Here is a 140,724-nt window from a genome sequence, read left to right on the forward strand (position 1 = left end):
GAATAAAAGACACCAGTGATGCTCACACACTGGGGAAAGACCATGAGAAGACACAGTGAGAAGGTGGTCAAACAAGACAAGGAGAGAGACCTCAGAAGAAGCCAAACCTGCTGGACCTTGATACTGAACGTCCGGCCTCCAGGACTGTGGGAAAATAAATCTCTGCTGTTTAAGACTCCCAGTCTGGGGCATTTTGTTATGACAGCCCTAGCAAACGAATGCAAGGAGACACTAATAACTGACAACAAAATTTTAAAGGAAATTTTAATCATGAAGATAGAATGATTGCTGTTTGCTTACACGAGATTACGATCAGCCGGGCGCGGTGGCTCATGCTTGTAATCCCAGCACTTTGGGAGGCAGAGACAGGCAGATCATGAGGTCAGGAGTTCAAGACCAGCCTGGCCAGCACAGTGAAACCCAGTCTCCACTAAAAATACAAAAATCAGCTGGCCGCGGTGGCAGGCGCCTGTAATCCCAACTACTCTCAACTAATGGGGAGGCTGAGGCAGCAGAATCTCTTGAACCCAGGAGGCAGAGGTTGCAGTGAGCTAAGATGATGCCACTGCACTCCAGCCTGCGTGACAGAGCTAGACCCTGCCTCAAAAAAAAAAAGAAAAAAAGAAAAAAGAGCGAGAGAGATTATGATCACATTGAGAGGAGAAAAATCACATTCAAAAATGCATTCTGGCACAGTCTAGGGTTATCAGAAGTTGCATGACACAAGCAAAAGGAATGGGACACTTGTCCATTTTGAGTTTCTTGTGATGCTTTGTCAATACTTTCAGAAGATGATTAACAATCGTCCACTTCTGAAGACTCCATTGCCAAGAAAGAAAAGTAGACTGTCCATCAGCTTCTTGGATCCAAATATGGGCGAACCCCAGGCATTCACGGTTTCACTCAGTCCTTCCACAGCTCATTTTGTTCACTTTTATCTTCCACCAACAGCAACCGGGACCACAGCCTCCATATCCACATATCCCTTCTCATCTCCAAACCTCACTCACTTCACTCTTCACTAACCAACTTGCTTTTAAAAGCAAGTCTAAAAACTTGCTTCATTTTATTATTGCTAAGTGTTATTTAACTTCATTGTATGTCTTTCACACATTATTTCACTGTTCACATTTGTTGCAGTTAAAGGAAAACATAATTTGTATTCTGTAATGTTACTACACAAATAAGCTAATGAGTTAATTTAGTGTTAAACAATTAGGCCATTGGTGTTTTAAAGGCTTTATACTAAGCAGAAAAATCTTTTATATATACATATATAGAGAAAATGGTTGGGGTTTTTAGATGTGCTGGGAATACATTATCATTTTTTTCCCATTTAATGTAATGACATACAGACTCCCACGATCTAAAATCCACTATGCAGCGTGTTTTTAGGAATGGATTAGACTCTCTGATGGATGTCTGAACTAGGATACGAGATACTAGAAAGGATGAAGTCATACAGTCACCATATTGACGTGTATTTTAGGTTGTATTCCATTAGAAGGCAAATATGATTGACCATTAGTTATGCTAAGGTTGACCCCTACCTAGATTAGGGTGGTGACATTCTGATCACTCCATTTATAGTTAATGTTTTCCTCTGGGGACTAGAAGTAATCTGTGTGGTGTTACTTTGGTCCTATATGAATGTCTACAACAACCAGTCATCTATTGTTTTCAATGCCAAATGATAATCCTTACCTGAATCACTAATTTATTGGAGTTTGTGAAATTATATTTCTTTTATTTCATTCACATGTATGGACTAGATGTGTACACATCCACTTAAGTTTAAAAAAAAATAAAAAAGGCCGGGCTTGGTGGCTCATGCCTGTAATCCCAGCAGTTTAGGAGGCCAAGGCAGGCAGATGACTTGAGGCCAGGAGTTCAAGACCAGCCTGGCCAATGTGGCGAAACCCTGTCTCTACGAAAAAAACAAAACAGATTAGCCAGGTGTGGTGGCGCATGTCTGTAATCCCAGCTACTCGGGAGGCTGAGGCACAAGAATCACTTGAGCCTGGGAGGCAGAAGTTACAGTGAGTTGAGACCACACCACTGCACTCCAATCTGGGTGACAGAGCTCTGTCTCAAAAAAAAAAAAAGTTAATAACATTTAAACAAAATATATTAACTAGAATTCTGTGAAGGCTTTGCTCATCAACTAGGGCTATTTGGTTATCCTAAAATAAATTTTTACTGAAAGAGCAAAATAAATGCTTTTTTCTTTTTTCTTTTTGAGACAGGGTCTGGTTCCGTCACCCAGGCTGGAATGCAATGGGGCAATCTCGGCTCACTGCAGCCTCAGCCTCCTGGGCTCAAGCAATCCTCCTACCTCAGCCTCCTGAGTAACTGGGACCACATGTATGCACCAACATTCCTGGTTAATTCTTGTATTGTTGTGTGTGTGTGTAGACATGGGGTTTAGCCACGTTTCCCAGTCTGGTCTCGAACTCCTGAGCTCAAGCAATCTGCCTGTCTCGGGCTCCCAAAGTGCTGTGATTACAGGCATGAGTCACTGCACCCGGCTTAAAATTTTAATTTTTTTTAATTACCAATTTTCAAAGCAAGGAGTTGTTTTAATAGTTGTCTCAAATGGTAATAAATGCGACTTCTTGACTTCTTCTTATTGTATATTTATGAACTAATGAATTTTCATTGATTCAGTATATTCAATCCAAAATTATCATTATACTTTTAGTTGTCCAATTGTCACAACATTGTTCAGTGGGGACACCTTCACATGTGCTCCTGAGTCCTTTTGACGTGACATTATCTTCTAAAGTTTTCTTTTTTTTTTTTTTTTAAGACAGAGTCTCTCTCTGTCGCCCAGGCTGGAGTGAAGCATGCAATCTCAACTAACCTCTGCCTCCCAGGTTCAAGCGATTCTCCTACCTCAGCCTTCCGAGTAGCTGGGGACTACAGGCGTGCACCACCACACCTGGCTAGTTGTTTTGAAATTTTAGTAGAGACGGGGTTTCACCGTGTTGGCCAGGCTGGTCTCAAACTCCTGACCTCATGTGACCTGCCCACCTCGGCCTCCCAAAGTGCTAGGATTACAGGCGTGAGCCACTGTGCCCAGCCCTGCTTTCATGCTTCTTAACATGAAAAGGAGTCCCAGACTCACCTTGAAAAGTGCCTGCACTAGACCTGAAATCAGCAGTTTCCCAATGAGCCATATCTTGTTTTAATGTGGAGTGGTATTAGAGAGCACAGCATGGACATTACAAATGCTCATTTCTTCTGGTCCATTTCAGTGGACAGGACCAGAAAAAAAATTATACATATATATATATATATGTGCATGTATATATATTATATATATTTAAAAATATAGAGAGAGCTATATAATTTTTATATATTTTTTGAGACAAGGTCTCACTCTGTCTCCTAGGCTGGAGTGTGGTAGTGTGATCTTGGTTCACTGCAGCCTCAACTTCCTGGGTTCATGCCTCCTACCTCAGCCTCCCAGGTAGCTAGGACTACAGGCATGGACCACCATGCCTGGCTAATTTAATTTTGTATTTTTTTTGTAAAGGCAGGGTTTTGCCATGTTGTCCAGGCTGGTCTCAAACTCCCGGGGTCAAGCGATCTGCCTTGCTTGGCCTCCCAAAGTGCTGGAATTATAGGCATGAGCCACAGCACCTGGCCAGAATATATAAAAAAAATATATATATGTATGTGTGTATATATATATATATATATATATATTTTTTTTTTTTTTTTAAGACAGAGTCTCGCTCTGTCGCCCAGGCTGGAGTGTAGTGGAGTCATCTCGGCTCACTGCAAGCTCCTCCTCCTGAGTTCATGCCATTCTCCCACCTCAGCCTCACGAGTAAACTAGAACTACAGGCACCTGCCACCACACCCGGTTAATTTTGTTTTTGTATTTTTAGTAGAGACGGGGTTTCACCATGTTGTCCAGGATGGTCTCAATCTCCTGACCTCATGATCTGCCCAGCTCGGCCTCCCAAAGTGCTGGGATTACAGGCGTAAGCCACTGCGCCTGGCCCAGAAAATATATATTTAAAAACAATGAGTTAACATTGATTTTTCAATTCAATTTTAACATTATCGTGTTTTCACTTAGCTTCTTTGATTACATAATTGTATCTTTTCGCTTGTACTAAAAATACTGGTTCCTGGCTGGCTGCGGTGGCTCATGCCTATAATCCCAGCACTTTGGGAGGTCGAAGCACGTGGATCACCTGAGGTCAGGAGTTCAAGACCAGCCTGGCCAACGTGGCAAAACCCTGTCTCTACTAAAAATATAAAAATTAGACATGGTGGCGGGTGCCTGTAATTCCAGTTGCTTGGGAAGCTGAGGCAGGAGAATTGCTTGAACCCAGAAGGCAGAGGTTGCAGTGAGCCAAGATCGCACCACTGCACTTCAGCCTGGGTGACAAGGAGACTCCGTATCAAAAAACAAACAAAACAAAAACCAAACAAAAAATCTAGTTTGTTACATTATTAATTTATGCCTATTTATGTCTCTTATGAGAAAATTGTATATTTTCAAAATTCCAGTACTGATAATACTACAAACAATATTACTTCTGAGAGTTTAAAATTTAGGAGAGTTTAATGTGTAAGGGTCTAAAGTTTAAAATTTTAGTTTCAGCTTTTTTATCCTTAAAATGCATCCTATTGTCTGGGAGCAGTGGCTCATGCCTGTAATCCTAGGACTTTGAGAGGCTGAGGCTGGTGGATCATGAGGTCAAGAGATTGAGACCATCCAGGCCAACATGGTGAAATGTTGTCTCCACTAAAAATACAAATATTAGCTGGGTGTGGTGGCACATGCCTGTAGTCCCAGCTACTCAGGAGGCTGAGGCAGGAGAATTGTTTGAACCTGGTAGGCAGAGGTTGTAGTGAGCTGAGATTGCGCCACTGCACTCCAGCCTGGCGACAGAGTAAGACTCCGTTTCAAAAAAAAAAAAAAAAAAAAAAAGCATCCTATTAATGATGTAAAGTCTCTCTCTTTCTCTCTCTTTTTTTTTTGAGACAGAGTCTTGCTCTGTTGCCCAGGCTGGAGTGCAATGGCACAATCATGGCTCACTGCAGCTTTGACTTCCTGGACTCAAGTGATCTTCTCACCTCCTGAGTAGCTGGGGCCACAGGGGTGCACCACCAGGACTAGCTAGTTGTGTGTGTGTGTGTGCTGGCGGCGGGGGGCTTTTTGTTTGTTTGTTTGTTTTTGGTAGAGACTGCAGTCTCACTATGTTGTCCGGGCTGGTCTCGAACTCCTGTCCTCTTTTATTTTGGGGTTAGGTAATGGCATTACATGACTCAAAGTATACAAGGAGGAGTCTCAAAGCACATGGAGTCTTGTTTCCGTCTTTACCTCCTCAACTCCTCTCCCGTTTTTATTGTTTCTTGTTTATTCTAGCAGTGCTTGCTTTTACAAATACAATATTAGACCTTTCTTATTTCTTCGCCACCTCCACCCTTTCTCATAAAACATAGCATGCTGTATATCCTGTTCTGCACTTTACTTTACTTGTTTCACTCAATAATATATACTGGAGATCCTTCTACATCAATATGTGGAGCCTCTGATTATTTTAAGACTTAAGCAAATAAGAATAGTTTTATTTATTAACTTGGACCAGAACTATGTGCTTATAATATAATATTTTTGATCAGACATTCTTAAAGTGTATAAATAGCTATTTCAAAATTTATTTCTCAATCTTTCTTTACATTGACTATATACACAAATTTTAATTTACACACTTATCTAGAGCATGTATATGTATGCATTTAACATTTTATTCAACCCATAACCATGGATTTTTTATTATCTATAAATAGCCAATGCCATCAAAAGACAAGCCCACTCCCCGTCTTCTTTTCAGTGATGGAGTCTCACTATGTTGTCCAGTCTGGCTTTGGGCTGCAGGGATCATCCCACTTCAGCCTCCCAAATAGCTGGGATTTACAGATATGCCTCACCATGCACAGGTATAGGCCTCTTTGTTTTTTTTTTTTTTTGTTTTTTTTTTTGAGATGGAGTTTCACTCTTGTTGCCCAGGCTGGAGTGCAATGGCACGATCTCAGCTCACTGCAACCTCTGCCTCCTGGGTTCAAGTGATTCTCCTGCCTCAGCTTCCCGAGTAGCTGGGATTATAGGCATGTACCACCATGCCCGGCTAATTTTTATATTTTTAGTAGAGATGGGGTTTCTCCATGTTGGTCAGGCTGGTTTCGAACTCCCGACCTCAGGTGATCTGCACACCTCGCCTCAGCCTCCCAAAGTTCTGGGGTTACAGGCGTGAGCCACCGCACCCAGCCCACAACTGAAATTTTTAAGAATAACTCCCTGGCTGGGCGTGGTGGCTCACCCCATAATCCCAACACTTTGGGAGGCTGAGGCGAGGTGTGCGGATCACCTGAGGTCAGGAGTTTGAAACCAGCCTGACCAACATGGAGAAACCCCATCTCTACTAAAAATATAAAAATTAGCCGGGCATGGTGGTACATGCCTATAATCCCAGCTACTCGGGAAGCTGAGGCAGGAGAATCACTTGAACCCAGGAGGCAGAGGTTGCAGTGAGCCGAGATCGTGCCATTGCACTCCAGCCTGGGCAACAAGAGTGAAACTCCATCTCAAAAAAAAAATAAATAAATAAATAAAAATAAGAACTGCCTAATATCACAAATATTCAGTGAGTGGTTGAGTCTACAGTTGTCTCACAAATGTCATGTGAAAAAGAGATCGAGACCATTTTTTTTAACACTATGATCCAAGCAAGGTCCACACATTATGATTGGTTAACGTGTCTTTTATTTTTCTTAGAGACAGGGTCTTGCTCTGTCACCCAGGCAGAGTGCAGTGGTGCTATCATAACTCACTGTAGCCTCAAACTCCTGGGCTCAAGCCATCCTCTTGCTTATCCTCCTAAAGTGCTGGGATTACAGGAAGCAGCCACTGCGCCAGCCCTCTTTTAAACTGTAGGTTCCAATCCATCTCTTTTTTCCCTTGCAATTTTGTGTGTGTGTGTGTGTGTGTGTGTGTGTGTGTGTGTGTGTGTGTGTGTAGAAATGGGTTGTTTGTCCTTTAGAGTTTCTTATAGTTTTGATTTTGTTGATTGTACCACTTTGGTGTGATTTAATGTGTTTCCCTGCCCTCTGCATCATTTTCTGTAAATTGATAATTAGATCTTTTCTTTTATTTTTTTAGGTTCTACAGAAATTTATTTATTTATTTATTTATTTATTTCCATAGGTTTTTGGGGAACAGGTGGTATTTGATTACATTAGTAAGTTCTTTAGTGATTTTTTTGGTTTGTTTTTGTTTTTTGAGACAGGTTCTCTCTCTGCCCAGGCTGAAGTGCAGTGGCCTGATCACAACTCACTGCAGCCTTCACTTCCTGGGCTCAGGTGATCCTTTCACCTCAGCCTCCCGAGTAACTGGGACTACAGTTGTGCACCACCATGCATGGCTAATTTTTGTATTTTTTATAGAGGTGGGATTCTGCCATGCTGCCCAGCCTGGTCTCGAACTACTGGGCTTAAGCTATCCTCCTACCTTGGTCTCCCAAAGTGCTGGGATTACAGGCATGAGCCACTGCACCCAACCTATATTTTGTTTATTAAGAAATGATACTTGGACGGGCTTGGTGGCTCACACCTGTAATCCCAGCACTTTGGGAGGCCGAGGTGGGCGAATCCCCTGAGGTCAGGAGTTTGAGACCAGTCTGGCCAACGTGGTGAAACCTTGTCTCTACTAAAAATACAAAAATTAGCCAGATGCAGTGGCATGTGCCTGTAATCCCAGCTACTCGGGAGGCTGAGGCAGGAGAATCACTTGAACCTGGGAGGCGGATTTTGCAGTGAAGCAAGATTGCACCACTGCACTCCAGCATGGAGGCCTGGAGGATAGAGCGAGACTCTGTCACAAAAAAAGAAAAGAAAAGAAAAGAAAAGAATAAAAAGAAGTGATACTACAGTTGTGCTAAAAGAATAAGAATATATACATTGACATGGCCGGCTGGGCGTGGTGGCTCATGCCTGTAATCCCAGCACTTTGGGAGACCAAGGCAGGCAGATCAAGAAGTCAGGAAATCAAGACCATCCTGGCTAACATGGTGAAACCCCGTCTCTACTAAAAATACAAAAAATTAGCCAGGCGTGGTGGCAGGTGCCTGTAGTCCCAGCTACTTGGGAGGCTGAGGCAGAAGAATGATGTGAACCCGGGAGGTGGAGCTTGCAGTGAGCTGAGATGGCGCCACTGCATTCCAGCCTGGGTGACAGAGTGAGACTCCATCTCACACACAAGAAAAGAATATATACATTGACATTACAGACTGAGTAGTCATCACAATGTTCCCAATTCACAAGAAAGCAACAGTCAGAAAAATTAGAAAGCTTTTTTGAAAAAAATTTAATCACAGCAGAATTTATTCACACACACAAAATTAAAATAAAGCTACAATCACAGTAAGTTTCCACATAGCTCATTTGTAGCCAAGCAAGGAAAGCCATTTATCAATAATGAGTTAATTAAATCATGTGATGCAGAAGCCAAAGAAGTGTGTCCAGAGAAAATAAATTTGTTTAAGACTCTTATTCATCAAGAACAGCTGCTTGAAGAGTTGAGGACACTGGGATAAAAATCAATAATCAACTAAAAACAAGTCCAATGATTAAATGTGATTTTCCCTTGGCTCTTGATGAGTGGACAGATGCTACTGACACTGCTTAGCTGTTATTTATTCAAGGAGTCATTGTGAAGTTTGGAGTGAATGAAGAATCAGCTGCTATCAACAGTATGTTTGGAACAATTACATAAGATAATACTTTCAAAAAAGTTGAGAAAACACTACTTCCATACAGCCTGAAGTGGAACCTACTAAGATGTGCTACAAGTGATGGTGGTAAAGGAAACGTTGTAGTGAGGCATATTTGCAAAGCATATGAAAATGTAAGGTGTTTAAAGCCTGTGGTTATTCATTGTAATAACCATCAGTAGGTACACTGTGAAGAATATTTTAATTTATCATGTGTTATTGAACCAGTGTGTCAACAGTAAACTTCATTTGCATCTCATGGTCTTAACATTGTCAATGCTTTGAACTGAATGTTTATGTACCCCCAAAATTCATATGCTAACCCCTAATTCCAATATAGTATTTGGTGGTGTGGCCTTTGGGAAGTAATTAGGTCATGAGGGTGGATCTTTGTGAATGAGATTAGTATCATTATAAGAAGAGACACAGGCCAGGCGCAGTGGCTCAAGCCTGTAATCCCAGCACTTTGGGAGGCCGAGACAGGCGGATCACGAGGTCAGGAGTTCGAGACCATCCTGGCTAACACGGTGAAACCCCGTCTCTACTAAAAAAAAATACAAAAAACTAGCCGGGCGAGGTGGTGGGCGCCTGTAGTCCCGGCTACTCGGGAGGCTGAGGCAGGAGAATGGCGTAAAAACCCGGGAGGCGGAGCTTGCAGTGAGCTGAGATCCGGCCACTGCACTCCACCCTGGGCGACATAGCGAGACTCCGTCTCAAAAAAAAAAAAAAAAAAAAGAAGAGACACAAGAGAGCTTGCTTCTCTCTGCTCTCTGTCTTGTGAAAATATGAGAAGATAGCCATCTACATCTTGGGCTTTCCAATCTCCAGAACTGTGAAAAATACGTGTTTGTTGTTTAAGCTACCAGTCTGTGTTAATTTGTTGTAGCAGACTGAACTAAAACAGTTTTTGTTAGAAATAGAAGTTGAATATCCTGACTTGTCCTACCATACAGCAGTTCATTGACATAGTGGTGGCAAAGAGATGTTAAGATTTTCTTGAGCTCAGGGCTGAGATAGAAAATTTTCTGAACATGCCTTCAAACACATGTAATAGTTAAACTTTCTGTGTCAACTTGGATAGGCTATGGTGTCCAGTTCTTTGTTCAAACACTAGTCTACATATTGCTCTAAGGGTATCTTGTAGATATAATTAACACTTATAATCAACTGACTTTAAGTAAAGTAGATTACCCTTGATGATATGGGTAGGACTCATCCAATTAGTCAAAAGCCTTAAGAGCAAAGACTGAGGTTTCCTGGAAAAGAAAGTATTCTGCCTCAAGACTGTAACATTGAAATTCTGCCTGAGTTTCCATCCTGCTGACCTGCCCTACAAATTTCAGACTTGTCAGCCCCCACAATTGTGTGAGCTAATTCCTTAAAATAAATCTTTTTTAAAAACTTTTATTTTAAGTTTAGGGGTACATGGGCAGGTTTGTTATATAGGTAAACTGTGTGTCACCAGGGGTTTGGTATACAGATGATTTACTCACCCAGGTAATAAACATAGTACCTGATAGGTATTTTTTCTGATCTCCTTCCTCCCACCCTCCACATTCAAGTAGGCCTCATTGTCTATTGCTCCCCTCTTGGTGTATGTGTTCTCATTGTTTAGCTACCACTTACAAGTGAGAACATGGCCTTGATGAATTTAATCTAAAATTACAAGGTAAAAAGGTGCTTATTGTGAAACTTATACTACAGTAAATTTATTAAAGTTGTTTGAATCAGGTTAAGCTACTTTATATATTTCCTATCATCAAAAGCTAAAACAAGAACCAAAATCTCCATTCCCATACAAAATTTGCAGCAGATATATTTTCTGAGCTCAAACCACAGTTCTAGCAGGTTTTTTGGTCCTCAGTGCAAGTGCAAAGGAAATTTCTATATTTCAGGCCGGGCTTGGGGGCTCACGCCTATAATCCTAGCACTTTGGGAGGCCCAGGCAGGCAGATCACTTGATCCCAGGAGTTTGAGACAAGCCTGGCCAGGGTTTCTGTAGAAACCCTGTCTCTACAAAAAATACAAAACTTAGCTGTGGGTGGTGGCACATACCTACAGTCCTAGCTACTTGGGAGGCTGAGACAAGAGGATCGCTTGAACCCAGGTGGTCGAGCTGCAGTGAGCCGAGATCACACCACTGCACTCCAGCCTGGATGACAAAGTGAGACCCTGTTTCCAAAAAAAAAAAAAATTCTATATTTCATTTAACTGTGCAATTGAGGAGCTTCTACCTAACCCTCATTTGGAGGTGATTAACCTACAATGTAATGATATGCTAAAAGGCAAGGATCAAGAAAAGTATATGTATTAGCCTGTTTTCTTTTTCTTTTTTTTTTTTTTTTTTTGAGACGGAGTCTCGCTCTGTCGCCCAGGCTGGAGTGCAGTGGCGTGATCTAGGCTCACTGCAAGCTCCGCCTCCCGGGTTCACGCCATTCTCCTGCCTCAGCCTCCTAAGTAGCTGGGACTACAGGCACCCGCCACCTCGCCCGGCTAGTTTTTTGTATTTTTTAGTAGAGACGGGGTTTCAGTGTGTTAGCCAGGATGGGCTCGATCTCCTGACCTCGTGATCCACCCGTCTCGGCCTCCCAAAGTGCTGGGATTACAGGCTTGAGCCACCACGCCCGGCCCTAGCCTGTTTTCATGATGCTGATAAAGACATACCTGAGACTGAGAAGAAAAAAATGTTTAATTGGACTTACAGTTCCACATGGCTGAGGCCTCAGAATCATGGTGGGAGGTGAAAGGCATTTCTTACATGGCGGAGGCAAGAGAAAACGAGGAAGACACAAAAGCGGAAACCCCTGATAAACCCATCAGATCTTGTGAAACTGATTCACTATCACAAGAATAGGACAGGAAAGACCAGCCCCCATGATTCAATTACCTCTCCCTAGGTCCCTCCCACAACATGTGGGAATTCTGGGAAATACAATTCGAGTTGAGATTTGAATGGGGACACAGCCAAACCATACCATTCCACCCTTGGCCCCCACTTGGTTCATGTCTTTGTATTTCAAAACCAATTATGCCTTTCCAACAGTCTCCCAAAGTCTTAACTCATTTCAGCATTAACCCATAAGTCCACAGTCCAAAGTCTCATCTGAGACAAGGCAAGTTCCTTCCACCTATGAGCCTGTAAAATCAAAAGTAAGCTAGTTACTTCCTAGATACAGTTGGGGTACAGATACTAGGTAAATACAGTCATTCCAAATGGAAGAAATTGGCCAAAATAAAGGGGTTACGGGGCCCATGCAAGTCCAAAATCCAGCAGGACAGTCAAATTTTAAAGCTCCAAAATGATCTCCTTTGACTCCAGGTCTCACATCCAAGTCATGCTGATGCATAAAGTGGGTTCCCATGGTCTTGGGCAGCTCTGCCCCTGTGGGTTTTCATGGTACAGCCTCCCTCCCGCTGCTTTCATAGGCTAGAGTTGAGTGTCTGTGGCTTCTCCAGGCAAACGGTGCACGCTGTCAGTGAATCTACCATTCTAGGGTCTGGAGGACAGTGCCCTCTTCTCACAACTCCACTAGGCAGTGCCCCAGTAGGAACTTCGTGGCGGTCTCTGACCCCACATTTCCTTTCTGCACTACCCTAGCAGAGGTTCTCCATGAGGGCCCTGACCCTGCGGAAAACTTCTGCCTGATCATCCAGGCCTTTCCACACATCTTCTGAAATTTAGGTCAAGGTTCCCAAACCTCAATTCTTGACTTCTGTGTACCTGTAGGCTCAACACCACATGGAAGCTGCCAAGGCTTGGGGCTTCACAGCCCAAGCGTACATTGGCCCCTTTCAGCCATGGCTGGAGTTGCTGGGACACAGGACACCCAGTCCCTAGGCTGCACACAGCATGGGGATCTTGAGCCCAGCCTACGAACCACTTTTTCCTTCTGGGCCTCCAGGACTGTGATGGGAGGGGCTGCTGTGAAGGTGTCTGACATGGCCTGGAGATAGTTTCCCCACAGTCTTGGGGATTAACATTAGGCTCCTTGCTACTTATGCAAATTTCTGCAGCAGGCTTGAATTTCTCCTGAGAAAATGGGTTTTTCTTTTCTATCACATTGTCAGGCTGCAAATTTTCCAAACTTTTATGCTCTGCTTCCCTTATAGAACTGAATGCCTTTATCAGTATCCAAGTCACCTCTTGAATGTTTTGCTCCTTTGAAATTTCTTGTGCCAGACACCCTAAATCATCTCTCTCAAGTTCCAAGTTCCACAAATCTCTGGGGCAGGGGCAAAATGCCACCAGTGTCTTTGCTAAAACATAGCAAGAATAACTTTTGCTCCAGTTCCCAACAAGTTCCTCATCTCCATCTGAGACCACCTCAGCCTGGATCTTATTGTCCATATTGCTATCAGCATTTTGGGCAAAGCCATTCAACAAGTCTCTAGGAAGTTTCAAACTTTCCCACATTTTCCTGTCTTCATCTGAGCCCTCCAAACTGTTCCAACCTCTGCCTGTTATCCAGTTCCAAAGTCACTTCCACATTTTCGGGTATCTTTTCAGCAGCGTCTCACTCTACTGTTACCAATTTACTGTATTAGTCCGTTTTCATGCTGCTGATAAAAACATATCCCAGACTGAGAAGAAAAAAAGGTTTAATTGGACTTACAGTTCCACATGGCTGGGGAGGTCTCAGAATCACAGCAGGTGAAAGGCACTTCTTACATGGCAGTGGCAAGAGAAAATGAGGAAGAAGCAAAAGCAGAAACCCCTGATAAACCCATCAGATCTCGTGAGACTTATTCACTATCATGAGAATAGCACAGGAAAGACTGGCCCCCATGATTCAATTACTTCCCCCTAGATCCCTACCACAACACAGGGGAATTCTGGGAGATACAATTCAAGTTGAGATTTGAATGGGGACACAGCCAAACCATATAAGAATATAATAGAATTATAAAAAGCCTTCCAAGTAATGAATATACCCAATCAAAACCAGATGGTCTTGGATTGATATCAGTATTTGGCAATACCTACCTTTGTAAAGACATTTTCAAAGATGAAATATGTAAAATCTCATTGTAGATCAGCATTAACAGATGAATATTTAGGGCCAGACACAGTCTCTCATGCCTGAAATCCCACCACTTTGGGAGGCCCAGGTGGGTCAGGAGTTCAAGACCAGCCTGGTCAACATGGCGAAACCCCATCTCTACTATAAATACAAAACTTAGCCAGGCATGGTGGCATGCACCGATAGTCTCAGCTACTCAGGAGGTTGAGGCGGGAGAATCGCTTGAACCTGGGAGGCAGAGGTTGCCGTGAGCTGAGATCATGCCACTGCACTCCAGCCTGGATGACAGAGTAAAACTGTGTCTCAAAAAAAAAAAAAAAAAAAAAAGATAAACATTTGCAGTTGACTTTGATGAGGAGGAACACTAAATTTGAACCCCAATTAATCAGCAAATCTATATTACAAAAAAATTGCATTCAATTATTACTTTTTTTATGTTGTCAAAGCATACTCACCCTTCTCACCATGTGATGTCCTGCATCCCCTTGGGACTCTGCAGAGTCCCCATCAGCAAGAAGGCTCTCACCAGATGCACCCTCTTGACCCTGGACTTCCAGCCTCCAAAAATGTAAGAAATAAATATTGTTTCTTTATAAAACAAATTTGTCAATGACAATTCATGGAAATTTGTTTTATTTTTAAAGTACTTATATAATATCCTTGATTTTGTTTCTTGGCATGCAAAGCCTAAAATGTTTACTATTTGATCCTTCATAGAGTAAGTTTGCCAACCCCCGATCTAGAAGAACACCTGATAAATACATCTTGGATAGCTTATAGTGATTTCTACAAAACTCTTTTTTTTTTTTTTTTTTTTTGAGATGGAGTCTCACTCTGTCACCCAGGCTGGAGCACAGTAGTGCATGGCTCACTGCAACCCACGCCTCCCCAGTTCAAGTGATTCTCCTGCCTCAGCCTCCCGAGTAGCTGGGATTACAGGCACCCACCACCATGCCCAGCTAATTTTTGTATTTTTAGTAGAGACGGGGTTTCACCATGTTGGACAGGCTGGTCTTGAACTCCTGACCTCAAGTTGTCTACCCATTTTGACCTCCCAAAGTGCTAGGATTACAGTCATAAGCCACTATGCCTGGCCTATACAAAACTCTTGATCCACTCTGAAGTTCTTTTATTCCTGTCTTCCACTCATTAAATTACCTCTAATTCAATTCCTCAAGCCAAAACTTTACAGATCTTTTTTTTTTTTTTTTAACTTTCCCACAATCTCTATATTAATTCATCGGAATATCCTGTCAGCTCTGCCTCCAAATACAGTAGCTTTAATTCATCTACTTCTCTGCCTATCTGCTGCCTTGACCCATCTCTTGTTTGCACTACTAAAATGGTCTGATTGGTCTCCCCACTTTCACCCTTGCCCCCTAATGAGCCAATATTCACTCTAGCTAGAAGGAGTCTCTCTAAAATGTTAAAAGATTATTACTCCCCTACTTAAAACTTTTTATTGCCTTCCCATTGCACTTCCAAAGCCAAATTCTTTATCATGATGTCAAAGGCTCTATATGACCCAGCAGCATCCTACCTCTTCAACCACATCTTTTCCCTCTTTCCCTGTAGCTCTAGGTCCACTGGTCTCCGTGTTAAGCAAACCATTCTTTTTCTCTTTCTTGGCTTGTGCATCTGTTAAACACTTTAGTAAACCAGCTTCTCCCTTTTCTTTGCATGTCTGGGCCTTTATTTCCCCTTTGAATATTAGATTAATGTATATAGTATGCCCTCCTTTTCTGTTACTCTCCTCCTTATCTAGTTTATTTCATTTACAGCACTGCAGTGTAAGCTTATGAGAACAGGCACTGCCCGGGCATAGTGGCTTACATTTATAATCCCAGCACTTTGGGAGGCCAAGGCAGGCAGATCGCCTGAGTAGCCCAGGAGTTTGAGACCAGCCTGGGGAGCATGGCTGGACCCCACCTCAATTAAAAAATAATAAATATGGCCGAGTGTGGTGGCTCATGCCTGTAATCCCAGCACTTTGGAAGGCTGAGGCAGGTGGATCACTTGAGGTCAGGAGTTTGAGTCCAGCCTGGCCAAAATGGTGAATCCCTGTCCTACTAAAAATACAAAAATTAGCCGGGCGCGGTGGCTCAAGCCTGTAATCCCAGCACTTTGGGAGGCCGAGACGGGCGGATCACGAGGTCAGGAGATCGAGACCATCCTGGCTAACACGGTGAAACCCCGTCTCTACTAAAAAAATACAAAAAACTAGCCGGGCGAGGTGGCGGGCGCCTGTAGTCCCAGCTACTCGGGAGGCTGAGGCAGGAGAATGGCGTAAACCCGGGAGGCAGAGCTTGCAGTGAGCCGAGATCCGGCCACTGCACTCCAGCCTGGGCGACAGAGCGAGACTCCGTCTCAAAAAAAAAAAAAAAAAAAGAAAATACAAAAATTAGCTGGGCATGGTGGCACATGCCTGTAATCCCAGCTACTCAGGAGGCTGAGGCAGGAGAATTGCTTGAACCTGGGAGGCGGAGGTTGCAGTGAGCCTCGATGGCGCCATTGCACTCCAGCCTGGGCAACAAAGCGAGACTCTATCTCAAATAATAATAATAATAAATTAATAAATAAAAAGAACAGGGACTGATCATTGTGCCTAGAGCAGTGCCCACACATGAGTAACACTAGATAGTTGGCATGTATGTTTTTTCTCAACTTTTATTTTTTATTTTAATGGCTGCTCCATAGACAGAGCAGGGCTATTCCATAGGCAGAACAGCCTAAACTTTCATTTTAGATAGAGGGGGTACATATGCAGGTTTGTTACATGGGTATATGGCACTCAGATACTGAGTGGAGTACCCAATAGATAGGCTTTCGACTCACACCCCCTTCCAAATGCAATTACTTATTGAATAAAGGAAATTGAAAAATATGGGGAATCAAGAGCTATCAGAGCACATAGCAGAGGTCCTACCCTGGTCCCATGGTCAAGATTTCTAGATGAAGTGAGGTTTAAACCAGTATCTGAAGAGCAGGAATTATTCCACTGACGGGAAACTATACTAGGTAGAGAGATGAGCATGAGAAGCAGGAAAAGCCAAAGCCTGGGACCAGTAACTGGGACCAGATCACTCGGACCTCATGAAAGAGCAAGAGGAAGCCAATGAAAGGTTTAAGCTGGAGAGTGGTGAAACATTAATTTTTGCTTTAGAAAGATTACTCTGGTCCTAGTGCATAGGGTGAAATACAGAGGGAAGCAAGACAGGAGACAAAGAACCAGTTAGGAGGTTGTAGTGGCAGAAGTGGGTAAGGAGTGCATCAATGTGAAATATTTAGGAGATAGCTTTGGTAGGACAGGTATGGGAGGTGAGAGAGCTGCTGGCAAGGAACCCTCCCAGGTTTAAACCTTGGGCATTTGGGTTGATGATGGAACCATTACCAAATCTGGAAACAACAGAGGAGAGCTGGCTAGAGGTGGGGTGGAGTACTTTAGACATGTTGAGCTTGAGATGTCTATGGCATACGGCTGGTTTAAACGTCTTGTCTCTTAAAGACATCATCCAGAGTTCAAGCCCCTATGATGCCTTCTGCTCTTTTCTTCAGTGTCTGGTATACAGCAGGCATTCATTGTTGAAAAAAGAAAGGAAAGAAGGAAGAAATCCAAGTGGGTTTGGGGCCCAGTAAAACTAGAGGTATAAAATTAAAGGTTGGCTGAGTGTAGTGGCTCATGCCTGTAATCCCAGCACTTTGGAAGGACGAGGCAGACAGATCACCTGAGGGCAGGAGTTCGAGACCGGCCTGGCCAACATGGTGAAACTCCGTCTTTACTAAAAATACAAAAATTAGCCAGGCGTGGTGGCAGGCACCTATAATCCCAGCTATTCGGGAGGCTGAGGCAGGAGAATCGCTTGAATCTAGGAGGTGGAAGTTACAGTGAGGTGAGATGGCACCATTGCACACCAGCATGGGCAACAGGGCAAGACTCTGTCTCAAATAATAATAATGATAATAATAAAATTTAAAGAAATACATTAAATTAAAGGTCATCACTATTTAAATGGTTCAACTCGGAAGAGTGGATAAAGTCACCCAGGAATTTCAACATGAGTTCTGCATAGGGGAAAAAAAAAATCACCCCAAGAGTGTGTAAATTTAGAAGAGGGCATAAAGGACCCTGAAGAACTGTAGCATTTATGAGATAGGTAATGATAATGATAATATGTAATCCTTACTAAATACTATGTGCCTCATTTCTAATTTTGTTGAAAATATTTTACCCCTTCACTAGAAATGTTTCCATTTCATCTAGAAATCTCCCAATTATTAGGTCAGGCTAGGACCTCTGCTATGTGCTCTGATAGCTCTTATTTCCCCCATCTTGCAATTTTCTTTATTATGAACGTGATCCCTCCCTGGGAGAACTGATCGCAGTAAAGGTGTGGGGAACTGATGACTACTGGTCTCACTCATAATAACAGCTAACACTTACTGAGTGATTACTGTGTGCAAGGCACTGTTCTAAGTATTTTACATGTATTAATTCTCACTACCCTATGAGCACGGTTAAACGTAATGAGGAACTACAGAGACAGAGAGGGTAAAGATAAAGGAGAGAGGTGATAATTAAAAGAGCAAAGGCTCTGGGAATGGGGCTATCCTTTGACAACAGATTGGACATCTCCTCCACTGCATCTTCTGAAGAACAGAGGCAGAGAGGTAACAAGTTTATTTGTGTAAACCAAAATCTTTAATTTCTGCACTTGTTTTCTGTATAATACCTACAAACAAAAACAAAACTCTAACAAGCTATTGTAATTGGTTTGATACCAGTAAGGACAAAGTGTCATGGGTATTAAGGAGAGTCAGGAAACAATTCTGCCTTACATCCAGCAGGCAGAGGTGGAAGTTGGGCAACTTCAGCACCCATTAAGTAGCAAGTATACCTGAGGCTTTGGGATCCCAAAATGTGTAACATATGGAGATTGTCCAGTGTGTCTCTGTTGCTGTGGCCTGGCCAGAACCCATTCTCCACTTTTCTGTCCTAGGACTTCAATTGCCTTTGAGGATTTCATGCCCACTTTGTTGCCATCTTGATGGACTATATCATCAAGGTGCTCTGGCTAGAGGGTGGTCATGAGGCTTAAGTTCTTTCCCTGGGAAATTTTATCTTGAGATGAGTGACACAAGAAACAAGAATGGGTCATCATCCCAAACCGTATGCCTTGGAGTTCCTGCTCCATGGATCCCCGACGCTGACCCAGGTCTTATCCTTCTGATGGCTGGTCCTTTGGCCCTTCTTTCAATTCCAGGAGCCACCCCACATCCTGCCATAAATTCCTCTTCTGATGAGGTTAGCCAGAACCAGCTTCCAGTGCTTGCAACCAAAGGATCCTGGCCAATGGATATAGCCACCCATAGAATATGTGTCAAGAATAGCTGATGGATGGGACTGTAGCAGATCCAAGATAGGTTGACCCCTCCTCATCCCCTTTCCCAATATGTTCACAGTCCTTATCATGGGGATGGGATTATGGCGTGGCTCTTTTGAGACGCTGACAAATCCCAGCTAGAATTTACCTTCTTAGCCACAGTCACATTTTTCAGACCCTTCTGAGCGCCATACCTCGTAACTTTCAGAAACAAACTTTGGGGAAGGCTATCACCCCTGGCCCTATACTTCTCACTTCAACTCCTCTGTTTACCATCTCCATGTCAGTTCAGCCACCCACACCCATGACCATACTGTGGCACATGGAAGTTGTGTTTGTGAAACCTCTGCTGACCGAGAAAAGGTCTTTACTTAGCTTTCTTTGTGGCATTCAAGCGGTTTGTACTGCCCACTATCATCAACTTATCCTATCACATTGTAATAGCTTGTCTATCTTTGGTAATACCTGTGAACCCTTTGAGGGCAGTGTATTAATCAGGGTCTAGCATAGTGCTTTGTACTGAATGTTTGTAGAACCACCATCCAAACATACAGAATACAGGAAGTTGGGGAATATTATAAAGATCATGTGAACCAGCCAGGTGCAGTGGCTCAGGCCTGTAATCCCAGCACTTTGGGCAGCTAAGGCAGAAGTATCACTTGAGCTCAGGAGTTCAAGACCAGCCTGGGCAACATGGTGAGACTTTGTCTCTAAAATAATAATAGACTGGGTGCAGTGGCTCAGGCCTGTAATCGCAGCACTTTGGGAGGCCCAGGTGGGCAGATCACCTGAGGTCTGGAGTTCAAGACCAGCCTGGCTAACATGGTGAAACCCTGTCTCTCCTAAAAATACAAAATTAGCCAGGTGTGGTGGCACACACCTGTAGTCCCAGCTACTTGGGAGGCTTAGGCAGGAGAATCGCTTGAACCCAGGAGGCAGAGGTTGCAGTGAGCCAAGATCATATCACTGTACTCCAGCCTAGGCGACAGAGCAAAACTCCATCTCAAAAAGTAAATAAACAAATAATAATAAAAAGATAATATGTGCCAACCTCTTCTAAAAAGGAAAACAAAACCAGTTAGGTGGTCCACACCACCCTACCAAAAAAAGTGCTAGTTTAGATTTTAAAAGGTAAGGCAGAACAGGCGCAATAGCTCACGCCTGTAATCCCAGCACTTTGGGAGGCTGAGGCGGGCGGATCATGAGGTCAGGAGATCGAGACCATCCTGGCTAACCCGGTGAAACCCCATCTCTACTAAAAATACAAAAAAATTAGCCAGGCGTGGTGGCGGGTGCCTGTAACCCCAGCTACTCAGGAGGCTGAGGCAGGACAATCGCTTGGACACGGGAGGCAGAGGTTGCAGTGAGCCCGCGATTGTGCCACTGCACTCCAGCCTGGGGGACAGAGTGAGACTCTGCCTCAAAAAAAAAAAAAAAAAAAAAAAAGTAAGGCAACCTACTCAAGGTTATCAGGTAACAGGTTAGGGCCTAAGTCCAGAAGAGTGTTCTTGGCACCAGTGTGAAACCATCCCATTCCTTCCCCATCAACATAACCTAGCCACCTAAGGAACACATCCAAGGCTCTGCAGCTCCGTTCTCACTCTCTCCCCCACACAAATTACTCAATCCAGTCCACTATCAGTTTAGGTTTCAGGGCACAGTTTATTCAAAAATTTTAAGTAACTGCAAGTCCCACACCCAATTCCAATATCTATCCCCTCCGTATCTCCACAGAGGGGCTGTCTATCATATGTGGGTGGGATGGGAAAGGAAGAGGTATGGTCCTATTATGCAAGTTACTCGCCAGCCTTCAGCTTGTGCTGTCCCAAACCTGAGTCCCTCTGACCAAGGCAACTTGTTCAGAGAGCAGTGGTGCCACCCTGAGAGCACTTTAGGACAGTGCCATCTCCTGAGATCACTAGTCACATTCCAGTCATTGTGACCAATATATGAGTTACCAGTGGTGGTCAAAGGTAGACCAGAGGCACAGGCTGTTGAGGGAATACCCTCTATTAAAGAAGGTTCTAAGAATGAAACATGGAATGCTCAACTTGTTAAAGTGCTCAACTACAACATTAAAAAAGTGTTGGAAAGGTGTCTACTGGTGAGAAAGCAAGGTACAATCTGAGGGGCTCCTGGAAAGATACAATTTTAAAAGTACACAAAAGGAATTCTGCTTAAATCATTCCAGCAATGAGAGAGAAAAAAGTTTAGAGCTTAGCCTCTGAATTACTCAAGCTCTAAATCAAATGTATCCGTAGGTGGAGACCAACTCCTTTAATTCCTCATGGAGACGGAATAAAACATTTACCACTGTCTTTTGCTCTAATTCTTCTCTCACTAAATAATTGAAAATCTGGTTTCCTTAATGGACATCACCACTACAAAAATGTCCACCATGGGCAAGTGATCAACTTAAGTATGAATGGCCTATAAACTGCTTTCCTGCAGGGTTGGCTAGCCAAAACCTGGAGTGGGATGAGAAATTTGAGTTTCCACATCTGCCAGGCTGAGAGGCCCATATCTTAAAACAAGAGGTCCATAATGTATCAATGTATCTATTCTCTTGGCATGATTACAAGATCCATGACTGGTGTGCCATGGTAGTGAGGGAAAAGTACCCATCAGCAGCAGTGGTTATTTCATTCTAGAAGCTAGTATATAGCCTCAGCAGTCACTTGTAAGTCCAGTGGGCAGTGGCCCAGCCCTGGCCCTTGCACAGGTCCCGGTGGCGGAGAAAACAGGCATGGACTCGGAAACGACGGCCACAGTGGGGACAGGCATGCAGGGCTCCAGCATGGGTCTTCATGTGCTCTGTCAGATGGTGCTTCAGCTTGAAGCGCTTGTTGCAGACGCCACAGCCAAAAGGCCGAAGGCTGAAGGTCAGCATGATGTGCCGGTCACGCTTTGGCTTCACTGCAAACCGCTTCCCACACAGGCAACCAAAGCGTTTTCCATCTGCAGGGGGTGTTCCCCCTAGCTTCACAGGCCCATGAACAGCCTGGCCTGCTCCCCCAGGTCCTCCTCCCCCTGACAGGATTTCATTCCCATGAAGATCCACTGGTTTCCAGGATGGACCCCCTCCCCCAGATGTTGGCCCTGCCCCTGAAGGCAACAAGAACCCTAGCTCCCCATTCCCTTCAGTGTCCCCTCCAGAAAACACTTTGGTTTCCTCCTTTGCTCCTCCAGGCTGAGTTCCACTTCCTGATATCTCCTCCTTAGGCTCGAAGGGTTCCTGCTTAATGTAGAAGATTTTAGGGGGCAGCGCAGTAGGAGGGGCAGGAAGCTCAACTGGTGCACTCTCACCCTCTGGAAGCTTTCGGGGAGTAGCAGTCACGGGCAGTGGGTGGGGTCCATGAGGACGGGGAAAAACCCCTGATACTCTCTGGGGCTGAGGAGTCTGAGAGAGTGTGGCTGACCCCTGGTCCTCATCATCATCTTCTTCCTCCTCCTCCTCTTCTTCTTCTACCTGAATTTGCAGCACTTCTCCCAGTTCACTTCCCTCCCCTCCCACAGGGCTCTCAGTGGAAGCAGGGCTTTCAGTGGAAGCAGAGGACTGTACTGGAGTCTGGAAAGGCGAAGAGCGAATGCACCAGCCTCCTGTAGAGGATGTAGTGGAAAGAAGGGCATGGTAGGAGTTTGCTCCACGGGCTGAAATTCCACCACCTGAAGTTTCTAATTCTCTAAGAATCTCTGAGCACTGATCTACTACTTGCCACATTTGAAGGCCACTGGCCACAAGGAGATGAGCAGGAAGAGCATCCAGTGGTAGGCGGAGACGCCCTGAATAAATGAGCTGGAGCAGCCCTTCGAAGGCATCGGCTTCAATGACACTCGGCAGAGTGAGACGAGGTGCATCCCCCAGAAGCAGCTTGTCATGGAAGTAAGGAGAGGCAGCAGCCAACACTGCTTTATGAGCCCTAAGTTCCCGGCCCTGCACCAGGAGGGACACATCACAGAACTTTCCCTCTAGCCTGTGGCGGTTCAGAGATTCCAGTAGCGATGAGCTATGCTGCGGAAACTCGATCTGGATTGTCCGTGGGGCTGGGTTGCAGGTCGGGGAGGCGGGTACGGGCGGCAAAGGCGTTGGGGTTTCCATGGCCTCCTCGAAGGTGAGAAGAATTGGGAAGACGAGAGGGGCCTGGGGGTAGACTCTACGCGGGATGAAGGCTGCAAAGGAAAAAGATGGAGGTCACAGAAGCCCTGGATAAAGGGAGCCACATCTCTTCAAACAACTCCCTCCCCCCACGAGCAATAACTGGAAACTTTTAAGTCAGTGGCGGTTTCTGCAAATCAGTCCAGCACACCAAGAAAGAAAAACAAACAAACCACCACCACCACCAAACACCAACCGGGGTTGTAACTTCCAGCCCCCGTGGAAGATGCGAAGGAGGTCCTTCAGCCACGAGCCTGTCTTCACCTGCCCAGAACAGCTCCTGCCCCGCCGCTCCGTTCCGCCTCACAGTGCCCACAGAGGTCTGCTCCCGGGAAACCGCGGTCACCCGGACACCGGGAGTCCCGGCCCGGCTGTCCTTCCCGCCGACACGCCCCCGCCGTTACACACGCGGCGCTGCCCTCGCAGCTACAGTGCCGCTACAGCTCCGTCCCAGGCCGGAAGCCGCCGCCTCCCCGCCGGACGCCGTCGCAAAGTGCGGCGGGCGGAGCTAGAGGCGTAGCCAATCGAGGAAGGGCAGCCTACAAGCCTCGTGTTGACTGGCTACCGCAGACGAGGAGGGCGGTGCTAGTAGGAGGGCGCTGGCTCAGGGTGCCAGCGTATCGGGCGTCTGGGGTAGCTGCCGAAGTCCTCGCCGCTACAGAGGACCGAGAGCCAGGTCCCAGGAGAGAACAGACCGGTCGGAGGGGGCGGGCCGTCAGCCGCCCCGGAAAGCTGCGTTTCCCGGTGATTAAGTGTAGCACCCGCCCCCGGTAGGTCCTGAGAGGGGCAAGATTAGTTGGGCACTTACCATGTGGGCCTGGCACTTGCCCACATCACCTTGTGTCCTCCCACCGGCCCTGCGAGGATGGGGGTTGCCGTCCTCAGTTTCCAGGCGGGGGAAACGGGCTGGAAGCGTCACTCAGTTAATAGTAGTGGACCTGGGACTGGATCTCAGATTTGCTAAGGAACTAGGCAGGTTCTTTCCTCTGTTCTGCACAGGAGCATTTTAACCAGCAATTAAAGAAACCTTACTTCTAGGTGATTTTTAAAAGAGATAAATGTGGATATATACATGAATTCTTTTATCAGATAACGCCGCTGTTCCTGGCCTCAGACTAAGTGACACAGTGGTGAGGGGAGGGAGAGACTGGAGAAGTTTGGCCAGTGCAAAACTCCTGCTCTAAAATATAAAAACTCTCATTGGGAGGGGAGAGTGACATTTTATGAGGAGAGTGTGGCATCAGGTGGGGATGTACGGTTTTCCTCTCAGGCTGTCAGCTTCCTTTCAGAAAGCAGATCTTACCACCGTACAGGTCTGTCTGGAGAGCCCTGCCTAAGAAAGTCGGCACAGCGATAAAAGAACAATCTCCGTTTATTAAACATGTTTTTTTCTGTTTCACCACACACTCCAGAAAAAAAGGAAATGGGGCTGGGAGTGGAGAAAAGGGGACAGCGAGGGGGGGATAGATAAGGCTGGGAGTGGGGTGGGGAGGGAGAACGAGAAAACAAAATAAAACAGGTAGGAAGAGCATCTCCCTACCCTTAAGGTAGTGGGTGGGGAGGGAAGCAGAGGGGCGGGGGGGGAGGGGGCCAGGAAGCTCTGTACAGAAGGGTTGCCCCCAGCCCACACACACACACCCCGGATATGTACAGTACAAACCCCAGATAATTACAACAGCCAAAGAAGAGAGAAGGAAGGTTGGGGAGGGTCCAGGGCTAGGGCCTGAGGTGGGGAAAGGGCACAGGGATAAAATTTCACATATTTACAACTTTTATATAAGTATAAATTTGGCCCCGGCTGGGTGTATGTGTGGGGGGATGGGACTGAAGGGAAACTGTCCATACAAAAGAAAGAGTAGAGTCTAGGAGAGTCTCAATACCAAACGCAAAAGGATGAAGGGAGCAAGGCTGGGTAGGGGACAGCAGTCAGGGAAGAGGGGGTGCCAAGGAGGGGCTTCTCCCCTCCCATGGCCTACCCACCCCAAACCCCATCCATCCTACCTCCCCTATCCCGCCAGAGAACTATGTACAGAGAAACACCGAAAAATTGTGGAGCTGGCGGGAGGGAGGGAGGTGGAAGGAGATTGGGAGGGGGAGGATGAGAGGGAAGCCCAGCCCCGTCCCACCTCCCCCAGGGGACAGAGTCATGGAAGGGGGTCCCCCAACACCCCTCCTCCAACACAGGTCCCCCCACCCCGGGGGAGAGAGACATGGCTTTTCCTAGAGTAAGTTCCCCCCTCCCCCTGGGAGTAGAGACCAAGAAGAGAGAAGGGAGCGGCAGGGGGGGGCTGTGTGTCAGAGTAGGACAGATCAACTAGCCTGTCCTCCCAACATACACACCCTCCTAAACCCTGACCCCTCACCCTAACCTCAATTCCACCCCACCCAACACACTGGGGGAGGGGGGGGCATAAGCCCCCTCACCCCGCTCTGGGACCAGCCGAGAGCAGATCAGGTGTGGGGAGAAGGGGAGACAACTCCCATTCCCCCCTTGCCGCCCCCTCCCTGCCCCGGTGGCCCCCTCCACCCCATCTGGGTTCTGGGTGGGGAGGGAGTAAATTTAAGAGGGGTAGGAGGAGAAGGAGTTTGTGCGTGCTGAGCCCCCCCAGACGCTCCTGAGAAATCAAGGGGTAATAGGGCCCCCTCACCTGGGGTCCCCTCCCCATAACAAGGGGGGCAGGGGAGGCCAAAATGGGGCGGTGGAGGGAGTTAGATTGTCAGCTCTGGTTACTGCTAAAAAAATCACCCTGAAGTTGAAAGTTTGGAGGTGCCACACCCCCAGGGTGGGGGTGAGGGTCTGTCCCCCAGTGCTCAGGGGAACGATGAGGCAGAGGATGGGGATAGCACCCCGGAGTGAAGGGGTCTGTGTGGGGTAGGCGGTGTCCTGGGGCAAGGGTCCCTGGGGGTCAAAGAGAGGGCAGCACCCCAATGGGAAGGAAAAGGGGGCGGCTGAGGGTCCCCGCTCTCCCTCCTGGAAATGGTGCAGTGGGGGGGGTGGGCAATCAGTGTGCCTCCCAGGGAGGCATTCGGGGAGGCAATCCCGCTGTTCCTCGGTGATGTCCAGTCCTGGTGGTTGGTGCTGTTACAGGGTGGGGTGCACAGGAAAGGAAGAGAAGGTCTGTGATGCTGGGTGGGCTAGTGGTCTGCGGTGTTTCGGAACTCGCCGTTCTCCGTAATCTGCAGCCGGGGTGGGGGTGGTGGGGCTGGGGGGGCCAGGCCGTTCCACGGTGGGGCCAGCGTCACACGCGGGTTTGTTGGACCCAAGGGGGGAAGCTGCCTCTCCTGCAAGACACCAAAAAGGAGAGCGCGGACTTATTGAGACGCTTCAAGGGGGCCTGGATGCCAGTCCCCTAGCAGTGGCCTCCCCTATAGCCAGCCCACGCCACAAGCCATGGACCACCTCCTCCTCCCAGGACAGTCCCCACCATCCTCCTATTTTGTTTCTCACCTGCAGTAGAAGTTAACGTCCTCTGGGATCAGAGAGAAGAGAATCTCACCCCTAGACTCCTAACAGGGGCCTTCAAGCCTTTAACCCAGAGTGTCACACCAGGAAACCAGATCAAAGCAGGAAGTTCCCACCGCACCCCCAACCTAACCCTTCTCTGGCTTCACCTATGTATATTCCTGCCCATTCCACCCTCCTCCTCTTGAAACCCCCTCCCACCCATCCCCAATCCTAGGTGGGGAACTTCATGTTGAGGAATAAGGGGAGGCAGTACAGCAAAACCTCATTAATCCAAACCCCTGTGGATTTGGAATTTCTTCGTAATTTGAACAAAACCTGAGCTTGAGTTTTCCTTTATCTGTGAAGAAAAGGGGTACTAAGCAAATTAGTGGTGGAAATATGTCTGTAGGAGGGGATATTTAACCCATACCAGAAAACAGACTTTTGAATCATATCTATTCATTAATGCATGCTCCCTGAGGAGTGGAAAAAGCCTTGTTCATCGAGTTCTACTTACTGTATATATTTTGAAGACATGCATTTCATTAAATAGACACTGTCATTCAGTTTTGTCACTTATTCACAGTGGCCATCTTCTCAAATATAACATTCCAAATTAGAGAGAGGTTTAACTGTACTGGGGGGAGAGGAAGGGGATTCAGGGAAGTGATACGGGAAGGGAAAAATCTTATGGGAGGGCTGCCCCTCTCTCTCACAATTATGGCAGAAATGACTAGGAGCTTCTGCAGACACAGCATGCCCCAATCTCTGCATCCCTGGGAAGCAGAAGCCGGCTTTATTCTTTTCCACCCCCATCTTCTTTTCAGTCCTTCTCCCTGGGCTCCCAATTAGAGGGTGAGGGGTACCAGACCCAACTCCTACCCCTGGTCCTACTCTCATCACCTCCTATAGCTGCTGGACCAACTCCTGGTTCCTGCCCTTAGTTCTGTTCCTCTGCTGGGAGAAAAGAAAGCCATCTGAATTTCCCTACACTTCTGGTTGGGAAATTCACTTCCTTCTCTCTTCTTTGGCTGTTGTAATTATCTGGGGTTTGTACTGTACATATCCGGGTGTGTGTGTGGCGGGGGGGGGCTGGGGGCAACACTTGGCTTTTTAAAATTCAGGCTCAGAACTAATTTTTAATTAATGGCTGAGTTGCAGAGGGACCAATACCTACCACAAGTGGTTTAGAACAAATATCCAAATTATTACTTGGGCTACATGGCATTTAGGCTTGGCAATATAGCTATGTCTGACCTTAAGATACAAAACCTTCCAAGTAAAAGCTTCTATGTAAGCTCTCCCTTCCATCCTAGGATTAAGGAGCTAACCTCTCAGGTCGCCCAAACCCCAGCCTTGGGTATGAGATACCCAGCAAAACTGCCTTCTTAGCTTGCTGGGTATCTCACACATTTTCTGCAAGTCAGTGAGAGGAAATCACTTATGGTAGGGTATCCTGAGTATGGCGGGAGAGCAGGAAAGGAACCCCCATATTCTATTCCCTGTTTGTCTGCTGGTGACAGCACATAAGCATGCCCCGGACACCCCCATAGACCCAAATTTAGAAAGTGGATAAATTACGGTGCCATTATCCATTTTACAAAAGAATTCACTGCAGGAGTCCTTTAAATGGCAAAGTCCCCTGGTGCCTTTTAGCATCTGTTTATAGATCACCAGCTACTTTGACAGAGAGGCTGGGCAGACAGAGTTAAAATTACAGTGTAAGGAGCCACTGCCCACTACAGCTCAATCCCAAAGAAAATCGCATCTCAGAAATAATGTCTGTAGCTGACAGGTTCTCATTTACTGGCTTTTTAGGTAGGGTTATGTGTCCGGCAAGGCCACTCAATGGCAGGAGAGGGGGAGTGAGTGGCATCAGCAACCTGGGGATGTGAGCTCTGAGAGTACGTTCTTTACCATGCTGTTCCTGGCACCTCTGCCTGGGAATCAACATGCCTACTGAGCCCACGATCTGATCTAGGAGGATGTCTCTCCCCATTTCTAAACTCCCAGGCCACATGGTCAAGTCCATGTCCTAACATCTGCCTGAGGTTCCTTTCTTGCTCCTTCTTGTTCCACCCACCGTGCCTAGTGTCAGGACATCTCAATAGCATTTTTTCCAGGGTAGCCCAAGTCTCCCTGAGTTAATTACCCACTCCTAATTCCCACCCAACGGGGGCCAATATGAGCTCCAGATGCGTTCTGCCTCACAGATGTGAGGAGGAGGAAGAGAGAGAATCAGGTGAGGAGTGGAAAGGAGGGTAGAGAACCAATGTTAGGGAAGGAAGAGGAAAACCCAACCTACCTGCTGCAGTCAGCACAGCCCCTATAGCCAAGGTCCTCCAACCCATCATCGCCTCCACCCCATTAACAAACCCCCCCCAGCCCCTAAGGACACTCTGGTGAAATGGGGGGTGACAGACATACACTGGAGAGGTAGAGGAAGAGGAGGGCTTAGAGTCAGGAGGAGGCTGGGAGGGGGTGGGTTTTGCAGGGAAGTGGATGTGACCTGTGAATGTGCTGGGCCCATCTAGGGCCCAACTCTTGGTGTTGCTAAGGTATTGTTGGACAGTTCTGGGAAGCAGCAGCAAATGCTGTCTTTGGGTGGTGTCTTGGGAGATGGGTCTGTACAGGAGGTGTCAGAGGGCTGGAGTCTGTGGAGGTTCTCTGGGTGTGGAGGGCAGCAGTGAGAGGGGAGAGGCTCCGGAGGTGTTGGAGGGAGTGGGCTTCATGACCAACCTGCAGTGGTCCGGAGTCACCTCCCCCTGTGTCCTCCGCCCGTGGCCAAAGCGGAACCAGGAGAATTACCTGATGAGGAGCTGCAGTGGGAGAGAGTGGGGTCATGGGGTCAGGAGCCTTGGTGGGGGCATGGCAGGCAGGGGGAGCCTAGCAGTCAGAGCAGAGGAAAGAGGAGTATGGGTAGGAAAATGAGCAGAGTTTTGGGAAAGCAAGGGGTAAGGGTGCAGAAGGGAGGTCCTAGAAGCTGGCTTTTGAGAAGAGAGGCTGGGCAGCAGGCAGCTGGGAAGGTATGAGGGCCAGAGTGGGAGGGAGGCCAGAGGGAGGCCAAAGGGAGCCTGGACTTAAATTCTGAGGGAAAAGGGAGGTTACAGGATGGAAGGCCTTCAAGATCTGAAGAGTCAGGAAGAGGAAGCTATGCAGGAGCTGCCAAGGAGACAGGAAAATTGGGGAGCCAAGAGAACAGAGGTGATGGGGTCCCCAAGTTTTCAGGGTACCGGCCAGGGCCTAGGGAAACTACAGATCATACTGCCCTGTGCTCTATTCCAGAAAATAGCAGCTTCTAGCCCTCTGGCCCAAGAGCCCAGAGGAAGCTGAACAACATGCGTTGAACAGGAGTGGGCAAAGAAGGGGCAGGGGTTCACGGAACTAGGTGGGGTCTAGGGGCAGAAAGACCAAGGTTCTGGTAGAGAAGGTCCCGAGATGCAGACAGGAGTGGGAAGACTGGATGGGAAGGCACAGGAGTTGGGCTGACGCTGCTAGGAGTGACAAAGGCACAGACGATGGGATGAAGATGGGGTCACTAGGGGGCTGCCAGGAGCAGCCAGTGGACAAACTGCAGACTATGAGAGACAGATGGTGATGGGGCTGGGTGGCTGGTGTAGTGAGTGCACGAAAGACAGTGGGATGGATGGGGATGGGACACGGAGAAGATAAATGACATTGTAATTTCCACCTGAGCGTCGAGCAGCCTCTTCTTGGGTTCTGGCAGCGGCTCAGCCATGGCGGGGTGGTCCCGGCGCAGCTCCTCCTCCACCAGCATCAGCCTGAAGGGACGGGCTTCAGTGGGGTTAGTGGCGGGCACAGGCTCAGAGCCTGCCCATGGAACCCCACAGCTCTCTGGAAAAGCCTCAGGCATCCTTATCCCTTAGAATCAGAGTCCCTCCATTGCCATGACACAAGACTCCCTGTTACTCAGGATCATGCTCTCCACCTTCCTCCCAGGAACCCTTACACCTCCCTGCTAAGGCAGCTTTCTGTGCCTCAAAGACTTCTACCATCCAGACACCTCCAGGCCTCCATCTTCCCAATCAGGACAGTAGTGCCCCTTCCCCAGACCTTCCATGGCTGAGGACCTGGCTTCTGCATCCCCCATGTCACCTCACTGTGAAGATCCTCAAAGTGATTTCTCATAAAGGATATCAATTAGAGCAGTGGTTTTAAAAAAATATTTCAAGAAGTCCTTTTCTTCTAATTAAATCTTACATAAAATACATTTAGAATGGATCAAAATAGAGGTGGCTCTGGTTGGAGTGGGGCCCAGGGGCACCCCCCTCCCCGCAACCCCACCACTCTGAAGGTAATTGACCTCTTTGCTGAGGATACCCTCTTTGGAGCCCAGGGCTTGCTGGAGCAGCTGAAAACATACACAGGCTAAAAGACCCTTTCTACAGAACACCTTTCCAAGGCTAGAGAGGGAGGGTCTGCCCAGGAAAGGCAGTGGCTACTCTGGCTAGGGAGCCCTGCTTAGGTTTGGGGTGAACATCACAGGTTAAGTTGAGAATAACCAGTGGGGAGTCCTGGCCTAGGGTGAATGCAAATGCAGTGATGGTTGGACAGGAACAGGTACATTTTCCAAGGGCTTCTGAAGCTACTCTATCAGAAGAGAGGTCAGGGTTTAGTAAAGGGATATTTAATGCACTAAGCAGGTTGCGGTTTCTCTCCATCTGGTGATAGTGGGTGGGTGGCTTCCCGGGGAGGAGAGTGGTGGGCTCTCCTGGTGGGCTCCTGAGTTTGGGATGGGAGTCAGTAGTCGCTCGCCCACTTGGTTTCTTCAGCCTCAAGCTCTCCCTCACAACCCCCTCCCCAGGCCGCCCCTCACCTGCCAATGATGCTCTTGATCTGCGAATCTTTCTCTGCCTGCTGCTGCCTTAGCCTCTTCTCACTCTGCTCCAGTCGGGCCTGATACTGCATCAGGATTTTGCTGGTCTGTTCTTCCTGGGACAGCAGCCTCCGCTCATACTCTTCTAGCTTCCGGTTGGACATGTGCAGCCGCTCTTTCAGTGAGTGAATCTCCTCCTCGTACTCCTTCACCTGCCCGCCGGGCACACGACCCCGCACTGTGAGGGGCGCCCCACCCCAAGCCCACCACCCAGCCTCCATCCCTGTCTGCCGAGCACAGCCACTGCATGGTAAGGGACATCCAGCTGCCTTCCCCAACCCCTTCCCTGCCTGTGGATCATATCCACACACCTGCTTTTGAGAAGAACCTGCCATGGTGCTGAGGCTCCCTCAAAATAGAGCAAGGTCACAGACTCCCACACCCTGAGGTCTATGTATGGCACTTCATGAAGACCCACACAGAAACCTAGACTCACAAGCACACCTTGAGTAACTGTGCTCAGAAATTAAAAATAGGGTGACTCTTCAGCCCTAAGCCAGGCCCCAGAACACATGCTGGAGACACAGGAAGAAAAGGCAATTGATGGGGGAAAGGCAGGTGTTGTCCTCCATGTGACCCTCTCCTTGGCTCTGTCAAGGAGCCAAGGATAGGGGGTCTACAAGTGAATTCTAGACTGAGAATCTAGGAATTCCAGAGCTGGAAGAGTTCAGAAGAGTCATTTTATCTGCCCTATTGGCTCTAGAGTTTACAGCTGTGCTGTCTAATGTAAGAGCCACCAGCCCACATGTAGTTATTTAAAATTTAGGCCAGGCACGGTGGCTCAACACTTGGAATCCCAGCACTTTGGGAGACTGAAGCATGTAGATTACTTGAGCTCACAAGTTCTAGACCAGCCTGGGCAACATGGCAAAACCCCGTCTCTACAAAAAAAAGAAAAAAAAAGAAAGAAAAGAAAAAAAAGAAAAACCAGCCGGGCATGGTAGCACGACCCTGTAGTCCTAGCTACTCAGGGGGCTGAGGTGGGAGGATGCCTTGAGCCCAGGAGGCAGAGGTTGCAGCAAGCCACATCTGCACCACTGCACTCCAGCCTGGGTGACAGAGCAAAACCCTGTCTAAGAAAAATTACAAAATTAAAATTAAATAGAGCTAAAAATTCAGTTCCTGAATCACAACTAGCCACATGTGAACAGTACAGATTACAGAACATTTCATCACTGCAGAAAGTTGTATTGGATAGTGCTAGTCTACAGCCTTTCTCAACAAGGTTTCCTCATCTGAAGCACAGAACAGAAAAAAAATGATTCAAAAGACTATTCCTCATTCTCTGAAGAGGATACAGACATGTATCACCAACCCTTCTACATGCAGAGGAGAGATGTGAATTAACTTCCTACGGTGGCTGCGTTTGGGCTAATATTAGGGCTTAATTCTCATTAAATTTGCTGGTCAAGCCCATTTGAGTCAGTCCCCACATTTCCTATGCTCAAAAACCACTTCCCCATGTTAGGGTCATATGTTGTTTATATATGACCTAATCCTGCAGCCACCCTCTTCCTCAGGCCCTAGGAGCAACAGCTTCCTCAAGTAACTTTCTGCTAAGTTATCTGTGTGTGCCCCAGAGCTCTTGATGCCCCTTGCCCTCAGCCTCCACCAAGTGAGGGTCCGGATGGCCTTTTCACACATGACCAATACATACTACTTTACCACATGCATCCTCTGCCCACTGAGTAACTTATGCCCATGGGACAGTGACTGGGTAGGCCAGACATCACTTGTAATATAACTGCATCCCCCTCCATCCCCACCCAATTTATTAGCTCCTACTGCCAGTAAAGTAACATTTCCTTTCCTAAGCAGTCACAGGAGCCAGGGCTTATGTTCCTCCTGGGGAAGAATATGGAGGTAAGCCTAAAATAGATGATCCCCAGATAGTCTACGATATATATAACCTACAAAATAGAGTTGAAAGTGACTTTTTAACAACTGTGTGTATCTGGTCTCCCCAGATGGACTGAAGGCTTCTCAAGAGGTAATCACGTCTTTGCCTTTTCTTTCTACCATAACTACCTGACCCTGGAGGTTTCCCTTGGAAGTGACTAGAGATCTCCCCTGTGGGTAAAAGGAAACATTGGGGCTTGGAGCTGGTAGAGCCCACCGTACCCTATCCAGCCGGCTCTCATCCATCGATTTTGAGTACTCCTTGAGCTTGTACTCTTCCCGCTCGATGTGGGCACTCTCGATGTCAGCCGACAGGTGAGGCATATTGGAGACCCAGGCCACTGTCCGCTCAGAGGCTGGCATTGTGGGGTTCAATGTGGACGGTGTCTGAGAATGCTGGGACAAGGCACAGTGAGGGCGAACAGAGAAAGGAAAGGTAGGAAAAAGCAGGGTACATTTAGAGGGCAACAGCACAGCCAAAGGAGATGACAGTCCCAGTCCTATTGCCCTGCTGTAGCCTTTATCACCTCTGAATGCCAGAGATGTGAGTTGAATGCCAGAGAATTTCTCCTGTTACTGTTCTGATTCAGGATCTGATTTTTATGCCTCCAAGCCCCCAACTGGCCCTATTCCAGTCACCCCCACGCTACTTATGGATTAATCCCCTCTGGAATGAGAGTGCTAAGAGGGTTCAGTGCCATATCCTTAGTGCCTGGCATAGCACATGGCACATAGCAGGCCCTCTATACACATTTAATGGCCAAAAGGAGGCAAGAAGATTGTAACTTCAGGCCACAGACTCTGTTCCAACCCCACCCCTCCAATCTCCTTCTTCCCTCCCTGTCGTGACCCAGCCCGCCTTCCTCCTGCCTTCACCTACCTGCTTGGTGATGGAGGGCTTCAGCCCCCCACCCCCTCCGCCACCGCTGCCCCCGCTGCCCCCAATGCTGCCCTCCTTGCTGAGGCTCTGTTGCCGTGGACGGGCGGGGCCATAACTTGGCTCTGGGGACTGCAATAGATTCCCGCTGGATGGCCGGGGTTTCTGGGCTGCGCTGACTGTCAACTGCTGAGACTTGCCCCTCTGCAATGGAGGTGGCTGGCCCCCGCCACCCCCACCGCTGCCCCCACCGCTCCCACCTCCAGGCCCTGAGGGGGCTGGCCTCTGGGGACCAATGGTGATCTGGGGAGGGGACAGCATGTGCTGCAGGTTGTCCTGGAGTGAAAGCTGCCGACGGGTGAAGTCAGTGCCAGAGGGTCCAAACTCATCACTGTAGCTGTGGCTATGAAGGATGGAGGCAGCAGGGGGCTTGGGGACCCCGGAAGAGAGGTCCTCACTCTTGCTATAGCCATGGAATGGGGCAAAGGTGTCCCCAGGGGGCTCTCCACCTCGGTGGTGGTGATGGTGGTGGTGGTGGTGATGGGAGGAAGGTGGGCCATGGCCACCGCCCCCGCCATGGCCGCCTGGGGGACCTGGCCCATCAGCAGCCATGTGGAAGAGAGGGTTCTGGAAGGAGAGGGGTATTCGCAGTTGCTGGGCAGGGACACCGTCTGTGGTGACACCCATCTGGCTGAGGCGCATGCCAGCTGCCGTGATGGATGAGCCACTCCCCTGGGAGAGGCGTCCAGCAGGCGCAGGCCGTAGCCCCAAGGCTGCTGTCAGCGAGGCCTGGCTTGAGTGCAGCAGGTCCCCTACGGCTGCCAGGTTCGAAACACTGCTGCTGTTGAGGCGGCCACCAGGCCCATCGCCCTGTAAGTCCAGCATGGACACACTCTTGTTGACACTCAGCATCTTCTGCTCTGGCTCTGTGATGTCCGAGCTGCTCGTGCAGTATGCTGGTGAGGAACGGGCCAGGGGTGGACGGCTTACATAGAACAGGTCTTTACCCCCACCAGGTGGTGGTGGGGGTGGCTTTTCCTTGGTTGGGGAGGGGAGGCGAGCCATGTCCATAGAGCTGTCAGAAAGGAAGGGGTAACACAAGCAGAAGGTAAGGTTGGGGCTCCTAGCAATTGAGCCTTGCTGTGGTCTGGCATAGGCCTTGGGGTGAAAAGTGGGACCCAGAGGGAAGGGCTGAGAGCTAGCAGTGGCAGCCCTGAAGAGGGAAGGCAGGGAGGATGGGAGGGGACGGGTGGGTAAAGGGAAAGGACAGGGCCCCTCCGGGAAGGGGGTGAGGCCTAGAGGAGGGGAGATGGGGGCAGCAAGAGAAGGAATGGGGACAGGGCTGGGCAGATATGGAGGAGATGAGGTCCATGGAGGAGGAGAGGAGTAGGGCGAAGGCCAGTGGAGCAGGAGAGGGAACAGACAGGAGAGGAGAGGAGGGCGGGGGAGGGGAGAGCCCCTCACCTGTTGAGGCCTCGAGCCATGAAGGACTGAAGGTCGATGGAGCTGGAGAGAGATGGAAAGAGGGGCGAGCACAGACAGAGAAGGAGAAAGATATGGACAAATGAAAGGAGAGGCGGGAATGGTGGCATGGGTATGGTGTCATGGAGGAAGACACGGGCAGAGGAACAAGCAGGGCCATCATCAAAATAATGAGCAGCAAATGAGGCACGGGCACCACCCATGGGAATTGAGGCTGGGACTCTGGAGCAGGCTGCAGGCCCTACTAGGCTTCTGCTGCCACTGCTCTAAGTGCTGGATCATGGGGAGGTCTGTGAGGTTTTGGTTGGGGGCTAGGGGAAGTGCTTATTCACTAGCTATTACTGAGATGTTTGAATATTTTGACACATAGCTGACATGACGTGCTGGCTGAACCTCAGCCTGGGGACAAGCATAGGCAAGCAGAGGGACAGCAAATCAGAGCTTGCAGCAGGGATGCTCTAGGCTTACAACTAAGCCGTGAGTTGGTGGAGCCTCAGCCCTCTTCCTAAAGCTCCACATCTCTCACTCCCTCAGGCTGTAAAGGGCTCTCAGCCTACCACTGACTGTACCTGTCTCCTTACCAGTCTTCCCTGAGAACTTGGTGCTTTTTCCTTTTTTCAAGCCCTAGAGAGATGCGTGTGGGGCCCAATGAGGAGTATCTAGAACAGGAGAAGGGCTCCTAGGGCACAGGCCTGGCTGTCCCAGGGTGCTCACCTGTTAAGGTCCCGCATCATGTAGCCCTGCATCTCAGCCGATGGCCCCCGCAGTACCACGGGCTGAGGCCGGGGCCGCTCACTCTGGCGGCTTGGCTGCCTTTGGATGTTGGGGTTCCTCAGAGCTGTGCTGATGTCATTGAGGAGCCGGGGCAGTGGGCCCAGCTTCAGGAGGGCTTCCTGGAAGGGTGAGGCTGTTACCTGGGGGCTCAGTGCCCAGCTCTAAGAGGGCCTCTGAGGGTACAGGTGGAGGGGGTCTGAGCTGGGATGGTAGTGGTGACACCTCGGGGAACAAGGGGAGAAAAAAAATCTTCAAAGGGTAGTTTCTTAGGCTCCAGGAACCTCTGGAGTCATCTGGGGATAGGGCAAAGAGGGGATCTGCTGACCTTGCTCAGCTGGGGCAGCACCTCCCAGAGCAGGGCATGCAGTGTGGAGAGCTCTCGGCCCAAGTCGATGTAACCCTCAAAGCTACTGCTGTTGGTTAGCGTGTCCAGGTTGGAGATCTCATACAAGAACTGCTGCATGGAACCCCATTCCAGCTCCAGAAACTCATTCATGAAGCCCAGAAAGTCCTCCTTTGAGGTAAACCTAGCCAAGAATCCAGAAGATAAAGGTCACAGACACACACACAGAAAAGGTGTCATAGCCTCCCCATCTCAGGATCTCTGGGGACTCAGGAGACCCTTCTTGCCCACCCCCAGCCCTGCCACGCCCTGCCCTGCCCTCTCCTGAAGCTTCCCTCACTTGGAAAAGTTGGCCAGGTTCTGGATGACCTTGGCAATGAGGGTGAGGGTGCGTGAGGTCTGCTCATCTGGGTACTCCTGCATAAGCCCAAAGAGACTGGGCGACATAATCGCTGGGCAGAGGAAGCGCAGGAAGAGCGAGGCGCTGATAAGCCTGTCTGCGATGTCCTCCCGGCCTCGCTCTGCGCAGCGCAGCCGCCACGAAGCAAACACCTCCTTCAGCTCCCTCGGGAACACGCTGGGGGGAAGGGGCGGGGAGACAGAGAGAGAGAGAGAGAAAGAGAGAGACCGGGACTGAGCCCCAGAGACCCTCAGCTTCCAGGGAACATGCTGAGGGGGGTGGTAGGAGGTGAGGGTGTGGAAACAGAGGTGAGAGAGACAGGGAAGGAGGGACCGCAGGAGCAAGATGGGAGGCTGCTTGAAGAAGGGGGCCATGGCAGAGGGAACAGACAGATTAGGGAGAGAGAAATGGAGGGGGAGAGAAGGTGAGGGGAGAGACACGTGGGAGAGAGATGGAGGGGTGTGGGAGAGAGACAAGGAGAGGAGGAGAAGAAAAACAGACACCAGGGAGAGACAAAGATGGGAGAGAGATGGAGGGTCACTTGAGGTACAGGGAGCTCGGACCCCCCAACTCTTCTGGATTCCAGGGAAATGGGGATGGAGGTGCCCCAGGCATGATCCCCAGTCCCTGGAATGGCTCAGAGCTCACTCCCCCCACCTCCCAGATCCACTTCAATGTCCCACTGACACCTTAAACTCTACTGGTGTAAAGCAGAGCTCACCACCGCCCCCACACCTCCAACTGGCTCCTCCTCCTGACTTTCCTGGTTGTCAATGAGGCCACAGGTCTCCCAATCACCAGCCTCATGGCCTCTTGAGTCATCCGTGACTCCCCGCAGATATGCTCCCTCTTTTCCAATAAGCTGACAATTCCTACTGATCCTTTCCTCAGAGGGTCCTTCCAGTAGCTCCTTCCTAACTCTGTCACTGTTCTGATTCAGGATCTGACTTTCATGCCTCCCAACCCCCAGCTGGCTCTACTCCAGTCATCCCCCCACATACACCCCTCTATTCTACTATTTATAATCTACTTATGGATTAATCTTTTTTTTTTTTTTTTTTTTTTGAGACAGAGTTTCACTCTTGTTGCCCAAGCTGGAGTGCAATGGCGTGATCTTGGCTCACCACAACCTCCGCCTCCTGGGTTCAATCGATTCTCCTGCCTTAGCCTCCCAAGTAGCTGGGATTACAGGCATGCACCACCACATCCAGCTAATTTTATATTTTTAGTAGAGACAGCGTTTCTCCATGTTGGTCAGGCTGGTCTTGAACACCTGACCTCAAGTGGTCTGCCCACCTCGGCCTCCCAAAGTGCTGGAATTACAGGCATGAGCCACCGTGCCCAGCCTATGGATTAATCTTCTAAATCACAATACTTCTGATACCTTTAATGGCATCCCAAGGCCTACCAATGACCTCAGACTCCTTGAGGCCTTCCAGTTTCTAAAGCTAATCTTCCTGCCCAGACATCTCTCCCACCACTCCCCATCATGAGGCACATGCTCCACTAAACCTGATGTAATTGCTACTAAGCTACTCTAATGTCCCCTGATAACTCCTGGGCCTTTTCACCATCACACATGTGCCTTTCTCACAGCCTTCTTCTGAAATGTCTTTCTTGCCAACTATGTCCACATATCAGAACCTAAACCAGTCTTCAAAGCCTACCCAATGGGGCACCTCTTCCCCGCTTATCTCAATTAAAGCTCTGCCTTCTCTCTGACCTTCTATCACACAGAGGTGGGGGGACCCTTACTCAGAACTTACACACCATTATGACTCTGTGGCTTTTTTTTCCCTAATTTGTCCCCACTCATTCTGGTGGAGGCCCTCTGAGGGCAGGGACCAGGCCTCTTTCACCTGTTTGCTCTATAGTGCCTAGAACAATGCTTTGCCCATAAATGGTTCTCAGTCCTCTTTGAGGATGGACAGATAGATGAACAGATGAACACATAATTCCCCCGACCCTGGCCCCCCAGCCCAGCGTTCCCAGTCTCACCAGTGGGAGTTGACCACCTTGCACAGGGCCAACTCACAGCACATTCGCAGGTTGGCCTGGTGCTCTGCCAAACTGGACGCTGTGCACTTGATAGGGTCTACCTCGCAGTTTTCCTCAGACTCATACAGAGCACGGATGAACTCTCCTGGAGGGTGGCGGCACAAGAGGGTGTGGTCACACTTTTCAAGGGCAGGGAAGGGGGTGGCCAGGGTTGGGGAAATTTCAGAATCAGGTGTTGGAGGCTGGAGTCCTAGGACTCTGGGTTAGGAAGTATCAAGCTGTGGAAGCGTGGACTTGGGATCTGGGGTGGACATCTGGCAGGTTTGGGAAGAAGAGGGCCTAAGTGTGGGCCATACCAATGGCATCCTTGAGGTATTTCTGACCAATCAGTCTCATATACTCTTCTATGGCTTTAGTGGCGAGCGTGTTCTCGCGGAATATGAGGTGCTCCCGTTCCATGAACCGGTCTACCTCAGACATGGCCATGTCTGAAAGGAAGTCCTGAGGCCCAGGAAAATCCAAGTGTCAGCCTCTGCACAACCCAATCTCGTGAATTTGCCCTGTCCTCACTAACCCCCAAGCAAGTGCCCATTCCCAAGTCACCTTTCCCTGAGGGCACAACACTCACCTTGGCCTTGCCTGTACTCTGCAGGATGTGAACTAGTGCACTGGCAACCTCCTCCTTGCCTTTGACATTCAGGGCAGGCTCCAAGACTGCACACAGCATCCGATAATGGTTGGTGACATACTCTGCAAACTCTTTATATAGCTCCATGGGCAAGATGCTCATTGTCTGGTAACGTGCTTTCAGCCGTACAGCCGGGCAACCTCCTTTGCCCTTGCCCCCTGAGCCGCCCCCCGAACCTCCTCCCCCTCCCGAGCCCATGCCCCCAGATCCCCCACTGCCTGTTGGCAGGGTTACAGGGTACCACTGCTCTGTGAAGTGGCGCCCAGCCAGGGTGGCCACTGGCACAGTCACCAGGCCGACATAGCCCGCCTTGTCCTTCTTGCGCTTTTTGTCTGAGTCACGGTACAGATGCAGCCGCAGGGCACGGACAGCCGGCAGGTTGTTAAACTCGAAGTGCTCGCCCCAGAAGACGGTGTCCCCTGAGGCAGAGCGGGGCTTGGAGGTGGTGCGTGCATACAGCATGTCATCCAGGCAGAGCTCGCAGTAGTACCGCTTCTTGGGGGGCAGCTCTCGGGCCTCTATGATCCACAGCTTTAGCACATTGTCTACCCGGCGGCTGTTGTCCTGGCATGGTGGGGTGGGCACGATGTTAAAGGGGGAAGGGACAGAGAGACACCAAAAGAGGAGAGACAGTAAGAAAGTGGGATACAGACAGCAATCATAGGTGAGACGGTGTACTGGGTTGAACAGTATCCCACCAAAACTCATGTCTACCCTGAACCTGTGACTGTGATCTTATTAGGAAACAGGATCCCTGCAAATGTAATCAAATTAAGAAGAGGCCAGGCACGGTATCTTATTCCTGTAATCCCAGCACTTTGGGAGGCTGAGGTGGTGGATCGCCTGAGGTCAGGAGTTCGAGCCAGCCTGGCCAACATAGTGAAACCCTGTCTCTAATAAAAATACAGAAAAAATTAGCTGGGCATAGTGGCACGTGCCTGTAATCCCAGCTACTCGGGAGGCTGAGGTAGGAGAATCATTTGAACCTGGGAGGCGGAGGTTGCAGTGAGATGAGCTCATGCCATTGCACTCCAGCCTGGGAAACAAGAGCGAAATTCCATCTCAAAAAAAAAAAAAAAGGCCATACTGAATTAGAGTTGACTCTTAATCCACCTTATAAAAATTGATGTCTTTATATGGAGAGGGAGATTTGGAGACATAGAGATACAGGATACAGAGACACACAAAAGGAAGCCAGCTACATGAAGATGGAGGCAGAAACTAGACATATGCAGTTACAAGCCCAGGAATGCCAAGGACTGCTGGCAACCTCCAGAAGCTAGGAAGAGGCAAGGAAGGATTCCCTGCTACAGCATCAAAAGGAGCATGGCCCTGCTGATACCTTGCTTTTGGACTTCCAGTCTCCTGAACTGTGTGAAAGAATAAATTTCTGTTGTTTAATGTGACCAAGTTTGTAGCAGTTTGTTATAGCAGCCCCAGGAAACTACTCTAGAAGCGTAGTTCATACACTAGACAACACAAACAGTATTGGAAAGAGTTTTAAAGCTGGAATAACAAGCCAAAAATATTAATGTAGAATTTAAAGGGAACTGGAAAGTCCTGCAGAGACTATCAGAAATTGTGAAAAAAGAATTGTATATAGAATGGGTAAAGCTTGGCCAGGTGTGGTGGCTTATGCCTGTAATCCTAGCACTTTGGGTGGCTGAGGCAGGCAGACAACTTGAGGTCAGGAGTTTGAGACTAGCCTGGCCAACATGGTGAAATCTTGTCTCTGCTAAAAATACAAAAATTAGTCAGGTGTGGTGGTGCATGCCTGTAATCCCAGCTACTGGGGAGGCTGAGGCACAGGTATGGCTTAAACCTGGGAGGCAGAGGTTGTAGTGAGCCAAGATCACACCACTGCACTCCAGCCTGGGTGACAGAGTAAGACTCAGTCTCAAAAAAATAAAATAAAAAAAAAAAAAGAATGAGTAAGGCTTGACAGTTGGTATAAGGGCCTGGGGGGATACAATTGAGCACAAGCTAATGGGAAGGCTCAGGTGATATTGCAGTGTGTGGAAAAAGAACATGGTGTTTGTACTCTGCATAGGTCAGATCATGTCAGCATCTTGGGTTGAGTTCTTTAAGGACATCAAGACACAAGAGTTCCCCCCAGAGGAGGGTGACTACGACTGTAAGCTTGCTAGAAACTGGGATACAGAGAATAGCTGACAGAACTGAAAGCATGAAGTTTTGGGAAGAACACAGACTCACAGAATTTATGTGCCAAAGGGAACTTAGAGATCATTTAATCCAACCCTAAGACAGTTCCCTCTGTCTTAGAGAGGAAACCAAGGTACAGAGACTTGGCTAAGTGTATTTTATGTGTCCTGCGGGGTTTTAGTGAAGCATTCCTGCCTGCAGGGAAGCTAGACTAAAGGATTTCCAGAGCCCCGTCAACTCTGTAAGTCTACGACTTATATGGCAGGGAAAGAGATAGTAAGGCAGGGTAGCAGTACAGAAAGTACAGAAAGAGAAAAGAAATGGGGGACTCAGAATAATGGGGGTCTCCCCCTTCTTGTCCAGGTACCCTGTACTTCAATCCTCTCCTTCTCCAAGCCTCTCCTCCTTTAACTCACTTTCCTCCCTAGGCCCCCAACTTTCCATGTTGGCGCAACCTTTGCCCTGCACAGGTTATGTCCCCTTTATTCCCCAATACCTTGTTGGGCTTTACTGCCCGCTGCAGATTCTCAATCCATTTGTCTCTTTCGGCTGCAGACCGACAGGCAAAGCATTTTGTTCCTGATGAAGTTGTTACCTAGAAAGGAGTGTGGAGTTGAGGGAAAGGGCTACAAAGGGAAGGAGACTCTGCTACTTTCTCTTCCTCCCTGGCCTATCCTCCTTTCTTCCAGTCCCAAAAGTTTGTTTCCTTGATGTCCCCACCTGTGCCACTTTCTCTAGACCTCTCTGCCCCCCACCTTCCATTGCCCCTTTCCTTTGGCCCTCCCCAGCCCACTAGACCCAGTACCTCAAAACAGAACTCCTGGCCCAGGATGGAGCTGTGCACTGGCTTGATAATGGAATCTTCATCCAAGTTGAGCTCCAATGCCTCAGCTGCACTGCTAGGACTCAGCAAGGACTCATGAGAGTGCGACTCCTTAAAGCTTTGCATCAGCCGGGCCCTGGCAAGCAGGAGGTTCAGGAGAGGCGGGGATCAGGGCCCCCCACTCTTTTTTTTTTTTTTTTTTTTGAGACAGAGTCTTGCTCTGTTGCCCAGGCTGGAGTACAGTGGTGTGATCTCGGCTCGCTGCAACTTCTGCCTCCTGGGCTCAAGCGATTCTCCTGCCTCAGTACACCCAGCTAATTGTTTTTCTTTTTTTTTTTTTTTTTTTTTTTGTATTTTTAGTTGAGACACGGTTTCACCCTGTTGGTCAGGCTAGTCTTAAACTCCTGACCTCACGTGATTCAGCCTTCCAAAGTGCTGGGATTACAGGCATGAGCCACCACGCCCGGCCCCACTACTCTTCTTAGACACATAGGGATCCTGCACCATCAGTCTGTTCCAGGATGGAGACTTGGAGAGAAGGCCCCCTGAACACCCTTCCCAGACAGGCACTGAAAGAAACCCTGCCTATCTCAGGAAGGACATGAGGGATGTGAGAGAAATGAGAATCCTTTAAGGAACTCCCCTGCTCCAGCTGGGCCTGGTGGCTCACGCCTGTAATCCCAACACTTTCAAAGGCCGAGGTGGGAGGGTCACTTGAGCCCAGAAGTTCGAGACCAGTCTGGGCAACACAGTGAGACCCTATCTCTATTTTTAAAAAAAGGAAAAAAAAAAAGAAACTCCAACCATCTCACACCTAAGGGATTGTGAGGACTGGGGATACCTAGAAATATCTCAACCCAGAAATGGACCATGGCAGAAAAGAAAAAAAAAAGGAGAGAACAAAGTGGGCCTGGGGCACTTCTAGGTAGTACCTCCAGGTAACCCCAGAAACCAGAGCCTCAGTATAAAGGAAAAAGTGGAAGAAGTGATGGCACAGAAAAGAGATATGTCTAGCCTGGGCCTGGCACACAGCTAGTGCCTAATAAACATTTAATGATTCAAAAAGTGCCTAATAAACATTTAATGATTCAAAGAATGAATGAACATAGCATAAGAGGACAAGTTTTAGCAGAACCAGGGGAAAGAGTGAGGGAAAAGCATATGAAACAGGAGAAAGCTAAGGGCAAAAAAGAGCTGAATGAGGATAAAAGACAGAATATGGGGACTAGGGAAGAAGAGAAGGTAGGGCAAGGAGAAAGGGGAAGACAAAGGTATGTGCAGCAAGACAGAGGACAGGAGAAGAGGAGGAGGGCCAACTGGAGAGGTGGCCAGGAGAACCGAGGTGGGGGCTAAGAGGGGATGGAATGCAAAAAAATCACTGCAGGAGGGCAGAAGATAAAGGGGACTGGGGGCATGGAATAATGAGGGGTAGGATAGCAAGCGGTATGGAGATGGGCAGGGGATGAAGAGTAGAGAGCAGTGGGAAAGCGGGAGGGGAGCTCGGGTGTGGGAGCCTCCAAGAAGTTATTTATAGCAGCCCCGTCATCGCAGGCTCTGGCTGCCGTCAGCGCGACGCTCCCCCGGCCCCCGGCCCCCCCCCGCCCCCGCGGCCAGGAATACCATGCCCTCACCCCCTGCCGGCCCCAAATCCAGCTCTGGCAACATGGGAGGGGGGCAGGGAAAGGTGTAACTCACTTTATCCCAACCTCCCTACCTGCCCAATCCTGTGGGTGGCCAGACGTGGTGGAAAGGGAGGGCATGGTTCTCCCTAGGGAGTGACTGGGTGAGGGGGAAACCCAGATAGGAACCCCAAATGGCAGACAACAAAGGCAAACAGTGGAGGTCTCCTTCAGCCTGGCCTCAGGGCCACTGCCTTCTGGACGTCTCTACAGGCTGCTTCTTCATGCCTCAGTCCATGGATTGCTCCCCATTCTGTCACCCTGCACACCTGTCCCAGACTCCCCTTCTCTGCCATGCTCTATACTGTCTCTTCCTTCACTGATGAGGTCCTTGAGCCCTAGCCATCATCCATTCATTCAGCCACCCCCAGCCCCGCTCCAACCTGCTGCCCTGTATTTCCTGACCTTCCCTGACACCCTTCCACCTAGAGCCTATTGCTCACTGACCTACCAACCCCTTCCCTGCATTCCTTAAACGCTCCTCCAGGGTCACTCTCCTCCTGTACAGCTCCTTTGATCCTGGGCTAGAGCCCATCCTTCTTGGCCTGAGTAGTCCCTGAGGAGTCACTACTTGGCTTCACCTTCATTCCCTTTCCAGCCTCTCTGTCTTCTCTCTGCCACCCTACCCCTCTCCTGCTACTCACAGATCCCTATTCTAGTTATTTTCTGTTCTGTCCCCTGCCCCGTGACATCCCCCAACCAACTTGAGTTGAATCCTTCAACCTTTGCACACAGATAACCCCCTCCCTCTGCATCTCACACAAGAGACCCTACATTACATTGATCTCATCCCACATGCTCCAGCCCCTGTACCGGTCATGGTCAGCACTTCGGAATCGAGGCAGGATCTGGCGAAAGCTGCTGGTCCGGTCAAGTTTGGGTTGTGACTTCGTTCGTTTGATGGAGCTTTTTAGCCGTCGGCTCAGGAAGCCTTGCTGGGGGGGAAATGGGGATGGGGTGTGTTGGGGCAGGGTCAGTTCTACCTACTCATCCCTCAGCTGGTAGATAGTCCCTGGATGAAAGTGGGATGGGGAAAAGGGAAGTCTCCAGAGGCGAGGAAAGGGGGATAGGAACCCTAATACCAGTTTGTCTTCCTTGCTCCCACAGGTACAGTGCAAGCACGCGTGCACACACACACACACACACACACACACACACACACACAGAGCTTGGAGAAAGTGGGAGGGCTGGTCTCAGAAGCAGAGGGGCAGAGCCAAGAAGGGGGAAACCAAAGAGGTGGGGAGACACACACACACACACACACACACACACACACACACACACACTCTTTTTCTCAATCTCACTTGGGAAACCAAAGAGGTGGGGAGACACACACACACACACACACACACACACACACACACTCTTTTTCTCAATCTCACTTGGGAAACCAAAGAGGTGGGGAGACACACACACACACACACACACACACACACACACACACACTTTTTCTCAATCTCACTCCCTCTTTCCCCCTCCTGCCCTCTTTCTCAGACTCCTAGGGCCCGAGTTGGGGCTCAGGGGAGGGGGCCCAGCTGAGCCACATCTGGTAGGCACCACTCACCGAGGGCCGGAAGGGCGCAGCAGGGGCGCCCTCCATGCTGTACTGCTTCCCCCCTGGGACACTCTTCCTCCTCGAGCGACCCAAGTGGTATTCTGGAGGGGAGAAAAGGGCCAGAAGGGAAGTTGGGGAGGGGGCCAGGAGGGAAGCTGTTAACCCAGGTTCCCACCCCTGACCCCAGTGCATGCCCCCACCTCCCTCTGCCCTTCAGCTCCGGCCTCACCTACCCCCCGGAAAGCAGCAGGAAGAGCAGCGACGGCGGAGAGGCTGGCAGCGGGAAGGAGGGGGCAAGGAACCTGAGCAGGAGCCCCCTGAGGGGGATGGGGTGGGAGGCCTTAGGCCCATGACTGGGGCTAGCAGTCAGCAGGGGGGCATGGCTGAGAGGGTCAGTAAAACCCCAGTAATGAAGGACACCAAAGATCCAGGGAGGCTAGGTCCCTGGTGCCCACCCACCCCAGAAGGGGCCAGCTGGGGGGAAAGATGGGTTAAAGGTCATTGCCCATAGGCAGGCTTTCCTCTTCCCCCTGCTGGACACATCTTCCATCTGCCCCCCACCTCCTGGAACCCCTGTCTGTCTGGAGGGCCAGGGCTGCCTCCCATGACCCCCTCCCTGGACTGGAGGGGGAGGTCTTGGAAGAGACCTGTGAAGAGTAGCAGGGGGAGAAGCCGGGGACAGAAAATCCAAGGAAGGGGCAGGTGGGGGGAGGGGAGAAGGAGCCGGTTCCACGTGCACTGCAGTGGCAGGGGCTCAGAAGGTGGGGGAGGGGAAAAGCAAAGAATGCAGGGGAGTGGGCAGGGAACAGGAAGGATGGGCAGTGGGGGTTCTGGGGACTCCCAAGTAAGGGCAGGGAGAGGAGGAGGAGGGGAGGTGAATGCGGATGCAGCTCAGCCTGCCAAGAGCCTAGAGGGATGGCAAGCTCTGAAAAAGGAAGCTGAGGCTCAGCTACAAGGGAATTTAGAGGGGCCGAGGGGCTGGAAGAGAATGTAAGTGGGGGGATGCCAAGCTCCGGCTCCAGCTCCAGAATGGCTGCCCAGGCCTGGGCTCCCCCCTCAGCCCCACAGTCACCACTGCAGCCAATGGGGGGGCAGGTGCTGCATCAGGGGCGGGGCCAGCATCTCCACGGCAACAAGAAGCTACAGGCTGGAAGGAGGGGGGTGGACCGGAAGAGCTGCCTGTTAACCCTCTAGGTTCCAGAACAGAACAAGGGAGGACCACAATTATATTTTCACTGTCTGCTTCCAGAATTGCAAATTGCCTGCAAACTGCCCTAGAATCAGTCCCCAGCTCCCCTTTACCTGTAAAACCCAGGTGGTGGACCCCATGACACGAGAACCCTATCACTCCCTCAGGAACAGGTGTATAGTACAGAAACATACACTGAGCTGTAGTGGTACGTGTATATGAGAACCACAATACAAAAAAATAACTGGGGATCTATGTGCTTTTGAGACATACAGACAACTGTGAGCACGGGCATAGCACGGATCCACATTCTGAGACCCTAAGGCCCACACACCCCACAGGATACATGCTTTGACATATGTGAGTACTACAACAAGGGAGTACATACTTGAACCCAGTTACCCACATGAGAGCTGCTCGTGTGGACTTTGTGGCCCAAGTCTCTTGGGCAATCATGTGGACAGCACACTACAGAAATGGACCTATAACCCTAAGACGCGCATATCCCCATGCAGGGGAATTCCAGTTTAACCCCTGAAATACATGCTTGAGTACACCATGATCCTGACCACAGAAAGGTATCCCCATATCTCAGAAGCACAAACATCCTTTCATTCACGTGAAAAGTACAACCATATCCGCTCTGTCTCAGGACAACCCCCTCTCCTCCCCCAGCCCTTCTCTCACTCTAACACAGGCATCCAAGATTGCCACCGGAGTAAAGAAAAACCAGGAGCAAATGTGTTAATTATCCTTCTGGCACACACTAAGCAGTGCATCCAATGGTTCAGGATATCTCTTCCCTAGTAACATTTTTCTGCATTTCTCAGGTATGGCTGCCTCACTCTCATTTCAGGGAACCAAGCTCAGCCATTATTTTCATGTGCAAGCTCATCTAATAAAGGCATAAAGTCTAACTTTAAATGCATTAAAATTCTGCTTTGGAACTAAAGCATTAACAGAAGAACAAATTTGCTAATTGGCTTGCTTGGTTCTTGGAAGTAATATAACCTTACACGTATTATCAAGAATTAAGATCCATGAACTCACTCATAAGTCACAGGAACACAGAGGCCACATACACGTACGCTTATTAAAGACTTTTGTTGCCGCAGGAAAAGAATAGCAGAAACACAGAGGAAAGGGGGACAGAGTGACAGAAACACTGAACATCCTGTTATTAGTGCTGCATGCAGTGACATGTACAGAGAAAATAACACACACCCGTGTATACACACACACAGCAAACCTGAAAAGCATAAACTGTGATCCTGGGTCTCCATGTCCCATGCCTGCACGATGTATACACGCATGCACACACATAACAGCCACCTACACAAACCCGTAACACAGGCATTGTGCACACACCCACACATGTACACACCCTGTGTACACACACAATGGCACTCACACACACAGCAAGGGCTTGGACTCCTGCCCCTCCAACATCTCTAATCTTGCCATCACCCACAGAATCTCCCCCTGCCCTCCAAATCCCTAACCTTTCCTTGGCCTTTCTTCCTCTCCACACCCAGCTGGCAGCTCTCAAGGGGAGCCAGGGGAGGGAGGTTGCCAGAGAAGGGCGAAGAACAGGGTTGGACACAGAGCAGAGAAATGGGAGACAGAGCTCTGTGCTGGGCATATGAACCTCTAATGACAGTCCCTGCCATGACAGGCCTCACTGTGAGCCAGCCTGTATGCCTGAGTGGCCTTCCCTGATCCAAAACCAAGCCTGATCCTACAAGGCCTACAAGAATCCAGTGCCTTCTCCCATCTTCTTCCCTTTCTTCTTTCAGAGATGACTTTACCAGAAGGCCTGACTCTCTCCTCCCCACTGCCTTCCCAGCTCCCAGACCCCTTCTTTTCCCACTATCTCTATCCAGTTCCCCATCTTAAGCTCTTATCCCCTGTTCTCTCCTAAGTCTGGCTCGGCTTTCTCCCACATTCCCATTCTCCAGCTATTTCTCCCTGGCCTGCTCTCTGCTCTCTTCTTCAAGCCTCTCTCATTCCTTCGCTCCTATTCCCTCCCCACTTTTCCTCTTTACCCCATTTCTTCCCTTTTTGAGCTTTTCTGTCCCCACTTACTGACCAAGCAGGGCTTACACCTGCCCGGCCCAAAGGTGTTTCATACACAGTAGGATTCCAAGGAACACATTCACACACTCCCCCCCCGCCACACCACCCACATCCAGACACGCCCTGGACACCCATGCTGGGACTGACACAGATACTCAGGCCAGTGCTGGAACACACATGCAAAGACACACACCTGCCACCAGGGACACAGAAAATCCTGCTCATAGGGCCACACATTCCCACACACAGAAGGCTGACAGGAGGTGAGCCCCAGCCAGGGATATGCATGCTCAGGGTCAGAGGTGACATGGACCAGCATGGCCATGAACTGCCCCACAAGCCCATGGCTGGCCCAACAGCCCCCTAGGCAGGAAACAGGCAGAGGCAGGATAAGACAGGACACACTTGCACAAGGCTGGCTGCACATGTGTGCACGAGGAACTGGGCCCCCGTGTGCACATGGTACCGACACACAGGAGACACGAGCATGGGCACGAACACACATGCGGACACACGGGCTGCCCCTTCCACCAGGGGCTCCAAGATCGCACACACACCGGCCGCCCCCGCGTGCTCAAGACCCTGTCCGCACGAGGCCGGTCCCCGACCCTCCCGACCTCCGCTGTCCCCCTCCGGTTACCATAACTCCCCCCACTCGGAAGATGCAGCGAGAACATGCGGAGGGAGCAGCTGCCGCCGCCGCCGCCGCCACCGCGGCTTCCCCACCCCCCTCCCCGCGCCCACGCACACGCGCGCCCCCGCCCCACGCGCGCGGCGGCCTCCCCCCCCCACGCGCGCTCCTAGACCGCCTGGCCCCGCCCTTACCTCGCACCGCCCCCCCGGGGGGGGGTCAGGGGTGTCCCCGGTGGGGGAGGGGCCCCGCCCCTGCGCGGGGGAAGGGCGGGGTGCGGAGTGAGAGGGGGCGGTACGGCCGGGCTCGCGCCGCCCGGCGCGGTGAGGGCGGCGGCGGGGCCCGGGACGGCCGGGACGGCCGCGCGGTGACGGCCGCGGGAACGGCTCCCTCCGCCGCCGCTCCCGCCGCTGCCGCCGTTGCCCGGGCCCCGCCGCCGTTGCTAGGCGACCGCTGCTGCCGTGGCCGCCTCTGTCACGAGCCCCGTCGCCCGGAGACAGCGCGAGAGAGACGGGGGAGGGGGGCAAGGGGACCCCCAAAACAAACCAGGCCACCCACCATCCCCTCCTGAGCAGGACCCCCCCACACACACAAAACCGCGGAGAGAACGAGGGTTCGCGGCTCCACCCAGCAGAGGAGGAGCCCTGGATTCCAATGCCCCTCAAAGGTCCGGCGACCTCTCCCGGGCTGGAGAGTCCACAGCCTCAGCAAACACCTTTGCATAGCCAAGTCCCCAAGGTTCCAACGACCCGTGTCCACTGCACATCCTCTATGCCCTTTACACATTCCATGTTTCCCTGAAGACCCTAAATGTTCACCCCCTATCAACTTTCACTAAGCCCTCCCCCCAAATACATATGCCCCTGGAACCCCTCCCAGCCCCTAGTGAACCCCAATACAGCAACCTCCACGTGCCACCTCAACTCCAAACACACACGGTGTCCCCACCCAAAACACACGGGAGACCCCCGCCAGAGACCCCTAGACCCTGAGGACTCAGGATAAGGAGAAGAAAGATGGGAAATAAGTGGGCAGATCTGCCAACCACAGGACACATGATAAACATGCTCTGTGAGCATGTGACCATTCTGGCCTGGAAACGCAGGTATACACACGTGCACACAAACACACACATCTTCCCCAGACACGAACATGACATACACACATATACATACACACACAGATGTGACAGACATCACACACATTCTCTGTATACACTCCACCACCACCTGACTTTGCCTCACAGAGATGTGCTACCCACACACCCCCATGGTATGGGGTTTCCATGACAATGACACACATCCCTGACCACCCACCCACCCACCCACCCAAGGTCTCCAAACCGGCCCACAAGGCTAGTAGGGCCTGGACCTAGCAGAAGGCTGGAAGGAGCCAACGGATGGGGACAGGTCACCGGCTCTCTAAGGGAAAGAAACTGGTAGCCTGAATTCCTGAGGGGAGGGGGAGCTGGTGGGAAAAAGGGGTCACCCGGGGGTTGGAGGAATGGGGAACCTGGATCGCTGGGTCCGGGAAGGGAAATGCAGTGGAAGGGGGCAGTGACGAGGGGGTTTCCGGGGGCTGAGGGCGTCTCTCTGCACCTTGGCTGCAGATCTCTGTTCTCTGCCTTCATCTCCCCTCACTGTTCCCATGGAAACCTTTTAAGCGAACTTCTCAGGAAGACAAAAATCTTTTTTTAAATGACTAAAGAGGGGGTTGGGGGGGGCAGAAAGGGGGAGGGAGGGGAAGAGACAGATGGAGAGAGGGAGAGAGTTGGAGAGACAGACCGAGCAGATAGCTCTACAGACAGAAAGGAGATGAGATGGGAGTCTGATGGACTTTCGCCGGGAGCAGAGGGGAGGGACGGGGTAATCAAGAAGGGTACAGAAAATAAGAGAAATCAGGGAGGAAAGAGAAAGGGGGTGATACAATTGCAGAAAATAGAAGCAGCTAATGAAAGAAGAAAAAAAGGGGGCAAGAAAAGGAGACCTCAAGGACTGAAGGTCCGGAAGAAGAATCAGGAGCATAGGGGTGGGGCAGAGGTCTGGGGGGAGGGCAGGAACTAGGTCATTCTTTCCAAGATCCCAGACCAGGGGCTGGGAGGGGCAGGGGCAGGGGCAGGAACACATGGACTGGAAGCTAAAGATCTAAGGAGACTATTTTTACAAGCACCAGGAAAATAGTCAAACTTCATTGCTGGAGAGGAGAAAGGGAGCGAAGCCGAGCGAGGACCTACAGGGGCCTCTCACCCACAGCCCCTGTCCCGCTCCACCTTCCAGAGGAGGGCGCCATCTCCCCTCGGGAAGCGAGACTTTGTCTCCACCTTCTCCCGCCCCCGGCCAGCTCCCGCAGCTCCCCGACGCCCCCGCCCCGCCAGCCCCGTCCACCTTCAGCCCTCTCCCCTCGCCTGTCCGGGGCATGAGAGCCTGCTCGGCCGCCGTACCATGCTCGCCGTGGGGACGCCCCTCCACCGGCACGGAGACTGTGCGTCTCAGCAGTTTGTTGCGACTGGACTCGCTCCTCCGGTCCCGGATCAGTAGCGGGTGTATCTAGGGGAGGTGGGGGTGTCTCAGACCTCCCTGGCCCACGCCGCCCTTCCCCTCCCTCTACCCCCCTCCGCCCCCTCCCAGGAAGGGCGGGCCTCCCTTTCCCCCCTCAGCCTGCCCACCTTCTGCCCCGGCCCCTCCACACTTGGTGACTGGATCTCTCCCTTCTCTCCCCCAGTCTCTCTCTCTCATTCCTTCCCGTCCCACCCTCTTTTCTCCCTCCATTTGTCTTGAAACACCTTCCTGAGAATTCTCCCAAACCCTACTCAGCTCTTCTGCAACTCCTCAGAAGTTAGCTACTTCCTGAATCCAGTTTTCCCTTGACCTTCAGTTCCTCCATTCTCCCTGCTTTCCTCCCAACCTCCCACCTCCCTTACCCCCTTCTCTCCCTCCGAGCCTGTCACGGGGGTAGCAGAAGCTGCATTTATAATCAGGATCCACAGCTTGTCTCCCTCCCACGGCCCGGCTTGCGGCCAGACTGGGACCCAACCTCCCCTCCCCCCAGAGGGCCTGGTCACCTTCCCCCACCTTTCATCTCCTTCCATCACCCGACCCAACATTTCTCAGTTCCCTTCTTCCCCTCAGCCATCACCTTTCCCTAAGCTTCACACCCCACTCCCCCTGTCCACCTCCATCCCTATCTCCATACACCTCCACCCCTGCAGTCTCCTCCACCTCTACCAAGAGCCACAGGAACAGACCCCTCACTATCTCCCAGCCCCAGTTCCACCACCCATCCAATTGCAACTCCCTGTGTCTGTTCAGGCTGCTCATTTTCCCAGTTCCATCTACTCCCCCTCCCACACACATGCCCTTCCTACTCCAGACTGGCCATTCCAATTGCCCCTCAGCTTGCTGGCCACTGGTCCCTTCAATCTGTCCCTATCTCTGTCATTCCTTCATTACCCCAATCCATGGTCTTCCCTCTTCATCCCTATAACAGTCCCCACTCTTGGTTCCAGTTTCCCCCATTTCTCCTACGGACTCCAAACCTTCATCGAGGGGTTTGACCACAGTCACTCACATCTCTCCCAATGGTGTCCAAAACTTAGACTCCCCAAACCACCTCCCCTTTCAAAGTCACTGTATCCTCTCCTTAACACCTCTACTTTACTCTGTGGCCTGGAAGCTGTCTACCCAGCCATCTCTCCACACTCTCACCTGCCCCCACAGGTCCCTTGACACTGTAGTTAGCCCTGACTCGAATTCTAACCCTTCCTCATCACACCATTCCCAACAACTTTCAGGGCCCATTTCTCATCACATTTGGTTTTCCAGGCTACCCTACCATTCTTTAAAGCTTGTCCCCCAAATCACCCCCATTCCCTGACTCACACTTATGGGGTATCCTTCCAGTTTTCATCCTCTATTTCCTCCGATGGACACTCCTACTGACCCAGCTCCCAAATCAGAACCCACACTCCCCTGGCTCTCAGATCTCCATACCTGGCCACCACCTTCCATAAGAGGCCTCTGTCCATTTCATCTCCTTTACTCTGGCTAGTCCCTGCCCCTACTCCACTCCTACTCCTTTAGATAACTCCACATACTCCCAGTTCCCCTCCCTTATATTCCTTCCTGATGTCCAACCATTCCCTTGCAGAATCCCTCTCAGTGTCTCTCTAAACCTTGATCTCAGTCACCCTCCCAGTCTTCACCCCCATCATGCCAAGATCCACTGACCTCAGTCTTCTCTCCTATTACCCTTCAGCTACTGAAAACCTCCTCTATCCCCTGCCTTTTCTCTGGGTCCTGCAATTTCTCCTCCTTGCACTCTGCCCCCTGATGGAGAAAGGACTGGGAGTCTTGCTCAGTGGGCAAAGCAGAGAGGGGTCCTGAAGATTACTTTGGTAGGGAGGGCTTTCCATGTCTTCACCCCTTCTCCAAACCTTTCAGTTCCCCTTCCCCATTCTAACCTATCCTACAATATGGACAGTATGAAAACAGGAGCCTCCCCACCCCAAAATCTTCAGACACATCTCCTCCCCAACACAGTTCATAACCCTCAAAGACTCCCTTCCCAAAGTGAGAGGATGACTACCCCTCTTGTCACACTCCAACCCAAGTCTCAGTGGCCACCCTCCTGCCATTTGCAAATGCTTTTTCTTTGTGTGCCTTCTTTGTGTCTCTCTCCCCTTCACTAATGAGGATTCTCCCCATTCTCCCACATGCCTTTCCCCAGCCTTCTCACCCCACTCACCTCATCCTCATCCAGCATGAGCAGCTGGTTCCCCGAGATGATGCAGAACCGAGGGTTCCAACCAGGACGATCATACGGGGAATGAACATATTGGGTTCGGTGCATAGAGGGTCCCCGTACATCTGGGGGACAGAGATACACAGAAACAGTAAGGGAGGCTCTATGTATTTGGAAGCAGAGGCCTAAAATGGCAAGAAGAGAGTCCACAAAGTGAGAAGGGGACCCCACCAGCCTTTAGGAGATCACAGTTGAAAGTGACGCACCTGGCAACTCTAAAGGAACACAAGACAAGCGTTTATACATAGGGGAAAAGAGGAGAGGATCACATCACAGAAGGCTCTGGAGACGTGGGGGAAGAAATGCAGAGGTTCAGGGACGGGAATTATATGACAGAGAAGGTACACGTTTGGGGGCAGAGAAAGAAGAAGGAGCTCTCCGTCTACTTCAGGAAAATAAGGTGGAGATGCCACAAAATTGGCAGGAGAAAAACAGAGAAGTTGGTGTCAGATATCTGGGAAGAGGAAGGCATCCAAATAGCTGCAGAAGACAAGGACTTGGAAGGTGGCACCATCCCTCTATAAAAGAGTATGAGGAAAGCTACACAGCTGTGGGAAAGAAGGATGGGGTGTGTGTGTAGGAACACTGGGATCATGAGATTCAGAGGGCTAAATATCTAGAAAAGAGGAAGTCAGGGAGCTTACCTGTTCACAGAGTCAGAGACATGAGAGGGCCTCCCCTCCCAACTCTCCCTCCTCTGTGCCCTCCTCCCCTAGTTCAACCCTGTTCATCCTTTAGGGAAAGTTCTGGTTCTTCTGGTGTTAAGGAGAAGATGGCTTTTGTCGGCATCTGGCTGTGGAGGGGCCAGGGCAGAATGTGAGAAAGATGCCCTTGTTTGGACGAGTAGAGACCAAATTTATCTCTTCCCCCATTCAGTGCCCAGAGATTCAACACTGCCCCCACCACCTCACCCCACCTAGTCTCAATGGACAGGATGGAAGCCACTCCATAGGTTAGGAGCCTTCCCAAGGCACAGTGAAGAGCCTGAGGAAGAAAGAGGTCAGGGGGAAAGAATGGAATATCCAGGCCTGGTGACATAGAGGGGCCTCCAAAGACGAGAGCTGGAGATGGGAACAAAACTTTCAGAAGAGAGAATAGTAGACCAAGTGTCACCCATGGCTGAGATGATCCCAGGGTCCTCCTTCCCCAATTCTGTTGTTCTTGCCATACCGCTTTTCCTGCAAACTGCCTCTCCTTTAAACCCCAATGCCACACAGGCCCTATTGAAGTAAGAGAGATGTCACATTGGTGACAGCAAAGAGAAATCAGCTTAAGGTATCAGATTTTAGATGGAAAAAAAGATCAAACTCTGTCACTTTTATGGGATAACCATGAGTATACTGCAGGAGAACTGGTCTTTGAGCTTCATTCCAACAGAATGCACTGAGTAGCAGAGTTTTGCAAATTCAGCCCTTTTCTGTCTATAAATATATCTCTCAAATTTACCCAGCCTCCAGATCACAGTGAGCGATGAATGTCCACCTCAGAATGTCCACCATCTAGAAACCACAATACTTTGAAACTCTATCTCAACCCATTTCCAGAGACTAACTAATGTTCTCTAGACACAAAGATCACCAATACCTAGCCTCTGAAACTACAGACATTGCTGGCAACATGCCCACCGCACTTAGACATTTGGTATACTCAGAAGAGAAATCTGTTGATACACATAAGCATCTTGGGAAAGGGCTGGTTCAGGCTGCAGCCAAGGGAGGCAGGTTAGACTTCAGAGGGCATCTTTCTCCTGGCAGCAGGGAACTCAGGAACAACTCTAGAAACACACACACACACACACACACACTGTCTGGACTTGGTGAAGAATGATTCTGGGAGGCAGATGCAAGAGGCAGAGGAACATGACTGAGAAAGGGTAAATTTTTACTAGCATGAGAAATCTCTTAAGGGCTGAGATGGGGATCCCTTGTTCTAATCATCAAAACCTGTGTCTTTGTAACCCAAATCTCCAACACCCCAATAAGTAGAGGAGACAAGAAAAGAGAAATGATAATAAGAGTTGAGGTATTAAGGGAAAGTGGGTAGGCACAGACTTGTGGTGACAAGGAATGGTCTGGGGGACAAACAATAGGAGTAGATATAAAAGAAAAGGAGGCAGAAATGATAGTAAATGCCTAGGGGCAAGGGAATACACCTGAAGGGCTCGACTGGACGTGTCAGAGCAAAGGAGGCAGACCTAATGCGGGGGCTATGACAAGGGGTCAAGACAGACTAGTAGAGAAGCGATAGAGATATAAGGGAGCGACCACATAGAAAAGAGATAGAGAGAGGCAATGGACACCAGAGAGGGGACTGATATAGGGGAAGGACAGAAGGGGGACTCATATAAGGAACGGACACCATATGGGGGGAAAGATATAGGTGATGGACAGCAGAGGAGGGAGGGGGAATGGAAATAAGGATTGGAGGGGTGGGGGAAGGGGGTAAAAGTGATGAAGTGAAGACAGCATTAAGACCCCAGAGGTTACATTTCACTGGTCAAGAGCCTTTAAGAGGGTCAGAGGCTGGGGCAGGATCCTAACCTGTCCCCTACTCCCATCACTTAATTTTACTTATATTGCCACCCCACCAAGCACACATAATTTGGCCCTCCCCCTGCCCTGGTCTCCCCTCCCCCACCATTCCATCTCTCCTCTCTTCCCTCCATCTGGACCCTCCATCCCCCCACCCCCCACTGCCTCCCTCTCTCTCCATCTGGCCCCTTCTCTCCCTCCATCCTCCTCTCTTTTTCCACCCCTTACCATACTCTGAGTCCCCCACCAAATTCTCCCCCCACATCTTCTTGGCTTCTCTTTTCACCCCTATGTTTTCATTTCTCCCTCCTAGCCCCTCTTCCAAGACTCTGTCCCTCTATTTCCTTGATGTTTTCCTTATCACTCAGCTCCCACCCCCAAATTATTTCTGCAGCTTTTTCCCCAACCCAATCCTTCTACCTTCCCACCCCTTTCTGGCGCTTTCTTCCCCCTTCATCATTTTCCCTTCAGCCCCCTTTCAAGGCCCATTTCCTGGCCCCTCCGTCCCTTATCTACCCCTCTCCCTCTGGCCTCCAATCCCTCCTTCCCGGTTGCTCCCACCCCTGCCTTCCCGGTCCTCCCCTCTCTCTCCATTTCAGCCGCTCCCCTCCCTTGGCCCCGACTCTCCCCCGCCCCCTGCCCCTCCCCCTGTTGCCCCCCATATGGCCCTCCCCCTCCCCCCACCACGTACCTCTGAAGGGGGCATAGGACATCGCGGGGATGCTCCCCCGATGGATGGAGGCTCGAGACCTGCTCATCAGGCCTGGGGGGAGGGGGCGGGGGGACGGGGGAGAAAGAAGAGAGAAAGAGGGGGAGAAAGAGGGGGAGAAGGAGGAGGAGGTGGAGGAGGAGGAGGAGGAGAGAGGAGGAGAGAGGAGCAGAGAGAAGCAGAGAGGAGGAGAGAGGAGGAGGAGGAGGAGAATAAGAGCCAACGGCAGCAGCGGCAGCCGAGAGAGAGGGGGGGCGGGGGAGCGAGCGAGAGCTAAGAGAGCAGGAGGAGGAGGAGGAGGGAGAGACTCTGCAGCCCCCACCCCTACTCGGGGAGGCCCAGATTGTGAGAGAGAGAGACCCCTGACTCAAAAACACACCAGAGAAAGACAGAGGTGCTAAAGATGCAGACCCCAGACCCTGAGAGAGAGACCCTAGACCCACAGAGAAAGATACTTCACCACCCCCCACCGTGGGTTAATTTGAGACACAGGCCCAAAATCTAGAGGAAAAGAGACTCCTGATTTGAGGAAAAAACGACCCCAGATCCCCCAGAGAGAGGAACCCAAGATCAAAATCTGAGAATCCAGGCTCAAAAGGGTTCTCCATACCCACAGACATCTTAGACTCCAGACCCTGAGATGATGATTTCAGGGACCAGGACCTGAGACCTAGACTCAGAAAAAGATGAGGCCCAGATTCAGAAAGAGCCAGATGTAGAATTAGAGCTTAGAGAACTCAGACCTAGAGAGAGACCCCAGACTCAGATCTCAGAGACTGATAACTCAGAGACAGAGACACTCCAGATTTAAGGGGAGATAGAGAGAGACCTCAGCTGGTCCAGAGATGGACAACTCAGAGACCCAAAATTCATGAAGAAGACTTCGAAAGACCTCAGAGTGCGACCACAGACCCTGAAACATAGAAACCCCCCAGACCAAAAACATAAAAGGAAACTCAGTCCTAAGAAAGATCTCCACACAAATACTGAAAGACCCCTCCGAAATCTGTCTCAGAGACAAACTCCAAACTCAAAGACAGAGATCTCAGGGAACCTCCCCTCCCCACTTCCCTGCCCTAGAACCTCCGAGAGGTAGAACACTGACGTCAGCCTGGGAAACTCCGAGGCATCCCCACCACCAGACCAATGACCTCAGACCTTGAAGGGAGGGGAAATATTGGGTGGGGGCAGTGGCAAGAGCTTTTTTCTCTGCGCCTCCTCCCACCTCTCTGCCTCTCACTGGCCCCTCTCTCCATTTTTGGGTCACAGGATGTGCTTGGGCCCCAGGGAAGTTATGTAGGGCAGGTCCTGGCTCCTCAGGGGATGGGTTAGGGAAAGGAGACCCAAGGCTGAGAGGTGGACCAATCCTGGGGAGTGGAATAGGCAGGGAAGAGGGGACAGAAGGACCATCACCACTGTCCCCATCCTGCAGCCCTCGTTCTCCTTCCCTCTGATTCAGTAGTCTGTCTCAAGCTTTGGGTTTTCAATTAAGATGGCTAGGCCCCATTTTCACCATCCTCTACCCCATTTACAGGATCTCGCTCTGTTTTAAAATGCATCTTTCCTCACCTAGCTATTGTCGTGCCATGCCCATGCCTGCCTAATCACTCCCCGCTACGCAGGGACAGCGGGCTTCTAGATCACCGTTGTTCATTCCCAAACCCAGGCACATCTCTGTCCCAACTAAAATGGCAGGGGGCGCTCTCTTAACCCCTGAGGTTGGGGTGAAGGGTCTTTCTCAGACCCTGCCACACCTTAAGGCCTCGGAAACAGTGCAGGGGAGGTTAGGCACATTGTGGGGTTTAAGAATGATTCCCCACACCACAGCCTGACGCATCGACTATGCGGGGTCTCCGGCCCCCCCCCTTTCCTGGAGCCAGCACTCGCCTCACGTGGCCTGCAGGGCTGGCCTGTGATTGGCCACTTGGCGTCACTCACTGAGTGCCGCCGCCGGAGAGGACCGGCCCCCTCACGTGACAGTGGAACGCCGCAGCGGCTCTCCTCAGCCAGCAAGTGGTAGTTTCGGGTTCACACGGAAACGGGCGTGCCATTTCCGCGCACGTCTGCAGATCCAGCGGTCGATTGGTCAAGTCTCCCATCGCTCCGCCCTCATCAGGAGGCGGGCAAACCGCGCCACGAGAGGGCCAGGATTGGCTGGCTCTGGAAGCGCGGGTGGTCCCCCTTCTACTGTCACATGGTGCGCGCTGTTTTCTTATCACGTGGCTGCCACCCAGGTAAGAGGCCGCTCTTCCTGGGGTTGTTTCTCCGTGTGACGTGTGGCCTCTGAGATCAACTCTCCTCTACCAGCGTAGGCCGCATGAGTAGGGGGCGGGCTCCCGCGGTCCTGCTCGGCGGAGTGGTGAGTGACCGGCCCCGTCCCGCCCCTTCCGGTCCTCGAAGCCTCGACCGCTACCTGCACCCCAAATCCCAGAGGTTGGCCCCCTGAGGTGTGAGTGAAATGAGCCTTTGCTTTACTTTTCCAAGTTTCTCTCTCACCTTCAGGGGCATTCTTCTTCGGGGTACATCAGAGGGAGGGCAGAGCCTGAGTAAGCAGAGGCTTCCCTGGGTGTAATTTCCTGGGCTGTTGGTGAGGAGAGATCGAATTCGCCTCCTGCTCTCAGGCTTCTCTGCTCCTGTCTTTTGTTTGGATGCCGGCGCTGCTGCCTGTGGCCTCCCGCCTTTTGTTGCTACCCCGAGCCCTGCTGACCATGGCCTCTGGAAGCCCTCCGACCCAGCCCTCGCCAGCCTCGGATTCCGGCTCCGGCTACGTTCCGGGCTCGGTGTCTGCAGCCTTTGTCACTTGCCCCAACGAGAAGGTCGCCAAGGAGATCGCCAGGTAGGGACCTCGATGTTCAGCGAGAAAGGATGATCATGAAGGGAGAGTTGGGGGTGGGGCAGAAGAGTGCCGCTTTCTCCTCTCTTCAGCTCTGCAAGCCTGTCTCTGGGCTGCCAGTACAAAAACTGGGGTCATGGGGCACTCTGAATGGGACTGTCTCTTCACTCCAGGGCTGTGGTGGAGAAGCGCCTAGCAGCCTGCGTCAACCTCATCCCTCAGATTACATCCATGTGAGTCATAGGAGTTGGGGGGTTAACCTAACTGTAGGAGCTGACTGGGAACCTCTTTCCTGGGGGAAATTCTTTGCTCCTCACAACTCTCCCCCTCTGACCTTTCAGCTATGAGTGGAAAGGGAAGATCGAGGAAGACAGTGAGGTGCTGATGGTGAGAAACATTTCCCCCACCCAACAAAATTTCCCCAATCCCTGACCCCTTTAGCCCTTACCCCTCTTCTGAGAAACTGAACTCAGTCCCACTCCTTGATTCAACCATGTTTATCTTTGTCCCTTAGATGATTAAAACCCAAAGTTCCTTGGTCCCGGCTTTGACAGATTTTGTTCGGTGAGAACTTTGAGATGTATGGGGTGACGGTGTGTACTGTGGGGGTGTACTGTGGGGATGGGACTTGCTTGCGCGAGGGAGTGGCTTCCTTTAGGTCAATCTTTGAGTAATCCCCTTCCCCCACCCACCTATCTTGTAGTTCTGTGCACCCTTACGAAGTGGCTGAGGTAATTGCATTGCCTGTGGAACAGGGGAACTTTCCATACCTGCAGTGGGTGCGCCAGGTCACAGAGTCAGTTTCTGACTCCAGCACAGCCCTGCCATGATGAGCCCTGTTCCTGCCGTGATCCCCTTGATACTCAATGCCTTCTGACTTCCAGGTGATGACCGGGCCCCCAATAAATCCTGTCTTTAGGTCTTTCTGCCTTTTGCCTGTTTTTTCCTTGTCATGTATGCAAATTTGTTGGGAGAATATAAGTGCTTCTAGTCCCTGTATTCTGTACATCTTTCAGAATGACTCCGAGCTGCTAGATTTATTTCTCTTTATTTCAATCATACAGAGTCCGGGATCCCTTATCATCCTCCCTCCTCAGTCTCTGCCCCCAGGGGTTAAATAATTTTAAAAAATATTTAAAAAGCTGTAACAAAATAACATCAAAGGAAATGGGAAGGATGGAGGGGTCAGGAATCATGAAGGAAGGTAGAGAAGAGAGCCTCTTCCCCACCCCCCACTCTTGGATTCCAGCCTGGGCAGTAGGGAGAACTATCCCCTATCTCTCCAGGTACATCCCAGCTGTAGGTGAGGTCAGAGGTCAGGGTATGAAAGTGCCGGTGTGTGTGAATGGGGAGGTGGGCAGAGGCAAGCTGTTCAGAAGATGCCCCCTCCTCCCCACTCAACCAGGTACTGCACAGAGCCATCAGGCCGTACTCTCCGAGCAAGGACCCGGACAGGGTCCCCTCGGGACAGGTAGCCAACCCCACCTCGGACTCCTCCCCCAGTCCCAGGAGACAAACTACGGCACAGGGGAGAAGGGGGTGCTGAGCGTCTAGGAAGACCTGGGGATGGGGATGAGACTGAGGAAGATGAGGCAGTCATCGAGTGGGGGGCATTTTTAGGGATGTCTGTGGGGAAACCAATGTGAAGTTCCAGGGGTGACCTAGGGAGAGAAGGCAATTGTAAGAAATGGGCAGAAATGGAGAGCACATGTGAATCAGAGAAACAGTGTTAGAGACTAAGAGCCTTGAGCACATAGAGGGGAAGAGGAGCATTGCTGGTAATAGAAGATAGAATCTCACCTGTCTGGGGGTTCACCGTCCCCAGAGGTCCCTGCGGTGCTGGCAGAAGGGTGGAAGGAAGCAAACATCCGGATGGGGCTGCTGGGGTTGGAGTGGGGCAAGTCAGGACCTGAAGCAGGGGAACAGGACCTTCTCCCCCGGGGAAGTGCAGAGCTCAAACACTACCCACAAGGGACTCCCTTCCCCAGAATACTGGCTACCAGACACTAGGTTCTAGAAGTTGGTCTAGGCCAAGAAGTGGGTAGCCAAGGGGGAGAGGGAAAATAATTCTGGGTGAGAAAGTCCAGAAGATGTGAATAAATGGGAGCATATTTTGTGGGGGAGAGGCAGAGGAGCACTGACCTGGGCAGGCAGCGGGCATCTGTGGGCCGGAAGTTGTAGCCGCTGCTGCCCTGGTAAGTCTGGTTAGGGCTGGGGGATGGTGGAGACACTGAGGCCTAGAAGAGGGGGCAAAGGACTGAGAGGTAATCCTTGACTCCTTCCCACACCCCACCATTTGCTCCATAGGGTTCCCCCTGCCCCGGTACCTGCAGTGCCCTCTGCAGATGAGCCCGCTCCCTCTGCTCCCGGGGCTCGGGCTGATTGCGCACTGCTGAGGGTGGCCCCAGCTCCTCCACTTTCCCCTTCTGCCTCCTCCTCAGGGGCTCTGGCTCCGGCCTCCGGCGCTTCCCCAGGGGACGTGAGACCCCTCCCCCAGGGCCCTGCCCTGAAGGGAAGCTGTAAGAGGCCTCCTTATCCCCCCAGCCCCCTCCCGGACACCCCAAAGACCTCCCCATCTCTATACATATACCCGCCAGCACTAACACCCTGAGAATTTCCCCCATCCCCCCTGGACCAGTGACCTGGTGAGTGCTCCATCTCCAGTAGGGGGCTCCACAGGGGGGGGCATCCGAGCATGGAGACCAAACAAACATTTCCTCTTCTTAATCTCTCTCCCTGAAATGAAACTGGAGCAAGAAGAAAAATGATATAGGGTCAGTGCTGTTAAAAAAAAAAAAAAAAGGTTCCTTCTTACACCATTCCTCAATCCTTTTCAGTCATAGTCTTCCAGGTGGGTTGCAAGCCCCTCCCCTTCCAGGCTTCCAATCTACATCTCTTTCTTTATTTTTTTTTATTTTTTATTTTTTTTGAGACGGAGTCTCGCTCTGTCACCCAGGCTGGAGTGCAGTGGCCGGATCTCAGCTCACTGCAAGCTCCGCCTCCCGGGTTCACGCCATTCTCCTGCCTCAGCCTCCCGAGTAGCTGGGACTACAGGCGCCCGCCACCTCGCCTGGCTAAGTTTTTTATATTTTTAGTAGAGACGGGGTTTCACTGTGTTAGCCAGGATGGTCTCGATCTCCTGACCTCGTGATCCGCCCGTCTCGGCCTCCCAAAGTGCTGGGATTACAGGCTTGAGCCACCGCGCCCGGCCTTACATCTCTTTCTGAGACTCATCCTAGACGACTCCTCCCTCCAACTCACCGGTCCTTGTGGCTGTTGAGAGCAGAGAGGAGCTTGGAAGAACGTTCTCCTTTGGGGGTGTCTGAAAGCTGGGAGGAATGAAGAAAAATGGGGCCAGGGGAACAGTGATTTCTTCTCTTCCCCTTTCCACTACATCTCCCTGTCCCATCCCAACCCCCAAAACTGCACTACCCCTTACCTCCCCCAGAAGCAAACTGTCCCAATTCTCAGAAGTGAAGGGGAGGATCTCACGATCAAAATCAAAGTATTTCTTCTTACAGCAAACGCTGAGGTGATACAGGACAAGATGGGCCACATCCACCCTGGAAAAACAAAATTTCCAAGACCACAGAGGCATTTTAAGAGCCAGGGGAGTCCTGAGGTACGAGGCTGGGGCATACAGAGTAAAATACTAGGGGTGTGGAGTTACACTGAGGTCATGCCCAAGCCAGCTCACCAGCGAAGCTGTAGTCTCCGGACTTTCTCAGGGCCTCCACGACACACACAGCATTCAAATTCATAGAACCTGGACGTGGGCAAGAGGGAGAACACACACTTACGCAGGAAAACTATGCCATCCCCTGGAGGACTCACAAGCAAGGATGGGGCAAACAGGTGAGGTAATGCTGCAGATATTGGGAAGAGACTGGAGTGGAGACAGGCATGGGAACTGAGGGTGGAGCACGAAGAGAACACCTTGGCTTCTGGAGAGTCTGCCTTGGTCTCACCTGTCCCCATAGAGGAGGGGCTTGCTCAGACACTGGGTGCAGGCCTCATGGAACCACTGCAGGCAGCTCCGGCACTGCAGCATTTTCAGGTTCCACCTGAGGGGGAACATAGGACTTCTGGCCTCCAGAAACCCCCTTCCCCATAACTGCCCCAAACCCTAAACTTACCTCCCATCCCCCTGAGTGCTACCCTCATCCTGTTCTTTTTCCTTCATTTCCTGGGAGGCACCACCACATCATTCATTCCACAGTCTGCTCCCCCTCATTACTCACTCCCCAGGGCCACCACAGTAACAGTAACTCTGCTGTCGGTTGCTCAGATGTCCAGCATCCCAGTCCAGCCCCTTCAGTCCATATGGCAGAGAGAGCTTCATACCCAGCATGGCCCGGGCATAGGGGCCCTTCTTCAGGGCACCTCCCCTCTGCAGAGACAGGACAGGTGGATGACTTCAGAGGGGTGGGGAGAGGAAAAGGCTTGGGAGAGGATGTGGATGGGAGGCTCTCACAGGAAGGGGTAACAGGGAAGTGCCTTTACCTTGGTGGCGATCGCAAAGACACACTGGCGGCATACCCAGGATGTGCCCTCTCCCTCTCCAGGGGCTGGGGCCCTGGGAACATGGCAGTCCTGGTGATAAGCTGAAGAGTGATAATGTTAATAGTAGACCACTTATTGCATACCTGTGTGTGCTTGGTATTGGGACAGGAATAGTCTTTACCCATCTCATTTAATCCTTGACCATGTTCTTGATGAGAGGGTACATGATCCTTATTTTACGAGTCAGGGAACTGAGGCTCCTAGAGGTTAAGGGACTTGTCCAAGGTCATATGGTTAGAAAAGGATGCAGTTAAATCATCCTCTGCTTGCAAAGGTTACACCACCCCTTTCCATGGCTGCTTCTCCCTGGGCTGAAAGGGGATGAGGACTAAGATAGGGCTAAGCAGCCTGGCCAGAGCAGTGGCTTGGGGACTAAGGCCACGACAGGTGACATAAGGACCATCCTGGAGGGAAGAGCAAGCTAGACCATTCAGGTGACCTGCCCTCTCACCATGGCGACACTTCTCACAGCTGACCAGCCGGTTCCCAGGGACCACAGTCTCAGAGCGACAGACACAACAGAGGAGTTCCTCCCCAGGGAGGGCAGCTGTGAGAGAACACAGTGTCACGGGGCCTGCCCTTAAGTCTCTTTCTGCCCCTCTAAGCCAGGTTTGTTTTCCATGGGATGTGCAATCTCAGGTCTCTAGTCTTACCAGGGCTAATGTCTTTCCATAGAACCAGAAACTGCGAATCATCCTCAAACTGGACCAGACACACCTCTCTAGCACTGTCCACCTGGAATGGGTGAGCAAAGAGAATGAAATGGGAACCAGAATTAGATAAGGGAAATAGGAAAAAGATCAGAGGTAGAAGGTCTTACCTTTTTGATGGTACCCAAGTATAGCAGCCCATCAGTCCATCTGGCCAGCACATCTTGACCCTCCCAAAGTCGAGGCCTGGGGCCAGAGGTGGGAGCAGGAGAAGCTGGGTCCCAAAGTGAGGAGGTACCAGAGCGGCTCAGCCGGGGGGGCTGCGCCATTGCATCCTGGGGGGGCCTAGCCAGAAAAGAAATGGGGAGGAGAAGGTTATGAATGCTCAGAAAGCTTCCCCATTTTTTTTTTCTGAGATGGAGTTTTGCTCTGTCGCCCAGGCTGGACAATCTTGGCTCACTGCAACCATCACCTCCTGGGTTCAGGCAATTCTCCTGCCTCAGCCTCCCAAGTAGGTGGGATTAAAGGTCTACCCACCACCACGCCTGGCTATTTTTTGTATTTTTAGTAGAGAGGGGGTGTTGGCCATGTTGGCCAAACTGGTCTCGAACTCCTGACCTCATGATCCACCCACCTCAGCTTCCCAAAGTGTTGGGATTACAGGCGTGAGCCACCGCGCCCGGCCAACTTCCCCATTTTCTTTGCCTATTTTGCCGTCAAGAATGAAGGATCTGTGCCCCCATCTCCAAATCCCTGAGACACCTGGATAGGAAACCACCAGGCACCCATCACCAGCTTCTTGAGTCCTCTTTCAACTCTAGTGACTGGCTCTCCTCACGGTAACTGCCCTCCCCCCAACCCCAAACCTAGTTGCTAGTTTCCCAGCTTCCAGAGCTCTCCTGGGATATTATATCCTGGCCTTGAAATTTTAGGAGAAATTACGGTTGTAGAAGCAAAGGCTACCACTCAGTTTAGAGGTATCATAATTAGGGTGTCCTGTTGCCCAGAGATGTGTTTTGGGACCTTTTCTGGAGATGTTTTCCAGAGCAGAAACGGCTGTCTCCCCAGGCCTGCGTGTCTCATTAAGAACAATCATCCTGGTGCCAGGTTATGTCAGGTCACCCTCAAATTCGGGGCTCCCTGCCCCCGGGTTAGACAACTTCTCCGAGTGCCCCGGGAGGGGGGCGTGTCCCAGTCCTGGTCTCCACTCCCCAGGACCGCAAGTCCGAGAAGGGACTTGAGTCGGCCCAGCTCGGACCCGAGGCCAAGGCGGCGAGGCTCTCCCGCCCGCGCCCCGCGCCGACCCCCGGCTCCCTGCCCCCCACCGGCGCCTCCTGCCGCCTCCTTACCGGTGACAGCTGGGGCCGCCAGGAGCCGGGCAGGGGCAGACGTAGGAGACCTAGGCGAGTCCCCCGCGCGGAGAGGGCACGTCCGGGCGTGGGGGGGTTGTGCAGGCGGAGGCCGGGGGGTCCCCAGGCCCAGCCCCTCCGTCCCGGCGGCTCTGGGGCGTATGACGCAGCAGCCAAAGCAGCAGCAGCGGCAGGAGGAGGAGGCGGCGGGGGGGAGGGAGGGGAGGGACGGACCGGTTGGGGGGGAGGGTGGTGGGAGGGGAGGACTGGGGGGAAGGAGGAGCCGGAGGGGGGGGCGGGCACCACCTCACCCCACCTCCCTCACCTCCGACAGGCCTGGAGGGTGCCGAGGAAGAGGCAGGCCCTCCACGGCTTGGGAAGCAAAGAGTCGGACCCGGTGGGAGAGGGAATCCCCTCAGCCCCTTCCTCCGACCTGAGACTCGCCCTTGGGGCACGAGGGAATCCCCCCTCCCGGCAGCGCGCCTCCGGACTGGTCCCCCGCCCCATGCCACATCCGTTAACTGCCCCACCCCCCATGGTCACTCCAAGTCCCGCCCCCCGGCCCCAGTTCACGGCCCCGCCCTCCATTCACCCTTCTCGATGCCCCCACCACGCCCTCCTCCCTCGCGCGCCCCGCCCTCCACTCGCCGTTAGCCCCAGCCCCGCCCTCCCCGTGGCGAGTCGCGCCCCACCCGCCGCCCTTTTGCGCACGCGTGTCCCCTCCTGCGCGCGGCACCTGGGAGGACTGAGCTCCTCCTTCACGGGGCGGCGGCCGTCGGCGGTTGGCGAGAGGGAGTCGGCGGGCGTGCGCGCCGCTTCCCGGGTACGTCCCGCCCCGTGCTTCCAGGGCTGGCGCAAAGACGAAGGGGGCAAGGACCCGAGGCGGTGACGCCACCGAGAGCCAGCCAATGGGCAGCGAGCGGGCAGAGCCCCAGCCGTTCGAACGGAAAGGCAGGGAAAGGGCGGGAGGAAAGAGCCAGCAGTTTGGGAGCGCGCGCTAGCCCCGCCTCTGGACTCCGGGGTCCGGTCCCCATTTGCCGACACCCACCAAAGGAACGTTGCTCCCTGGGGCTGGGGTGGCCGGCGGAAGGGTGAAACTTATCTAGATAACTAGTGACCAAGGAGAGGGCGTGGATAGCTAGAGGGCACGCCTCCCTGATGTGAGGGACGGGGGAGGGGGTATTAGCAGAGGGGAAAATGATCCAGACCATGGTCCAGAACCGGTGAGCTAAGGAGGGGAAAAGCCCAAGCCCTCAGCCCCCGCTCCCGCCTCCCACACAAACGTTTGGCAGAGGGGACAGATCACAGCTCCCACCTTTACAGATATGAAAATATCTGCCTTCTTGGGCAGATAAACCTTTATTTAAAAAAAAAAAAACAACTATTCTTTATTTGATAGCCCTGGGACATGGTGCCCTCTACCCAATAAAGCACCAGCCAGCAACCCTCCCACTCCTCACCCAATACATACACATACAGATACAGACACACACACACACTCCCAACACAAGATCTGGATCCGTCTTCACTTCCTGTTGGCCTGGGCAGTACCAATAACACACTGGTTCACCTGGGGGTAGACAGGATAAAAGTTTGCAGAGTAACCAATACATTTTCCCCAAGATCTCCTTCCATCCTCCAATGCTAGGGCTGCCCTCAGAAATACTGAAATAAGGCCTCCAAAGGCAGGTTCAGGCTGGTCCCAGTTATGGTTGGTTCTCCTCTGCACACGGTTTGGAGGAGGTTAAAAGGCCTGAGAAGAGATAGAAGCCCCAGAAGAAAATACAGGAGCAGAGAGAGGAGGCTTTCATTTCCAGCAATACCCTGTACTAGAGACCTCCAACCTCTCTCACTGTAAAATACTTAAACCGAGATAAAAGAGTAATAACACCCATTTAGGAACTAGGACTCCTTAGAAAATGGATCAGTTGAAATCTGGGGAGGAAATGTACAAGTTGAATCTGAAAAGACTGCTTGAGTTCTGTCTAAAGGACACTGGCGCCAACCTGAAGGAGGTTCTTTTTTTTTTTTTTGAGACAGTCTTGCTTTGTCACACAGGCTGGAGTGCAGTGGCTCGATCTCGATGCTCACTGCAAGCTCCGCCTCCCAGGTTCATGCCATTCTCCTGCCTCAGACTCCTGAGTAGCTGGGACTACAGGCGCCCTCCACCACACCTGGCTAATTTTTTGTATTTTTAGTAGAGACAGGGTTTCACCGTGTTCGCCAGGATGGTCTCCATCTCCTGACCTCGTGATCCACCCGCCTCGGCCTCCCAAAGTGTTGGGATTACAGGCGTGAGCCACCGCACCCGGCCAGGAGGTTCCTATTGGCCCAAAATGGGGCAATTTGAGCATCAGAAAGAGGAACGACTGTGGCTGGGCTGGGTGGCTCACGCCTGTAATCCCAACACTTTTGGTGGCTACAGTGAGCTATGATTGAGCCATTGAATTCCAGTCTAGGCAACAGAGCGTCTCTGTCTCAAAAAAATAAAAATAAAAATAAAGATAACCCTCAGATAAACATTCATTGGTCACCTTTGGAAGCTGCTAGGGTATCAACTCAATACTGAAAATCAATAAATAATTCAGCATTTATCTTGTTTTTCCTGTATGAACTGAATTTCAGAGAAACCAAGTAGATGGCAAGGCAAATGTCTTCATAAAAAAATTATGACTAACCAATGCAGAACAACTAAGATTAGAAAAATCGCCATTTAAAAACCCCTTAATGAAATAATGGATCCAGGTATGGTCACTGATGGGTAAAATCACTAGGTGAAAAAGTCAGTAAGGAGCTTTTAAATGGATAGATCACGCTAACACCACCCAAATATGATAAATAAGTGAAAGTACGGGGGAAAGAGGAAGCAATCAGCCAAAATCCAGAATAGTATATTCGATAGGACAAATGACCTTCAACAAACAAATGACATAATAGTGGCAGTGTGGGGTAGGGTTGTGGAACTTGAGACATTTCAATCAAGTGGGTGGCCCTTGCCTGGATCCTGATTTGAACAAACCTATTAGGTATAAAAGACACTTCTGAGACAGTTGGGTGAAATTTAACATAAACTGGGTATTAGAGGATATTAAAGTTCATGTTGTTGGATGTTACATTGGTATAACATTAATAAAAATTAGAAAAAACATCACCACCCTCTAAAATTGAACTTAGAATACCAGATCAGGGTGCAGGTGCTGGCTACAGCAACAATCAGTGCTGATTGGGAGGAGGCCCAAGCGCACAGCAGGACAGACCTGATCAGACCTCAAATAAAGCCAGAGCCCATTAAAGGGCTATACGCTCAGGAGGAGGGTAAACCAGAGAAAAAAATTACCGTAGAGGCAGACAGTAAGGAAATTTTCTGACTTGCTTAACACTAGTGGGAGGAGATTCTAGTGGAAGAAATTCTCATACGTGAGAATTCATATGGCCACTGGCTGATCCTCATGGAGTTTGGAGTCTGAATTCACACTATTTGGAACAGTCTGAAAAACCTGTAAGCCTTTGATCCAGTAATCCCATTTCAAGGACTATTTCCCTGGTTAGATGTAACTGAAAAAATACAAAATGATGTATGTACAAAGTTAGTCAACGTGGCCTTGTTTGTAACTAAAAAAGGGTGGAAACAATCCAAGTGTCCAGTAGAGGGAACTGGTGGATAAATTTTGGTGCAACTACATAGTGGAGTCCTAGGCAGACCTAAAAATAATGGAATGATCTCTGTATGCTGATGGGGAGGAATCTTAGGGATATTTTGTGTGTTGTTTTGTTTTTTGAGACAAGGTCTTGCTCTGTCACCCAGGCTGAAGTGCAGTGGTAGGATCATGGCTCACTGAAGCCTCTACCTCCCAGGCTCAGGTGATCCTCCCACCTCAGCCTCCTGAGTAGCTGAACTATAGGTGTGAGCCACGACACCCAGCTAATTTTCCTGTTTTTTGTAGAGACAGGTCTCACTATGTTGCCCAGGCTGATTTTAAACTCGTGGGCTCAAGCAATCCTCCTGTCTTGGCTTCCCAAAGTGTTCGGATTACAGACGTGAGCTACTGCACCCAACCAGTTTAGACCTTTTAGTCAGTCACCTTTTCTTTTTTTTTTTTTCCAATCAGCTTTCTCAGGTTAAATTAATCACCTGTTTTTTAAAAAACTTAACTCAAAAGCTAATAATTGGCCGGGCGCGGTGGCTCAAGCCTGTAATCCCAGCACTTTGGGAGGCCGAGACGGGCGGATCACGAGGTCAGGAGATCGAGACCATCCTGGCTAACACAATGAAACCCCGTCTCCACTAAAAATACAAAAAAATTAGCTGGGCGTGGTGGCGGTGCCTGTAGTCCCAGCTACTCGGGAGGCTGAGGCAGGAGAATGGCGGGAACCCGGGAAGCGGAGCTTGCAGTGAGCCGAGATCGCGCCACTGCACTCCAGCCTGGGCGACAGAGCGAGACTCCGCCTCAAAAAAAAAAATAAATAAATAAAAAGCTAATAATTAAAAATGGAACCATGGTGAGTACTGCCTCAGATGCCTGCAAATGTAAAACCTTTCTGGACAAATGTGCTCCCTGCCCTAGAAGACAGAAGGGATAGGAATGGAGAAACCTACAAGCACCCATGGGTCCTGACAAGGCCTGGGATTGATTGGTGGTAATCGCACCTTGGAGGCAAAGCGTAAAGAGTTGAGGGACTCGGAGACGTTCTCTTCCAGTGGAGAAATGTTCACAAACATGAGCCTATGAAAACAGAATATGCCCAGTCCCAGCATTAGGGGCCAGCAGAGCCTGGACAGGTCTCCACTGTTCCCCTCTTTCTACCCCTCACCCCAACACAGTTCCTACCTGAACCCTTCCATCTGTCCCTTTCACTCACATCTTAGCACTACCACCCAGAGAGTTCTGCAGCAGGTAGGTCAGTTTGCTGTTCCGGTAAGGCACATGGGACTCCTACATGATTGAGGTGGGGACAGATGTTTAGGAATGGGCAGAGTTCTGCACAGCCAACCCCAACTGGCCCCCAGGTCCCATATCTCCCCCCACTCCTATTCCCACCTTGTTACTCAGGGCCATGATAACTAGCCCCAGCGTGGACAGGCTGCTGTTAATGGCCTGTGTTTCCCGAAGGCGTTCCCGCTCCCCGGGGCCGAGGGCTAAGCCAGGGTCAAGTCGCTCACTCCCGGCCAGGTCCACAAGACTGAGGGAGGCCCCACACTGCAGGCCTCGGCTGGAGTGCTCCCCAGAAATCTGTAGCTGGAATACACTGTGGCTGCGTGATGACCGTTCATTCTGGGCTGTGCGGGCCACAGCCCGATTCTGGCGGGCCAGATGAAGCAGGGCCTCCACCTGGGGATGGGAGCAGAAGGGGCAAAAGGGCAGGCAGAAGTCAGTACATAGTAATATGTATGGAAATAAGTAAGATCCCACCCCCACTCTCTCGAAGCTTTCTAGCCTGTCAACAAACAAAATTAGATGTACAGTATGTCTGAAAATGGTAAGGAATACATAGAATAGGGAGTGTATAAAGGCGGGGTGGGGAACCAAGTTTTGACAGGATAGCCAAAGATGGCCTCATTGCCGTAAGATCTCCAGGAAAGGAGCATCCAGGCAAAGGCCCTGAGATGGGGAGCATGACTAGTTGGTTGAGGAATAGCCAGGAGACCAGCATGGCTAGGATGAGCTGAGCAAGGAGATGAGACCTGAGATGCAGTGACCCTCCCCATTTCGGCAGCTGCATCACTCCCTCGCCACTCCTGGGTTAAGGCAGATCTACCTACAGCCCACAGGCCAAAACGGGATGTGGTAACCCAGCCTCACAACTTGTACTTCATCCTTCAATTCTCTCCTGCTCCTTTCTCTCTCTACCTCCATCTTGTGGCACCCTGCCCACTCCTCCCCATTCCCCAGTTCCAGTGCCCATGGGTCCTCACTTCTTTCTCACAGGAGACAGGGACATATCGAGCATTGGTGACAGTGAGCTCCTCGCTCCCTGGCCCCGCACGGCGAATCTCACACTCGCCCCCTTGACCCTTCCGGGTTCCAGTGGCCAGCAGGTCCCGGACAGTCTCATTGTAGATCTCTACGTAGCTTGCTACAAAGCTGTAGGTCCAGCCCTGACCACTCAGCTCCTGGGCCACAGAGAAGAGGTGCCGTAGGGCCCGAGGGATCAGCCCCTCCAACTGGGGGTCTCCCCCAGGCCCACCCTCCATTGTGAAGGTCTTGCCACTGCCTGTCTGGCCATAGGCAAAGATGCATACTGGATAGCCATCCAGGGCTGACTGGACAAGCATGGCAATCTCTTCAAACACTTCATCCTGTCCACTTCCTGGTGGGAATACCCGGTCAAAGGAAAAATCGTGGCGAGTTGGTGGGGCTGGTGCCCCACTCAGGGTCCCACGCCGCTCGTCAGACCGGGAGAGGCTAAGGCGGGTTGGAGGATCAGAGGGCCCACCAGGGCCAGAGGGAAACAGGAGGAGGCCGGGGGGTGGAGTGGGCTCCCCCGGAAGGACAGGGCGGACCCGGCAGAATACACGGATGTTGCCCTTGAGTTCCTGCAGCTGGTTGTGCAGTCGCCGGCGCTCCATTTCTAGCCCGTGAAGACGTTCTTCCCGCTCAGCCAGTAAGGCTGCCTGGGCCGCAGTCTCCTGCCACAGAGATGCCACCTCTGCTCGGCTGCTTGACAGGGCTGCTTCTGATGTCTGCAGCCTCCTCTGCCCAGAACAGAACACAACATACACAGAGGGTGATTTGCAACCAGGAATAAGAACAAATTGTGTGGCATATGGAGTGGGTGGAGTGAGGTCCCCGCTGAAAAGGACCTCAACACCTGGTAAACAAAGAAAGATAAGAAAATAAGGAATCATGGTACTAAGACAGGGAGTGCTATGGGTATGCCCAAGCACAGAGGAGCACAAGGAAGATGATATCTAGGCTGACACCCAGAAGTACAGAAGTGAACCAAGGAAGGATGCAGTACACAAAGAACATTCCAGAAAGAGGGAAGCACATATGCACAATGCCCAGAAGTGAAAGTTGAGTCATTTAAGAGACTGCAAATAATTTAATCTAGTTGGTGCTCACCAGGAAGGAGTCAAGTGGACATGGGAGGAGGGAAAGAGAGTACCACAGGAATTTGTGATCAGGATGCCAAAGAAAGAGGGATGGAAGACTAAGGAAGACACAGATCTAAATGGGAGCTTTGCAAACAGTCAAGGGTAGGAAGAAGCATGGCAGAAAGCAAGACAGTCCGGAGTGGGCTGGGTGCAGACTGGTGGAAGAGAGAGGTATCTTCAGCAGCACCTATACTGCTAAAGATAGGTGCTCAGGAGTTCTGAGCCCAAACAGACTTGAGGGGCACCTGGAACGGAGGGGAGGCATGACCTCTGCCAGGAAAGCGGGGCTGGCATCTGGTGAAAATCTGGCCCTTACCTCCTTCTCCTCTAGTTGGGACGTCAGTCCCCTCCTTTCTTCCTGCAATTCCACTTGTTTTTTCTGAAGCTCTTGCACCAAGCCCTCCTGCGTGCTCAGCCGCTCTTCCAGCTCCAGGACACAAGCACGCAAGTTCTTCAGCTCCTGTTGGCCCTGCTCAGCCTGGGCCTGTACCTTGGCTAAATGCCCCTCCAGTGTCCTGCGCTCTGTCCCCAGGGCCTTGGCCTGCTGTTGGGCATCTCTGAGCTGGTCCTGAAGCTGCTGGTTCTCTTGGTCCAATGTTTGAGTCCTCTCACGGCAGCGTTTTAGTTCTGCGTTTAGGTCACATAACTGACCCTTTAAGTCCCAGGCTGGACGTTTGCTGGGTTTCTTCCCTCCTGCCATGGGAGGAACAGCTGATGCTAAGATGAACACAGAAAGGACAAAGCTCAGTGAAGTCTAGGCTCTCTATCCCTCCTCCCTTCTAGCCTTTATGGGATCCACACCTGATGCTACATCTCCTTCCCCTAAGAGACCAAATGGATTTTTCTGGGCACTCACCATCTTCTCTTCCCTATCCCAGCCTCTCACCCAGTGGTTATGTTTGTCACCTACTGCCAGGCTTCTGGACAGGAACAGCAGGAACTGGCTTCTGGTTCTTCAACCCTAGAGAATTGAGGAGGTGACTTAGGAAGTACAGGACCAGTGTCCCTTCACCTCCGTCATTCTCCCTTTACACATTACCCCAAATCCCTTCTCAGACCCAGCTCTTGAGCACAATTACCTGTGGCAATAGCTGTGGAACACCGGGGTCCTGTCTTCTTGGAAACTTTTTGAGCTGCCCAGGAGATGGGAGAGAGCAAAGGTAGAATGATCATTCTTAAGATGACATGTAATCTTGCTAGGACAGGGGCAGGAGAAGTGCTTTTCTCAGAATTAGAAATAAGATAACTTTCTTCCCTTATCCCTACATCTGGCCAGCTCCTAATGATACCTCCCCTAGAACCAGAAATTAGTCATCCCTCAGTATCCAAAAGGGGTTGATTCTAGCACCCCCCAAGAATACCAAAATCCAAGGATGCCCAAGTCCCTTACATAAATTGGTATATAGTATTACATATAGTCTATGCACACCCTCCCATATACTTTATTTATTGATGATTGAGACAGAGTTTCACTCGTTGCCCAGGCTGAAGTGCAATGGTATGATCTCAGCTTACAGCAAACTCCACCTCCTGGGTTCAAGCGATTCTCCTGCCTCAGCCTCCCGAGTAGCTGAGATTACAGGCATGCACCACCATGCCTGGCTAATTTTGTATTTTTAGTAAAGACAGGGTTTCACCATGTTAATTAGGCTAGCCTCGAACTCCTGACCGCTGGTGATCTGCCTGCCTTGGCCTCCATTTTTTTTTTTTTTTTTTGAGATGGAGTTGCGCCCTTGTCACCCAGGCTGGAATGCAATGGCGCAATCTTGGCTCACTGCAACCTCCGCCTCCAGGGTTCAAGCAATTCTTCTGCCTCAGCCTCCTGAGTAGCTGGGATTACAGGCATGTGCCACCATGCCCGGCTAATTTTTTTTTTTTTTTTTTTGTATTTTTAGTAGAGACAGGTTTTCAGCATGTTGGCCAGGCTGGTCTCAAACTCCTGACCTCAGGTGATCTGCCTGCCTCAGCCTCCCAAAGTGCTGGGATTACAGGCGTGAGCCACAGCATCCAGCCACATATACTTTAAATCATCTTTAGATTACTTATAATATCTAACACAATGTAAATGCTATGTTAATACAGTCATGTGCCCATAATGACGTTTCGGTCAATGACAGACTGCATATACTGTCATTGACCCGTAACATCATAATGGAGCTAAAAATTCCTATTGCCTAGTGACATTATAGCCATGGTAATGTCATGGCATTCCCCACCTGTTTGTGGTGATTCTGGTATAAACAAACCTAATGCACTGCCAGTTGTATAAAAGTATAGCACATACAATTATATATAGTACATAATACCTGAAAATGATAATGACTATGTTACTAGTTTATATATGTACTGTATTGTACTTTTTATTGTATATTAGAGTGTACTCCTTCTATTTGCAAAAGCAGTTAACTATAAAACAGCCTCAGGCATGTCATTCAAAAGGCATTCCAATTTAATTTTAAAAATAAAATTTTAAATTAAAAAAATAATTTTTAGGCCGGGCGCGGTGGCTCAAGCCTGTAATCCCAGCACTTTGGGAGGCCAAGACGGGTGGATCACAAGGTCAGGAGATCGAGACCATCCTGGTTAACACGGTGAAACCCCGTCTCTACTAAAAAATACAAAAAACTAGCCGGGCGAGGTGGCAGGTGCCTGTAGTCCCAGCTACTCGGGAGGCTGAGCCAGGAGAATGGTGTAAACCCGGGAGACGGAGCTTGCAGTGAGCTGAGATCTGGCCACTGCACTCCAGCCTGGGCGACAGAGCTAGACTCCGTCTCAAAAAAAAAAAAAAAAAAAAAATAATTTTAGGCGGGGCATAGTAACACTTGTAATCCCAGCACTTTGGGAGGCCAAGGCAGGCAGATCACGAGGTCAGGAGATTGAGACCATCCTGGCTAACACGGTGAAACCCCATCTCGACTAAAAATACAAAAAAGTAGCTGGGCGTGGTGGCGGGTGCCTGTAGTCCCAGCTACCAGGGAAGGCGGAGCTGCAGTGAGCCGAGATCACGCCACTGCACTCTAGCCTGGGCGACAGTGCGAGACTCCTTCTCAAAAAAAAAAAAAAAAAAAGGGCATTCCAGAAGGCACTGTTATCACAGGAAGTCACATCTCCATGTGTGTTACTGCCCCTGAAGATCTTCCAGTGCGACAAGATGTGGAGGTGAAAGCCAGTAATGTTGACGATCCTGACCCCGTGTAGGCCTAGACTAATGTGTGTATTTCTTCATTTTTAACAAAAGGTTTCGAAAGCAAAATAATATTGAAAAATTTTCAAATTCAAGCTTACTTCTTGGAAAAAAATACAAATAAAATTTTAAATTAAAAAAAGAATTTTAGGTGGGGCATAGTAACTCATGCTTGTAATCCCACCACTTTGGGAGGCTGAGGTGAGCAGGTCACAAGGTCAGGAGATCAAGACCATCCTGGCTAACACGGTGAAACCCCATCTCGACTAAAAATACAAAAAATTAGACGGGCGTGGTGGCATGCACCTGTAGTTCTAGCTACTCAGGAGGCTGAGGCAGGAGAATTGCTTGAACCCGGGAGGTGGAGGTTATAGTGAGCTGAGATCATGCCACTGCACTCCAGCCTGGGCGACACAGCAAGACTGTCTCAAAAAAAAAAAAGAATTTTCTTTTCAACCCAGGAGACGGAGATCCATATTGCTCTCAGTATATGCTCCCCACCCAATAAAAAAATTTAGACAGAAAAAAAGCATGAGGAATAAGGATATAAGTAAATAAAATATTTCTGTACAGCTATACAATGTTTGTGTTTTAAGTTGTTATTACAAGGTCAAAAAGATAGCCGGGTGCAGTTGCTTACACCTGTAATCCCAGCACTTTGGGAGGCTGAGGCAGGCAGATCACGAGGTCAGGAGATCAAGACCATCCTGGCTAACACGGTGAAACCCCGTCTCTACTAAAAATACAAAAAACAAAATTAGCCAGGTGTGGTGGAGGGCGCCTGTAGTCCCAGCTACTCGGGAGGCTGAGGCGGGAGAATGGCGTGAACCTGGGAGGCAGAGCTTGCAGTGAGTTGAGATTGTGCCACTGCACTCCAGCCTGGGCGACAGAGCGAGACTTCATCTCAAAAAAAAAAAAAAAGAGAGAGTTAAAAAAAGATTAAAATGTTACATCAGCCTTGGCAAGTGGGAAAAAAAATGTTAAGTTTATAAAGCAAAACAGTTATAGTAAACTAAGGTTAATTTATTATAAAAGAACTATTTTTTATAAATTTGGTGTAGCCTAACTGTACCATGTTTCTAAAGTCTACAGCAGTGAAGAGTAAGGCCCTAGGCCTTCACATTCACTCACCACTCACTCGCTGACTCATGCAGAGCAACTTCCATTCAACTATGCTCCATTTAATGGTTTGTACCCTGTACAGGTGTACCCTTTTTTTATCATTTATATTGTTATTTTAAATGTACCTTTTCTATGTTTAGGTATGTTTATATACACAAATGGTTACCACTGGGTTATAGTTACCTACAGTGCTTCAGTATAGTAACACGCCGGCCGGGCGCGGTGGCTCAAGCCTGTAATCCCAGCACTTTGGGAGGCCGAGACAGGCGGATCACAAGGTCAGGAGATCGAGACCAGCCTGGCTAATACGGTGAACCCCGTCTCTACTAAAAAATACAAAAAAAACTAGCCGGGTGAGGTGGCGGGCGCCTGTAGTCCCAGCTACTCGGGAGGCTGAGGCAGGAGAATGGCGTAGACCCGGGAGGCGGAGCTTGCAGTGAGCTGAGATGCGGCCATTGCACTCCAGCCTGGGCGACAGAGCGAGACTCCATCTCAAAAAAAAAAAAAGTAACACGCCACACAGGCCTGTTGCCCAGGAGCAATAGGCTATCCCAGACAGCCTAGGTGTGTAGCAGGCTAGATCATCTAGGTTTCAGTAAGTACATTCTATGATGTTTCCACAGTAATGCATTTCTGATAATGTATCTGCATTGCCAAGTGACACATGACCATAATTGTTATATTGTATTTTTTGGTTATTTTTCTATTTTCCATGAATTTTTTTTTTTTTTTGAGACCGAGTCTCGCTCTGTCGCCAGGCTGGCGCAATCTCAGCTCACTGCAACCTCCACCTCCCGGGTTCTAAGCAATTCTCCTGCCTCAGCCTCCAGAGTAGCTGGATTACAGGTGCGGGACATCATGTCCGGCTAATTTTGTATTTTTAGTAGAGACAGGGTTTCACCATGTTGGCCAGGCTGGTCTGGAACTCCGGACTTCAGGTAATCCACCCACCTTGGCCTCACAAAGTGCTGGGATTGATTATAGGCGTGAGCCACTGTGCCTACTCTCCTTGAATATTTTCAACCGATGGTTGGTTGAATCTGCAGAAGCAGAACCCACGGATACAGAGGGCCAACTGTACTCCATAGGCCAAAAAGCAAGTTGGATCAAGATAAGTAAAAGCAGAACCATATCTAAAGTATGCCACCATTTGCGTAAAAAAGGTGGGGGAGTATAGTCTTACTTGCTTGAATACCAATAGAATTTTCCTGGAAGAACATACAGTTGCCCTGGGTAGCAGAACTGGGTGGCTGGAGGACAGAAACAGGAAGCAAATTTTACTATACAACAACCTTTGTGCCTTTGGAATTTTGAACCAAATGAAATGTTATTACCTATTCAAAACAGACAGGCTGGGCGTGGTGCCTCACCTGAGGCCAGGAGTTCAAGACCAGCCTGGCCAACATGGTGAAACCCCATCTCTACTAAAAATACAAAAATTAGCTGGGCATGGTGGTGGGCACCTGTAATCCCAGCTACTCAGGAGGCTGAGGTAGGAGAATCGCTTGAACCTGGGAGAAGGAGGTTGCAGTGAGCAGAGGTCGCGCCACTGCACTCCAGCCTGGGCGACAGAGCAAGACTCTGTCTCAAAAAAAAAAAAAAACCAGAAAAAAACCAAAATAGAATAAAATTGAAAGAAAAGAAACAAGTGAGTTGAAGAGCACTGGACTTCCGTGTCCTTGGAGGCTATCCATCCCGAGAGCCCACCTGTGGTCTGGCCTTGTGTCTGTGGCACTGTAGTGAGGGATGGAACTCTTGGGTGGGATGTGGTAATTTTGGTCGTTGCACCCAGGCCTCTTGTCCGTTTCTGGGGAAAGATAAAGACAAGGTCCACAGTCACCCTCCCAAATGGTTTATACTCTCTCTCTCCTTTCTTTCACACACACATACACACACATACCCCCACATACCCCACACACACATGCACAGCTCTCCACGCCCAGCTCACCTTCTCAGGCTCCAGGCCATCTTCCATCTGGTCAGGCCTCCTCTTGAGTCTGCTTCCTGAGAGAGGCAGCCGGGAAGGGGCCTTAATCCGAGGTCTCTTCAGTTCTATGTTCCCCTTTACTTCCAACAGGGGGGACCTCTGTTGGGAAAAGAGACCCTTGAGACAATACCCAGGAGCCCAAATGTCCCAAGAACTTCCCGTCTTGGCCCCCCAGCCTCAATTATCAACATCACCACACCAAGCACTGAGCACCACTTGTGCCAAAAGCTGAATTATGTGCCAGACAGACAGCATGAACAGAAGTGGGGACATAACCTAAAAGTGGGAATAACCTCTAGGAGAAAAGCTGGACTTGACTAACTTTAAGGGCAGGAGTCAAACAAGCAGAGAGGAATGGATGCTCTTTCTGGAAGGCAAAAATTCAAATATGCACATAGCATGGCTAAGAAACCAACTGGCCCTTTTGGCTGAAGCTGAGAATCATAAATAAGGGAGAGAGTGGAAGATATGTGAGGGCTGAAGACTGCTTGGGAGAATCAGGCAACATTTATTGAGCAATGTTTGAAATGTTTTACTTGGGCCAGGTGCAGCAGCTCACGCCTGTAATCCCAGCACTTTGGGAGGCTGAGGCAGGCAGATCACAAGGTCAGGAGTTTGAGACTAGCCTGGCCAACATGGTGAAACCCTGTCTCTACTAAAAATACAAAAATTAGCTGGGTGTGGTGGTGCATGCCTGCAATACCAGCTACTCGGGAGGCTGAGTCAGGAGAATCACTTGACCCTAGGAGGCAGAGGTTGCGATGAGCCGAGATCACGCCACTGCACTCCAGCCTGGGCAACAGAGTGAGACTCCATCTCAAAAAAAAAAAAAAAAGGCATTCGAACTTAATTCTAGCCGAGCACGGTGGCTTACGCCTGTAATCCCAGCACTTTGGGACGCTGAGGCGGGCAGATTACTTAAGGTCAGGAGTTCAAGACCAGCCTGACCAACATGGTGAAACCCTGTTTCTACAAAAATTACCCGGGCATGGTGGCATGTGCCTGTAATCCAGCTGCTTGGGAAGCCGAGGAAGACAATTGCTTGAGTGACTGGCAGAGGTTGTGGTGAGCCAAGATCATACCACTGCACTCCAGCCTGGGTGACAGAGTTTTGTTCAGAGTTTTGTTCATAACTATATAACCAGAGGGCCTAGTACAACGTCTGCTACATGGTAGGACTCTACAGTTTTTGAAGGAATGAAATTTAATGTTCATCAGTAGGGCAATACTTACACTGTGATATATCCATACCATTGGCTTCTATACAAATAAAATGGGAAAAAAAGAGGTAGTATTTTTCCTGCCACCTACAGAAATGTGCACAAAGAATGCTTATTTTAATTTAGCGTAATCAATTATAGTATGGAAACCAAATTTTTCTTTAAGTATTCCAAAGTCAAACACTGATTTTCAAAAATACCCTGTGCCCTTCCTCCTCTCTACACTACCATAGTGGATCTGCCACAGACCTACCTCCTTGGAATCTGTCGGTTCAGAAAATGTGTTTAAAGGTTTGTTTATTCAGGACAACTCCAAAGACCACAGTATATATATTTTTCCCATCTATTAATATAAAGCTAGACATGATACCCTCCAACTTTCCACAATGAGAAGCATAAGCACTTAACCTTCTATAAGAATGGATATTCATGCAACCCTGCCTACATCCACCTCACCACAAGATCAGAGATGGATGGCCCTGCTCCTAAGGCAACCCTTTCACATATGCATCACATCCCACCCCTCCTTACCAAATCCTGGACTCACCAAATCCTCCCAATTGCAGGAACATTCCTCCAGCAATCATCCCTTCTCACCTCTGCACCATCAGCTTTGCGCTATATGGCATCACTCCAACTGACATACAACAAACTCTTATTTCTTCGAACCTAAAAGAATCTGAACTGTTTTCCCTAACAGATACTATCCTTTTTCCTTGCTGCCCTTAGCAGCAAAACTCTTAGCAGCAAAAGTATTACCTATATTGTATTCACTGTGGCCAATTTCTCTCCTAAGCCCATTGCAATCAGGCTTTCATTCCCACCATTCCATCGAAATTCCTATTCTCAAGATCACGAGTAACTTCATGTTGCTAAGTCAATTCTTTATCTTCATTTTCTTGACCCATTAAACAGCATTTGATACAACTCATCACTCTCCTTTTCCTTAATAGGCATTCTTCATTTAGCTTCCAGGAGACCACCCTTTCTTACGTCACTGGCAGGTCCTCCCCATCACTCCAGACTTTAACAGCATTCTCTATCTATACTCACTATCCACTCCCATGGCTTTAAAGATCATTGATATGCTGACAGTTTCCAAATTTATATGTCCAGCTCAGACCTCGATCCTGCACCTATACTGAACTGCATCCTCAACATCTCTATTTAAGGCTGGGAGTGGTGCCTCATGCCTGTAATCCCAGCACTTTGGGAGGCTGAGGTGGGTGGATCACTTGAGGTCGGAGTTCGAGACCAGCCTGGCCAACATGGCAAAACTCTGCCTCTACTAAAAATACAAAAATTACCCGGGTGTGGTGGCACATGCCTGTAATCCCAGCTACTCGGGAGACTGAGGCGGGAGGATCACTTGAAGCTGGGAGGTAGAAGTTGCGGTGAGCCGAGATCGCACCACTGCACTCCAGCCTGGGCAAGAGTGAGAGACTCCGTCTCAAAAAAAAAAGTCTCCATTTGGAAGTCTAATAACTGACCTGTTGATGTCCAACCCTGCTTTGAACTTGCTCCTCTTGCAGCTTTCTCCATCTCAGTTGATATAACTCCATCTTCCAGTTGCTCAAGCCAAAAACCCAGAGTCTTCTCTTTCTCCTACATACCACATCTAATCTGTCAGCAAAGCATGGCTGATTGTACCTTCAAAATATATCCAGAACCCGACCACTTTTTACTATTTCTTCCACTGCTACCACCCTGACCTAAGACATCATCTGGCACCTAGATTATCATAAACCAGTGGTTCTCAACTGAGGGCTATTTTATCCCCCAGGTGACATTTGACAATGTCCAATGCAGTCCTGCACACTGTCAGATGCCTAGCAGCATCCCTGCCTCTACCCACTAGATGCCAGTAGCAACCCCCCACCTCGTCATGACAAAAAATGTTGGCTAGGTGTGGTGCTCATGCCTGTAATCCGAGTACTTTGGGAGGCCGAGGCGGGAGGATCATGAGGTCAGGAGATTGAGACCATCCTGGCTGACACGGTGAACCCCTGTCTCTACTAAAAATACAAAAAATTAGCCAGGTGTGGTGGCATGCACCTGTAGTCCCAGCTACTCGGGAGGCTGAGGCAGGAGAATCGCCTGAACCCGGGAAGCGGAGGTTGCAGTGAGCCAAGATCGCACCACTGCACTCCAGGCTGGCGACAGAGCATGACTACATCTCAAAAAAAAAAAAGAAGTTGCAGGGCACGGTGGCTCATGCCTGTAATCCCAGCACTTTGGGAGGCCAAGGTAGGTGCATTGCTTGAGCCCAGGAGTTCCAGACCAGCCTGGGCAACATGGCAAAACCTGTCTCTATAAAAAATACAAAAAACTAGCCAGGCATAGCGGCAGGTGCCTGTAGTCCCAGCTACTCAGGAGGCTGAGGTGGGAGGATCACTTGAACCCAGGAAGTTAAGGCTCTAGTGAACCATGATCACGCCACTGCACTCCAGCCTGGGAACAGAGAAAGAAACTGTCTCAAAACAAAACAAAAAAAACAAGAAGCAAACAAAAAATCAAAACAAAAGGCAATGGTGCTATGGTTGTGAAAATCTGTTGGACCTGACATATATTATCTCTTTGCTTAAAATCGTCCAGTGATTCCCCATCTCACTCAGAGTAAAAGTCCTCACAATGACCCCCACAAGGACTAACTGTGATCAGCAACCCCACTACCCATTACCTGACTTCTTTTCCCACAACTTTTCCCCTTGCTCACTTCAATCCTGCCACACTTCCCTCCTTACAACTCTTTAGGGACTCTGCTCTAGCAGATTCCCTCTACCTGAAATGTTCTTCCCTCACTATCTGCTTGTCTATCTCCCTCACTTCCTTCAACTCATCTTTTCCATGGGGGTTACTGAGACCACCCTATTTAATATTCTATCCCGCCAGTTGGCTTCTCCTGCTCCCTTAACCTTGAATTTCTCCTTTTCTCCACAGCATTTATGGCCTTCCAGCAGTTATATAATTCATTTATTACATTTGTTGTCTGTATCCCCATAGAATGGCAGCTCCATGATGGCAGCGATTTGTCCCTTGTTCACTGCTGCATCCTAAGTACCTACAACCGCGCCTGGCATGTAGTAGGTGCTCAGTAAATACTTGATGAGTAGATCTGAGAAGGCTTTTACTACTTCTCACTGTCACATCATACTACTCTGCTCTCTGGTTATCACGACAGAAAGAATCTCTCTTTATTTTTTTTTATTTTTTTTTTTTGAGACGGAGTCTCACTCTGTCGCCCGGGCTGGAGTACAGTGGCCGGATCTCAGCTCACTGCAAGCTCCGCCTCCCGGGTTTACGTCATTCTCCTGCCTCAGCCTCCCGAGTAGCTGGGACTACAGGCGCCCGCCACCTCGCCCGGCTAGTTTTTTGTATTTTTTTAGTAGAGACGGGGTTTCACTGTGTTAGCCAGGATGGTCTCGATCTCCTGGCCTCGTGATCCGCCCGTCTCGGCCTCCCAAAGTGCTGGGATTACAGGCTTGAGCCACCGCGCCCAGCCCAGAAAGAATCTCTCTTAAGGGAATCCTAACTTTAGGGAAACCTGAATGTGAAATACCAGTAAACAAAAGATTCAGGCAGGAGACCTTTCCTGGCATCAGAAATCAGTACACTCCAGCTGTCATACACATTCATCTCTCTTCACTGGAGAGAGGAAGCTGCATATGGTTGTGGGGTGCAGCAGGGCACCATTTAAGAGAAAGAACTAAATCAATCAGTTTCATTGGGCAGCAATCTGCAAAATTTGGGAAAGGAGAGAGAGAATGAGTCTTTCGGCCCAGATTACCCTACTCTCCTTCTCCCTTTCCTACACTCTGAAGCAGCAGTGATGAGGAGAGGCGATAACACAAAAGGACCTCAGCAAGGATGTGACCTCAGACACCATGTCCCCAAAGTAAGAAGTCATATCAGAACTCTCCCTTCTTACACACTGCAATCACACCCTGAGTAGGAATAAAGAAGTGGAAATGTGTCAGAGGAGCCTGAGAATTCGAAAGGGGAAATCTCGGAGACATGAAAGGGAGGGGCCCCCGAGACTTGAAGCTGGGGGAAGACAGACAGACGTCCCTTCCGACCTCCCCGGGTGCACTCTGCCGTCTCCACTCCTGCCTCCGCCCCTTTCCACTTGTGCGGGGCCGCACGGACCTTCGCTCTCCCGGTAGACATGACAAAGGCCGGCCGGGAGCCGGGGGCGCGACAGCATCGGGGCGGCCAGCCGTCGTCCCCATCCCCAGGACAGGACACCTGCGCCGCCCCCTACTCACCTGCGGATCCATGTCCACCTCGGTCCCACACGCGCCGGGGGAATGCAGTGGAAGAGAACTGGGTTCCGGGGATCCTGGGACTCGCGTTCTCTCGCCCGCTGGCGAAGCAGGGTAGAGAACTCGCGCGGCTCCGGCCGCTACCAGCCCCGCGCCACACCCGCCACTTTTGAATTCCAACGGCCGCCACCCGCTCTCACCGCGCTCTGCACGCAGGGACCAATCGTCGCTGTCGCCACAGCCGAGGGCCAATCGCAGCGTCCTCCGCCACCCGAAGCCACACCCCGCCCGACAGGCGCCTTCTCTTTTCTGTTTCGCAGGCGTCGGAGAGGTAAGCGGATTAATTCCACTTCCGGTCCCACTTACGCTTCTCACCCCTCCCTCCTCTAGCGGCAACCGTGCTGGACTTCCGCTCCGCTCCCCGCCGTCGCTCGCTACGTCAAAAAATGCGTGGACGTCGCCGCACGAACGCAACTGGCCGAACGTAACTGGTGGCGGCCGGAGGAGGAGGGGCGGGGATGCTGGAGGAAAGAAATCACGCATGCGCAAACAAGGACCATTGCCGGTAGACAGGCTGGACTAGCGCCTCCTGGTGACTGCAGTAGGGAGCGCACTCGTTTTCCGTCGACGTGATTGCGGCTCCAGCGCTGCCTCTCCTGGTCGTGGTTGACTAGGCTCGGAAGTGGCTCCTGGAGCCCTCACGTGGACGTTAGTGGCCTGGTCTGTTCATTCCCTGGTAATGTTGCCATTTCTCACCAAATTTAGGAACTTTTGCGCTCCATTGAAGACTGACAGTGGGGATTCAAAACTCAGGAAATAATTTTTTTTTTATAGCCCTCTTCTCTCAGTCAACCTACTTACCTGGGTGCTGTTACTGGTGCTGGGCTCAGGGCCTTTGGAGTCTCGAGCCCAGGGAAGATTTACTGCTTCCATTTATGGAGTATTTTATGTTTTTCAGGTTATGGACCTGTATTATCTCCTCTTATAATCTCAAAAATTCACTGAGTTCCTACATTGTGCCACGTTCTTTGTATAGATGGATGGAGACAGGTTCAGAAAGGTTAAATAGTAAGTATAAGGTCACACCGCTGGTTGGGAATGGATCTAGATTCCATTAGCTTCAAAATTCGAGCTATTTCTGTTAACTCACGTTGCCTCTAACAGGCTCGGTGACAAGAGAAACCCCTTACGTGTGAATAAGGTGCTAGTTTGCAAAGTCGTTCTACCATATTTACTCATCCGAGTTTCCATCCAATCCTGGAGGTAGTCAAGACAGGGTTTTATTTATGAAGCCGAAAGGCAGGGGCCTAAAGCATATGTTCCGGGGTTTGGTGTGCAGTTGGAAATTGGCAGGTCTGGCACCCACGCTGCCGTCTTCTATCCATTACTTTAACTTGGCTTCAAACAAACTTGTGGAGAGAAGCAGATTGTGGGGAGACACACTGTCTGAAAACCATGTTGCCATCCCCCCAACCTTTGATATCCTGGGAAAACTCCAAAAAGCAAGAGCTAGAAGAGAACACAGTAAAAAGAAAAGTAAAGGAAGAAACTAGAGAAAACCGACAATGGAAGGTAAAGGGAGTAACTGAGAAGGGAGACCTGAGAAGAAACATATAGTTAAAGATATTTATCAAATTAAAAGAAAAAGTTAAACTAGGAGAAATATAGACCCATTAGCAGATGAAAGGGGGAAAATTTATTCATCCCAATTGATGCAGCAAAGCCACTCAAAATATTCAACACCCATTGATTTAAAAAAAAAAAAAAAAAAAAAAAAAAAACTCCAGAAGCTGATAAAGGACATCTTCAAAAATTTCTCAAAACATCTCACCATAATGGTGAAATGTTGAAAGCATTCCTTTCAAGATGGGGAACAAGGCAAGGATGCCTGCTCTCAATAATCCTCACCAATACAACAATGGAAGTTGTAGCCAGTGCAATAAGCAACAAATATATAAGGATTACAAAAAACAATAATGTTAATATTCGCAGATGAAATTATTGCACGTACAGCAACCCTAAAGTAAAATTCAGATAAAATTGATAAATGAGTTTAGCAAGGTTGATGGATAAAAGATCAGTAAGAGGAAAAAAATCAATTTACAAGATCAATTGCATTTCCATCTTCAGCAACATCAATTAGAAAGCATAACTTTAAAAATTGTACTATTTGGTTACATGAATATTTACATACATAAAAGTTAAGCTCAGGCTGGGCCTGGTGACTCACGCTTGTAATCCCAGCACTTTGGGAGGCTGAGGCAGATGGATCACCTGAGGTCAAGAGTTCAAGACCAGCCTGAACAACATGGTGAAACCCCATTTCTACTAAAAATATAAAAATTAGCTGGCTGTGGTGGTGTGCCTGTAATCCCAGCTACTCAGGAGGCTGAGGCAGGAGAATTGCTTGAACCCGGGAGGCAGAGGTTGCAGTGAACTGAGATCGCACCACTGAAGTCCAGCCTGGGCTAACACAGTGAGACTCCTTCTCAATAATAATAATAATTAAAAAAAAGAAACACTTATTGTGTGCCAACGATCTGGAGCCAGAGGACCTGTGAAGGTGCCACACCGTGCTGCTTACTGGGAATACAGCAGTGAACACAACAGATGTGGGCCTCCATTTCTCAAAGTTCCAGCCCAGTGAGGAGTACAGATGAGCAGAGAGGCAGCAACAAAAAATAAAAGAGATCATGCATGTGAAGTTCTTAGCACAGTCTGTACAATTGTATGTATCCCTGAGCAGCAGCAGCAGGGCACAACGGGCCAGAGCCAGGCTCATCAAGTGTGCAGAACTGAGAAGGGCTGCAGCACGGAACAGTCTGGGGAGCCGAGGCTGGCGGGATGGGTAGGAGGGGGCAGACCACGAAGGCTTTACCCTGGGGATAGGAGCAGGAGTCTCCTTCAAATCTGTCAGTTGGTGGGATTCCCTACTTCCAGGATGGGGAAGGGTGAAGCTTTACAGGGACAAAGTCTGTGCTGGAGTGAGCCCAGGAGTTCAAGACCAGCCTGGGCAACGTGGGGAAAAGGAGTAAACACTCCTTTTCTTGTGCATCATGCAGTTTGCCACCATCTGCTATAGAGAGCCCCACAGGGCAGGGTTTCCTGCTGGGCCACCTCAAGTGCTACAGGCCTGCCCAGGGGTGTCCTGCCCACACAGGGTGCTGTGGTTCAGGCACTCAACCTTGGTCCAGCCTCTCACAGCTGAGCATAATATTGATAGTGACACTGAGCCTTTGATAGAGGCTGTTAGTTTCCCCCCCAGTATTGTTTCTCCAATCTTTTCTTCTTAATGAACCCTCCAGTTTTTTGCAAGACACAGGGCCACCAAAGAAGACCTCAATTCCCAGCCTGTCTTGGGACTAGGTATGGCAATGGATGGTGCTCTGGCCAATAGAGCACAAATGGAAGTAATGTATCCACATTTCAGGGAAAGCCCGGAAGAAAGGAGTATGCCCTTCCCCGTCAAACCATGCCATTTGTTGAGAATAGAAGAACCACAGGCTTGGCCTGGCGCTGTGGCTCACACCTGTAATCCCAGCACTTTGGGAGGCTGAGGCGGGCAGATCACCTGAGGTCAGGAGTTTGAGACCAGCCTGGCCAACATGGTGAACCCCGTCTCTACCAAAAATACAAAAAATTAGCTGGGCGTGGTGATGGGCACCTGTAGTCCCAGCTACTCGGGAGGCTGAGGCAGGAGAATGGCGTGAACCCGGGAGGCGGAGCTTGCAGTGAGCCCAGAGAGCACCACTGTACTCCAGCCTGGGCGACAGAGCGAGACTCTGTCTCAAAACAACAACAACAACAACAAACCCACAAAAAATTAGCCAGGCATGGTGGCAGCCGCCTGTAATCCCAGCTACTCAGGAGGCTGAGGCAGGAGAATTGCTTGAACCTGTAAGGCGAAGGTTGCAGTAAGCCGAGATTGCACCATTGCACTCCAGCCTGGGCAACAAGAGTGAAACTCTGTCTCAAAAAATAAAAAATAAAAAATAATAATAAAAAAAAAAGCTCTTCCTACCATCTTGACTCCTGTGGAGGCCTGCTGGGAAAAGGACTTCTAAAAGGAACTATGTCTGGAAGGTTGTGGTCCAAGGCCATTTTTGGCGGCTATAAGTGGGGTCTCCAGAACCAGAGGGAGCACATAGCTCTTCTTAAAATTGAAGGTGTTTATGCCCGAGATGAAACAGAATTCTAATGGGGCAAGAGATGCACTTATGTATACAAAGCAAAGAACAACACAGTGACTCCTGGCAGCAAATCAAACAAAACCAGAGTAATCTGGGGAAAGGTAACTCAGGCCCACGGAAACAGTGGCATGGTTGGTGCCAAATTCCGAAGCAATCTTCCCACTAAGGCTATTGGACACAGAATCCGAGCGATGCTGTACCCCTCAAAGATTTAAACTAGGCCGGGCGCGGTGGCTCAAGCCTGTAATCCCAGCACTTTGGGAGGCCGAGACGGGCGGATCACGAGGTCAGGAGATCGAGACCATCCTGGCTAACATGGTGAAACCCCGTCTCTACTAAAAACACAAAAAAAAATAAGCCGGGCGAGGTGGCGGGCGCCTGTAGTCCCAGCTGCTCGGGAGGCTGAGGCAGGAAAATTGCGCAAACCCGGGAGGCGGAGCTTGCAGTGAGCGGAGATCTGGCCACTGCACTCCAGCTTGGGCGACAGAGCCAGACTCCGTCTCAAAAAAAAAAAAAAGGATTTAAGCCAATGAAAAGTCAATAGGCTGGGTGCAGTGGCTCACTCCTGTCGTCCCGGCACTTTGGGAGGCTGAGGCGGGTAAATCACGAGGTCAGGAGTTCAAGACCAGCCTGACCAAAATGGTGAAACCCCGTCTCTACTAAAAATACAAAAATGCTGGGTGTGGTGGCGGGCACCTGTAATCCCAGCTACTTGGGAGGCTAAGGCAGAGAACTGCATGAACCCAGGAGGCGGAGGTTGCAGTGAGCCGAGATTGTGCCACTGCACTCTAGCCTGGGCGACAGAGCGAGGCTGAGTCTCAAAAAAAAAAAAAAAAAAAAGAAAAAAGAAAAGTCAATAAATAAACATGGATTTGTGCTCTTAAAAAAAAAAAAAAGCCAGGCATGGTGGATCATGCCTCTAATCCCAGCACTTTGGGAGGCCAAGGCAGGAGGACCACTTGAGGTCAGGAGTTCCAGACCAGGCTGGCCAACATGGTGGCACCCATCTCTACTAAAAATACAAAAAAATTAGCCAGGCATTGTGGCGTGTGCCTGTAATTCCAGCTACTCAGGAGGCTGAGGCAGAATTGCTTGAACCCATGAGGCGGATGTTGTGGTGAGCCAAGATCGTGCCATTGCACTCCAGCCTGGGCAATGAGGGCAAAACTCCATCTCAAAAAAAAAAAAAAATTATTCGAAGACTTAAAAGGCTGTAACTCAGCCTTGATTCAAATAGGTTACAAGTAGTCATGATGATATTTAACAGGAAACATTGCAAGATGAGAACTTTGATGAAGTCTCATGTAGGTATAGATACAGGTACAGATATTCATATAGGTACAGATACAGTTATAGTCATGGTAGACTCCAGATCACAATGAACCAACATTTGGCCAAAGGCAAAAAAGTTATTTAAGATTACTTTTATGTATGCTCAGTCTCTAGTAAAGGTAACTACCATTCAATTTTTTAAATTTTTTTATTTTTTGGAAACGGAGTCTTGCTCTGTCAACCTCCGCCTCCTGGGTTCAAGCGATTCTCCTGCCTCAGCCTCCTGAGTAGCTGGGATTACAGACATCCGCCACCATGCCCACCTAATTCTGGTATTTTTGGTGGAAACGGGGTTTTACTGTATTGGCCAGGCTGGCCTCGAACTCCTGACCTCATGATCTGCCCGCCTTAACCTCCCAAAGTGCTGGGATTATAGGCGTGAGCCACCACGCCTGGCTTACCATTACATTTTTAAAACTGTGATAAAGTCACATAGCCTCTGAGATAGGCTACTTCTTTTTTTAAATAATATTTTATTTATTTATTTATTTAAAGACAGGGTCTCACTCTATCACCCAGGCTGGAGTGCAGTGGTGCAATCTGGGCTCACTGCATCCTCTGCCTCCCAGGTTCAAACGACTCTCTGACTCAGTCTCCCAAGTGGCTGGGATTACAGGTGCGCACCACCATGCCAGGCTAATTTTTGTATTTTTAGTAGAGACGAGGTTTCACCATGTTGGCTAGGATGGTCTGGAACTCCTGATCTCAAGTGATCTGCCTGCCTCAGCCTCCCAAAGTGCTGAGATTACAAGCGTGAGCACTGCTCCCGGCCAATATTTTAAAACTTTTAATAAAATAAAATAGAGACAGGGTCTCACCGTGTTGCTTAGGCTGGTCTCAAACTCCTGGGCTCAGACAGTCCTCCTGCCTCGGCCTCCCAAAGTGCTGGGATTACAAGTTCGAGCCACTACACCTGGCAGTAACTGACTACTACTAACTCTGAAAACTGTAACCTGAATCTTACGGCTTTGATCATTTGTTATAGGAAACTACATTTGTCAGAATGCTATAGTAAATTGTGTTTGTTTACTTCAAGTCAACTATATTTGTTATATGAAGTTGTATTTGTATACCAACCTATGTTGGTAAGCTACTGTTTATAACCTCACTGATTTTCTTATAATCATATCTGTATATTATCTTGCCAAGATAGATTCCAAATCCAGAATTTTCCTCCTTATGGGTTGTAAACATAAAATAAAACATTATTTGTCTGTGCTACTATAACAAAATACCTGTGACAGAGTAATTAATAAACAACAGAAATGTGTTTCTTACAGAGCTGAAGGGTTGGGAAGTGAAAGATCAAGGTGCCAGCAGATATAGTGTCTGGTGAGGGACCTGGTTTCTTCTTCACATAGAGCCTTGTTGCTGCATCCTCCAGAGGAGATGATCTCCGGAGGAGATGCTGTGTTCCTTACATGGTGGAAGGACAAAAAAGGGCCAAAGCTAGTCCCCTCCAGCCCTTCCCTCCAGCCCTTTCCCTCAATGAATAAGGCACTAATTCATTCATGAGAGTGGAGTCCTCATGACTTAATTACTTCCCAAACAACCTCACCTCTTAATACCACCAAAGCTGAGATTAAATATCAACATATGAATTTTGGGGGACATTCAGATCAAAGCAGTATTATAGCACATTTGCTTTCAAAAACACATGACATATTTTTCTGTGTGTTTGTTTTTAGCCAGGGTCTCACTTTGTCACCCAGGCTGGAGTGCAGTGGCGCAGTCTCGGCTCACTGCAGACTCCACCTTTCACGTTCAAGCTATTCTCCTGCTTCAGCCCCCCCCAAATAGCTGGGACTACAGGCCTGCACCCCATGCCCAGCTAAATTTTGTATTTTTTATAGAGACGGGGTTTTGCCATGTTGTCCAGGCTAGTCTCAAACTCCTGACCTCAGCGATCCACCCACCTCAGCCTCCCAAAGTGCTGGGATTACAGACATGAACCCTGGGCCCAGAGGCTGGGGTGTCTTTTGCCATCTCATCTTTACCCCTTTCTTCCCCTGAACTATTCAAATATCCAGCTAAAGGCAGAGATAGAAATAGGAGGGGAGGCAAGTTGGGCTGAGAATGCTTGTATAACATCAGGCCTGCAGGCACTTTCAGAAGCCAGGCATCGCCTATATTTCATCTCAAACTGCTACACAAGTGTTATTTCCAACCATGTGCCAATGTCACACAATGTCACGACTACACGCGGAACTGAATGAAGGTCCTGGAGAGTCTCTCATAATAGAAATTTTCAGATCCAGACTTGGAAATAATTGGTCATTTAAGTGAGCTAGAGGTGGCGTTAAAATAAAGAATTGTGCTTTTCTATATTTTATTATCATTTCTTTGATGAGAAATGGAAGATGTTAAATAAAAATGGGAGTCTAGGCCCAGCGTGGTGGCTCACACCTGTAATCTCAGCACTTTGAGAGGCCGAGGCAGGTGGATCACCTGAGGTCAGGAGTTCAAGACCAGCCTGGCCAAAATGGTGAAACGCCATATCTACTAAAAATACAAAAATTGGCTGGGCGTGGTGGTGGGCGCCTGTAATCCCTGCTACTTGGGAGGCTGATGCAGGAGAATTGCTTGAACCCAGGAGGCAGAGGTTGCAGTGAGCCAAGATCACACCATTCCACTCCAGCCTGGGCAACAAGAGCAAAACTCCGCCTAAAAAAAAAAAAAAAAAAAAAAAAAAAACTCCAGGCGCAGTGGCTCATGCCTGTAATCTGAAATCCCAGCATTTTGGGAGGCTGAGGCTGGCAGATCACCTGAGGTGGGCAGTTCGAGACTGGCCTGACCAGCATGGAGAAACCCCGTCTCTACTAAAAATACAAAATTACCCAGACGTGGTGGTACATGCCTGTAATCCCAGCTACTCAGGAGGCTGAGACAGGAGAATTGCTAGAACCTGGGAGGCAGAGGTTGCGGTGAGCCGAGATTGTGTCACTGGACTCCAGCCTGGGCAACAAGAGTAAAACTCCATCTCAAAAAAAACTCCAACTCAACAAGAGTAAAACTCCATCTAGACCAGGCACAATAGCTCATGCCTGTAGTCCCAGCACTTTGGGAGGCTAAAGCAGATGGATTGCTTGAGCCCAGGAGTTCAAGACCAGCCTGGCCAACATGGGGAAACCCTGTCTCTACAAAAAACACAAAAAATTAGCCAGGCGTGGTGGCACATAGGTGTAGTCCCAGCTACTCGGGAGGCTGAAGTGGGAGGATCACCTGAGCCTGGGAGGTCGAGGCTGCAGTGAGTAATGATTACACCACTGTACTTCAGCCTGGGTGACAGAGTAAGATCCTGTCTTAAAAGAAAAAAAAAAAGAAAAAAAAAAGGGCACATAAATTCCCCTTCTTCCAGATCCCTGCCTTTGGACATGAAGACCTCCCTCTAGGGTCTCCAGTCCAAGCTGCCAGGGTGACATCACTCAGCACCACCACACCCTCCATCTGCGTGGACAGGCCTCCTAGGGGATGGCCACTCCTTGTGTAAGATCCATTACCACTCCGAAAATCAATGTCAAAGATCTAGGAAGATATGCCCTCTAGAGGAGTTCTAGGGAAGCATCTTCCTTTCCCTGATCACTGCTCCTTAAGAAAAATTAGTCACAAAAGGAAAAAAAAAACAGTGACTGTACTTCACAATGTCTTGGTTCATTTTTATACAAGTTGCAAATTCAATATAAGAAACACTTATGGCCGGGTGCAGTGGCTCACGCCTGTAATCCCAGCACTTTAGGAGGCAGAGGCGGGCGGATCACCTGAGGAGTTGAGACCAGCCTGACCAATATCATGAAACCCCATCTCTACTAAAGATACAAAAAGTAGCTGGGCGTGGTGGCATGTGCCTGTAATCCCAGCTACTCAGTAGGCTGAGACAGGAGAATCGCTTGAACCCCAGAGGCAGAAATTTTGCAGTAAGCTGAGATTGCACCATTGCACTCCAGCCTGGACAACAAGAGCAAAACTCTGTCTCAAGAAAAAAAAAACAGAAAGAAAGAAATTATGGTTTAGGAGTCATGCAGATGAAGGCTACAAAATTCTGACCCTCCCTAAACATCTCCTTAGATCAGTGCTTGAGACATTTTGCAGACCCTGCACTTGATGGATCAGCTGGCCCCACCCAGATTGATTAACTGGCTCATCTGATCTTATGGCCCCCACCCAGGAACTGACTCAGCACAAGAAGACAGTTTAGACTCCCTATGATTTCATCTCTGACCAATCAGCACTGCTGGCTCACTGGCTTCCCCTGGCCCACCAAGCTGTCCTTAAAAACTCTGCTCCCCAGGCTGGGCGAGGTGGCTCGTGCCTGTAATCTCAGCACTTTGGGAGGCTGAGGCAGGTGGATCACCTGAAGTCAGGAGTTCAAGATCAGCCTGGCCAACATGGTGAAACCCCGTCTCTAAAAATACAAAAATCAGCCGGGCATGGTGGCACAGGCCTGTAATCCCAGCTACTGAGGCTGAGGCAGGAGAATCACTTGAACCTGGGAGGTGAAGGTTGCAGTGAGCCAAGATTTTGCCATTGCACTCCAGCCTGGGCGACAGAGCGAGACTCCGTCTCAAAAAACAGAACAAAACAACAACAACAAAAACAAACTCTGCTCCCCGAATTATCAGGCAGACTGATTTGAGTAATAATAAAACTCCAGTCCCCCACACAGCAGGCTCTGCGTGAATTACTCTTTCTCTATTGCAATTCCTCTGTCTTGAGAAATCTGTCTAGGCAGCAGGCAAAGTAAACATACTGGGCGGTTACAAGACCAGCCTAGTAGGCCGGGCGCGGTGGCTCAAGCCTGTAATCCCAGCACTTTGGGAGGCCGAGACGGGCGGATCACGAGGTCAGGAGATCGAAACCATCTTGGCTAACACGGTGAAACCCCGTCTCTATTAAGAAATACAAAAAACTAGCCGGGCGAGGTGGCGGGCGCCTGTAGTCCCAGCTACTCGGGAGGCTGAGGCCGGAGAATGGCGTGAACCCGGGAGGCGGAGCTTGCAGTGAGCTGAGATCCGGCCACTGCACTCCAGCCTGGGCGACAGAGCGAGACTCCGTCTCAAAAAAAAAAAAAAAAAAAAAAAAAAAGACCAGCCTAGTTAACATGGTGAAACCCCATCTCTACAAAAAATACAAAAATTAGCTGGGTGTGGTGGTGCATTCCTGTAGTCCCAGCTTCTCAGAAGGCTGAAGTGAGAGGATGGCATGAGTCCAGGAAATGGAGGTTACAGTGAGCCAAGATCAAGCCACTGTATTCCAGCATGGGCAACAGAGCCAGATCCTGTACCAAAAAAAAAAAAAAAAAAAAGGCCATACATTACTTTTTTTTGCACCATTTCAACCAGTGCATTGTGACGGCTCTGCCCATTAGCTAAATCTAGCTAATCAGTATAAGCATCTGCCCAGTCTGCCCATCTGGCTGGACTTCTCCAGGGAAAGTCTGCACTGACACTGAAAGTCTGGCCACAGAAGCTGTTATTCCTTAAAAGTGCCAGGCCTTCACACTGAAAGCGTAAAACAGTTTTCTCCCTTCTCTTCTTCTCTTTTGAAATTATGAAATACTTAAGTAGAAAACTACGTAGAATAGCTATAATGAATCTGTCTGGGCCAAAGGAAAACTTCCCTTTCACCCTCTGAAGGTTGGCTGGAAAATCAACTCTCAAAGACAGATGCAGGCTGGGCACGGTGGCTCACACCTGTAATTCCAGCACTTTGGGAGGTCAAGTCGGGTGGATCACCTGAGGTCAGGAGTTCAAAACCAGCCTGGAAACATGGTGAAAATACAAAAATTAGCTGGGCGCAGTGGCGTGTGCTTGTAATCCCAGTTACTTGGGAGGCTGAGACAGGAGAATCATTTGAGCCCAGGAGGTGGAGGTTGCAGTGAGCTGAGATTGTGCCATTGCACTCCAGCCTTGTTGACAGAGTGAGAGTCTAGAAAAAAAAAAAAAGATGCATTGGAGAAGAGGCATATAAATGGATTAATGTGTACACAGAGAGAACCACAGAGTGATTAACCAATCCACAACAGAGTTCAGGAGCTTATTTACCATCCTGGCAAAACAGGTTATGGGATAGGGAGTAGGAATTCTATTGAGGGGCCCTAGGGGATTACTAGGGAGAATAAATGGGCCCAGAGATAGAGATTAATTTTTGAATAGTTCTCTGTGGAATTTCAATGAGCCTGAAAGACAGACTGTCTTGGGAAAGGACCTGCTCAGGTGTGATTCCATTCCTGATCTCATAGGGAGGGGAAGAGAAAACAATTGTTATTTGTGATATGTCTGGACTTGAAGCAGATAAAGGAACTTCAGAGAACAACTCATCCTGGCTTGTGGGAGAGCCGGTTGAGAAGAGAGGTCAGAGAAACCTTGAAGTTTCTTCTTCAGTTCAGCATGTCAGCATATTTTGGGGTATTAATTTCTGAGCCTCAACAAACCTCACAGACTCACTACTTCCTTATACAACTGTAAACAAACTTTTTTTTTTTTTTTGAGACAGAGTACCACCCTGTCACCCAGGCTGGAATGCAGTGGCAGGATCTCAACTCAGAGCAACCTCTACCTCCTAGGTTCAAGCAATTCTTGCCTCAGCCTCCCGAGTAGCTGGGATTACAGGCCCGTGCCACCCCAGCCGGCTAATTTTTGTATTTTTAATAGAGATGGGGTTTCACCATGTTGGCCAGGCTGGTTTCGAACTCCTGACCTCAGGTGATTTACCTGCTTCAGCCTTCTAAAGTGCTAGGATTACAGGTGTGAGCCACCACGGCCGGCGTCTTTTTTTTGTTTTTTTGTTTTTTGTTTTTTTTGACACTGAGTTTCAATCTGTCACCCAGGCTGGAGTGCAATGGCAGGATCTTGGCTCACTGCAACCTCCACCTCCTGGGTTCAAGCAATTCTCCTGCCTCAGCCTTCTGAGCAGCTAGGATTATAGGCGCCTACACCATGCTTGGCTAATTTGTTTACATTTTGAATAGAGACAGGGTTTCACCATGTTGCCCAGGCTGGTCTCCAACTCTTGACCTCAGATGATCCGCCCACCTCAGCCTCCCAAAGTGCTGGGATTACCTCTGTTTTTTTTTTTTTTTTAAGGGGGTGGAGTTAGGGGTGTCTCACTATGTTGTCCAGGCTGGTCTCCAACACCTGGGCTCAAGTGTTCCTCCCACCTGCCTCAGCCTCCCAAAGTGCTGGGATTACAGGCATGCACCACGGTGCCTGACATAAACTGTTTTCTTCCACCATACTCTTGTTACCTGAAAAAAACTGGGGTTTGTTTGCCTGGCAAATAACAAATGACTCTCCACAAGGCAGGTTTTAATTAATAGGAGTTCAATTACTCATCACAAGTAAGAATAGCACTGGTAGGATTCTCCAAAGCAGTGTCCCCCGGAAAGAAGTGACAGGAGGATTTTAGGGGGCGATGGGGAGGGGAGAGGGTGCCTCATTGCATGTAGAGGACGGGTGCCAGTTGTGGAAACACAGTGAATCATCACGCCCGCACACAGGTCACACGCTATGAGAATGAAGCCGCAGCTCCTCCCGGGATGGAGACTTCAGCATGGTAATGAGGAACTTTCACTCGGGTTTATCTACAAGTTGCTGGGGTCTGCCAGGAGCCAGTTTTAACCAACCAGGTGACTGCATTCAACACAGGGTTTAGGAAAAAAGAGGCTGCAGGGCAGGAGGTTGTAAAACAAGCCAATTGCTCAGGATGATTAAATTTCTATAATCCCTGAAGACCCTCCCTGTCTGCTCACACAACACAAAACACTTGTGACCAGATGTGTGGGACTTTTCCCCCATACACCAAGCAGTTATCCAGCAAACACTGAGTGTCCTATTCGATTCAGTTCAGACACTAGCTACCTGTAGATGGTATCAGATTCCACAGGTGGAGGGCTGAGTCCCAAAAGACTGCCCCCCACTTTAGATGCTAATTCCAAGACCAAGGCTTCTGACAAACCCGCTATAAATCAGGGTTCCCACAACCCCCTCCTTGGCTTCATAATTTGCTAGGATTGCTAACAGAACTCAGGGAAACACATTTATCACTTAATTATAAAGGACATTATAAAAGATATAGATGAATAGCTAGATTTAAAAGATGCATAGAGTGAGCTTTGGGGAGGAAGAGACTTGGCGCTTCCAGGGCCCATCTGGGAACCACCCTCCCAGCACCTCCAAGTGTCAGTACCCTGCCAGCCCATCAGTTCTTTTTTTTTTTCTTCTTTTGAGAGGCAGTTGCACTCTGTTGCCCAGGCTGGAGTGCAGTGGCCTGATCTCGGCTCATCGCAACCTCTGCCTCTTGGGTTCAAGTGATTCTCCTGCCTCAGCCTCCCGAGTAGCTGGGACTACAGGGGTGCACCACCACGCCCAGCTAATTTTTGTATTTTTAGTAGAGACAGGGGTTTCACTATGTTGGCCAGGCTGGTCTCAAACTACTGACCTCGTGATTCAACCGCCTCAGCCTCCAAAGTGCTGGGATTACAGGTGTGAGCCACCGTGCCTGGCCAAAAAAGGAGTTTTTATAAAGCTTAACCTTCAAACACCACTACTTTTCCTGGAAGTTGGTGGGTGAGGCTGAAAATTCCAAATCTACTCCTTTAATACCTTGGTCTTTCTGGTGACCAGCCCCATCCTGAGGCTACTTAGGGGCCTCACCCTAACTCATCTCATTAGCATAAACTCTGGTGTGATCCGAAAGAGCTCATTATGAATAATAAAAGACATTCCTGGCCTGGCACTGGGGCCCAACACTTTGGGAAGCAGAGGCAGGAGGATCACTTGAGCCCAAGGGTTCAAAACCAGTCTGACAACATAGTAATTTGCCTGTTTCTATTCGAGTAAAAAAAAAAAAAAGTTAAAAAATAAAACAGCAGCCGGGCGAGGTGGGTTACACCTGTAATCCCAGCACTTTAGGAGGCTGAGGCAGGCAGATCACGAGGTCAGGAGTTCGAGACCAGCCTGGCCAATATGATGAAAGCCCATCTCTACTAAAACTACAAAAATTAGCCTGGTGTGGGGGCACACATCTGTAATCCCAGCTACTCGGGAGGCTGAAGCAGGACAATTGCTTCAGCCTGGGAGGTGAAGGTTGCAGTGAGCCGAGATCATGCCATTGCACTCCAACCTGGGTGACAAGAGCAAGACTCCATCTCAAAAAAAATAAAAGACACTCATCACTCTGGAAATTCCAAGTGTTAGGAGTTCTGTGAAGGGAACGGGAACAAAGATCAAATATATTTCACATTATACCACACCAACACTAATAATTTACCCTCTTTTTTTTTTTTTTTTTTTTTTGAGACAGAGTCTCGCTCTGTTGCCCAGGCTGGAGTGCATTGGTGCAATCTCAGCTCACTACAGGCTCCGCCTCCCAGGTTCACACCATTCTCATGCCTCAGCCTCCCGAGTAGCTGAGACTACAGGCATCTGCCACCTCGCCCGGCTAATTTTTTGTATTTTTAGTAGAGACAGGGTTTCACTGTATTAGGCAGGATGGTCTCGATCTCCTGACCTTGTGATCTGCCCACCTCGGCCTCCCAAAGTGCTGGGATTACAGACGTGAGCCACCACGCCTGGCCAATTTGCCCTCTTTTTAAAATAAGTAACACAGGTCCGGCACGGTGGCTCATGCCTGTAATCCCAGGACTTTGGGAGGCCATCCTGGGCGGATCACCTGAGGTCAGGAGTTCTAGATCAGCCTGGCCAACATGGCAAAACCCCGTCTCTACTAAAATACAAAAATTAGCTGGATGTGGTGGCAGGCACCTGTAATCCCAGCTACTTGGGAGGCTGGGGCAGGAGAATTGCTTGAGCCTGGGGGGCAGAGGTTGCAGTGAGCTGAGATACTGCTACTGCACTCCAGCCTGAACAACAGAGCAAGACTCTATGTCAAAAAAAAAAAAAAAAAAAAAAAAAAGGCTGGGCGTGGTGGCTCACGCCTGTAATCAGGAGATCGAGACCATCCTGGCTAACACGGTGAAACCCCGTCTCTACTAAAAATATAAAAACTAGCCGGGCGTGGTGGCTCACGCCTGTAATCCTAGCACTTTGGGAGGCCGAGGCGGGTGGATCATGAGGTCAGGAGATCAAGACCATCCTGGCTAACAAGATGAAACCCCGTCTCTACTAAAAATGCAAAAAATTAGCTGGACGTGGTGGCAGGCACCTGTAGTCCCAGCTACTCGGGAGGCTGAGGCAGGAGAATGGCATAAACCCAGGAGGCGGAGCTTGCTGTGAGCCAAGATCGCGCCACAGCACTCCAGCCTGGGCAGAGCAAGACTCCATCTCAAAAAAAAAAAAAAAAAAAAATATATATATATATATATATATATATATATAAACTTAGCCGGGCGTGGTGGTGGGCGCCTGTAGTCCCAGCTACTTGGGAGGCTGAGGTAGGAGAATGGAGTGAACCTGGGAGGCGGAGCTTGCAGTGATCTGAGATCACACCACTGTACTCCAGCCTGGGTGACAGAGTGAGACTCCGTCTCAAAAATATATATAAATAAATAAAAAAGACAGGAAATTTCAGTACTGATAAATTTCACACTTTGGAAACATAGAATCATCACAGAGAAGAATCACGAGGGTATGTTTTAAAAATAACCTGGGGCTAGGTGCAGTGAGGTGACTCGCACCTGTAATCCCAGCACTTTGGAAGGCCATTGGGGGCAGATCACTACAGGCTAGAGGTTGAGAGTTCAAAACCAGCCTAGTCAAAATGGCGAAACCCTGTCTCTACTAAAAATATAAATATTAGCCAGGCATGGTGGCACACACCTGTGATCTCAGCTCACTGTAATCACAGCTACTAGGGAGACTGAGGCAGGAGAATCACTTGAACCCAGGAGGCGGAGGTTGCAGTGAGCCAAAATGACACCATTGCACTCCAGCCTGGGTGACGGAGCAAGGCTCTATCTCAAAAAAACAAAAATAAAAAAGCATAACCTGGTGGATGGCTTTCAGTAAATAACTAATAAATATGATATGTCAACATCCATACAGATTGTACACGTATTCGGCCTTTTTCCTTTTTTTTCTTTTTTATTTTATTTTATATATATTTTTTGAGACAGAGTTTCACTCTTATTGCCCAGGCTGGAGTGCAATGGCGCGATCTTGGCTCACGGCAACCTCCGCCTCCCAGGTTGAAGCGATTCTCCTGTCTCAGCCTCCTGAGTAGCTGGGATTACAGACAAGTGCCACCACGCCCGGCTAATTTTGTATTTTTAGTAGAGATGGGGTTTCTCCATGTTGGTCAGGCTGGTCTCGAACTCCCGACCTCAGGTGATCTGCCCACCTTGGCCTCCCAAAGTGCTGGGATTACAGGCATGAGCCACCGCACCCGGCCAATTCGGCTTTTTTCCTGGACTTGATTGGTACTGGAAGCATTTATTTTATTTTTGAATACATGATACAACTGCAGGGTTTGAAGTGTAAAAGAAGAAAAAGGGTATGTGTGACAGTCTCCCTGCCACTTCATCCCTCATCCACATACTGCCCTCTGCTGAAGACAACGAACGTCATCAATTTCTTCCAAACTTTATTTATTTATGGATTATTATTATTATTTTCTTTTTTTGAAATGAAATCTTCCTTTGTTGCCCAAGCTGGAGTGCAGTGGTGCAATCTTGGCTCACTTCGGCCTTTGTCTCCCAGGTGTAAGTGATTCTCTTGCCTCAGTCTTCTGAGTAGCTGGGTTTACAGGCCCGTGCCACCACACCCAGCTGATTTTTGTAGTTTTAGTAGAGACAGAGTTTCACCATGTTGGCCAGGCTGGTCTTAAACTCCTGACCTCAGGTGATCCACGAGCCTCAGCCTCCCAAAGTGCAGGGATTACAGGCATAAGCCACCACACCTGGCCTATTTTATTATATTTATTTATTTATTTATTTATTTATTTATTTAGAGACAGAGTCTCACTCTGTCACCCAGGCTGGAATGCAGTGGTGCTATCTCGGGTAAATGAAACCTCCACCTCCTAGGTTCCAGCAATTTTCCTGCCTCACCCTCCAGAGTAGCTGGATTACAGGAGCCCATCACCACACCCAGGTTTTTTGTTTTTTTTTTGTTTTGTTTTTTTTTTTGAGACAGAGTCTTGCTCTGTCGCCCAGGCTGGAGTGCAGTGGCGCAGTCTAGCTCACCACAAGCTCCGCTATTCTCCTACCTCAGCCTCCCGAGTAGCTGGAACTACAGGCACCCGCCACCAAGCCCAGCTAATTTTTTGTAGTTTTTTAGTAGAGACCATGTTAGCCAGAATGGTCTCAATCTCCTGACCTCGTGATCTGCCCACCTCGGCCTCCCAAAGTGCTGGGATTACACACCCAGGTAATTTTTGTATTTTTAGTACAGATAGGGTTTCGCTATGTTGGCCAGGCTGGTCTTAAACTCCTGACTGCAAGTGATCCACCCGCGTCAGCCTTCCAAAGTGCTAGGATTATAGGCATGAGCCACCGTGCCAGGCCTATTATTTTTAAATTGACAGATACATTTTATGTATTTATCATATACAACATGATGGTTTGGTTTTGGTTTGGTTATTTATTAATTAAATATTTATTTATTTATTTATTTATTTTTGAGACAAATTCTAGCTCTGTTGCCCAGACTGTAATGCAGTAGCGTGATCTTCTTGGCTCACTGCAACTTCAACCTCCTGAATTCAAGAGATTCTCATGCCTCAGCCTCCAGAGTAGCTGGGACTGCAAGCATGCACCACCATGTCCAGTTAATTTTTGTATTTTTTTATAGAGATGGGGTTTCTCCTTGTTGGCCAAGCTGGGCCTGAGCTCCTGGCCTCAAGTGATCCGTCCACATCAGCCTCCCGAAGTGCTGGGATTACAGGCGTGAGCCACTGCGACTGGCCTGCTTTTTTATTTTTATTTTCATTATTTTTTGAGACAGTTTTACTGTGTTGCCCAGACTGGGGTGCACTGCCATAGTCACGGATCATTGCAGTCTCAAACACCTGGGCTCCAGTGATCCTCCCACCTCAGCCTATAGCTGGAACTACAAGCTCCAGCCACCACGCCCAGCTAATTTTTTGCACTTTTTGCAGAGACATGGTCTGCCTATGTTGCCCAAGCTGTTTTCTCTATTTTTTTTTTTTTTTTTTTTTTTGAGATGGAGTCTTGCTCTGTCACCCAGGCTGGCGTGCAGTGGCCAGATCTCAGCTCACTACAAGCTCCGCCTCCTGGGTTCACGCCATTCTCCTGCCTCAGCCTCCCAAGTAGCTGGGATTACAGGCACCCGCCACCTCGCCCGGCTAGTTTTTTGTATTTTTCAGTAGAGACAGGGTTTCACCGTGTTAGCCAGGATGGTCTCGATCTCCTGACCTTGTCATCCGCCCATCTCGGCCTCCCAAAGTGCTGGGATTACAGGCTTGAGCCACCGCGCCCGGCCCCCCAACCTGTTTTCAAACTCTTGGGTTCACACAATCCTCTTGCCTTGGCCTACCAAAGCGCTGGGATTTCAGGTGTGAGCCTCTGTGCCCAGCCTAATTCTTAGTTTCCATAGCGTTTAAATGCTATTTTGAAGCATATATAAACTTGGAATGACTAAATCTAGCTAATTAACATATGCTTTACCTCACATAATTATCATTTTGTGGTGAGAACACAAAATTCAATCTCTTAACATTTTTCAAGAATACAATGTATTGTTTTGTGGTGTTTTGTTTTTTTCTGGAGATAGAGTTTCATTCTGTCATCCAGGCTGGGGTGCAGTGGCTCGATCTCGGCCCACTGCAAGCTCTGCCTCCTGGGTTCACGCCATTCTTTTGCCTCAGCCTCCCGAGTAGCTGGGACTACAGGTATCTGCCACCATGCAGATAATTTTGGGGGTTTTTTTTGTATTTTTAGTAGAGACGGGGTTTCACCGTGTTAGCCAGGATGGTCTCGATCTCCTGACCTCGTGATCCTCCCGCCTTGGCCTCCCAAAGTGCTGGGATTACAGGCATGAGCCACTGTGCCTGGCCTGTTTTGTTTTGGTTTTTTTGGGAGGGAATCTTGCTATGACGCCCAGGCTGAGGTACAATGGTGCAATATGTCTCACTGCAACCTTTGCCTCCCAGGTTCATGAGATTCTCCTGCCTCAGCCTCCCACGTAGCTGGGACTACAGGTGCGTGCCACCACACCCAGCTAATTTTTGTATTTTTAGTAGTGATGGGGTTTCACCATATTGGCCAGGCTGGTCTCGAACTCCTGACCTCAGGTGATCTGCCCTCCTTAGCCTCCCAAAGTGCTGGAATTACAGGCGTAAGCCACCACGCCCGGCCTACAATACATTATTATTAACTCTAGTCATCATGCTGTACCAAATTTTAAATAGGAGGATATTCTATGTGTTCTACAACTTACTTTCTTTTTCTGATGTACTTCATATTTTTTAGTCTATTTTGATGTTTTCTGTTTTTTTTTTTTTTTCTTTTTGAAATCTTTAGACCCAGTTAGCTCATTTTATGTTGTAGAACAGTGCTGTCCAATAGAACTTTCTGCAATGATGGAAATTTTCTATATCAGCATCGTCTAATATAGTACTCACTAATCACATGTGGCTGCTGAGCACTTGAAGTGTGGCTAATGTGACTAAGGAACTAATTTTCGAGATGGAGTCTTGCTGTGTCGCCAGGCTGGAGTGCAGTGGTGTGGTCTCAGCTCACTGCAACCTCCACCTTCAGGGTTCAAGCGATTCTCTTGCCTCAGCCTCCTGAGTAGCTGGGACTACAGGCGTGTACCACCACACCCAGCTAATTTGGGTATTTTTAGTAGAGATTGGGTTTCACCCTGTTGGCCAGGATGGTCTCTATCCCTTGACCTCCTGATCCGCCCGCCTTGGCCTCTCAAAGTGCTGGGATTACAGGCATGAGCCACCGTGCCTGGCCAAGGAACTAAATTTAAATTTTTTAAATGTGAAACATAGACATAATTTTAATTATTTAAGTTTAAGTTTAAATAGCCACATGTGGCTCATTGCTACCATGTTGGATAATGCAGCTCTTTAATATTCAATTATATAAATATATCACAAATAATGTATCCATTCTTCTGTTTATGGATTTTAAAGTATTTCCAATTACTTTATATACTGCTATATTAAAAAATGCTGCAATGAACATACTTCTGCATGCCTTCTTGAGCAAATGTGGGAGAGGCTAGGTATAAGCTCATAGGTAGAATTGTATTATCAAGTCTACTAGGTATTGCCAAATGGTCTCCATAGTGGTTTTTCCAGTTTACATTCCCATCCACTAGAAGAGAGTCCCTGTTGCCCTGGAGCTTCAACAACATCTGATATTCCCAAACCTGTCTTTGCCAACTTAATGAATGTTACCTTGTTATTTTATTATTAATTTTATTATTTTTTTCACCTCATTATTTTATTTTATTAATTAATTAATTTTTTTTTTTTTTGAGATGGAGTCTTACTCTGTCGCCCAGGCTGGAGTGCAGTGGTGGTATATCGGATCACTACAACCTCCACACCCCCACCCCCTCCCCGGGTTCAAGCAACTCTCCTGCCTGGGCCTCCTGAGTAGCTGGGATTATAGGTGCCTGCCACCACACCTGGCTAATTTTTGTATTTTTAGTAGAGATGGTGTTTCACCATCTTGGCCAGGCTGGTCTTGAGCTCCTGACCTCGTGATCCACCAGCCTCAGCCTCCCAAAGTGCTAGCATTATAGGCCTGAGCCACTGCACCCAGCCCTTGTCGTTATTTTAATTTGCTTTTTTTTTTGAAGCCCAAAATGTCAATATTAATTTACATTTTCTATTTTCTCTTTGAGGGATTGTCTTTCCTATATTTAATTTTTTTTTTCTCTTGGGTTGGTTGTCTTTTTCATATCAATTTGTAGAAGTTCTTTGTAAATTCTAGATAGTAATTCTTTCTTGGTTATATACCTATATATGATGTAGTCTGCTATGGCATGGCTTTTATTATTATTTCAATGTTTGCAAAACCAGTATATTTTCATATATTTCAAATGGTACAAACAGATAACCAGGGGCCGGGCATGGTGGCTCACACCTGTAATCCCAGCACTTTGGAAGGCTAAGGCAGGAGGATCACTAGGTCAGGAGATCGAGACCATCCTGGTTAACACGGTGAAATCCCATCTCTACTAAAAATACAAAATATTAGCCAGGTGTGGTGGCAGGCGCCTGTAATCCCAGCTACTCAGGAGGCTGAGGCAGGAGAATGGCATGAACCTGGGAGGTGGAGGTTGCCGCAAGCCGAGATTGCGCCACTGCACACCAGCCTAGGCAACAGAGCAAGACTCCGTCTCAAAAAAAAAAAAAAAAAAAAAAGATAAAGAAGATAACCAGGAATTTTTTTTTTGAGATGGAGTTTCACTCTTGTTGCCCCCAGGCTGAAGTGCAATGGCCCGTTCTTGGCTCACTGCAACCTCCACCTCCCGGGTTCAAGCAATTCTCCTGCCTCAGCCTCCTGAGTAGCTGGGATTACAGGCACCTGCCACTACGCCTGGCTAGATTTTTTGTTTTTGTTTTTGTTTTGTATTTTTAGTAGAGATGCGGTTTCACCATGTTGGCCAGGCTGATTTCAAATTCCTGACCTTAAGTGACCCACCCACCTCAGCCTCCCAAAGTGCTAGGATTACAGGCATGAGCCACCATGCCTGGCCAGATAACCAGCATTTTTTAGAGTTAAACACAGATTTGCCATACAAACAAAGATTCTCTCCTGACCAAATGCACGCCAGGTTCCTCTGAACCCTTTCTCAGTTAGGCCTCAATCTTGGATGATAAGGACTTTTCTTTTTTTTTTTTTTTTTGAGACGGAGTCTTGCTGTGTCACCCAGTCTGGAGTGCAGTGGTGCGATCTCAGCTGACTACAACCTCCGCCTCCTGGGTTCAGGCGATTCAACTGCATCAGCCTCCTGAGTAGCTGGGATTACAGGCACCTGCTACCACGCCTGGCTAATTTTTGTACTTTCAGTAGAGACGGGGTTTTACTATGTTGGCCAGGCTGGTCTCGAACTCCTGACATCAGGTGATCTGCCCACCTCAGCCTCCCAAAGTGCTGGGATTACAGACGTGAGCTACTGTGTCCGACCTGATAAAGACTTTCATGAACACTAACATAGTTTCTAACAGTTCAAGGCCACATCTCTAGGATGACCCTAATGCCCTTTAAAGTGTCTGACTGAGAGAACTCAAGGCTGCCAAAAGAATGTACTGTTTGTTCCAGTCCACAGCTGAAGGTAGGGCTCCTGTTTCCTAGCTGCTGTGAGAGTGTAGGAGCCTAGTGATAAGCCCCAGCTAACAAGCCTAGGTGGGCTTAACACAGACCAACCACCTTCCCACTTTTTGTAATCTGTCACTTCTCTGACGTCATTGAGCCCCCACTCACCCTGTCTCTCTATTCTTTCATTCTCGCTTTAAAATGCCCAGTTATCTCTACAAATCAAAGTTGAGTTCAGTTCAAGCTAGACTCTTTTCCCTATTGCCGTAGTATGTCACTGATTAACATCTGTTCTTACCACTTTATTTATTTATTTATTTAGACAGAGTCTTGCTCTGTTGCTCAGGTTGGAGTGCAGTGGCGTGATCTTTGCTCACTGCAAGCTCCACCTCCCGGGTTCATGCCATCCTCCTGCCTCAGCCTCCCGAGTAGCTGGTACTACAGGCACCCGCCACCATGCCCAACTAATTTTTTTGTATTTTTAGTAGAGATGGGGTTTCACCGTGTTAGCCAGGATGGTCTTGATCTCCTGACCTCGTGATCTGCCCGCCTCAGTCTCCCAAAGTGCTGGGATTACAGGCATGAGTCACCGTGCCCAGACACCACTTTATTTATTTATTTATTATATTTTTGGACAGAGACTTGCTATGTGGCCCAGGCTGGAGTGCAATGGCACAATCTTGGTTTACTGCAACGTCCGCCTCCTGGGTTCAAGCGCTTCTCCTGCCTCAGTCTCTTGAGTAGCTGGGATTACAGGTGTGTACCACCATGCCCAGCTAATTTTTGTATTTTAGTAGAGATGGGGTTTCACCGCGTTGTTCAGGCTGGTCTCGAATTCCTTACCTCAAGTGATCCGCCCGCCTCAGGCTCCCAGAGTGCGGGGATTACAGGTGTGAGCCACTGTGCCTGTCCTGTCCTTACCATTTTAGCTAGTGTTTGGCTTTGTTTATCTATGAGATAATCCAGCAATTCCGCTCCCAGGTATATACCCAAGAAAAATGAAGATTATATATCCACACAGAAACTTGTATAAAAATGTTTATAGCAGCATTATTTATAATAGCCGAAAGGTGAAAACAGCCCAAATGCCCACTAACTGATGAATGGATAAATAAATTGTGATCTGTACATACAATGGAGTATTATTCAGCCATAAAAAGGAATGCCAGCTACTAGGGAGGTTGAGATGGGAGGATCACTTGAGCCTGAGAGGTCAAGGTTGCAATGAGCCGTGACCATACCACTGCACTCCAGCCTGGGTGACAGAGTAAGACTCTGCCTCAAAGAAAAAAATAAATAAAAGGAACACAAGGAGTGATCAGCTGAGCACGGTAATCCCAGCACTTTGGGAGGCTGAGGCAAGAGGATCCCTGGAGCCTAGGAGTTTGAGATCAAGCTAGGTAAGTAACATAGGGAGACCCCATGTCCACTAAAAATTAAAAAAAAAAAAAATTAGCCGGACATGGTGACTCGTGCCTGTGGTCCCAGCTACTTGGAAGGCAAGAGGTCAGAGTCACTTGAGCCCAGGAGGTGGAGGCTACAGTGAACCATGATCACACCACTACACTCCAGCCTGGGCAACAGAGTAAGACCCTGTCTCAAGAAAAGAACAAAAAAAAAAAAAAAAAAAGGAATGCGGTAGTGATACATTACATGCTACAACTTTGATGAACCTCAAAAACATTATACTAAGTGAAATAAGATTATTTATGGATTTTTTATTTTTCATTGTCAAGTTAGCATGCTACACAAATACACACACATGCTCACACACACGGCTTGGTTTGATTTGCAAAACTTTTATTTAGGATTTTTCCAGGTATGTTTGTCAGTGAGATTAGCCTATAGCTTTCCTTTCTTTCACTGTCTTTGTCTAATATTGTTATACAGGTTATATTAATTTTTTTTTTTTTTGAGATAGAGTCTTGCTTTGTCACCCAAGCTGGAGTGCAGTGGCACGATCTCAGCTCACTGCAGCCTCCTCCTCCCAGGTTCAAGCTATTCTCATGTCTCAGCATCCCGAATAACTGGGATTACAGGCATGTGCCAGCACGGTCGCCTAATTTTTTTAAAAAAATGTTTTTAAATTTTTAGTAGAGATGGGGTTTCGCCATGTTGGTCAGGCTGGTCTCGAACTCCTGGCCTCAAGAGATCCACCCGCCTTGGCTTTCCAAAGTGCTGGGATTACAGGCATGAGCCACTGCGACCAGACTGGGTTATATTAAGTCTTATAAAATAGTTTGAAAGTATATTCTCTTTTCTCTTTTTGAAAGGCATAATTTTTTTTTGTTTGTTTGCTTATTTTGTTTTTAGTTTTTTTTTTTCTTTTCTTTCTTTCTTTTTTTTTTTTTTTGAGACGGAGTCTCGCTCTGTCACCCAGGCTGGAGTGCCGTGGCCGGATCTCAGCTCACTGCAAGCTCCGCCTCCCGGGTTCACGCCATTCTCCTGCCTCAGCCTCCCGAGTAGCTGGGACTACAGGCGCCCGCCACCTCGCCCGGCTAAGTTTTTTTGTATTTTTAGTAGAGACGGGGTTTCACTGTGTTAGCCAGGATGGTCTCGATCTCCTGACCTCGTGATCCTCCCGTCTCGGCCTCCCAAAGTGCTGGGATTACAGGCTTGAGCCACTGCGCCGGCCTTTTTTTTTTTTTTTTTTTTGAGACGGAGTCTTGCTCTGTTGCCCAGACTGGAGTGCAATGGCACAATCTCGGCTCACTGCAACCTCTGCCTCCCAGTTTCAAGCAATTCTCCTGCCTCAGCCTCCTGAGTGGCTGGGATTACAGGTACCCACCACCATGCCCGGCTAATTTTTGTATTTTTAGTAGAGACAGGGTTTCTCCATGTTGGCCTCCCCAGGCTGGTCTCGAACTCCTGACCTTGTGATCTGCCCGCCTCGGCCTCCCAAAGTGCTGGGATTACAGACGTAAGCCACCACGCCTGGCCGCTTGTTTTGTTTTTAATGTTGGTTATAACTCTGTATCTAGGTAATAATCTCATGAAGCATTTTTCTGCTATTGGAAGCAATTTGTATAAAACAGTGAGCCTCTCTGCCCCCATTCTTTTACGGGGCTAATTTCTACTCATTCTCCAGTTCTCATCATAAACTTCACATAGTTAGAAAGGGCCTTGCTGTCTCCCCTGCTAGATTAGGTGTCCCTGGTCCACGACTCTCAGCACATTTCATTGTGATGTCTCATTAAATGTTGGTATTCTCAGCTGGGCCCTAAGCTACATGGACCTGTACCACCACCCCTGTACTTAGCACACTGATGTCACAAAATTGGCCACCAATAAATATGGTTGGCCAAATGAGTGAAAGAAACACCGTCAAAATGGGACGTAAGTCAAGTTATCCCCGGATGTGGGCAAACTGGAGTGCCCCGGGAAGGCCTCCTGCTTCAGAACAAAGGAGAAGACAGGAAAAAAGAAGGGCTGCAGCCCAGCTGTGGAAGCAGAGTCCTAGGCAAGGAGGTATCAGTACAGTCCAGGTCCCTCTGTGCAGGAGCCTGTCCTAAAGAGACGGAGCTGTGTCAGCCCCGGGGCCCCATCATCACAGGAGGCAGTGAAGCCTGGGAGTTGTGGCAGATGCAGCAGAGGCGGCCCTGGACACCTGGAGATTCTGGGGTGGCCATCATACCACCTGGGAGCCAGCAGCCATGCAGGGCAATGGGGAAGACAGCAGAGATTTCTGGAGACTGGCTCCCCTCAAAGACAAAGAGAGGAGTTTGGGCAGGACTAGATTTTCCAGCTTTTTGTTTTGTTTTGTTTTTTTGAGACGGAGTCTTGCTCTGTAGCACAGGCCGGAGTGCAGTGGCACAGTCTTGGATCACTGCCAGCTCTGCCTCCCGGGTTTACGCCATTCTCCTGCCTCAGCCTTCCAAGTAGCTGGGACTACAGGCGCCCGACACCACGCCCACGCCCAGCTAAGTTTTTGTATTTTTAGTAGACAGGGTTTCACCATGTTAGCCAGGATGGTCTCGATCTCCTGACCTCGTGATCTGCCCGCTTCGGCTTCCCAAAGTGCTGGGATTACAGGCGTGAGCCACCGCACCCGGCCTAAGTCACACTTCCAAAATTCCTAAATCCACTCAAGGCACTGATAGCTCAGTGGCTTCTGCAGGGCCCTGGAGAAACTTCCCTCACCAGGTCCTGACCCCTCTGGCTCATGTTAGGTAATCATCTTGTTTAGTCTGCATCTGCACCTTAGTACTAGGAAGTACCTTAGGCAGAGGCACAAGAATTCACTGCTCACTGGAAAGACCAATGCCCCACGTATTCTAGCTTACCGATCAGTCTCGTGTGACTTTGGCTAGCAGCCAGTTCCCGTGAATGTCAATAACCCTGAATATTCTGGCAAATAGAACGTTAAGTCAAATTATCCCTGGATCCTAGTGATAATCATCAGTCCTTAATCCTAGATGATGGCTTGTTCATTTATTCAGTAAACCCTGACTGAGCACCTCCTGGGTGGCAGATCATGGTTGGGTCTGTCCCTGGTATCAGCTTAGACAAATATTTCCATGTGATCCAGATATCTTAATCTATAGAGTGGATCTGAAAGCTGATGACTTAGACCAGCTATTTGCTAAATTTCCTTCCCACTATCTCAAAGGAGAATAGAGTAATGAAGGGAGGAGGTACTTGAAAAGGCCTGATTCAAGCAAGCAGGTTTGACTAAATTATTGGGTGGAGTCACCATCACTACAGCATCCCTCTCTGAGTAAAGCTGGGGCAATCCCAAGACAAGCCTCACAACTGAGTAGGGGCCTCTGGGAGCTGACTCTTCCCTGAGTTGGCCAGCCACCGGCCAGAGCAAGGTCACATTGGCACTTTTTTACTGCCATGCACAGACCTTTCACTTTTTCACTATGAGGGCATTTTACCATATTATCCTTTGAATAAACTACAAGTACATAAGAGCCTTCAACCTCACACAAGCTTGGAAGGTAGGATACCATAATGGTGGGTAAAAGCACGTGCTCTGGAGATAAAGTCTGAGATCAAACCCAGCCTCCAGGGAGTCTCTCTGAACCTGGTTCAGGGGGCTGCCTGAAAACAACAACAACAACAACAACACAAAAAACCCGACCTCCAGCCTTTACGTCTCTGGGTTTCATGGACAAATAGGGTTAATAAGAGTCCTGCAACAAGGCTGGGCGTGGTGGCTCAAGCCTGTAATCCCAGCACTTTGGGAGGCCCAGGTGGGCAGATCACCTGAGGTCAGGACTAGCCTGGCCAACATGGTGAAACCCATCACCAGTGAAAATACAAAATTAGCCTGGCGTAGTGGCACATGCCTGTAGTCCCAGCTACTGGGGAGGCTAAGGTGGGAGAATCGCTTGAACTTGGAGGCGGAGGTTGCAATGAGCCAAGATGGCGCCATTGCACTCCAGCCTGGGCCACAAGAGTGAAACTCTATCTCAAAAAATAAATAAATAAAAATAAAGAGTCCTGCAACAGTTAGGATGCATTCAGATGAAAGCAACAGAAAACTCAGCTAATAATGTCAGCTAATAAAGACATTTAATTGTTTCATATTACAAAAATGTCTGGAGGTCAGCAGCCAGCAAAGCCCCTTAACTATATTATCTAGGACCCAGGGTCTCTTCATCCTGCTCCATCATCCTTGGTGTGCTGGCTTTTGGGCCCTCTGTGTGACGCTCCACTGATATTCTTGGCACATGGGAAACATCATCTGCTCTTGGATTTCCCAGATCAATCTGAGGGTATTACTTCTTGGAGGTAGGTGGGGCCCTGTGGTGGTTTGGACTGTTATTCCCAATTCTTTGCTTTTTCCTTATTATTTAATTGTACATCCATCCCCTTTGCTGTGTGACTTGCTTGTGCCAACAGAATGTCAGAGGACAGGATGCAAGCAGATGCTTTAAATGTGCTTTTGTAGTTTGGCTTGGCCTCTTGCACTCCTGGGATCTGACAAGAGAAAGGCAAACTCCAGATATCCATTGCCCCTTCAGCTGTGACCCAGAATAGACACTGGACCAGGACTAAAGGAGTCCTACCAAGCCCTGTCAAGCCCAGCCTGGATTAGACAAACCATAGACAACTCACAAACCCACGAGTATGAAAATAAATAGAGTGGCTTAAGCAATCTCCTGGGGACAGGTACAGGAGTAGAGCTAGGGTCCTTGGGTTCTCAGTGTGTCCTCCAGCTCCTCCAGTTTATGAGTCAGTATGTACTTGGTCACATTCATCCTGCTGGCCTTTGGCTAAAGTCAACATTTAGAGTTTCTCATGGATCTCTTAGCTGGATCCGATCTCATTGGTGCTTCCTGGCTGACTCAACCTCCCTGTGGCTCTTGGTAGCCCAGTGGGCCCCCTGAATCTCCACCATGTCTCCCATTCAGCTCCTAACCAAGTTATGCAAACCACATGCCTCTGCTGCCAGGTCACCCTCTTCCCACTCCACGCCTCATGGCAGGCCCATGGCTCTCAATTCAATACCCATCACTGGCAAAGAGCTGGTAACACAAAACAGACCCTGTCTCCCTGCCAGTGCATCCTGATTTGCCCACTTATCTACAATGGGCAAAATTTTGTAGCAGCTTCAGTGATCTCTTCTGTTGTCTGGATGTTTCTGAAGCCATTCCCCCAAGTCCAAGTCATCTCCTTGACTCTCACCTCCCTGCCTGCCTCTTGTTCAAACCCCAAGATGAGAAGTGGTAGGCTTTTCTTTTATTCTTTTCATATCTTATCTTTGGCTTCCTGGCTCTAATTACCACTTCAAAAGACAAGGGTTGCCTTTGGAAACAATCTGTTGAGGTAGGTGTTATTATCCTCATTATGGACATACAAGAAATCAAAGATGAGAGATTAAATTATCTCCTCCTTTGGTAGAAACTTGATTCTAGATCTGGCTCCTGATTATGTTAAATAGGAGCTAAATGAATGCAGAAAACGATTTCTTTCTCATAGTACAGTTTTCAAGTCCATTGTCTTGCTGCAAAATCCTATTTTGAATTTCAACAAATGCATATTATCCTTTCCTTCTCTTTATATTTCTTCTGAAACAATCTTAATCTCCTCACAAGCAGATTGATGCCACAACCAAATAAGAAAGAGGTCATTTACTTGCTGAAGGCAAAAGAGAACAGGATAAAAGGAAAAAACACATTAATAGTTTCTTCATACATTATCCATTCCAGCTCCCTGCTTCCACCTGACTTCCCTACTGCAAAGTCTGGAGAATCTTTATCTAGTCCTTTGAGTGTGTGCATGCACATGTGAGAATTTGTGGCTACATGCAAGAGTGTGTGTGCATGCATGTATTAATGAGAGTGTTGAGAAAAGGAACTCTCCATTTTCTTTCTTTTTTTTTTTTTTTTTTTGGAGACAGAATCTTGCTCTGTTGCCCAGGCTGAAGTGCAGTGAGCTCACTGCAATCTCTACCTCCCAAGTTCAAGGGATTCTCATGCCTCAGCCTCCCGAGTAGCTGGGATTCCAGGCACGCACCACAACACCTGGCTAATTTTTGTATTTTTAGTAGAGACGGGGTTTCACCATGTTGGTCAGGCTGGTCTTGAACTCCTGACTGCAACTGATCCACTCACGTCAGCCTCCCCAAGTGCTGGGATTACAGGCGTGAGCCACTGCGCCTGGTCCATTTTTTCTTTCTTTCTTTTTTTTTTTTTAAACGCCATGAGTCTTTGAAACTCCAAAGCCAAAAATTTGACCCATTTATAACTGGTATTATACTGTCATTCCTTTCTTTAGGTAATAAAGCCAGAACCCTTGGTTTTTTTCATTGAGATAGGGAACCAGGTTACAAGGATTACCAAACACATAAGATAATAGGTTGATATTTTTAAAACCTTACCTCTCCAGGATCTAAGTCAGTGGCAATATGGAGGGAAGAGGGGCATTTGGCGGCCCAAACAAACTGCTGCTGAGCTGTCCGGTGCTCTGGCTCCTCCTTCGACTTCTTGGGACCATCACTTTGACAGCAATAAACTCCTAATGCAGGAAAACGAAGCCAGGAGTTTTTAAAGTCTCAGCCATATGCTAAGTGATATGTGATGTACCTTTGTGTACATTATCTCATTTCTTCTCAAAGCAATCCTTCATAGTAGGTATTATCATTTTCACTTTTTTTTTTTTTTTTTTTTTTGAGACAGGGTCTCATTTTGTCACCCAGGCTAGAGTGCAGTGGAACAATCACTGCAGACTCAAATTCCTGGGCTCCAGTGATCCTCCCACCTCAGCCTCCTGAGTAGCTGGGACCGCAGGTGTGTGCCACCATGCCCAGATAATTTTTAAATTTTTTTGTAGAGATTGGGATCTCATTATGTTGCCCAGGCTGGTCTCAAACTCCCAGCCTCGGGCAATTCTCTTGCCTCTGCTTCCCAGTGTTGGGATTACAGGCATGAGCCACTGCACTTGACCTCATTCTCATTTTTTTTTTTTTTTTTTTTTTGAGACGGAGTCTCGCTCTGTCGCCCAGGCTGGAGGGCAGTGGCCGGATCTCAGCTCACTGCAAGCTCCGCCTCCCGGGTTTACGCCATTCTCCTGCCTCAGCCTCCTGTGTAGCTGGGACTACAGGCGCCCGCCACCTCACCTGGCTAGTTTTTTGTATTTTTTTTTTTTAGTAGAGACGGGGTTTCACCGTGTTCGCCAGGATGGTCTCGATCTCCTGACCTCGTGATCCGCCCGTCTCGGCCTCCCAAAGTGCTGGGATTACAGGCTTGAGCCACCATGCCCGGCCCATTCTCATTTTTTAATGATGAGACAGGGTGCACAGGCTGAAAGAGGTAGAATAACTTCCCCAAAGCCCAACATTTAAAACATGAAAGAGCTGGGATTCAAACCCTGCTCCTCGGTGCTGCTAACTTCACCGTCGTTTCTCTACACTGGGTGCCTCTTGAGAGATTGTGCTAGCACTACACGGAGAGGACTCTATAAAGATGACTACTTTCTTCCTTGTAGGAGTTTTTATTTTATTTTATTTTATTTTTTTGAGACAGGGTCTCACTCTGTGGCCCAGGCTGGGGTGTAGTGGCACGATCTCGGCTCACTGCAGCCTCAACCTCCCTGGGCTCCCATCTTGACCTCCAGAGTAGCTGGAACTATAGGTGCATGCCACCACTCCCAGCTAAATTTTTTTGTATGTTTTAGATACGGGGTTTAGCCGTGTTGCTTAAGCTGGTCTGGAACTCCTGGGCTCAAGCCATCCTCCTGCCTCGGCCTCCCAAAGTGCTGAGATTACAGATGTGAGCCACTGAGTCCGGCCCCTACTTTTATTATTTTTTAATTTTTATTTATTTATTTTTTGAGACGGAGTCTTGCTCTGTCACCCAGACTGGAGTGCAGTGGCGCGATCTCGGCTCACTGCAAGCTCTGCCTCCCAGGTTCACGCCATTCTCCTGCCTCAGCCTCCTGAGTAGCTGGGACTACAGGCGCCCGCCACCATGCCCTGCTAATTTTTTGTTTTTTTAGTAGAGACGGGGTTTCACTGTGTTAGCCAGGATGGTCTCGATCTCCTGACCTTGTGATCCACCCACCTCGGCCTCCCAAAGTGCCGGGATTACAGGTGTGAGCCACCATGCTCAGCCGTCCGGCCACTACTTTTAAAACAAGAATAAGGCCGGGTGCAGTGGCTCATGTCTGTAATCCCAGCACTTTGGGAGGCCAAGGCAGGCAGATCACTTGAGGCCAGGAGTTTGAGATCACCCTAGCCAACATGGTAAAACCCTGTCTCTACTACCAATACAAAAATTAGCTGGGCTGTGGGCGAAGGATTACCTAGGTGCCGAGGCAAGAGACTGAAGGCACAAACTGTTTCAGTATAATAAAGAAAATAGTTAGAATAAGAATAGTCATAAGACAAATTAGATATAGAGATGATCATGGACAATTAGTAATCATTATTATAAACATTATTAATCATTAGCTTTTAATATTACTCTTTGTTGCATTACTAATATAACCTAGGAATAACTGGCGGGTATAGGGTCAGGTACTGAAGGGACATTGTGAGAAGTGACCTTGAAGGCAAGAGGTGAGACTTCTGTCACGCCCACATAAGGGCCACTTGAGGGCTCCTTGGTCAAGCAGTAATGCCAGTGTCTGGGAAAGTACCTGTTACCTAGCAGACTGCGAAAGGGAGTCTCCTTTCCTTGGAGGAGTCAGGGAACACTCTGCTCCACCAGCTTCTTGTGGAAGGCTGGATATTATCCAGGTCTGCCCGCAGTCATCCAGAGGCCTAAACCCCTCCCTGTGGTGCTGTGCTTCAGTGGTCACACTCCTTGTCCACTTTCATGCTCCTCCCGTACTCCTGGTTCCTCTTTGAAGATCGTAGTAGATAGCAGTAGAAGGAATAGTGAAAGTCTTAAAGTCTTTAATCTTTCTTATAAGTGCAGAGAAGAAAACGCTGACATATGCTGCCTTCCCTCTCTGCTTCCGCTAGCTAAAACGGAAGGGCCTCCTATCCTGTAATCACATGACTTGCTTCACCTTGTCAATCACTTAGAAGATTCACCCTCCTTACCTTGCCCCCTTGTCTGGTATGCAATAAATATCAGCGAGCCCAGCCTTTCGGGGCCACTACTGGTCTCCGCGTCTTGGTGGTAGTGGTCCCCCGGGCCCAGCTGCTTTCTCTTTATGTTTGTCTTGTGTCTTTATTTATTACAACCTCTCATCTCCGCACATGGGGAGCACACCCGCTAAGCCCCGTAGGGCTGGACCCTACACTGGGCACGGTGGTGTGGCAGGCCAGGTCTCAGTAACAACTGTTTCAGTACTGACTGCGTGGTTAAGTTAAACATTAAAAGCCAGTGCCCTTGTACAAAGGCTGGGATGTAACAAAAGCCCATCAGGAGTTTTGCCTAGGCCTTTCCTGGACCTTAAAGCATGACAAAATAATGAAGGAATTCTTAATGGGACCCATTCAGGATTAAACAAGTTTTACTGGGGGGTCTGAGGAAGCTCCCCAGGCCTCCACAAACAAGTTTATTGGGGTCTGAAGGAACTCCTCAAACCTCCATGATTTAGCAGGAGACAAGATAAGGGTAATCACCCCAGCACCTGGACCCCTTTAGATTAAGTAAATTCACTGAGGCTCCAGAGGAAGGTCTTCAGGACTTGGACCTTAGTAAAAGAAATTAATCACATGTCTTTAGATGAATGCAAACTTACATGTAGACATATAGCTTAGAAGGTATATAAGCTCTGAAAAACTTTGTAATTTTGAGTTGGTCTGGCGTAATTTCCAGGCCTTCTCTTCGTCACTGGTTACAGAAATAAAAACTCTCTTCCTCCCCAGTTCATCTACATCTTGTTATTGGGCCAAAAGAAATAGCAGCCCAACCCTCAGTTTGGTCTGGGAGCAGTGGCGCATGCCTGTAATCCCAGTTACTTGGGAGGCTGAGGCATGGGAATCGCTTGAACACAGGAGGTGGAAGTTGCAGTGAGCCGAGGTCATGCAGTGAGCCTGGGCAACAGAGTGAGACTCTGCCTCAAGAAAATACATACATACATACATACACACACACACACACATACATAAAATGAGTTTACTGGCCAGGTGCAGTGCCTTATGCTTGTAATCCCAGCACTTTGGGAGGCTGAGGTGGGCAGATTGCTTGAGCCTCTGAGATGGATAAAAAAGCCACCCGATCTGGAGGTACTGTTGAGGGCATTTCCACTCTTGTCTTTAGACTTGGGCTTTTATGGCATCATGGTTTGTGATTTATAAGTAAATAAATAAACTTGGGCTTTCAAAGAACAGAACTATGGGCCAGGTGCAGTGGTTCACACCTGTAATTCCAGCACTTTGGGAGGCTGAGGCGGGTGGATCACCTGTGGTCAAGAGTTCAAGGCCGGGCGCGGTGGCTCACGCCTGTAATCCCAGCACATTGGGAGGCCGAGGTGGGCAGACCACAAAGTCAGGATATCGAGACCATCCTGGCTAACACGGTGAAACCCTGTCTCTACTAAAAATACAAAGAAAAAAAAATTAGCTGGGCATGGTGGCGAGTGCCTGTACTGCCAGCTACTCGGGAGGCTGAGGCAGGAGAATGGCATGAACCCGGGAGGTGGAGCTTGCAGTGAGCCGAGATTGCGCCACTGCACTCCAGCCTGGGCAAGAGCGAGACTCTGTCTCAAACAAACAAACAAACCAAAAAAAAAAAAAAAAAAAGAGTTCGAGACCAGCTTGGCTAACATGGTGAAACCCTGTCTGTACTAAAAATACAAAAATCAGCTGGGTTTGATGGTGGGCACCTGTAGTCCCAGCTACTCGGGAGGCTGAGGCAGAAGAATCTCTTGAACCCGGGAGCCGGAGATTGCAGAGAGCCAAGATCGCACTACTGCACTCCAGCCTGGACCACATAGCAAGACTCCATCTCAAAAAAATAAAAAATAAAATAAAGAATGGAACTATGGGTAAAGAAAAAAAAGTCTAAAGTTAATACTTTCTAAAGATTTTTAAAATTCTAAAATGCATATTTTCTTCCAGACTAACATATACTTTTAGCTACTCTCTCTGTTCAAGTCTAAATGTTGCCAGGTCTTCCTGATGTGTAGAGGAAAAACCTCAAACATCAGTAACTCAGTTTCTTTTCTGGTTTACTTGGGTTATCTATTGCTGTGTAACAAACTGCCCCAGAACTGTTTCTTAAAACAGCAACCACTGTATGTTTCGCAAAATGCAGGGTCAGAATTCCACAAGGGCACAGCTTGCCTCTGATCCATGTGATGTCTGCTGGGGATGCAAGGCCCATGACGGCTTCTTAACTTACACGCCTAGAGCCTCAGGTTGGAGAGTTCGAATGGCTAGGGGGTGGCTGGAACTGCTCAACTAGGTCACACGTCTGGGTCTCTCATCCAGACAGAAACCCACCAGACAAGAGATTGTCCAGGACACTTGACAGGGACAAAAAAGAAAAAAAGACCTAAAAATACTGATGGGAATTCCCAAGTAACAGCCCAGCTAGGTCACTGTAATGCATGTCACTGACCCATCCATACCCCGTGGGCAGTCCCACTTTAATGTACTTCTGCTGACTTCCGACTGCCAGTGACTGTGGCATGTTGCTTGAAGTGTCTCTTCAAAGCCAGGGAAGGTTACTCTGCCCAGGAACAAGGCAGGCAGAAGTAGTAGGGAATGAATGACCCCGGGAGCAGCTCTCATCCAACAACTGTCAGAATTTGATTTATAAATACCCCAGCTCCCTTGCCCTTGCGTGCAATAACTCTGAGGTGTACGTTTTGCATTCTTCCCAAATGTCCTCTGCAGGATTAAGCCTCAGTCACTCTCAGTCATAGTTAGCATCATGGCTGCCTTAGCTTCCCTGTCTCACATTCCTACTCCCCTCCTGTGTTTCCACTGAGCACTCTACTCAAATCCATGTCTTAGGGTCTCTTGGGGGGAACCCAAGCTAAGAAAATCACATTAAAGTCACCAAGTCCCATGCAAGATGAACAAAGCTACTCATCAGCTTTCTATTTTATTTTATTATTTATTTATTTTTTGAGACGGAGTCTTGCTCTGTCAGCTGGGCTGGAATGCAGTGGCGTGATCTCAGCTCACTGCAACCTCTGCCCCCCAGGTTCAAGCCATTCTCCTGCCTCAGCCTCCAGAGTAGCTGGGATTACAGGCACCAGCTACCACATCTGGCCAATTTTTGGATTTTTATTTTATTTATTTATGTCTTTATCTATTTATTTATTTTCGAGATGGAGTCTCGCTCTGTCGCCCAGGCTGGAGTGCAGTTGCAGGATCTCAGCTCACTGCAAGCTCCGCTTCCCGGGTTCAAGTAATTCCCTGCCTCAGCCTCCCGAGTAGCTGGAATTACAGGTGCATGCCACCACGCCCAGCTAATTTTTGTATTTTTAGTAGAGACAGGGTTTCACCATCTTGGACCGGCTGATCGCAAATTCTTGACCTGAAGTGATCCACCCACCTCGGCCTCCCAAAGTACTGGGATTACAGGCTTGAGCACCACGCCCAGCCCTGCTCATCAGCTTTTTAGTGATGTAAGCTTTTTAAAAAATATATGCAGAGGAAGATTACCAGAAATGACAGAAAGACCTCTAACTTGAAATATGGAGATTAAGCAAAACAAAAATAAAAGAATAACTTGGAGAAAATAGAGACTAAACAAAAGGAAGAAAACTTACCAAAATCTATTATCTATATCTTTAAGAGAGTTAAGAAAGGAAATTATAACCATGAAATCAGGAAAAAAATACTATAAAAAAAATCTAGGCCGGGCGCGGTGGCTCAAGCCTGTAATCCCAGCACTTTGGGAGGCCGAGACGGGCGGATCACGAGGTCAGGAGATCGAGACCATCCTGGCTAACACGGTGAAACCCCGTCTCTACTAAACATACAAAAAACTAGCCGGGCGAGGTGGCGAGCGCCTGTAGTCCCAGCTACTCGGGAGGCTGAGGCAGGAGAATGGCGTAAACCCGGGAGGCGGAGCTTGCAGTGAGCAGAGATCCGGCCACCGCACTCCAGCCTGGGTGACAGAGCGAGACTCCGTCTCAAAAAAAAAAAAAAAAAAAAAAATCTAGAGATAAAACAGAGCTCTTTTTTTTTGAAATGGAGGCTCGCTGTATCGCACAAGCTGGAGTGCAGTGGCGTGATCTTGGCTCACTGCAACTTCCGCCTGCTGGGTTCAAGCAATTCTCCTGCCTGAGCCTCCTGAGTAGCTGGGATTACAGACATGCATCATGATGCCCGGCTAATTTTTTGTATTTTTAGTAGAGACAGGGTTTCACCATATTGGCCAGGCTGGTCTCAAACTCCTGACCTCATCATCTGCCCGCCTCGACCTCCCAAAGTGCTGAGATTATAGGCGTGAGCCACCATGCCCAGCAAAACAGAGCTCTTGATAACTAGAAAAATATGAGCTGGGCACGGTGGCTCATGCCTGTAATCCTAGCATTTTGGGAGGTGGAGGCAGGTGGATCACGAGGTCAAGAGTTCGAGACCAGCCTGGCCAACATGGTGAAACATTGTCTCTGCTAAAAATACAAAAATTAGCCGGTTGTGGTGGCATGCACTTGTAATCCCAGCTACTCAGGAGTCTGAGGCACTAGAATCCCTTGAACCCAGGAGGCGGAGGTTGCAGTGAGCCAAGATCGTGTTACTGAACTCCAGCCTCAGCAACAGAGCGAGACTGTCCAAAAAAAGAAAAAGAGGAGAGGAGAGGAGAAGGGAGGGGAGGGAGGGAAGAGGAGGGGAAGGGCGGGGAGGTTGGTGCAGTGGCTCACACCTGTAATCCCAGCACTTTGGGAGGCCAAGGCGGGCAGAACACAAAGTCAGGAGTTTGAGACCAGCCTGGCCAACATAGTGAAACCATCTGTACTAAAAATACGAAGATTAGCCAGGTGTGGCAGCACACGCCTGTAGTCCCAGCTACTCGGGAGGCTGAAGCGGTAGAATCGCTTGAACCCGGGAAGCAGAGGTTGCAGTGAGCCAAGACTCCAGCCTGGGTGACAGAGTAAGACTCTGTCAAAAAAAAGAAAAGAAAAGGAAGGGAGGGAGGGAGGGAGGGAGGGAGGGAGGGAGGGAGGGAGGGAGGAAGGAAGGAAGGAAGGAAGGAAGGAAGGAAGGAAGGAAGGAAGGAAGGAAGGAAGGAAGGAGAAAATTAGAAAAATATGGTGGCAAAAATGAAAAGTATCCCAGAAAATTTGGAAGATGAAGTTCATGAAATCTCCCAGAAAGTGGAGTGAAAAGAAAGAGATGAAAAATGAGAGAAAGCCGGGCGCGGTGGCTCACGCCTGTAATCCCAGCACTTTGGGAGGCCAAGGCGGGCGGATCACAAGGTCAGGAGATCGAGACCACGGTGAAACCCCGTCTCTACTAAAAATACAAAAAAAAATTAGCCGGGCGCGGTTGTGGGCGCCTGTAGTCCCAGCTACTCGGGAGGCTGAGGCAGGAGAATGGCGTGAACCCGGGAGGCGGAGCTTGCAGTGAGCCGAGATCGCGCCACTGCACTCCAGCCTGGGCTGGGCGACAGAGCGAGACTCCGTCTCAAAAAAAAAAAAAAAAAGAAAAAGAAAAATGAGAGAAAAACAGAATTTAAAAATTCGTGGTCTGGTGCAATGGCTCACACCGGAGGTGGGCAGATCACCTGAGGCCAGGAGTTCAAGACCAGCCTGGCCAACATGGTGAAACCCCGTCTCTACAAAAAACAAAAATTACACTTTGGGAGTCTGAGGCGGGTAGATCACCTGAGATCAAGAGTTCAAGATCAGCCTGGCCAACATGGTAAAACCTTGCATCAACTAAAAATACAAAAATTAGCCAGTCGTGGTGGTGCATGTCTGTAGTCCCAGCTACTTGGGAGGTTGAGGCAGGAGAATTGCTTGAACCCAGGAGGTACGGTGGCTCACACCTGTAATCCCAACACTTTGGGAGGCCAAGGCAGGTGGATCACAAGGTCAGGAGTTCGAGACCAGCCTGGCCAACATAGTGAAACTCTGTCTCTACTAAAAATACGAAAATTAGCTGGGCGTGGTGGCGGGCGCCTATAATCTCAGGTACTCAGGAGGCTGAGGCAGGAGAATCGTTTGAATCTGCAAGGCGGAGGTTGCAGTGAGCTGAGATGGAGCCATTGCACTCCAGCCTGGGCGACAGGGCGAGACTCCATCTCAAAAAAAACAAAATACAAACAAACCAGTAGACAGAAAATCAGTTCAGTATATGGAAGACCCGGACATATTATCAACAAATTTGAGCTAATTGACATTTATAGGTCATTTAATCTAACAACAGAACACACAGCATTTTCAAGAGTACATGGAGCATTCATGAGGATAAATGATATTCTGATCCACACAGCAAGCCTCAACACGTTTAAAACAATTGAAATCATAAAAGGTATGTTCTCTGACCACACTGGATTAAATTAGAAATGAATAACAGAAAGATACCTAGAAAATCCCCCAAATATTTGTAAACAGCACTCTTCTAAATAACGCAGGGTCAAAGAGGAAGTCACAAGGGAAATGAACAAATAGTTTGAATTGAATAAAAATAAAAACACAACATATAAAAATGTATGGGACACAGCCAAAGTGGTGTTTAAATGAAAAATTTTTTTTTTTTTTTTTGAGACGGAGTCTCGCTCTGTTGCCCAGGCTGGAGTGCAGTGGCCGGATCTCAGCTCACTGCAAGCTCCGCCTCCCGGGTTTAGGCCATTCTCCTGCCTCAGCCTCCTGAGTAGCTGGGATTACAGGCGCCCGCCACCGCGCCCGGCTAGTTTTTTGTATTTTTTAGTAGAAACAGGGTTTCACCATGTTAGGTTTCACCAGGATGGTCTCGATCTCCTGACCTCGTGATCCGCCCGTCTCGGCCTCCCAAAGTGCTGGGATTACAGGCTTGAGCCACCGCGCCCGGCCTAAATGAAAATTTAAACATTAAATTAGAAAACAAGGAAAGTTTCAAATCAGTGATTAAATATTCCACTTAAAGAAACCAGAAAAAAGAAGAGGAAATTAAATCCAAAGCAAATAAGGAAGGAAATAAAGTAGAAATGAAATGGAGAACAGAAAAACAATAGAGAGACCAGGCACAGTGGTTCACACCTGTAATCCCAAAACTTTGAGAGGCCAAGGCAGGTGGATCACGAAGTCAGGAATTCGAGGCCAGCCTGACCAAAGTGGTGAAACCCTGTCTTTACTAAAAATACAAAAATTAGTCAGGTACGATGGCGGGTTCCTGTAATCCCAGCTACCTGGAGGCTGAGGCAGGACAGTTGCTGCAACCTGGGAAGCGGAGGTTGCGGTAAACTGAGATCACGACACTGCGGGAAGGGGAAGGAGAAAGCGAAGGGGAAGGGGAAAGGGGAGGGTCAGTGAAACCAAAAGCTGGTTCTTTGAAAAGATCATTAAAAATCAATAAACTGCCGGGTGCGGTGGCTCAAGCCTGTAATCCCAGCACTTTGGGAGGCCGAGACGGGCGGATCACGAGGTCAGGAGATCGAGACCATCCTGGCTAACACGGTGAAACCCCGTCTCTACTAAAAAATACAAAAAACTAGCCGGGCGAGGTGGCGGGCGCCTGTAGTCCCAGCTACTCGGGAGGCTGAGGCAGGAGAATGGCGGGAACCCGGGAGGCGGAGCTTGCAGTGAGCTGAGATCCAGCCATAGCACTCCAGCCTGGGCGACAGAGCGAGACTCCGTCTCAAAAAAAAAAAAAAAAAAAAAAAAATCAATAAACTGCTAGACAGACACATTAAGAGAAAAACTATATTAAAAAACTGGTGGCCGGGCGTGGTGGCTCACGCCTGTAATCTCAGCACTTTGGGAGGCCGAGGCAGGTGAATCACAAGGTCGTGAGTTCAAGACCAGCCTGGCCAATATGGTGAAACCCCGTCTCTACTAAAAATACAAAAATCAGCCGGGTGTAGTGCATGCACTTGTAGTCCCAGCTACTCCGGAGGCTGAGGCAGGACAATTGCTTGAACCCAGACGGCAGAGTTTGCAGTGAGCCAAGATCACACCACTGCACTCCAGCCTGGGCAACAGAGCGAGATTCCATCTCAATAAATAAATAAATAAAAAATGATAAAGGAGATTAGGTCATTGCTTGTAGGAGCTGCCAGTTAGGGGAGAGATTGACTACAAAGGAGCCAGAGGGAACTTTTAGGGAATTAGAAATGCTCTATATCTTGATGATGATGATGCACATAATTCTGTACACTTATCAAAGCACACAGAACTGTACACCTATGCCAGGTGCGGTGGCTCACACCTGCAATCTCTACTTTGGGAGGCTGACGTAAAAGGACTGCTTGAGGCCAAGAGTTCAAGGTTGCAATGAGTTATGATGGCACTACTGCACTCCAGTCTGGACAACACAGCAAGACCCTGGCCACCCTCCACAAAAAAAGAAGAAAGAAAATAAAATATGAATGCATTTTAGTATTTTATGTAGAATGACTATCTTATAAACTTTTTGTTTTAGATGTGTGTTCTGGATTGCAGAGTATAATGTGTTATTTTACCCCATGAATTATGGTTTTATAAAAAGAAAGAGGCCAGGCATGGTGGCTCAGCCTGTAATCCCAGCACTTTGAGAGGCTGAGGCGGGCAGATCACCTGAGTTTGGGAGTTCAAGACCAGCCTAACCAACATGGAGAAACCCGGTCTCTACTAAAATTACAAAATTAACCAAGTGTGGTGGTGCATGCCAGTAATCCCAGCTACTCGGAAGACTAAGGCAGGAGAATTGGTTGAACCTGGGAGGCGGAGGTTGCGGTGAGCCAAGATCGCGCCATTGCATTCCGGCCTTGGCAACAAGTGCGAAGCTCCGTCTCAAAAAAATAAATAAATAAAAAGAAAAAAGAAGAAAGCAAGCCCTTGTCCGAGAGCATGCCGCGGTCTTTCCCACCTCGGGACTTTCGGACCAGTGTTCTCTCTGCCTGAAGTGCTGGAGCATTCTTCTACTTCAGGTCGCCTCCTTGGGGAGCTCTTTCCAGGCCACTCTATCAAGTAACTAAATCTCTCCCCACTCTCTATCTCTGTCTATCACACTATTTCCTTCATATCACTTACTCTAATCTGTCATCATTTTACTTCTGTGGTAGTACATGGAGCCTGTGGACCTGTAAATTGCATCAGATAGCTGCTTTCTCCAGTCCCACCCCAGTAGTTTTAGAGATGGAGCTCCCCTGTGTTACCCAGGCTGCAATGCCAGGACTATTCACAGGTGCAGTCATTGAGCACTACAGCCTCCAACTCATGGGCTGAATGCAGAGCTTAGAGCTTGCAGTGAACGCCAATAATGAGTTCTTCGGCAATTCCAGCTGACTGGGGCCGGGGGGCAGTTCTTCTAAGAGAGTCTGCCCCCGCATCTGTCTGCCAAGTATTTATGGCAAGGGCTTGTTAAACCACATCCACTGGATGGCTTTTTTGAGGTCGGGTTGTGAGACACCTGTGGCCCTGTAAAAAGCACTCAGACTGTATTCTCAGGAGGCTATTTTCAGCGTTCCTTATCACACCACACACTCCACTCTCTGTCCTGTTTTCAGGGTCAAGGAGTTTCATTCTCACACACAAATAACATACACACAGTGCCTCAGTATTTTCCATGCCCCAACCTCAAATGCCATGTACGTAAGCTTGAATATGTTGCCGTGCGCACCACCCCCCACATCTCCCCCTTTTTAAACAAAGCCTGCGGGTCATCCAATGCAAGGTAAGCTTCTATCATTCTTCCCTGGTCATAGATGTGTTGGGTGGCAGTACAGAGTCATCTGCAGATGCCTAGCAAACAGATACAGAAAGAATAAGTACAACAGCCATCACCTAAATGCATATGTTTAACCCACACTACCAAGTGTTAGGGTTTAACCATTGAAAACCTTCTTGTAATTGCTGAACGGTACTTGTTAGTAGTTACTGTGACTATTCTTCAAGTTATTTCTTTAATTTACACTCAAGAGTGGAAATCTGAGAAGACAAATGGTTGTGATAAGCCCCTCGTAGAGGTGTTTTTACTCTCTCCCAAGCATATTGGGAGGTACTATATGGCAGCGGTGTGACACAGATATTATATTTCCAATCACAATGTAAATTTTGACGGGTAATGAATGCCTGCTGCTGATTCCCCAGCTATTTCACAGCAGTTTCAAGAGCCTTCAGGCGAGACAGAATAGTTTTATCAATATTTACCTGTTCTTGAAGTTCATGGGTTACATTATATACCATGTTGACTTACCACTGAGGCTGTGTAAATAGATTGTCAGAGAAACAGCTGTAGTAGCGGCAGTTGCTAATATAATAATAGCTGAGCCTAAAAAGGCAATTAAAGTGGCCAGAAATATTTTTTTTTCCAAGTATGAGACAATGCTTTTTTTGTTTTGTTTTGTTTTGTTTTGTTTGTTTGAGATGGAGTCTTGCTCTATCACCCAGGCTGGAGTGCAGTGGCGCAATCTCGGTTCACTGCAAGCTCCGCCTTCCGGGTTCACGCCATTCTCCTGCCTCAGCCTCCCTAGTAGCTGGGACTACAGGCGCCTGCCACCACTCCCAGCTTATTTTATTTTTTTGTATTTTTAGTAGAGACGGGGTTTCACCGTGTTAGCCAGGATTGTCTTGATCTCCTGACCTCGTGATCCTCTCGCCTCTGCCTCCCAAAGTGCTGGGATTACAGGCGTGAGCCACCGCGCCCGGCAGACACAATGCTTTTCTAAATAGCTGCAGGGTGGAATCTCCCTCCCAGCTCTGGGTTAAATTTACAGGCAACCACAATTCTGCACGCCATTTTAAGATCATGACATAGGTTATATTCAACTGGGTAACATTTTCATGAGACAAGCATGTAGCATACCAATTACTGGAAGAGACTTTAATACTATGAAAGGATTGATTCTGCTCTATGTTAGGAACACCTTGCCCAAACAAGAGTATGTAAGGGTGTGTAGTACAAATTAAGACTGTGTCAGTAACATTATTATGCCAGGAGAGGGTATAGTTGCCACCACTAGTAATATACTCACCATGTGAAAAAACCCGTTCAAAAAAAGGAAGTCCTAATCTCTAAATTTGGATATGAGCAGGGCTTAAAGCTTGTTTCCTTTTCAGTTGTAATATTGATCCTGAGGTCAGGAGATCGAGACCATCCTGCTAACACAGTGAAACCCCGTCTCTACTAAAAATACGAAAATTTAGCTGGGCGTGGTGGCGGGCACCTGTAGTCCCAGTTACTCAGGAGGCTGAGGCAGGAGAACGGCGTGAAACCGGGCAGCAGAGGTTGCAGTGAGCCGAGATCGTGCCACTGCACTCCAGCCTGGGCGACACAGCGAGACTCCGTCTCAAAAAAAAAAAAATTTTTTTTTGGTCCTGAAAGCCCATACTCTGACTAGGTAATAGAATTATTGGAGGGACTTCCAAATCCAATAGTTTGATTTGCAGACATAAGATTACCATGGGGACCCCAATCAAGTAAGGTGCCATTATCAAACAGGCCCTTGACTCGGTGCAGGTTGTCTGCACAGCGACCACTGGACGGCCTCAGACTTATATTGCCAGTCCCTACTTGGATAGCATATAGGAAGATTAGGCAGTTGTGTAGCTTCATTAGACACCTCAGTAAGATTAGTGGTAACAGCAGAAATAAAGGTCAAGTTTGCAAGCTTAGTATCCCTTTTGGGCTGATAGTAAAGATACTCCTGAGGAATGAGAGTAACACACTTATGTGCTATTGTGCAAAAACAAAGAGAGGGATTACTAGACAATAAAATCAAGAAGTCATTAAGTTTAATCCATCCCAAATTTTCTTTTTTTTTTTTTTTTTTTTTTTTTTGAGACGGAGTCTCACGCTGTTGCCCAGGCTGGAGTGCAATGGCGCGATCTCGGCTCACTGCAAGCTCCGCCTCCCGGGTTCCCGCCATTCTCCTGCCTCAGCCTCCTGAGTAGCTGGGACTACAGGCGCCCGCCACCGCGCCCGGCTAATTTTTTGTATTTTTTTTAGTAGAGACGGGGTTTCACTGTGGTCTCGATCTCCTGACCTTGTGATCCGCCCGCCTCGGCCTCCCAAAGTGCTGGGATTACAGGCTTGAGCCACCGCGCCCGGCCCCATCCCAAATTTTCAGTTAAGGGTAAGACAGGGGCATCCGTCGACCTTCTGTCCAAGAAGTATCATTAGATGACAAAGGCAGGTCAGCATCCCACCATGTAATAACATTAAAAACAGGGGGATTTAGAACATGACTCCAATAAACATGTTCTTGAGCTTATCCCACTTGGCAAAGGACAAGAATTACCAGCCACCCCAACATCCATGTCTGTCTTACTTTCTCAGAAGTTTCCCCAGTTACCGTCGGACACATAAGAGACCAATTCTTGGGGCCGGGCGCGGTGGCTCAAGCCTGTAATCCCAGCACTTTGGGAGGCCAAGACGGGCGGATCACGAGGTCGGGAGATCGAGACCATCCTGGCTAACACGGTGAAACCCCGTCTCTACTAAAAAAATACAAAAAATTAGCCGGGCGAGGTGGCGGCGCCTGTAGTCCCAGCTACTCGGGAGGCTGAGGCAGGAGAATGGCGTGAACCCGGGAGGCGGAGCTTGCAGTGAGCTGAGATCCGGCCACTGCACTCCAGCCTGGGAGACAGAGCAAGACTCCGTCTCAAAAAAAAAAAAATAAATAAAAAATAAAGAGACCAATTCTTTGCAGTTGCAGGGGCTTCCACGGCTGCATGCCAGAGAGGTACTTGCTGATCCAATTTCTTTTTTTTTTTTTTTGACAGAGTCTTGCTTTGTCACCAGGCTGGAATGCAGTGGTGCAATCTCAGCTCACTGCAACCTCTTTCTCCCGGGTTCAAGAGATTCTCCTGCCTCAGCCTCCTGAGTAGCTAGGATTACAGGTGCATGCCACCACGCCCGGTTAATATTTTTTTTGTATTTTTAGTAGAGACAGGGTTTCACCATGTTGGCCAGGATGGTCTCGATCTCTTGATTTTGTGAGCCGCCTGCCTTGGCCTCCCAAAGTGCTGGGATTACAGGCGTGAGCCACCGCACCCGGTGATCCAGTTTCTTTCACTGTCCCCAGGTAATGTCAGGTGCTTTCTGAGTCATCAACGTCATTGTTCGTTCTCCAACAACCCGGCCTATTCTCGAGAAGAGCCCCATATTCCCCCGTTTTTGTTTAATAAGATATATGTTAAGAGTTTGATGAGCTTGTTTAACAATGGCCTGACTGGTCGAGTTGTAAGGAATATTAGTTTTGTATTGTATGTGCCAAAGTTGTAATGCATATGCAAATAGAACACTAAGATAGCAAGGTCCATTATCAGTTTTTATAGTGTGTGGAAAGCTTAAAGTCATAATAGATTTAAACAAAAGAGCAATTGCATCTTTAGTTTTTTCTCCGGTTGGGAGGATAGCATGTATCAGGCCTGTGCCGTAATGTGGAGAGATTTGAAACATCCAAAGGGCGGATACGGAGTAACATCAATTTGCCAAATAGCGTTAGGCACTAGCCTTCATGGGTTGGCACCAAGGCCTAAGGAAAACGGGGAAAGAGAATGCGGTTGGCAATCAGGACAAGTTTTATTAATCATGTGAGCTTGAGTAAGTGTCAAATGAAACTGTTGTTTAAGACTGCGGGCGTTCTGATGAAAAAAAGCATAATCAGCTTGAGCTTGCAGAAAAGCAGGAGAATCTGCAAACCACATCTATGGTCATACTAGAGCATCAGCTCGAGCATTCTTTTCTGATAAGGGACCAGGTAGCCCAGAATGAGAGCTGAATATATGTGATCTAAAGAGGGTGACGACAGCGGATACAGAGGAGCTCTTGTGCCACAAGAAACAAAGCTAGTAGGAGTTCATTTGTAATGGAAGATCTAAATGAGTAATACTATCCACCGCATAAGTGGAATTACTAATTATATTTATGTTTTGGTGAGGAAAATTTGTAAGGCCAATATCAGTGCACGTAATTCTGCCTGTTGCGTAGATTTTAAAATGCTCTTGGAATTTGTGCTGCCAGTTCTGCATGGCATCTTGCCACACTATATAGTTGCTTTTTCAGTTTTCTTTTTTTTTTTGAACCATCTGTAAAGACAGTGGTGGCATGAAGTAAAGGCTCAGAGACAACAATAGATGCAAATTTAACAGGCACAGTTTGTAAGAAGTTCAGGAGCTTAGAGGCTGGTAAATGAAAGCTGATATTACCAATAAAGTCAGCCATTGCTACTTGCCAATCAAGATCACAAGCTAAGAGAGTATGAAATTGTTCCTTGCTTAAAGGTAGGAAAAGAGTAGCAGGGTCATATCCTGACAGCTAGATGCAACGTTGGCATCCCTTTATGAGAAAGAAGCTATTAAATCTGTAGTCTTTTGTACACGTTTAGAGGGATTATGAGACAGATACATAACATATAAAATACAGAAATGGCAAAAGATAAAGCCTACCTGTTCAACTCAGGCATGGAAGGGAAGGATATTTTAAATAATTTTTACTATATTTTGGCCCTTGAAAGTCATTAGAATGTGACTGCAAGTCACCGGGATAATAAACCTGCACTGAGTTAGCTTAAGTGTGTTAAAAAAAAAAAAAGGGGAAAAAAAGAAAAACTCTAAAAAATGTCTTTTGGTGTTAGCCATTTTCCTGCATCAGCCTTTAGCTGGAATATCTTAGAAGTGAGCTTGGGAAAGTAGGGCTGTGACTGGTTTCTTTTTATTTGTTCTGAGATCCTTAGGCAGCTTCTCTTTTTAACGGCCTGCCACTAGTTGCTGCCTTTACCCTGAGAGGAAGGAAAGAAGACTACAAGTGGCACTAAGAGGCCAGAGAAGGACCAGGTGGTAAAGTGTGTGTGTAAGCGTGGAGGCTGGAGGCAGGAAGGTAACAGGCTGGGGGAAAACCACTCCCCTTATCTTCTAGGCCACCTATGCCTGCAGCCAACCCTGTTAGGTAAGGTACTGAAAATATACTGGGCTTTTTATTATTTTTACCACCCTCAAGCAGAGAGGCTCAGGGGAGAGCAGACAAGCAGCACAGGGTCTGCTTTGAAGTTTTCTTTTTTCTTTTTTTTTGACAGAGTTTCGCCCCGTAGCCCAGGCTGGAGTGCAGTGGTGCGATCTCGGCTCACTGCAAGCTCTGCCTCCCGGGTTCATGACATTCTTCTGCCTCAGTCTCCCGAGTAGCTGGGGCTACAGGCGCCTGCCCCAATGCCCGGCTAATTTTTTGTATTTTTAGTAGAGACGGGGTTTCACCATGTTAGCCAGGATGGTGTCGATCTCCTGACCTCGTGATCCGCCTGCCTCGGCCTCCCAAAGTGCTGGGATTACAGGCATGAGCCACCGCGCCCGGCCTGAATTTTCTTAGCCACAGTGCTTTTAAACATTTTACAAAAAAGCGAAACAAACATTCCGTACTGCTGCATGTATCTTCTGAAGATGACAGCAGCTGGCAGAGCTCGTCCACCTCAGTCTAGTTAGCATTTAAATGTGGCTATGGGAGAGCATCCCTTATTAGCGGGCTCCTCCCCAAGGGCTCTGTACTCTAGGCAGCTCCACACTCCTTCGCCCACCTTAGGCTAGTAAGGTCGCGGTGTACACGGACTGTTTCTTAGCCCTTTCCCTAGGGGGCCAGGGAAGACGAGGAATTGCTTGTCAACTGAGACTTGTGAGGGATGGCAGGGAAGGGCAGAAGTAGGAAAAGCAGCAGCACAGCAAGCAGCAGGCCACTTCCTGGGCAGAGTTACTAAGGCAGGTGACCATGGTGAGGAGGATCCTCAGGACTGGGCTGGAGCTGCCTGCAGCCACCCGGGGACTCGGTCTGTGCCTTTTGGCCTCCTCTCCGTCACCACAAACCCAGAAAGGGGCAACCTGCCCAGACTGCCAGTGACCAAATGGGCACTCCGTGGCATCTTAGCAACTCTCCTGCTCCAGGCCTCTGTGGGCAGCAAGAAAGCTAGAGCTACCTGGGATAAACCCCAGGAGGCAGCATGCAACTTCCCCTTATATTCCAGGGTATTCGAATGTAATACCTAGTCCCAACACCAGGCCGTGGGGGCTACTGTCCTACTTTCAATCCAGCCATAGCCTGAGCTAAAAGAGTAGCCTTATGTAAGTTACCTCCAATGCCATTGCAAGCCTTAATATATTCAGCTAAATGAGCCTTCCCTCTCAGGGGTCTAATAGCAGTTTGACACTCTGCATTAGCATTATCGTATGCAAGAAGGTGTATTACAACATCCTGAGCTGTTTTATCAGTTATGGCTTTATACACAGCCTCTTGGAGCTCAGCAATAAAATCAATATATGGTTCTTTAGGTCCTTGTTGGACAGAACTGAAAGAAGGATATTTTTCCCCTGTAACATTTATCCTTTCCCAAGCCCGTAAGCACACAGGGCGCAGCTGAAAAATGGCAACATCCTCCGTTACTGCTTGATTCTCTAATAGACCCCAGTTAAGGCCAACTCTCATTCATTGTTCAAAGGAAACAAGCGCTTGTGTGTTTTCCCTTGCCTGAGTTTGAGCTTCATCAGCCCATCAGGTTTTAAACTGTAAATACTGAGATGGAGTGAGAACAGATTTTGTCAAAGCATCCCAATCATATGGTATTAACCTATTATCAGAGCCACATTTTTCAACAAAGTTTGCACAAAAGGAGAGTTTGGTCCATATTGACTAATGGTTTGCTTAAATTCTTTTAATAACTTAAAAAGAAAAGTGGCCCAATTAGCTATATTCTGTCCTCCTTGCTGGGTTATAGTAACTGGAAATTGCCATGCTTCGAGGTCTCCCTCAGCTCTAGCTTTTTGAATAGAATTTCCTATAGCACCATCAACTGCTCCAGGTTTTAATGTTGCAACTACAGGAGCAGAAAGTTTTTCAGCTAATTCATTTTCTCACCCATTAAGGGGAGAGGGAGGAGGTGGTCATTCACTTAATTCAGCAGGTGGAGTCGACCGGCTAGTAAAACATACCTTTTTTATAGTTTTCCTTTCTTTAATCTCCTCCTAGCTGTTCCTTACACTCAGAATCTGTGGTTTTTTACACCTGTCCTCCTCTTCCTCATCTGAATCGGCCGCATCATCTGTTTGAAATGGCTCAAGAGCTGCTTTTATTAGCACCCACATTGACCAAATGGAAACTGGAATTTCTGTTCCATCTTTATACGCCTTTTTAAAATCTCTTCCAATTCTCTCCCATTCATCCAATTCCATAGTCACTTGTTCTGGAAACCATGGGCGAAACTGCTCCACTGTACTAAAGAGTGGTAACAAATTCTGAGTACTCACTTTCACTCCCCCTCTTCATAATAAATGCCTTAAGAAATTCAAATAAGCAGAATGTTTGCTTTCACTCTGTCCCATTTTTACCCTGGTTTTCCGCCAAGCTTCTTTCAGTCATCCTCGGGTGTCCTCTGACGATGCATCCTCCACTTTCACATGCTCTAGGTTCCTTCACCAGGGTCTTCGTCACCCCACGTTGGGCACCAGGAATGTTGGGTGATCAGACCCAACACCAGGCCGTGGGGGCTACGAAGTCCAGCAGAGTCAAAGGAATGAGAAAACACAAGTTAAGACTTGAGAAAGTGGGACCAGGGAGCCAACGCTAGTATGGAGGCTGCGAAGGTCCCGAGCTCTGGGAGCCCACGCTATTGACTGGTGATCAAACAAAAAAACAGGTGGTGAGGATGTGGGGGTTGAAAGGAAGATGTATCAAGTGAATGAACTACAGCTGTGATGGTTTAGCATTTTCTTTGAAACGTATGGCTACTTGAGATAATAGGAGAGCTAGAAGCAAGGAGCCAGCAAGTCTGGACACATTCCAAAGGCCCCCAGGGGTTTTACCGTGGACCCGGGACATGTTCCAGGCCCTGCCTCAGCTTCTCTCCCAACACTCAACTTTTCTCCCAACACAACCTAGCTTAAAGGATCCTCACATGCTGCAGTGATGACTCTGTGCATAGACCAAGGAAGCAGAAGCTGTGGTAGCCGGTAAAGTACTTCCTTGGTGGTCAAATTCTGGAGGGCTAAATGTGTGTGTGTGCACGTGAGTGACCAACAACCCTGCCTGCGGTGTTGTTTGTGTGGATGGTGACAAGTCCTACTGCTGGATGGAGAGTGGGTCCTCTCCACGGTTCCATAGCTACCTCATATGGCTTAGGGCGGCTCCTGCCGTGGGATTTATACCAGCATGCCAACACTAAGAGGGGCCTAATTCTCCTTTAGGGGAACAGCCAGAGAGGACAGCACGAGTGGGAAGTGTGCAAAGGACCTTCAGAGAGGGAAAGCAGGGAAACAGGTCAACCTCCCAGAACAAGCAAGGCAAGACACCCCCTGGTTTGAGGGGTTGTGCCTTCCAGGACAGGCAAGACACACCTTGGTTTGAGGGGTTGAGCCTTCCAGGACAGGCAAGGTGACACATCCCTGGTTTGAGGGGTTGAACCTCACACAAACCCCGCCTTTCTTCTTAGGGGAAGATAAGAGTAGCTCTACTCCCACCAGTCCCTTCCCTAGGGGAAGAGGAAGGATAGGGGAGAACAGCAGCATAAGCAGCTGGCAGAGGCAAGGAAAGACCAGCAGAGCGAGAGGGGAACAGAGAGGAGAGAAAAAAGAGAGAAGGAAAAGAGAGAGAAAGAGAAGGGAAAACAGGAAGGAATTATCTACACCAATTTTTTTTTTTTTTTTTAAAGATGGAGGCTTGCTCTGTCGCCCAGGCTGGAGTGCAGTGGCATGATCTCGGCTCACTGCAAGCTCCGCCTCCTGGGTTCACGCCATTCTCCTGCCTCAGCCTCCCAAGTAGCTGGGACTACAGGCACCCGCCACCACGCCCGGCTAATTTCTTGTATTTTTAGTGGAGACGGGGTTTCACTGTGTTAGCCAGCATGGTCTTGATCTCCTGACCTTGTGATCTGCCTGCCTCAGCCTCCCAAAGTGCTGGGATTACAGGCGTGAGCCGCTGTGCCCGGCCCCATCTATACCAATTTTAACTTAATTTGAACTAAACAAGGTCTTATTAACAGCAGAAGATAATTGAAATCCCAAACTTACAAGGTTTTCAACAAAAGTAAAGTTTGCTAAAAGTTAACAGTGTAACATATATTATCCTAACTTCTAATCTTAGGCAGTCTAATCCACAAACATGAAGGAAGTTCGCTTTGGAAAAGAATGGCTGCCAGGCACCGTGGCTCACGCCTGTAATCCCAGCACTTTGGGAGGCCAAGGTGGGCAGATCACAAGGTCGGGAGATCGAGACCATCCTGGCTAACATGGTGAAACCCTGACTCTACTAAAAATATAAAAAATTAGCCGGGCATGGTGGCAGGCACCTGTAGTCCCAGCTACTCGGGAGGCTGAGGCAGGAGAATGGTGTGAACTTGGGAGGCGGAGCTTTTAGTAAGCCAAGATCACACCACTGCATTCCAGCCTGGGCGACAGAGCGAGACTCCGTCTCAAAAAAAAAAAAAAAAAAAAAGGCTGGCATGGTGGCTCACACCTGTAATCCCAGTGTGTTCCTTCTGGTGGGTTCTTGGTCTCTCTGACTTCAAGAATGAAGCCGCGGGCCCTCGCGGTGAGTGTTACAGTTCTCAAAGATGGTGTGTCCAGAGTTTTTTCCTTCAGATGTTCTGATGTGTCCAGAGTTTCTTCTTTCTGGTGGGTTCGTGGTCTTGCTGACTTCAGGAGTGAAGCCACAGACCTTCGCAGTGAGTGTTACAGCTCTTAAAAGGTGGCGCCTCCGGAGTTGTTTGTTCCTCCTGGTGGGCTCGTGGTCTCGCTGGCTTCAGGAATGAAGCCACAGACCCTCATGATGAGTGTTACAGCTCATAAAGGTAGTGGTGACCCAAAGAGTGAACAGCAGGAAGATTTATTGTGAAGAGTGAAAGAACAAAGCTGCCACAGCATGGAAGGAGACCAAAGCGGGTTGCTGCTGCTGGCTCGGGTGGCCTGCTTTTATTCCCTTATTTGGCCCCATCCACATCCTGCTTTTTAAGTCCATTTTACAGAGAGCTGATTGGTCCACTTTACAGAGTGCTGATTGGTCCATTTTTACAGAGTGCTGATTGGTGGGTTTACAAACCTTTAGCTAGACACAGAGTGCTGATTAGTGCATTTACAATCCTTTAGCTAGACAGAAAAGTTCTCCAAGTCTCTTTACCAAATTAGCTAGACACAGAGCGCTGATTGGTGCATTTACAATCCTTTAGCAGCCCAGCGTAGTGGCTCAAGCCTGTAATCCCAGCACTTTGGGAGGCCCAGATGGGCGGATCACGAGGTCAGGAGATGGAGACCATCCTGGCTAACCCGGTGAAACCCCGTCTCTACTAAAAAAATACAAAAAACTAGCTGGGCGAGGTGGCCGGCGCCTGTAGTCCTAGCTACTCGGGAGGCTGAGGCAGGAGAATGGCGTGAACCCGGGAGGCGGAGCTTGCATTGAGCTGAGATCCGGCCACTGCACTTCAGCCTGGGCAACAGAGCGAGACTCCGTCTCAAAAAAAAAAAAAATTAAAAGAAAAAAACAAACAATCCTTTAGCTAGACAGAAAAGTTCTCCAAGTCCCCATCCAACCCAGAAGCCCAATCGGCTTCACCTCTCACCAGCACTTTGGGCGGCGGAGGCAGGTGGATCACAAGCTCAGGAGATCAAGACCATCCTGACCGACATGGCGAAACTCTGTCTCTACTAAAAATGCAAAAAAATTAGCCAGGCATGGTGGTGGGCGCCTGTAGTCCCAGCTACTCAGCTACTCAGAAGGCTGAGGAAGGAGAATAGCATGAATCTGGGAGGCAGAACTTGCAGTGAGCTGAGATCGTGCCACTGCACTCTAGCCTGGGTGACAGAGTGAGACTCCATCTCAAAAAACAAAAAAGGTGGGGGAATAAATATGTCTACAAAGTGTTATTAAAACTAAGTTTGGCTGGGCGCGGTGGCGCAAGCCTGTAATCCCAGCACTTTGGGAGGCCGAGACAGGCGGATCACGAGGTCAGGAGATCGAGAGCATCCTGGCTAAC

At 48.9% G+C, this 140,724-nt stretch overlaps 5 protein-coding genes and 1 pseudogene across 51 annotated transcripts; 2 read left to right on the forward strand and 4 right to left on the reverse strand.

The window, feature by feature from the left end:
• Window positions 1–20,836: 20,836 nt before the first annotated feature.
• Window positions 20,837–23,814, reverse strand: ZBTB9 (zinc finger and BTB domain containing 9). 2 transcript variants are annotated; one of them, XM_015136114.3, is made up of 2 exons: window positions 23,615–23,814; window positions 20,837–23,364 (listed from the first exon to the last, which is right to left on the reverse strand). In XM_015136114.3, the coding sequence occupies exon 2, from the start codon at window positions 23,291–23,293 to the stop codon at window positions 21,869–21,871; it is 1,425 nt and encodes a 474-aa protein (XP_014991600.2). In that variant the 5' UTR covers window positions 23,294–23,364; window positions 23,615–23,814; the 3' UTR covers window positions 20,837–21,868. The 2 variants fall into 2 exon arrangements, with proteins under 2 accessions (XP_014991600.2, XP_014991599.2); XM_015136113.3 differs by having other exon boundaries at window positions 23,547–23,814.
• Window positions 23,815–24,704: 890 nt separating this feature from the next.
• SYNGAP1 (synaptic Ras GTPase activating protein 1) lies at window positions 24,705–58,558 on the reverse strand. Of its 28 annotated transcripts, none has more exons than XR_003729006.2 (21): window positions 58,292–58,558; window positions 55,013–55,134; window positions 52,710–52,815; window positions 46,383–46,474; window positions 45,632–45,753; window positions 43,122–43,275; window positions 42,813–42,911; window positions 40,094–40,717; window positions 39,822–39,966; window positions 39,466–39,610; window positions 37,408–37,644; window positions 37,050–37,251; window positions 36,665–36,843; window positions 35,933–35,974; window positions 34,472–35,543; window positions 33,814–33,987; window positions 31,633–31,844; window positions 30,487–30,577; window positions 29,535–29,614; window positions 27,313–27,432; window positions 24,705–26,632 (listed from the first exon to the last, which is right to left on the reverse strand). XR_003729006.2 is itself a non-coding variant. In XM_077998960.1 (19 exons), the coding sequence occupies exons 1-19, from the start codon at window positions 58,356–58,358 to the stop codon at window positions 26,486–26,488; spliced, it is 4,026 nt and encodes a 1,341-aa protein (XP_077855086.1). In that variant the 5' UTR covers window positions 58,359–58,558; the 3' UTR covers window positions 24,705–26,485.
• A 1,954-nt stretch (window positions 58,559–60,512) lies between these two features.
• On the forward strand, window positions 60,513–62,064 carry CUTA (cutA divalent cation tolerance homolog). 7 transcript variants are annotated; one of them, XM_077998998.1, is made up of 7 exons: window positions 60,513–60,543; window positions 60,617–60,756; window positions 60,931–61,145; window positions 61,316–61,375; window positions 61,484–61,529; window positions 61,657–61,706; window positions 61,846–62,064. In XM_077998998.1, exons 3-7 carry the CDS (start codon window positions 60,958–60,960, stop codon window positions 61,970–61,972), a joined length of 471 nt encoding a protein of 156 aa, XP_077855124.1. In that variant the 5' UTR covers window positions 60,513–60,543; window positions 60,617–60,756; window positions 60,931–60,957; the 3' UTR covers window positions 61,973–62,064.
• Window positions 62,065–62,174: 110 nt separating this feature from the next.
• PHF1 (PHD finger protein 1) lies at window positions 62,175–67,918 on the reverse strand. 5 transcript variants are annotated; one of them, XM_015136072.2, is made up of 15 exons: window positions 67,705–67,867; window positions 66,526–66,700; window positions 66,359–66,440; window positions 66,157–66,252; window positions 65,646–65,746; window positions 65,384–65,532; window positions 65,111–65,206; window positions 64,840–64,908; window positions 64,582–64,705; window positions 64,404–64,471; window positions 63,785–63,889; window positions 63,470–63,659; window positions 63,285–63,379; window positions 62,943–63,020; window positions 62,175–62,803 (listed from the first exon to the last, which is right to left on the reverse strand). In XM_015136072.2, the coding sequence occupies exons 2-15, from the start codon at window positions 66,682–66,684 to the stop codon at window positions 62,515–62,517; spliced, it is 1,701 nt and encodes a 566-aa protein (XP_014991558.1). In that variant the 5' UTR covers window positions 66,685–66,700; window positions 67,705–67,867; the 3' UTR covers window positions 62,175–62,514. The 5 variants fall into 5 exon arrangements, with proteins under 5 accessions (XP_014991558.1, XP_077855123.1, XP_014991559.1 ...); XM_077998997.1 differs by having other exon boundaries at window positions 65,827–66,252; XM_015136073.3 differs by having other exon boundaries at window positions 62,943–63,023; window positions 65,827–66,252.
• Window positions 67,919–69,020: 1,102 nt separating this feature from the next.
• Window positions 69,021–119,720, reverse strand: KIFC1 (kinesin family member C1). Of its 9 annotated transcripts, XM_015136111.3 has the most exons (14): window positions 119,391–119,718; window positions 117,126–117,262; window positions 97,788–98,022; window positions 86,776–88,084; window positions 81,055–81,192; window positions 80,814–80,913; window positions 75,880–75,933; window positions 75,711–75,761; window positions 75,117–75,517; window positions 73,619–74,398; window positions 72,744–73,034; window positions 72,565–72,638; window positions 72,353–72,428; window positions 69,021–69,274 (listed from the first exon to the last, which is right to left on the reverse strand). In XM_015136111.3, exons 5-14 carry the CDS (start codon window positions 81,079–81,081, stop codon window positions 69,230–69,232), a joined length of 1,899 nt encoding a protein of 632 aa, XP_014991597.2. In that variant the 5' UTR covers window positions 81,082–81,192; window positions 86,776–88,084; window positions 97,788–98,022; window positions 117,126–117,262; window positions 119,391–119,718; the 3' UTR covers window positions 69,021–69,229. The 9 variants fall into 9 exon arrangements, 8 of the variants coding, with proteins under 8 accessions (XP_014991597.2, XP_077856297.1, XP_028703511.1 ...); XM_078000171.1 differs by lacking the exons at window positions 86,776–88,084; window positions 97,788–98,022 and having other exon boundaries at window positions 119,391–119,720; XM_028847678.2 differs by lacking the exons at window positions 86,776–88,084; window positions 97,788–98,022 and having other exon boundaries at window positions 119,384–119,719.
• LOC717735 (large ribosomal subunit protein eL33 pseudogene) lies at window positions 90,522–91,101 on the forward strand (annotated as a pseudogene).
• Window positions 119,721–140,724: the final 21,004 nt, after the last annotated feature.

The sequence above is a fragment of the Macaca mulatta genome, chromosome 4 (genome assembly GCF_049350105.2).
Source record: "Macaca mulatta isolate MMU2019108-1 chromosome 4, T2T-MMU8v2.0, whole genome shotgun sequence".
Taxonomy (NCBI): Eukaryota; Metazoa; Chordata; class Mammalia; order Primates; family Cercopithecidae; genus Macaca; species Macaca mulatta.

Coding starts and splice junctions, on each gene's coding strand:
- CUTA (XM_028846863.2), top strand. CDS start 60,627: ATGAGTAGGGGGCGGGCTCCCGCGGTCCTGCTCGGCGGAGTG. Junction 60,669..60,930: donor CGGTCCTGCTCGGCGGAGTG/GTGAGTGACCGG, acceptor TCCTGCTCTCAG/GCTTCTCTGCTCCTGTCTTT. Junction 61,146..61,315: donor GTCGCCAAGGAGATCGCCAG/GTAGGGACCTCG, acceptor TCTTCACTCCAG/GGCTGTGGTGGAGAAGCGCC.
- SYNGAP1 (XM_077998960.1), bottom strand. CDS start 58,358: ATGAGCAGGTCTCGAGCCTCCATCCATCGGGGGAGCATCCCCGCGATG. Junction 52,816..55,012: donor TCATGCTGGATGAGGATGAG/GTGAGTGGGGTG, acceptor CACCTCCCCTAG/ATACACCCGCTACTGATCCG. Junction 39,611..39,821: donor ATACCTCAAGGATGCCATTG/GTATGGCCCACA, acceptor GCCACCCTCCAG/GAGAGTTCATCCGTGCTCTG.
- KIFC1 (XM_015136109.3), bottom strand. Junction 80,914..81,054: donor ATGGCCTGGAGCCTGAGAAG/GTGAGCTGGGCG, acceptor ATCTTTCCCCAG/AAACGGACAAGAGGCCTGGG. Junction 75,934..80,813: donor GACACAAGGCCAGACCACAG/GTGGGCTCTCGG, acceptor TCTCCTGGGCAG/CTCAAAAAGTTTCCAAGAAG.
- PHF1 (NM_001257426.1), bottom strand. CDS start 66,684: ATGGCGCAGCCCCCCCGGCTGAGCCGCTCTGGTACCTCCTCACTTTGG. Junction 64,706..64,839: donor CGGAGACTACAGCTTCGCTG/GTGAGCTGGCTT, acceptor TTGTTTTTCCAG/GGTGGATGTGGCCCATCTTG. Junction 63,380..63,469: donor ATCTGCAGAGGGCACTGCAG/GTACCGGGGCAG, acceptor CCCCTCTTCTAG/GCCTCAGTGTCTCCACCATC.
- ZBTB9 (XM_015136114.3), bottom strand. CDS start 23,293: ATGGAAACCCCAACGCCTTTGCCGCCCGTACCCGCCTCCCCGACCTGC.